The sequence below is a fragment of the Rhinolophus sinicus genome, chromosome 16 (assembly GCF_057876585.1).
Source record: "Rhinolophus sinicus isolate RSI-liver-muscle chromosome 16, RSI-T2T, whole genome shotgun sequence".
NCBI lineage: Eukaryota > Metazoa > Chordata > Mammalia > Chiroptera > Rhinolophidae > Rhinolophus > Rhinolophus sinicus.
The window spans coordinates 11,089,684-11,223,657 of record NC_142516.1 but is presented as its reverse complement, the minus strand read 5'-3'; the positions used below and the strand labels follow the sequence as shown (position 1 = coordinate 11,223,657).

The 133,974-nt window shown below is 40.4% G+C and overlaps 15 protein-coding genes and 1 pseudogene across 15 annotated transcripts; 15 read left to right on the top strand and 1 right to left on the bottom strand.

Moving 5' to 3' along the window:
* Positions 1–3,134: 3,134 nt before the first annotated feature.
* Positions 3,135–4,067, top strand: LOC141571368 (olfactory receptor 1J4-like). The gene has a single exon (XM_074331590.2). The coding sequence runs from the start codon at positions 3,135–3,137 to the stop codon at positions 4,065–4,067; it is 933 nt and encodes a 310-aa protein (XP_074187691.2).
* Positions 4,068–11,749: 7,682 nt separating this feature from the next.
* LOC141571369 (olfactory receptor 1J4-like) lies at positions 11,750–12,891 on the top strand. Its single transcript, XM_074331591.2, has one exon. It carries the CDS (start codon positions 11,786–11,788, stop codon positions 12,716–12,718), a length of 933 nt encoding a protein of 310 aa, XP_074187692.2. The 5' UTR covers positions 11,750–11,785; the 3' UTR covers positions 12,719–12,891.
* Positions 12,892–20,274: 7,383 nt separating this feature from the next.
* On the bottom strand, positions 20,275–21,216 carry LOC109439648 (olfactory receptor 1J1-like). Its single transcript, XM_019719933.3, has one exon. The coding sequence runs from the start codon at positions 21,214–21,216 to the stop codon at positions 20,275–20,277; it is 942 nt and encodes a 313-aa protein (XP_019575492.3).
* A 14,398-nt stretch (positions 21,217–35,614) lies between these two features.
* LOC109439644 (olfactory receptor 1J2) lies at positions 35,615–36,556 on the top strand. The gene has a single exon (XM_019719931.3). It carries the CDS (start codon positions 35,615–35,617, stop codon positions 36,554–36,556), a length of 942 nt encoding a protein of 313 aa, XP_019575490.3.
* A 3,624-nt stretch (positions 36,557–40,180) lies between these two features.
* Positions 40,181–41,140, top strand: LOC109439646 (olfactory receptor 1J4-like). The gene has a single exon (XM_019719932.3). It carries the CDS (start codon positions 40,181–40,183, stop codon positions 41,138–41,140), a length of 960 nt encoding a protein of 319 aa, XP_019575491.3.
* Positions 41,141–48,397: 7,257 nt separating this feature from the next.
* On the top strand, positions 48,398–49,357 carry LOC141571271 (olfactory receptor 1J4-like). Its single transcript, XM_074331539.2, has one exon. The coding sequence runs from the start codon at positions 48,398–48,400 to the stop codon at positions 49,355–49,357; it is 960 nt and encodes a 319-aa protein (XP_074187640.2).
* Positions 49,358–57,003: 7,646 nt separating this feature from the next.
* Positions 57,004–57,963, top strand: LOC109439687 (olfactory receptor 1J4-like). Its single transcript, XM_074331540.2, has one exon. The coding sequence runs from the start codon at positions 57,004–57,006 to the stop codon at positions 57,961–57,963; it is 960 nt and encodes a 319-aa protein (XP_074187641.2).
* Positions 57,964–64,909: 6,946 nt separating this feature from the next.
* LOC148754960 (olfactory receptor 1J4-like) lies at positions 64,910–65,851 on the top strand. The gene has a single exon (XM_088792881.1). The coding sequence runs from the start codon at positions 64,910–64,912 to the stop codon at positions 65,849–65,851; it is 942 nt and encodes a 313-aa protein (XP_088649007.1).
* Positions 65,852–74,324: 8,473 nt separating this feature from the next.
* Positions 74,325–75,284, top strand: LOC141571272 (olfactory receptor 1J4-like). Its single transcript, XM_074331541.2, has one exon. It carries the CDS (start codon positions 74,325–74,327, stop codon positions 75,282–75,284), a length of 960 nt encoding a protein of 319 aa, XP_074187642.2.
* A 7,873-nt stretch (positions 75,285–83,157) lies between these two features.
* Positions 83,158–84,098, top strand: LOC148754959 (olfactory receptor 1J4-like). The gene is given in 2 exon segments (XM_088792894.1): positions 83,158–83,542; positions 83,545–84,098. Coding segments are annotated over 2 exon segments (939 nt in total).
* A 5,567-nt stretch (positions 84,099–89,665) lies between these two features.
* On the top strand, positions 89,666–90,607 carry LOC148754958 (olfactory receptor 1J4-like). The gene has a single exon (XM_088792813.1). It carries the CDS (start codon positions 89,666–89,668, stop codon positions 90,605–90,607), a length of 942 nt encoding a protein of 313 aa, XP_088648939.1.
* Positions 90,608–96,886: 6,279 nt separating this feature from the next.
* LOC141571370 (olfactory receptor 1J4-like) lies at positions 96,887–97,828 on the top strand. The gene has a single exon (XM_088792857.1). The coding sequence runs from the start codon at positions 96,887–96,889 to the stop codon at positions 97,826–97,828; it is 942 nt and encodes a 313-aa protein (XP_088648983.1).
* Positions 97,829–105,873: 8,045 nt separating this feature from the next.
* Positions 105,874–106,815, top strand: LOC148754957 (olfactory receptor 1J4-like). Its single transcript, XM_088792929.1, has one exon. The coding sequence runs from the start codon at positions 105,874–105,876 to the stop codon at positions 106,813–106,815; it is 942 nt and encodes a 313-aa protein (XP_088649055.1).
* Positions 106,816–112,342: 5,527 nt separating this feature from the next.
* LOC148754956 (olfactory receptor 1J4-like) lies at positions 112,343–113,300 on the top strand (annotated as a pseudogene).
* A 7,094-nt stretch (positions 113,301–120,394) lies between these two features.
* On the top strand, positions 120,395–121,336 carry LOC148754955 (olfactory receptor 1J4-like). The gene has a single exon (XM_088792885.1). It carries the CDS (start codon positions 120,395–120,397, stop codon positions 121,334–121,336), a length of 942 nt encoding a protein of 313 aa, XP_088649011.1.
* A 6,278-nt stretch (positions 121,337–127,614) lies between these two features.
* Positions 127,615–128,574, top strand: LOC141571273 (olfactory receptor 1J4-like). Its single transcript, XM_074331542.2, has one exon. The coding sequence runs from the start codon at positions 127,615–127,617 to the stop codon at positions 128,572–128,574; it is 960 nt and encodes a 319-aa protein (XP_074187643.2).
* Positions 128,575–133,974: the final 5,400 nt, after the last annotated feature.

Below are 133,974 nucleotides of genomic sequence, written 5' to 3'. Positions count from 1 at the left end.
GTAATGGATTATAACTCAGAGAATAAATAGGAATCAATGAATCCATAACGATATAAATCAATTAAAAACAAATGAGTGGGGATTAAAGGAAAGATCCTTCTTACAGGAGAATGTAACTAATAAATGTATTAATAGAAGAAATGTTAGAATTAGAAAATCAGCATTTGTCCTCTACATTTGCGATAACTTTGTCACAGAAGAACCACAAGGGGATGTTAAATATAGTGGGTGAAATTTTAATAAGAAAAAAGTTACCTTTGTATAGTCTCAAAATACCTACCCAAATGATACCTATTAATTTCAAGGTTAAAATAGTACCTTACAGTAGAGAACCTGGCAGACACCACCTGGCCAATTGATCAAGGATAAAAACACTAGTCGTTGGAAACATTGATGTCATGCCTTCTGATGATATGCACTACAGTATACTTTCCAAAAATCTAAGCCTGAGTTACATATGTACATATGTACAAGCATACAGAAGGTAAACAGTATAACGTTAACCATTAGGGAATCTGGGTGAAGCCTGTGCAGGAATTCTTCATGTCATGTTTGCAACTCAACAATATCTTTAGAACCATTTCAAAATAAAAAGTTGAAAAGTCTTTTGTCCCAGCTGGAACAATGCCAAAGAACACAGGCGTCCAGGTCACGGCTGGCATCAGGGACACCATCCCCTCGGACCCCAGAACCTCTGGCTCTAGGACACGCAGCTCCCCAAAGGACAGGAAGAAATTAGCCAGAAGCCTGGGGACTTAGTTCCAGTCCTCTCATTAGTAATTAAGTGTCATCTTTAGACTCACTTACTTCCCTGGAGCTGGTTAAGGAACACGAAAGTCTGTTAGAAGCACTAGGGCCACAGATAGTTGTTTTATTTGTCTGGATACTGAGTCTCCTGAAGAGAAGCTGAGGAGCTGGGCAGCAGCCCGGAGCAGGTGTCTGAACTCACCCACGATGAGTCCAGGTCAGAGGAGCTGGAAATCTGCACTTGGTGATGGATCTGCCTGTGGGCCTGTGGGTGGTGTATGAGACTCTGTGCTCGTGACTGTGCCTGTGTGTGTGTGTGTACTGTATGCTGTGTACATATCATTTGATGGCTGCACGTATGTGTGTGTACTACGTATCTGACTCACAGCCGGACCCTTTTCCTGAGTTACATCCAATCTGGGTCCTGTTTCAGTGCGTGGAGACCAAGTTACCAGCCTCCTAGCGTGTGATTAGGGACTCCTGACTCACACCCATGATCATAAATTTCTGCATCACAGCTGAGCAATGAGAGCTGAGCATCGGGATGAGAGTGTTGTCTCGCTACTGGAGGAGAAGAGGCCCGAACTCACCAAGGAACCGAGCTCAGAAGGGCTCACACCTCAGCTCAGCAGTGTTTACTGTTGTCTATGTGGATGTTCCTGTAGGTGCATTACCACGTGCATGAGGTGTGGGAGGCAGTGTGTTGTTGGTGCAGTGAGTGTGTCTGGGTGTGCATGTGTGTTTTGGGGCATCTGATTTGCATCCATGACCTCAATATTTCCTTAAGGGCCCTCCTTCTGGGGCACCATTGGCTGAGATAACTAAACTCTAAGCAACTCCCTGTTTCCTGAAACAGATCTGCTATCACTTTCACGTACCTGAGTGTGAAGGAGTCATTCAGAATTTTGCAACCCTTTACTTTAATTAAATGTCCCCACAAAAAGAAAGAAAGACAGAAAACGACAACTACAAGAAAACTCCAAGCTTCATGCTGTGTGAAGTTATTGGTACGAATCGCTATCAAATAGCGGTGAGAACTTGAGAAAGTTACTTAACTCTTTGGCCTCAGTTTCCACATGTATAAAACGGAAAGAACTACATTTGCCTTATGAATCTTACAGGGCGCTTGGTAAATATTTCTTGCATAAGTAGAAGTTAATGCATTGAGAATTTCTTTCAGTTTTAAAGTTTATAAATATGAAGGAATGAAATTATCCAGGCAGGGGACTAAGAGAATGTTGGACAACTTTGGGTTCTCACAACTCTGAAATAATGTATCATGCTTGGCTCCCCTAACCAACAGAAGGGAGGTTTCCTGGGTGTTGGTTGAGAATATGGGCTCTGATCACACAAACATACTAGACTGAACCCCTGGAGTAGCTAATACGTGGTAACATTTAATCTACAGAAAATGATAATACATATCTATCAATTTATATATATTATATATCACATATATTATAGATAGAGATATACGTGTGTGTGTGTGTGTGTGTGTGTGTGTGTGCCATTCTGTCTCCTATTGTAGTGTTTTATGCATATGGAATTTTTATCAATTCTGTTTCTATAACTTAATACTAAAATAGGTGAAAGAACACCAATTCTTAGTGCACTTGTGAAGAGGTTTCAAAGTCTGGGAATGTAAGGCTGATGTTTGCATTTAGTTTGAATATGTAGGTAAAGTTCTAGCCTAGACCCAGTTGTTCACCAAAAGCTCAGCATTATTAGGAAAGACAGTTTGAGGACTATTCTGATTTGGGTGGTATTCTGGCTTCAAGAGGCTTTAACTGGCCCCCCATTTCTAGAGTGTCCGTGAGTTTACAGCTGTAGGTCAGAGGGACCCAGCAACTTCACAGGAGTGTGACAACGTGCTAACGCAGCCTCAGCACTGGGGTCTCACGTGTTACTTTAAGGCAGAAACAACTGGTACCAGTTTGCCGAGGCTCATCCACTGTTTCTGCCGCAGTGAACTAACTATTACGGTTTGGCTCTGGCCTGGGCAGAAATGATCTCTCTATGCTCATCATTTTCTACACGCACAGAGGGCGGGGACCTTGCCTTTCTTGTTCACGGCTGCACCTCCGTCCTTGTAGAGGCCCCAACACAGACTCGATGGTCCATAAATAATGGCTGAAGGAAACTCTGAATGCCCTCTTGCTTCTGCACCATGACGTCTTGTTGGCTGATTAGGGTGCGATGTTTTCCTGGAGCCAGACTGGGATGGAGCAAAGGTGCCTGTGTCCACAGGAATGAGGAATTAACAGGAGTGGACTTACACGTTCATGGTTTTCCCAGAGCAGAACAATATGAGATATGATGGTCCTGGTCATCTTTTCTAGGTTCCTGAGATTCCCAACTTTCTCCATCCCTGGCAGACCAAGGACAACATGAGGCCTGAGAACCAGAGCAGTGTGTCCCACTTCCTCCTGCGGGGGCTCCCCATCAGGCCCGAGCATCAGGGCGTGTTCTTCGTCCTGTTCCTGGGCATGTACCTGACCACGGTGCTGGGGAACCTGCTCCTCATCCTGCTCATCAGGCTGGACGCTCGCCTGCACACGCCCATGTACTTCTTCCTCAGCCACTTGGCCTTCTCTGATGTTTCTGTTTCATCTGTCACCGTCCCTAGGATGCTCATGGGCATGCTGACTCAGGACCAATCCATCCCCTATGTAGGGTGCATTTTTCAGTTGTATTTTTTCATAGTTTTTGGTGCTTTTGACAATCTCCTTCTAGCGGTGATGGCGTATGACAGGTACGTGGCCGTCTGTCACCCTCTACACTACCCCACCATCATGAGGGAGGAGCTGTGTGTGACGCTGGTGGCTGGCTCCTGGCTTGTCTCCTTTGTCCATGCCCTCTTGCACACCCTCCTCTTGGTCCAACTGTCTTTCTGCGCTGACAGTACCATCAACCACTTTTTATGTGAGCTCACTGTGCTCCTGAAGCTGAGCTGCTTGGACATCTCACTCAATGAGCTGGTGATCTTCACTGAGGGAGGAATACTTTTCATCCTGCCTTTGGGTAGTGTCTTAGGCTCATATATCTGTATAGGGACTATTATCCTGAGGGTTCCCACCACGAAGAGAGTCTTGAAAGCCTTTTCTACCTGTGGCTCCCATCTCTTTGTGGTATCGTTTTACTACGGGACACTCGCAAGTGTTTACTTTTTCTCCTCATCATGGGACTCCAAAGACATAATTGCTTCAGTCATGTACACGGTAGTTACACCCATGCTGAATCCCTTCATCTATAGCCTGAGGAACAGAGACATAAAACAGGCCCTACATGTGTTTGTCAAGAGGGCTAACTTCTTCAAGTGACAATCACTAAATCCTCAGATTGCAGTCGTGAGCACAGTGAGCTAGCTCTCCTAAGATTATTGCGTGGCCGACATCTCCATATAACTTCAATAGAACATGCATTCTGCTGTCATATGTAGTGCTGTGAACATATCAACTAGGTCTAGTTTGCTACTTGGATTGGTAATAATTCTTTATCCCTAATTAATGTTTTTCTTGTTCATCTCTTATAAGATATGTACATAATCCTATGCAAAACATGTCACAATTGTAAATGTGGATTTGTCTTTTTTTCCTTTGTGATATGTCAGTTATTGCTTATATATTGTTTATAGTATGTTATTCAGGACACATGATTTGGCATCACAATATTGCAGTGGTATGCCGAAGTGTCTGTCATCGGCTTTAAGCTGATTTTGTGCCTGTCTTCCCAACTCACATTCAATGACATCATGTGGGTACACTGAAATCAGGCATGATGAGAATAATTACAATGTATATGGGCAATAATTACAATGCCCAAGAGACATGGGGAAGTGCTACAGAGCAAGGCTTGATAAAAAAACATAGAGTAGTTTAAAAAATACATTTAGCTGCACAGCACTGCTTTTACAATTAGGGGATATTTCTCAGTATCTCTAGCAATGGGTCCCACTTGAACATCTCATCTATTTCTTCTGATAACAGTATTGATACTTGATATCTACATCTATAGGTACTAGTATAGTATAGATAGTAGAGATGCAAGTTTCTTGTTACTAGTATGTGCCAAGTGTTCTTTTTCCATTATTTTACTTTAAACCTTTCTATATCCTTACATCTGAGAGGTGTCCAATGTTAATATAATAGTGTAAAGGTGGAATTTGATGTTTTTATGTAAATCAACAATTCTTATACTTTGGAGAATTTAATCTAATAACCTTAAATGCAATCATGATATATTTGAATTTATATCTTCCATGTTACTACCGTGTTCCCCCAAAATAAGACTTAGCCAACCATTAGCTCTAAAGTGTCTTTTGGAGCAATAATTAATATAAGACCTGGTATTATATTATGTTATGTTATGTTATGATATGTTATGTCATGTTATATTATAAGACCCGGTCTTATACTATATTAAAATAAAACCATGTCTTATATTAATTTTTGCTCCAAAAGATGCATAAGAGCTGGTGGTCCAGCTAGGTCTTATTTTTGGGGAAACATGGTAGGTTTCCTATTTGAGTCATTTTCATAATTATTCTTACTTCTATGTCTCCCTTTTGATTAAATAAATAGATATTTTGTTATTATATTATCCATCTATTAACTTATTAATCACACATTACTATTACTGTATGATTTTATTATTGTATGAAATTACTTCTTGCTTCCTCTTTAAATGTTTAAAACTGTAGTATAATATGCACAACATGAAATTGGTCTTTTTAACCATTTGAGGTATCAATTCAGTGGCATTTAGTACATTCATCACCACCATCTCATTCTAGGTCCTTTAAAGGAAACTCTGTGGGACATCAACGCAATTGAATACTTTGCAACAGTGAAAAAAACAGCAAAGATATCTATGAATCAATATGGAGGGATTTCCAGGACATATTGTTAAATGGAAAAATATGCAATCTACAGCATGCTACCTTTTGTGTAACAATGAAGGGGAAATAAAAAATATACATGTATTCGTCCATTTTATGTAAAAGAAACACAAGAAGAATAAATCAGAAACTAGTGAGATTGCTCTCCTCCAGGAGGTAGGTGGGAATAAGTAGAAAAGATGGGGAGATGAGCACATTTATTTGTATAGGGCCACAGATAGTTCTTCTATTTGTCTGGATACGGAGTCTCTTGAAGAGAAACTGAGGAGCTGGGCAGCAGCCCGGAGCAGGTGTCTGAACTCACCCACGATGAGTACAGATCAGAGGAGCTGGAAATCTGCCCTTGGTGATGGATCTGCCTGTGGGCCTGTGGTGGTGTATGAGACTGTGCTCGTGAGTGTGTGTGTGTGTGTGTGTGTGTGTGTGTGTACTGTATGCTTGTGTACATATCATTTGATGGCTGCACGTGTGTGTGTACTACATATCTGACTCATAGCCTTACTATTTCCTGAGTTACATCCAATCTGGACCCTGTTTCAGTGCGTGGGGACCAAGTTACCAGCCTCCTAGCGTGTGATTAGGGACTCCTGACTCACACCCATGATCATAAATTTCTGCATCACAGCTGAGTGATGAGAGCTGAGCATCGGGATGAGAGTGTTGTCTCCCTGCTGGAGGAGAAGAGGCCCGACCTCACCGAGGAACCGAGCTCAGAAGGGCTCAAACCTCATCTCAGCAGTGTGTGCTAGTGCACGTGGGAGCTGTGTCTGTGAGTGACACACATGTGTGTGAGAGCAGGAATGTGTATTGTTTGCTATTGCCTGTGTGTATGTTACCATGGGTGCGTTACATGTGCATGAGGTGTGGGTGATGGCTTAGTGACTGCCTGTGACAGAACAGGCTTCACTGCCCCACGCTGACTGTCTTCCCCAGGAAGGGGACGGGTCAGAAGGCACCTTTTAGTAATAGGAGGGAGTGTGCTGTTGGTGCAGTGAGTGTGGCTGGGTGTGCATGTGTGTTTTGGGGCATCTGATTTGCATCCATGACCTCAAGTATTTCCTTAAGGGCCCTTCTTGTGGGGCACCATTGGCTGAGATAACTAAACTCTAAGCAACTCCCTGTTTCCTGAAACAGATCTGCTATCACTTTCATGTACCTGAGTGTGACTGAGTCATTCAGAATTTTGCAACCCTTTACTTTCATATGTTATGTTATGTTATGTTATGTTATGTTATATTATATAAGTCCCGGTCTTATATTAAAATAAGACCACGTCTTATATTAAATTTTGCTGCAAAAGACGAATTACAGCTGATGGTCCAGCTAGGTCTTATTTTGGGGAAACACGATATACTTTTTCTATTTGAGACATTTTCATAATTATTCTCACTTCTATCTCTCCTTTTTGATTAAATATGTATTTTGTTATTATATTCCCCATCTATTAACTTATTAATCATACATTAATATTATTTTACACTTTTCTGTAGAGATTACTTCCTGCTTTCCCTTTACATTTTTAAAAATGTAGTATAATATGCATAACATGAAATTGACCAATTTAACCATATTAGGTGTTAATTCAGTGGCATTTAGTACATTCATCACCACCATCTCATTCTAAGTTCCCTGAAGGAAACTCTGTGGAACATCAACACAATTGAGTACTTTGTAACTGTGAAAACAACAGCAAAGACATCTACAAATCAATATGGAGGGATTTCCAGGACATATTGTTAAATGGGAAAAAACACAATCTACAGCATGCTACCTTTTGTGTAAAAATGAAGGGGAAATAAAAAATATACATGTATTTGTCCATTTTATGTAAAAGAAACACAAGAAGAATAAATCAGAAACTAGTGAGACTGCTCTCCTCCAGGAGATGGGTGGGAATAAGTAGAAAAGATGGGGAGATGAGTATATTTATTTGCATAGTTTTGATTATGTTACCTGTTACCACCTAAATTAAGGAGAAGAGGTGGTGAATAAAGTAAAATAGAATAAAGGAAAACAAGTGAACCTAAGTCCATTGAAAATTAATACCATCATTAGACTTAAGGGGAAAATAAAATAACTAAACTAAGTTATTCTTGAACTCAGATTTTGTCTACATGCTCTCACAATAAAAGAAAAACACCTGGAAACAAAGTTTTTTTTTTGGAAACAAAGTTTTGAGCTGCAGTTAGTGGGTCATTAATAGTGGTATTAATGTAGAAATAGGAATAGTGGTGTTAATGAGAGGGGATAAGGGAAAGATCCTTCTTACAGGAGAATGCAACTAATAAATGTGTTAATAGAAGAAATGTTAGAATTAGAAAACCAGAATTTGGCCTCCACATTTGCGATAACTTTGTCACAGAAAAATCACCAGTGGATGTTAAATACAGTGGGTGAAATTATTTAAAGAAAAAGGTAACTTGTATAGTCTCAAAATACCTAACCAAATGATACCTATTAATTTCAAGGTTAAAATAGTAACTTTACTGTAGAGAACCTGGCAGACACCACTGTAGTCAATTGATAAAGGATAAAAAACATTAGTAAGTGCAAAAATTGATGTCATGACTTCTGATGATATGCACTGTGGTATATCTGCGAAAAATCTAAGCCTGAGTTATACATCCGTACATACGTACAAACAAACATAGAGAAGGTAAACACAGTAAATTGTTAACCATTATGGAATCTGGGTGAAGCCTGTCCAGGAATTCTTCATGTCATGTTTACAACTCAACTCTATCTTTAGAATCATTTCAAAATAAAAAGTTGAAAAGTCTTTTGTCCCAGCTGGAACAATGCCAAAGAACACAGGCGTCCAGGTCACGGCTGGCATCAGGGACACCATCCCCTCGGACCCCAGACCTCTGGCTCTAGGACACGCAGCTCCCCAAAAGGCAGGAAGAAATTAGCCAGAAGCCTGGGGACTTTGTTTCAGTCCTCTCATTACTAATTAACTGTTATCTTTAGACTCACTTCCCTGGAGCTGGTTAAGGAACACGAAAGTTTGTTAGAAGCACTAGGGCCACAGATAGTTGTTTTATTTGTCTGGATACTGAGTCTCCTGAAGAGAAGCTGAGGAGCTGGGCAGCAGCCTGGAGCAGGTGTCTGAACTCACCCACGATGAGTACAGATCAGAGGAGCTGGAAATCTGCACTTGGTGATGGATCTGCCTGTGGGCTTGTGGGTGGTGTATGAGACTGTGCTCGTGAGTGTGTGCGTGTGTTTGTGTGTGTGTGTGTGTGTGTGTACTGTATGCTTGTGTACATGTCTTTGATGGCTGCATGTATGTGTGTGTACTACATATGTGACTCACAGCCTGACTTTTTCCTGAGTTACATCCAATCTGGACCCTGTTTCAGGCGTGGAGACCAAGTTACCAGCCTCCTAGCGTGTGATTAGGGACTCCTGACTCACACCATGATCATAAATTTCTGCATCACAGCTGAGCGATGAGAGCTGAGCATCGGGATGAGAGTGTTGTCTCGCTGCTGGAGGAGAAGAGGCCCGACCTCACCAAGGAACCGAGCTCAGAAGGGCTCAAACCTCCTCTCAGCAGTGTGTGCTAGTGCACGTGGGAGCTGTGTCTGAGAGTGACACACGCGTGTGAGAGCAGGAATCTGTATTGTTTGCTGTTGCCTGTGTGTATGTTACCGTGGGTACATTACCACGTGCATGAGGTGTGGGTGGTGGTTTAGTGACTGCCTGTGACTGAACAGGCTTCACTGCCCCATGCTGACTGTCTTCCCCGGGAAGGGAATGGGTCAGAAGGCACCTCTCAGTAATGGGAGGGTTGTGCTGTTGGTGCAGTGAGTGTGACTGGGTGTGCATGTGTGTTTTGGGGCATCTGATTTGCATCCATGACCTCAAGTATTTCCTTAAGGGCCCTCCTTCTGGGGCACCATTGGCTGAGATAACTAAACTCTAAGCAACTCCCTGTTTCCTGAAACAGATCTGCTATCACTTTCATGTACCTGAGTGTGACTGTGTCATTCAGAATTTTGCAACCCTTTACTTTATTAAATAACCCCACAAGAAGAAAGATAGAAAACGACAATAACAACAAAACTTCATGCATCATGCTGTGTGAAGTTAGTGGACCGAATCGCCATCAAATAACGGTGAGAACTTGAGAAAGTTACTTAACTCTTTGGTCTCAGTTTCCACATGTATTAAAACGGGAAGAGTTGCATTTGCCTTGTGAATCTTACAGAGGGTCTTGGTAAATATTTCTTGTATAAATAGAAGTCAATGTATTTGAGAATTTTTTCAGTTTTAAAGTTTATAAATATGAAGGAATGAAATTATCTAGGCAGGGGTCTAGAAAATTTTGGACACATTTGGGTTCTCACAACTCTGAAATAATGTATCGTGCTTGGCTCCCCTAACCAAAGAAGGGAGGTTTCCTGTGTATTGGTTAAGAACATGGGCTCTGATCACACAGACATACTAGAGTGAACCCCATGGAGTAGCTAATACGTGGTAACTTTTAATCTATAGAAAATGACAATACATATATATCAATTTATATGTATGTCATATATTATAGATACAGATATACGTGTGTGTGTTGGTGCCATTCTTCCGCTACTGTTGTGTGCCTATGGCATTTTCATCATTTCTGTTTCAATACCTTAAACCTAAATAGGTGAAAGAACACAAATTCTTAGTGCAGCTGTGAAGAGTTGTTGCGTCCAGCACGACGAGGGTTGTGGGGAGCGAGGAGGGTGGTGCCCGGTTAAGAAAAGACAGTAGCCATGAATAGAGTTTAAGTGCAGGGCCAAGGGACTGGCAGCCTCAAAGACTGGGCTATGGGCTGTGGTGCCCAATCGGGCCTACGCATCAGCTTTTATTAGTTAGGTGGGGAAGCAAAGAAGATAAAGCATGTCAATCTCAAGATCTGTGAATCCCACACATCATAATAGGAAACTGATTCAAGCCAATCACGCTTACCTGCAGGCAGCTGCACAGCAAGTCTCAGAATGTCTGTACTTCCCCAAGGGAAAAAACCTATATGCATATGAATAGATGGAGAGCACCTCATTGAATCTCTTCCCCTGCAGGTTTTGGGAAGGAATGCAGCCACAGAGACAGAGGCTTACCTTAGCCTGGGGAAGGTGGGGGGGCTGTGCCCACCTCTACAAACCCCGTGGGTTCCCCTGTTGGTCCCCACTCGACTGTGCCTGTCTTAGGTTGCTTTCTACATGGAAAGTCGTACCGTCTTTGACTGTCCAGTCATCTTTGGAGCCAAACAGGGAGACATAAGGTGCGAACACAAAGGTGTAGCAAAATCCCTGAAAGGATCCATCTCACAGACTCTCCTTTCTTTAGGGGCAGGTACGAGGAGACAGACTGGTAGGCTGCTGCGTGGTGACAAAGAGGTTTTAAAATCTGGGAATGTAAGGCTGATGTGTGCATTTAGTTAGAAAACGTAGGTAAAGTTCTAGCCCAGACCCAACTGTCCACCAAAAGCTCAGCATTATTAGGAAAGACAGTTTGAGGACTATTCTGATTTGGGTGCTATTCTGGCTTCAGGAGGCTTTGAATGGCCCCCATTTCTAGAGTGTCCGTGAGTTTACAGCTGTAGGTCAGTGGGACCTGGCAGCTTCACAGGAGTGTGACAACGCCCTAACACAGCCTCAGCACTGGGGTGTCACGTGTTTCTTTATGGCAGAAACAACTGGTACCAGTTTGCCGAGGCTCATCCACTATTTCTGCCGCAGTGAACTATTACGGTTTGGCTCTGGCCTGGGCAGAAATGATCTCTCTATGCTCATCATTTTCTACACGCACAGAGGGCGGGGACCTTGCCTTTCTTGTTCACGGCTGCACCTCCGTCTTTGTAGAGGCCCCGACACAGACTCGATGTTCCATAAATAATGGCTGAAGTAAACTCTGAACGCCCTCTTGCTTCTGCACCATGACGTCTTGTTGGTAGATTAGGGTGCCATGTCTTCCTGGAGCCAGACTGGGATGGAGCAAAGGTGCCTGTGTCCACAGGAATGAGGAATTAACAGGAGTGGACCTACACGTTCATGGTTTTCCCAGAGCAGAACAATATGAGATGTGACGGTCCTGGTCATCTTTTCTAGGTTCCTGAGATTCCCAAACCTTCTCCATCCCTGGCAGAACAAGGACAACATGAGGCCTGAGAACCAGAGCAGCGTGTCCCACTTCCTCCTGCGGGGGCTCCCCATCAGGCCCGAGCATCAGGGCGTGTTCTTCGTCCTGTTCCTGGGCATGTACTTGACCACGGTGCTGGGGAACCTGCTCCTCATCCTGCTCATCAGGCTGGACGCTCGCCTGCACACACCCATGTACTTCTTCCTCAGCCACTTGGCCAGCTCTGATATCTGCTTCTCATCTGTCACCGTTCCTAGGTTGCTCATGGGCATGCTGACTCAGGACCAATCCATCCCCTATGTAGGGTGCATTTTTCAGTTGTATTTTTTCATATTTTATGCTGCTTTTGACAATCTCCTTCTAGCGGTGATGGCGTATGACAGGTACGTGGCCGTCTGTCATCCTCTACACTACCCCACCATCATGAGGGAGGAGCTGTGTGTGACGCTGGTGGCTGGCTCCTGGCTTGTCTCCTTTGTCCATGCCCTCTTGCACACCCTTCTCTTGGTCCGACTGTCCTTCTGCACTGACAGTACCATCAACCACTTTTTCTGTGACCTCACTGTGCTCCTGAAGCTGAGCTGCTCGGACATCTCACTCAATGAGCTGGTCCTCTTCACTGAGGGAGGAATATTTTTCACCCTGCCTTTGGGTGGTGTCTTAGGCTCATATATCTGTATAGGGACTATCATCCTGAGGGTCCCCACCATGAAGAGACTCTTGAAAGCCTTTTCTACCTGTGGCTCCCATCTCTTTGTGGTATCTTTATACTACGGGACAGTTGCAAGCGTTTACTTTTTCTCCTCATCATGGGACTCCAAGGACATAATTGTTTCAGTCATGTACACGGTAGTTACACCCATGCTGAATCCCTTCATCTATAGCCTGAGGAACAAAGACATAAAACAGGCCCTACATGTGTTTGTCAATAGGGCTAACTTCTTCAAGTGACAATCACTAAATCTTCAGATTGCAGTCATGAGCACAGTGAGCTATTTCTCCTAAGATTATTGCGTGGCCGACAATTCCATATAACTTCAATTGAACATGCATTCTGCTGTCATATGTAGTGCTGTGAATATGTCAACTAGGTCTAGTTTGCTACATGGATTGGTAATAATTCTTTACCCCTAAGTAATGTTTTTGCTTGTTTATCTCCTATAAGATATGTGCAAAATCCTATGCGAAACTTGTCACAATTAAAATTTGGATTTGTCTTTTTCTCCTGGTAATATGTCAGTTTTTGCTTATGTACTGTTTATAGTATGTTATTGAGGACACACCCATTTGGCATCACAATATTGCAGTGGTGCGCTGAGGCTGGCTTTCACTGGCTTTAAGCTGATTGTGTGCTTCTCTTCCCAACTCACATTCAATGATATCATGTGGGTAGACTGAAATCATCCATGAGAAGAATAATTACAATGGACTTGGGCAATAATTAAAATGCCCAAGGGACATGAACAAGTGCTACAAAGCAAGGCTTGTAAAAAAAAGCAAAAAACAAAAACAGAGAAGTTTAAAAAATACATTTAGCAGCACACCACTGCATTTATAATTAGGAGATATTTTCTTATTATCACTAGCAATGGGTCCTAAATGAACCTTTCATCTATTTCTTCTGATAGTAGTATAGATACTTGATATCTATATCTACATCTATAGGTATTAGTATAGTTAGATAATAAAGATGCAAGTTTCTTGTGACCAGTATGTGCAAAATATTCCTTTTCCATTATTTTACTTTAAACCTTTCTGTGTCCTTATATCTGTGAGGTGTCTACTGTTAATAGTGAAAAGGCGGATTTTGATGTTTTTATGTAATCAACAATTATTATATTTCTGGATAATTTAATCTAATAACATTGAATGCAATCATGATATATTTTAATTTGTTTTCAATATTACTACTGTGTTTCCCCGAAAAGAAGACCTAGCTGGACCATCAGCACTAATGCATCTTTTGGAGCAATAATTAATATAAGGCCTGGTATTATATTATATTATATTATATTATATTATATTATATTACATTATATTATATTTTATTATATAAGACCCAGTCTTATATTATATTAAAATAAGACCGGGTCTTATATTAATATTTGCTCCAAAAGATGCATTAGAGGTGATGGTCCAGCTAGGTCTTATTTTTGGTGAAATACGGTATATGTTTTCTATTTGAGATATTTTCATAATTATTCTCACTTCTATTTCTCTTTTTTGATTAAATATATATTTTGTTATTATAGTCCCCATCTATTAACTTATTAACGATACATTATTATTATTATTTTATGACTTTTCAGTGCTTTATGTAGAGATTACTTCTTGCTTTCTCTTCAAATTTTTAAAAATTTAGTATAATATGTATAACATGAAATTGACCATTTTAACCATTTGAGGTATCAATTCAGTGGCATTTAGTACATTCATCACCACCATCTCATTCCAGGTCCTTTAAAGGAAACTCTGTGGAACATCAACACAATTGAGTACTTTGCAACAGTGAAAAAAACAGCAAAGATATTTATGAGTCAATATGGAGGGATATGCAGGAGATGTTGTTAAATTCCAAAAAAGCAATCTATAGCTCACTACTTTTTGTGTAAAAATGAAATAGAAAGAAAACATATGTATATCTGCCCATTTGATGAAAAAGAAACACAAGGAGAATAAATCAGAAACTAGTGAGACTGCTCTCCTAGAGGAGGTAGGTGGGAACAGGTAGAAAAGATGGGCAGATGAGTACATTTATTTGTATAGTTTTGACTGTGTTACCTACTACCAACTGAAAAATAAGTAGAAGAGGTGGTGAATAAAGTAAAATAGAATAAAAGAAAACAAGTGAACCTAACTACATTGAAAATCAATACCATAATTAGACTTAAGGGGAAAATAAAATAACTCACCTAATTTATTCTTGAACCCAGATTTAGTCTACATACCCTCACAATAAAAAACAACAACAACTGGAAACAAAGTTTTGAGCAGAAGTTTGTGTGTCATTAATAGTGGTATAAGTTCAAGATTCTGAAATAACATGTGTTCAAAGATTCAGCAAATAAGTAAACATATTGAGGAAAAGGACTGACTCCTCACCCCTGGGGAAAGGTGCTATATATATGGTAAAGGAAAGGCTGGAAAGAACTCTGTAGAGTGAAATTAGAATTGGAGATATCAATTTGAATTTATGGAGTTTAATATGTATAAATACATTCAAATCTATATGTTATGTATCAACATACTGTTCCCATCCCCCATTGTTTCTGTCCCACTCCTGACCCACCTCCTATGGGTAGTCATTCCTTTAGTTTCCTAGTTTCTAGTTTTTACTTCTTGTGTTTCTGTTATATATATTTCCTAGTTGGGTTCTCTGACATCATTTAGAAGCGTTTAAAGCAATGAATACACCTAACATTTCAAAATGAACAACAATGGTAATGGATTATAACTCAGAGAATAAATCGGAATCAATGAATCCATAATGATATAAATCAATTAAAAACAAATGAGTGGGGATTAAGGGAAAGATCTTTCTTACAGGAGAATGTAACTAATAAATGTATTAATAGAAGAAATGTTAGAATTAGAAAATCAGCATTTGTGTTCCAAATTGGGGATAACTTTGTCACAGAAGAATCACCAGTGGATGTTAAATATAGTGGGTGATTTTTTAAATAAGATAAAGGGTATATTTGTATAGTGTCAAAATACCTACCCAAATGATACCTATTCATTTTAAGGTTAAAATAGTAACTTTACAATAGAGAACCTGACAGACACCACCGTAGTCAATTGATCAAGGATAAAAACACTAATAAGTGCAAAAATTGGTGTCATGCCTTCTGATGATATGCACTGTGGTACATTGGCCATAAATCTAAGCCTGAGTTATACATCCGTACATACGTACAAACATAGAGAAGGTAAACATAGTATAATGTTAACCATTATGGAATCTGGGTGAAGCCTGTCCAGGAATTCTTCATGTCATGTTTACAACTCAACTATATCTTTAGAATCGTTTCAAAATAAAAAGTTGAAAAATCCTTCGTCCCAGCTGGATCAATGTCCAAGAAGAAAGGCGTCCAGGTCACGGCTGGCATCAGGGACACCATCCCCTGGGACCCCAGAACCTCTGGCTCTAGGACATGCAGCTCCCCAAAGAACAGGAAGAAATTAGCCAGAAGCCTGGAGACTTAGTTTCAGTCCTCTCATTAGTAATTAAGTGTCATCTTTAGACTCACTTCCCTGGAACCGGTTAAAGAACTCGAAAATCTGTTAGAAGCACTAGGGCCACAGATAGTTGTTTTATTTGTCCGGATACTGAGTCTCCTGAAGAGAAGCTGAGGAGCTGGGCAGCAGCCCGAAGCAGGTGTCTGAACTCACTGATGATGAGTCCAGGTCAGAGGAGCTGGAAATCTGCACTTGGTGATGGATCTGCCTGTGGGCTTGTGGGTGGTGTATGAGACTCTGTGCTCGTGAGTGTGTGTGTGTGTGTGTGTGTGTGTGTGTGTGTGTGTGTGTGTGTGTAGTCATGGGATGTAAAGTGCAGCATAGGAAATATAGTCAATCGTATAGTAACAGCTATATACAATGTCAGAGAGGTAGTACATTGACGGGTGGGGGGTTATCACCTTGTAAGGGGTGTAAATGTCTAACAATTGCGTTGTTTTATACACCTGAAACTAATAAAAAAAATCAACCCATTTGATTACTTCTTTCTGCCAGGGGCTCAGGAATGATTTTTAGACTTCCCATACAGCTCTTCCAATGAGTGTATCCTCAACATGCATGACTTGGTAGTAAAAGAAGAGACATATTCTCAATATAGATGTGCTTGACTGAAAATCAAAGTATCAGTTGGGTAATACTCAGAATTTCATCTGTACTCTAAAATAACAGATGCAGATAAATGATGGGTAAATTTCAATTGGAAGCATATCACTAAAGATTTGTTCAGGAGGGTAGAATAACAGTCTTCCTTATACAAACTGTCACAAGAGCTGAGGACCAGAGATTAGGGAAGTTCCTCTTGAAGATTAAAAATATCTAAAACTTAAAATTTCAGCCTAAAGCATAAAATAGATGGTTTCAAAAGGTTAATGAGTAGTAGCTGCAAATTTCAAGAATCACTGAAAAGCTCCTCCAAATGTCTCTGTATAGTGTAAGCCCTGACAGTCGGCTTTTCTTTTCGTAATGCGAGTCCTGATTTAAGCTTTGATTGCTGAAGCATCCACTTCAAAGATGGCTACCTCCAATAAACACATTGCCAGCCACACTTAAAGAGCCAGGCCACCTCTCTCACTGAGGCTTGTTTGTTTTAGAGATCTTGGTTGATTTCTATAACTGACCATTTGGATCACTTGTTTATTCTCTTCTCACATGATCCTGCTCTTACGTTTTAAATCGCCAATAAAGAGTGAGCCCACGAAACCCTCGGCCCCCACCCTCGACCCCAATAAAAGCAGAACTCCAGGCCTGTGCACTCACTCTTGCTCTCTCTACCCTCAACTTTACCGTGTGGCCCCACATGTGCCCAGTGCTTTCTAGGATCTCAGTAATATACTTTTTTTTTAAGTTTCTTGATGGTTATGGCTGAGGCCATCTTACAATCATAAAAACCACAAGGGCTGGTCCAGCTACAATATTGTTTGGGTAGGCTGAGATGGGCACAAAACACTCAGTCTGCAGCGGAAATTCAGATAGCTCTTGGGAGCTCAATGGGAAACTTCTGTGAATCTCATATCTGCCTGTGTATCTGATTGTGATTACCTCCAGAGAGTAATGGTTTCTTCTCTTCAGGCTTCTAAATCTTTCATGAGTTCCTCTCATTGGAAAACAAACATGAACAATACAGAAAAGAAAAATCTAGAAAATATAGTCTCCATCCTCACCATTATAATGCAGGTGAAGACTTGGAAATGGGTAATAATGATTGTAAGTTAACAACAAACAATCTAGTGTAGGGCATACGGACAAGAAGGGGAAATTGGGTAGGAGGCTGAGAGAGTGCCCATATACAAGTCCCAGAAATAGCATGAGGGATGCATGGGACAGAGACACCCCAGATGAGCCCACTTTAGATCAACTGACCTGCAGCTGGACACAGAAGCATGAATAAGACCAGCCAAGACCAGAAAAACCACCATCCCAAGCTAGATGAGCCAAGCCCCAAGTTCGATAAGTGATGCCTAAACAAACCTTCAGAGTCATAAGTAACATAAATGCTTATTGCTGAATGCTACTGAGATTTTCGTGGTTATTTGTTACCCAGCATTTTTGTGGCAAGAGCTAACTGATACAATAGGGGTATGAAAAAGCCCTTACGTCACAAAGTAAGCCTAATATCAATCGAGTGGGGAAGTGAGGAGGAAGGAATAAATATTTTTAAAAAAACAATAACTCAATATTGAACTCAAGAACTACTCAAGAGATGTAATTTTTTCTGCTGTTTTTTCCCAAAATTTATTTAGTTGAGGATTTGTCTTCCTCCTCTGCTAAATAAAAACTCTTTAAGGAGCCCATAAATTTTCTTCTAATCCTTAGGTATTAGAAAGGATAAAGATTTCTTTCCAATACAATCTTGATTCTGTACTTAAACAGCCCTTCCCGTCATTGGATCTGGCTGCAAGCAAGAATCTGAGGTCCAGAAAGGAGTCATAATGGTCTATTGTCTCTTTTTCTCTCATTTTCCAGTCTATTCGTATTTACTGAACTCATATTTGTGGTGATGGAGCATGGGAGGAAGAATGAGAAAAGAGTGACAATAATATGGTTCTCTGGTTGCTACCATATTAAAGAGATTTTTGGCTCCTCTTGACTTGGATGATGGTTACAACTAACTCATTCTCTTGTTGTTACTTCCAAGCCAGGGGATATCAAGAGGCTCCCAAACTACCTTCCTACACATCCTCTGTGATATAACTAAAGTATATTTTCTTCCTGTGACTGTTTCCCCTCATAGCTCCTGGTTTTGGGATGGTGTATCTTCTACAGATCTCTTATTCTCTCTTACAGTCTCCTAGGCTTTCTAATAGGTCTTTTTGGGAAGAATTGAAAATGGTTTCATATCTGTTCTTTCTCACGTAATCCACCTGTGGTCTGTAGGAAACATTTGTGCTTTTATTGCCTCACCATGAAATTAAGTGAAGGTATATCCCAAATATAATTTTCATATTCTCTCTGTCTCTGTTTCTCTCTCTGTCCCCCCTCATTTAATCTTTCCTATTGCTCTCACTCTCATAAAAGCAGGAGATATATATCCAACTCTCTGAATGTTTCTGTTGAAGCTTCTCTTACTAAGCTTGAAGTGAGGAGGAAAGCACATCCCCCCAAAGGCAGATTTGGGGCTCACTGAACAGCTTTCTCCAAAAACTTCTTTACAAGAACCTCTCATCTCTAGCTCTTGGCACTTTTTAGATCCACATCTAGGTTGAAAGACTCAAGAGCTATGAAACTGATTCCTGGGCATTTCTTATAAACATCGTCATTTTGTGTCTTATAACTCACTTTGGAATCTGGTGTCTCTCACATCTTGGCGGCCTTAGCTGGAACTTCCAGTTTCACGTCTTGCCACAGGCTGCTCCCTCTGCCTGTGGTCATCAGGACAAGATAGAACTTCGTTGTTTGGATAATTCTGATTTCAGTCTGAGGTAGAGCAGCACCTTCTCTGGGAAGCTCTTCATGTACCCTCTGCCACAGGCTAAGCTAATTATTTCTCCCCAGCATTCCGTATAAATAATTATAGTTGTTGGCTGGATTGCTCTGGAGTCAGACAGCCAAGACCAAGTCTTCCTTTCACTAACTGCTGTCCTAAGAACATCCTAAGGTGTTCTTCATGTCTTTGAGCCTGAGTTTTCCCAACATATCTCTTAGGGCCGTTCTCAGGATTAGAGTAGATGATTTCAAAGCATATTAAGCTCTTTGACTGGTATCTGAGACACCAGAGGTGACATTTATTTTGTTGCTGAACATCTGTATGTGTTTGGGGAGAAGGGAAGTGTGAGCTGTGTTCTCGAAGGACAAGAAAGCAGTGTGTTAATTATTTTGTAAGAGAGTACAATTTAATATGTTCTCCCTGAAAGTTCTGGAAGGGCTCAAGGTCCCTGCTTGCCTGGGTACCTGGGAAAGGAGAAGACATGTTGTCACCAAAATGGAAAATTCTTTTGACATGGAGATGTAAAAGATGAAATACATTTAACAACAACTTTAAAATTTGGGGAAGGACCAGCCCTAAGAGTTTCCATTTAATGATACCAGCCAAAGTGACATATATCCTCAAAATGTTTTACAATCGGCATCATCCAAGAAAAGAGCAAACTAAGCCCTATAAAGCATATCCCATTTCACTATTGCCCTGAACAGGCACAAGAATAATATCAGTAAAGGTTTGTGAGTGACAGCTGTGGAAGGAAGACAAGTGAGCTATATTTTCAATAATTTGTATTTACTGTTATTGAAGAAATAAGATCATATGGGTGCATTAAAAAGAAAGGTAGATATCAGCTGGAAGAATCTGCTTTCTTACTCAAGAGTTTTCTCAAGGCTCCTTTCATGTCTTTATTTCTCAGGCTATAAATGAAAGGGTTCAGCATGGGGGTGACCACTGTGTACATCAATGAAGCAATTATGTTACTGCCATTGGTGCTGTTGGATGAAGGAAGAAAATATAGACCAATAATTGTCCCATAGTAGAGAGTCACTACTGAGAGATGAGATCCACAAGTGGACAAGGCTTTATAGATCCCCTTGGTAGAGGGAACCTGGAGGATGGTGGCCCCAATATGGCCATAAGAAACCAGGATGCATAAGAATGGAAGCATAATGGCCATTAATCCTGCAGTAAAGATTACCAATTGGTTGAGGGAAGTGTCTGAGCAGGACAATTTGAGCAGGGCACCAAGGTCACAGAAGAAGTGGGGGACAGTGTGGTCAGCACAGAAGGACAGCCGGGTTAGGAGGAGGGTATGCAAAAGAGAACAACCACAAGCGATGACCCAGGACCCAGCTACCAGCATGACACAAACGCTCTGACTCATGATGGTGTTATACTGTAGAGGGTGACAGATGGCCACATACCTGTCATAGGCCATTGAAGTGATCAAGAAACTGTCCAAATCGGCAAAGAATATGAAAAAATATGTCTGTGAAATGCAGCCTGCATAGGGGATGGATTGGTCCTGAGCCTGCATGTTCACGAGCATCTTAGGGACGGTGACAGATGAGAAAGAGATATCAGTGAAGGCCAAGTGGCTGAGGAAGAAGTACATGGGCGTGTGCAGGCGAGCGTCCAGCCTGATGAGCAGGATGATGAGCAGATTCCCCAGCACCGTGGTCAGGTACATGCCCAGGAACAGGGCGAAGAATGTGCCCTGGTGATCTGGCCGGATGGGGAGCCCCAGGAGGAGGAACTGGGAGACACCGCTCTGGTTCTCAGGCCTCATACTGGTAGACCAGCTGGAGGGGACTGGTGAGGAAAGTTGAAGGGAAAAGGTGGAATGCCTCAGGATAAAAGAAAATGATAGTCGCTGCATAGCATAATAGATGTTCTTTTGATTTAGGGAGTGTCTTGTCTTCATATTTTCTTACATTTCATGCATATTTTGCTGGATAAATGTACAAAAGGTATAGGTTAGGATACACAGCCACTTTCTTTCTCAGTCTGGTCCCCATCTCTGTAAATGATAATACTAACAACTAATGTTTATTAAACATTGTCCTTATGCATTGTTCTACTAGCTTACCTGTAGTAACTGACTCAACAGTCTTACATATCTGAGCTAGGCAGGGACTGTTATTGTTTTCCACTTTTAGATGGGATAGCTGAGGCAGAGAGTCTCACTGTCAACAGTGATAAGAAGTGGAGAAGCTGGGATTTGGACCCAAGCATTTTGACTTCAGAGTTTGTTCTCTGAAAGCAAAACAAATTATTTGACATCAGAAATCTCATTGCTGGGCTGGCCCGGTGGCTCAGGCGGTTAGAACTCCATGCTCCTAACTCCGAAAGCTGCCAGTTCGATTCCCACATGGGACAGTGGGCTCTAAAACACAAGGTTTCCAGTTCAATTCCTCGAGTCCCGCAAGGACTGGTGGGCTCCGCCCCCTGCAACTAAGATTGAACAGGGCACCTTGAGCTGAGCTGCCTCCCGGATGGCTCAGTTGGTTGGAGTGTGGGCTCTCAACCACAAGGTTGCCGGTTCAATTCCTCGACTCCCGCGAGGGATGGTGGGCTGCGCCCCCTGCAACTAGAAATGGCAACTGGACCTGGAGCTGAGATGCGCCCTCCACAACTAAGACTGAAAGGACAACAACTTGACTTGGAAAAAAGGCCTGGAAGTACACACTGTTCCCCAATAAAGTCCTGTTTCCCTTCCCCAATAAAAATATCTAAAAAAAAAAAAAAAAAAAAAAAAAGAAATCTCATTGCCCTTCATAATTTTGCGTGTAATGATCTGTTTAATTCTGTATCCCCTGCTTGTCTACATATCCCATGATTATTTCTAATTTGTTCATTGGTTGTAGGCCCAGAATCTATCACAGATAATTAATGCATACACAATATAATTTGCTGATCGAATAAAAGATGTCACATCCAATAAATTTGGCATGGCAGCCCCTTTAAGAAACTTACATCAGGCCGTGTTCAAGACTCAGGTCTAACCCTAATAATCCTGGGGTTCCCTGTTATTTAGTTGCCACATGGCATTATGGTCAAAGAGGTACAACTAAAAGCCAAAAATAATTTTTAAAAGGAATTCTAATCTTTTCAGTGTCTCTAAAATAGCCTCTAAGAATCCTTCGATAGATGATTAGATAAAGAAGAGGTGGTAGATATACACAATGGAATACTATTCTGCCATAAGAAAAGATGAAATAGTGCCATTTGGGACAACATGGATGGAACTTGAGATTATTATGATAGCGAAAGAAGTCAGACAGAAAAAGTCGAGAACCATATAACTTCACTTGTATGTGGGATATAAAACTGAAAACAACAAACAAATAAGACAATCAAACAAGCGAAAACTCATAAACCCAGACAACAGTTTAACGGTTACCAGAGGTTTAAGGCAGTAGGGAGGGGTGGCAAAAGAGGGTAAAGGGGGTCAAATATATGGTGATGGAAGGAGCATTGACTTTGGGGTGAACACACAATGCAAAATATAGATGATATATGATAGAATTATACACTTGAAACCTATATAACTACTAACCAATGTCACCCCAATAAATTTAATAAAAATTAAAAAAAAATAAAAATTTAAATGTAAGAAGCAAAATTTTAGAAACATTAGAAAAAATGTTGTAGATTATGTTATGATCTTAGGGTAGTATCACATTTCTTAATCATGACCCCCCCAAAGCATACAACATAAATATAAATTCTGATAAACTTGATTACATTAAAACAAATTTTCTTTACTACAACCACAACCACCACCACCACAAACCATCACAAACCACGGATGGAACAATATAAACTTCCTCAAATCAGAAAAAGATTAGAACTCAGGATACATGCAAAATTCCTGTGCATTAATAAGGACAAGACAAAAATCTCCATCCGTAAGAGCTAAAAATCCACAGAAAATGAACTCAAAATAGCCAATAAACATATTAAAAGAGGATCCACTTTCCAGTGATGAAAGAGATGTCAATTAAAATGAGATGCTACTGATAAAAATTTTTAAAATATGCAAGAACACCATGCATTAAGAAGCATGTGAAGAAAAGAAACTCTCAGATATTGCTATCAGATATTTAAATTAGTTCATCTACTTTGAATATATCTCATAAAGTTGAAGATTTATATTCTTTTTGATGTAATAATTTTTCTCCATTTATGCTGTAGAAAACTGTTCACATTTCTTCACAAGGACAAAAACCACTTATTGTTTGCAACTTAGTAATAGTAAAGAACCGAAATAGTTAATTGACCAATAGTCAAGAAATGGATAAACAGAGGTTAGTTTATTCATACAATCCTATCCAGTAGTACAACTGAATGAAACTCTACCATAGTGTCCACATGGATAGATCTTTTATTTAAAAATTTATTGGGGTGACAATTGTTGGTAAAATTACATAGATTTCAGGTGTACAATTCTGTATTACATCATCTATAAATCCCATTGTGTGTTCACCACCCAGAGTCAGTTCTCCTTCCATCACCATATATTTAATCCCCTTTACCCTCATCTACCACCCCCACCCCCCTTACCCTCTGGTTGAACCACTAAACTATTGTCTGTGTCTATGAGTTTTTGTTTCTCATTTGTTTGTCTTGTTCTTTTATTGTTTTTGGTTTATATACCACATATCAGTGAAATCATATGGTTCTCTGCTTTTTCTGTCTGACTTATTTCACTTAGCATTATACTCTCAAGATCCATCCATGTTGTCACAAATGTTCCTATATCATCTTTTCTTACCGCTGAATAGCATTCCATTGTGTATATATACCACAACTTCTTTATCCATTCATCTATGGAAGGACATTTTGGTTGTTTCCATGTCTTGGCCACCGTAAGCAAAGCTGCAATGAACATTGGAGCACACGTGTCTTTATGTATAAATGTTTTCAGATCCCAGGAGAGGGATTGCTGGGTCATGTGGTAATTCTATTCGTAATTTTTTGAGGAACCTCCACACTGCCTTCCATAGCGGCTGCACTAGTCTGCATTCCCCCCAACAGTGTATGAGGGTTCCTTTTTCTCCACAGCCTCTCCAATACTTGTTACTGTTTCTCTTGTTGATGATAACCATTCTAACTAGGGTGAGGTGAAATCTCATTGTGGTTTTTATTTGCATTTCTCTGATGATTAGTGATGTTGAGCATTTTTTCATATGTCTATTTGCCATTTGTATGTCCTCTTTGGAGAAATGTCTCTTCAGGTCCTCTGCCCATTTTTCAATTGGGTTTTTTTTTGGTTTTGTTATTGAGTTTCATGAGTTCCTCGTATATTTTGGATATGGATAGATCTTTAAAAATTAACTTTGGGTTAAAATAAATGCAAAATTATGCTTACAATATGATATCATATCAATTAAAACACCTAACAACACTATATCTTATTTATGGTACGTATATGTGGTAAAAGTATAAAAACATATAAGTATCAAAAGGTATAAAACAATCTTCATAATAGTTAACCATATAGAGAAAGAGGAAGGAAATAGGGATGGGTGGACAGAACTTGGGCTGTGTCTGTAATATTCTAGGCTGTTTGTTTCAACGGTCAGAAACAAATGAGGCAGCATGACAATATTTGTTAAATCTGTGTGTGGGTACATGGGGTCACATATTTATTTACATTATTTTTTAAATATTAAATAATAAAGACATTGCTCTAAATAAAACAGAAACACTTCTTCAGCTACATTCTCTAGAAAATGTTAGTGCTCAAGAAGTGTGAGACAGAGGATGGAGAGTGAAGTGTGTTCCCCAGAAAGCAGCAGGATGTCAAATGGAGGAAAAATCTGTCTGGGTAAAATCCAATTCATAACAAAATGTTGTCAGTTTAACTAGCGCATGGTACATGTTGGGCAATGTCTACATCTTTAAAAGAATGACTTCATAATAATCAATGTTAGGAAGCCATTGTGCCTCCCTCTCTTTTTCCCTGTCCATTTCCAAGATGCTTTTAATTCTATGCTTTACCGCTAGCAGTTTAGATAAGTTTTACTATTAAAGTTTAATGGAACTCCTTTGGCCAATCTATACATAACCAATAGGCAGACTGTCAATCATCCCAAAATTTATGGCAAAGGGCAAATCTGCTCCTAGGCCCTAAAGAGATGATTGGGATAAGGCTGCTGTAAGAAATCAGAGGTTCCATGCCCAGGTAATGATTTCCCCTTTCAAGAAGGGGCAAAGATTGCTGCTGTTTCATTCCCACGTACACATACACTATCCACCTAGAGGAAAAGAAGCAGGAGGGAGAAGGTAGTGTCCCGAGGTCTCATCATCATTTTGTCAACTGGATTCAGAAGACAGCAATGGACCACCAGTCCTGGTTCCCCCACCCCCAACTGAGTAAAAAGAAAAGTATAATCACGAACCAGCTTAAACTTGTAAGTGTAAATTCAAGTCAAATGGTAACTTTCAGTGATGACAGCAAAGCAGTCAGCTGGCTCCCTATAAGACCCGGGAGCAGATATCAAATCAGAGTATTTACACATGATTTACATTAGGTCTCCCAGAAACAGGTGAAGATAGTCTGGTGCTTAGTCCCAGAGGCAGAAGGCTTTTGACACAGATTCCAACAACCTGGGCCCAACCCTGACTCTACCTGCGATCTTCATGGATTGTGGAAAATGAGTGATGGAATACTCTCAAATTTCTTGAGATTCTTCAGGTTATCTGAGGCAGTTATTTTTTTTTTTTTGGGGGGGGGGGCATGCAGAACTACGCTGTGTAGAGGATTCCAGAACAATACTGAGTCTCTCATATTCCTACCCAAGACACCAGCTCAACAGGCTGCTGATACCTGAAATTCTTTCAACAGAGGAAAATGCTTTAAGGTCTCAACTACAGGTTAGGGCTCTGGGACAGAGATCCCTCTAGCCAACATGCTCACTGAGATGGAATGGCTGGGAGCCACTCATTTGGGGGGACAGGTTTGGATGGCAGAACCAAGGCACTGACTCCTCAGACAAAGTGAGGAGTGGTGAGAGTTGGGGATTCCAGGCAGAGTGGAAGCAGAGGCTAAGACACTGACAGCAAATGTACTATGTTTCCAATTTGGCTGAAATGGTTGTGACAGGGCTAGAAATAGTCACATTTTAATAAAATCTGATTTAGCACCTAATTTTCACCAGGTGCTTTTCAAATACCGTTCACTTCTACCCACAATTTTCAACATAGGCTTTCTGACCGTCATGTGACAGAAAAGAACTTTGGGGCTCAGTGATGAAACTTGCCCAATGTCTAGCACTAGTATACGCAGAGCCTGGGATTTGTGCCCAGGTGTACCTGGCTTCAAAGACTAAATTCTTCCCACTATATTACATGTTTTTATTAACTATATCCTCAAGTAAGACAGTACCTATTGCCTGAGAGCACTCTAGAATTTTAGGAAGTAAATCAGAAAGTTTGGGAATGAATGAAAATCTATGTTTTCAAGATATGTGTCTAGATGGTAATATCAACAATAACAACAGTAACAATTATAATAATGACCATTCATTAATCACATATTTATTGTGTACTGTAGACCAGCTGTTGTGACATCTACTTTACATCATATCAGCCTAACAGGACCACAAAAAAGAAATTATTCTTATTTAACCATTTGCAAAGTAAGGCTTTGAGTGTTAATAATTTGCCTAGAATCATTCAGCATGAAAATGATGGACCGATCATTCAATCCCAGATTTATCTGATTTCAAATCCATGTTTCTAACCATCGCACACACTGCATTGTCTCTAGCAGAGCATGATTTGACAGAAAAAAAGACACCTAGTCCTCATTAAAGAGAAGATGGGGTCTGTAATTCACCAAAAGTTTGGGATAGATATACTGTTTCAGTCCTTACTCAGATGATTGGAGGTGAATAGAAAAACTAAGTTACCAGCTACTAAATTTACAAAGACAACTGCTCATAAAGGAAATTTCTCAGAGCTTCAGGGCAAAAGCAGATTGGACCCTGGCCAATGTTTCTAATGGACTACCTAGTTTCTCTCAATATGGGAAAGTTTAAGGCAACTATGGTACACATCCATTGGAAATAATATCACATAGCCAATAAAATGAGCTCATGAAAGGCTTATGATATAATATTTGAAAGAACATAATATGAAATTACATATAGGCATGTTTACAATTATCTGCAAAAAGTGAAGATCATTATTACTTTTTTAAACCTGGAAGGTTGTGTTCATAGCTTGGATGCAGGCCAGATACTCAGCAAAACTGTGAAAGATAATTTTCCTAGAGAGGAAAGTACAAACCACATGGAATTATAATTATTATATCCACCTAAGTTATTTGAGATGACACAACAAAATTACATAAAGTGCCTGGCACAAATCTGCAAGATATTGTAACAGACCACAACATACACACACACACACACACACACACACACACACACACACACACACACGCACATTGTTGAGTGGATTTACAAGTATTGCCCTTACCTAGCTCGAGAGTGATAAATTCAAATACTGTCAGCTCCAGAGTATGAACCAATATTTCTTTTAAGCTGGATACAGACAATGACAAAAATATCTATTTTTACCAGGCAGGCTGGGAACCCAGGAGACCAAGGCCACAAATTTCTGGTGAGGAACAATTTGGGAGTAATTACTGCATTTCCGTTAACCGTTCTCAGTGGAGATGTGCCTTTGCCAGAAACTAAAGATAGTCAACTCCTTTGGGAATATAAATGAGAACTTTTATGATTTTAGGATTCATTTATTTACAAAGAATTTTCACAACTGTAAGTTCATTTAACCCTCACAATAATTCTTGAGATAGATAGCATTTTTCCTATCTTATTGCATTTGAGAGTGGCTCAGAAGAAAATGACCAAGCGAGAATTCAAACCCAAACACATTAACTTCAAATTGAAAGTCAAGTTCAATGATTCCTCCCTTGTAATAGTGGGCTCTGTAGCCTATGGGCTTCTTTCCTCTCATATTCAGTCTGGAATTAGGAGGAGAGTGGCTACTAAACACTTATGAAAGCATAGCTGGGCTTCTGTTTCTCAGAAAGAGATTTTTTTTTCCTTCCTACAAAAACACCTGAATGCATGCAGGGACTCTGTGTGTGTGTGTGTGTGTGTGTGTGTGTGTGTGTGTGTGTGTGTGTGTGATAGTTATGACATAGTAACAGTTGGCACATACTTAGGGCCCAAAATCTATTCTTAACCATAAGAATGAGTGGGAGAAGCCTTCTGAAACCTGCTCCATTAAGACTGGCAAATATAGATAAGAGTCACAGAATTAAGGGGAGGAGATAGCATTTTATTCATTTTTTTTTTTTATAACTCATTCATTCAGTTACTCATTCTTTAAAACAGTGTGTACCTACTACGTAGCAAGAGTTGTGTGAATTCTGTGAGTATATAGTTGAAAACACAGGTTTGTTGTTTTTTCTCTCAAAAGCTGCTAACCTAGTGAGCAGGATAGATAAAACAGTGTGTGTCAAATACTGTAATGGAAGTGAGTGCTGAGTACTATGGGGGCACAGAGGAGGGGTATCAAACCCAAATTTAAGGGGGCAAGCAGATTAGGTTTGTAGGATGTCATACATAAGCAGACACCTAAGACAATCGAAACAAGTAAAAGGGGACATGGACAGTGCAGCCGCAGAACATTTGGAAGGCAGTAAAAGAGAGGACTCGAAAAAGACCTGGAGAAGAGAAAGGATGACAAATTTGGGGAACTATTATCAGGAAAATTAGAATGGCTGAAATGTACACTTCAAAAGGGGAAGAGGTTCAGGATAAGGCCAGAGAAATTAGCAGGAAAGAATCATGCAGAAGCTTGGAAGCCATACTAAACAATTTGTATTTTATCCAAAAGGAAAAGGAGAGCCATAGAAGGATTTGACCAGAAGATTGAGTGTCATATTAAAAACTATCGCTATAGGTGAAGAATGGATAGTAGCATGTGTTTGCAGTGAGCAGAGAGAATATTGGCAGGGCAAGGATGGAGAGATGGATGCAAGGCCAGAAGTAAGACTAGTTGGGAAGTGGTCACAGTCGTTTAGGTAAGAGATTATAGAAATACATCTAAGAGAGATAATGGAGTCGGAGAGAACTGTATCAATTTAAGTCTCCTTCAGCGTCAGAACCTAAAAGATGTGGTAATTTTGATGTGAGCTAATTTTGGTAAGACTGTAGAAAATGAGGAAAATGTAGGAGCTAAAAAACCTCTCTCTAAATGTATGGCTTGGACAGCTGAGTGTATGGTTGTGGTATTTACTGAGATAGGGGACATAGAAGGAGCAACAGATCTGAGAAGTTTTTAACACACTGAGTATAAAGTACCAATGGGTCATCCATTTGGAGAAATGCAGGAGGCAGTTATTTTGGACAGAGATGGAAATTCATGGACCATTAACATAGGAGAGAATGAGATTGCATAAAAAGAAATGCGATGAAAAAGAAAAGTTGAGAAAAGAGGACACAAGAATGAAGAAGAGAGAAAGAGAGGCGAGAGGAGGGAAAGAAAAGAGGGAAGGGAAGAGAACAGGGCGGAGGACAGGCCATACAGAACATTGACAATTAAGGCAATGGCAGGCAAAGAGTGTCCCCAAAAAGACATCAAAGAACAACCAGAGTTATAGAAGGAAAATATGAAAAAGTGGGACCATGGGGCCTAAGGGAAGAGAAGGTTAAGTGTTGAAAAACCATCCACTGAATTTAGTAATAAGGAGGATTTTGATGATGTGACCAGTAGCAAGGTCAGTGAGTGGTGGGAACAGAATCTAGATTGCAGTGGATTGAGGAATAAATGGAAAGTAAGGAAGTGCAGAAGTGGCAACTGAATTGATCCGACGCCGAAGCTTTGCTATGGGTGGGGTGAAAGGCCATTGTGGTAAAGACTCAGGCAAATTCATTAGAGAATGATAACCCATAAAATCCATCCTGGAGAGTTCACAGAATGAAGACAAAACAAGTTCTAGGGACAAATGAACAGAATCAGAGACTGAATAATGTGGCCAAAGATTCTGTATACTGGGTAGAGTGGAAAAACAGAACAAGGAATTGAACATTTAAATTTTTTTTTTTTAATTTTAATTTTTATTTATTTATTTATTTTTTAATTAGTTTCAGGTGCACAAGACAAAGCAAAACTTAGACGTTTATCATTTTTATCCCTCACACTGTGTGATCCCCCCTCCCCCCATCCACTATCCCTCTGTACGTTCCCAAAACCTCTCACCTTCCCCTTATCCCCACCCCCCCGCCCCTCTAGCAACCCTCTGTTTTTCCTCCATGTTTCCAAAACTGTTTCTGATTAGTTCATTCACTTATTCTTTTCTTTAGATTCCGCATATAAGTGAGATCATATGGTATTTGTCTTTCTCTTTCTGACTTATTTCACTTAACATAATGTTCTCTAGATTTAATATTTTATAGGTAAAGCAATTCCAGTCTTTGTAATACGACCATGGGAAGGAATGGTAAAAGTGCAATGGAAACCAAGGTCCCTGAAGATGTGATCAAAGGATAAATACGTCACATGGTTCACTCGTGCAAATGTGGATGGCCTCCAAGTTGACAGTAATTCGTAAGGAAGAAGTAAAATGACCCAGATGCCAAAATTTGTAACAAAATAGGAGTAATCTGAGTTTGGTAGTTAGTAGGATAGGCTTTGACATATGACAGTTTCTGATTTTTCCCCAGTACTAATTACAGCATAATTACAAAAACTAGGAATTAGTTCCCATCAATATGGGAAAGGTTAAGGCAACTATGGTACACACCCACTGGAATATTACATAACCATTAAAATTATGTTCATGAAAAGCTTATAAATTTTGAAAGAACAGAATAGGAAATTGTATACGGCATGTTTATAACCAACTGCAAAATTGCAGATTGTTGCTTTTTTTAAAATCTGGAAAGATGTGCTCCAAAATGTTAACAGAAGCTGTATTTTGTTGTTGGGAACCAAAGAATTTACTTATTTAAAAATTATTTCTCTGCCAAATTTATATAATCATGCATTTCTTACATAAGTAATGAAAATATTAGATAGTTTTGTGAACTATTGCTGAATCTCCTGGGAAAGAGAGTAATCCAGAAGGAAAAACCAAAAGGTTGACAAACTTTAAGAAGCGGAAGACAGCTGCCCCTAAGAGGCACCACTGCTCTGATTGCTCATATCCCCACCTCCTCCACTCACATAGGACCCTGAGAATCAAGGCACAAACCTGTAACGACAAGCTCCTGGTGCCCACTCCTAAAAATAATCTACAGCCCACAAGAAATGCTTACTGCCTAGCATTTGTTTATATTCTACCCCTGGATTCAGCCTTCCTAAGCAGTTGAAGTAAAGAAAGCAAGATTTTGTCTCATTTATCCCTGAATTTTTATCCCTTAGCATTGGGCACATAGACATCCACTTAAAAAATGCTTACCGAATCATAGTGAAGCTAGAAATATTGTTTCCTAACAAATGGTCAATAATAGAAAATCACTATTACACGATAAAAGACTGATCAGCTTACATTCCTCTAGAAGCCAACTCTTATACAAGAATTAAGGACAAATGGTTTATTTGGGGATTGAAGGAAACAGCAATAGGAGAGTGGGAAAAGCAGGACAGGGAATGTAAGGCTATAAACACAGGAAGGATATATATCAATAAAATTATCACCTAGATAACTGAAGCTATCTCCACCGGGAACATTAGAATCCAACACACCTAAAATTGGTCCACCCTAGTGGGGAATGAATTGAAGTATTTATGTGCCAACTCCTGTCTGTATTTAACAGAGGAGTGCTGCGGGTCGTAGGAGAGGGTGAGGAGTGCTGATTTTTCTGGCACTTCTGGCCTGCCGCATGTAAAGGAAAATTGGGCTCCAGTAGCCACAGAAAGGCCTCAAAGAAATAGAAATACTGGACGTTGATGTTCTAGCTAGACTGCACTGAAACGGTAAGATGACAGTTACGAGTGGGGAACTGACAGAGTCGCTACATTTGCCTCCTGCCATGAGCAGATCCATTCATGGCTTGCTACAGATTCTTCAAGATGGTGGCCATAGTTGTGAGCTGAGGGATAGACATCAATGCAGCATAGTTAGATGACAGGCTACCTGTTTCGGGCTCTCTACACCTACTAAGGCTTAATGCCAAATTGGCCGCTGTGTCTACCTGACCTCAGGACTTTTTGTGCCTGGCAATACTTGGCTCCAGTCACTTGATGTCCTATGAGTAGGCACACAGTCTCCTACAACCCAGGAGCTTGCCAGCAGCTCCTGGCTCCAGAGGCAATGCACTGCAAGTCTTCTAATGGAGTTTGTCGGAGGCTCCTTGTGGTGCCATTATATTTACAGTAGACCATGGCTACTTCCAGCACTGGGTGGGTTCTGTCAATTCAGATCGTCCAATGAGAAGGTCCCTTGTACCAAAGCGTGAACCAGCTGCAGAGTCCTCTACTGCTCTTTATCCTACTTAAAACTGTCAGTCTATCAAGTCATGTGACAACCTGGGCAGAGCAGGGGTAGTGTGTAGTCCGTAGTATGTCTCTAAAAGCTGAAGAGGACCACGCAGTGTTGTGAAAGGTGCAATAACTTGTCCTTTGCTTTCCAGTTAGAATCTTGTCTTTCATCTATCCCATTGTAAGCCCTTCTGTGTCTATGCCATGCGTCCTGCCTGGGGTCTTTCCTCTGTCCACAGCATGTCAGACCTTAATCCAAGGAGTCTCCATCCTGACTGTCCAAAGCCACCACACACACACCTCTGTCTGTGCCTTGCAGCCTATCCCCATCTGTACTGCTTGCTTCCATAGCTTCCTGTATCCAGTACCTGAGCTGCCTGCATCCTGTATCCAAGTCTTTTTGTCTGTTCAGCTGACCTACTGGCCTTGCCATGGGGTTTCCCTCTCCAGGGCACCAAGCATCTGGTGTGTCCTTTCCAGGGCATCCAGTGTCTGTAGACAGTCTAGCTTATGGCCTATTTTGAGTTTGCTAAGCTGCTACTGGCCAATATTCTGGTAACGTTCTTTTCAGGCTTTTGCCTAGAATGCTGCTGGATTTCCACAGTTCTGAGTTGACAGAGTCTCCTGAGCTACATTAACTTATGGCAGTAAAACAGGGTCATCATAGCTAGAAAGAAGGTGCGCAAATGGAAGCTTTGCTGTGTCTCCCACCTCTTAAACCCAGATATCAAAAAGGGCAACATAAACTAAAAAATGATTATCTCAAGCTATAAATACTTCTTTGTTTGTCCTATATATCTCACCCCTAAGAATCACTAATGCTACAATAAATGAGCATTTTCTTCAAAAGGTCAACTTTAAAGAACCTGAAGCTTTTCAATTGTAAGAGTCCATTTTTCTGGATTGTGTGTGTCAACTTTTTTTCCTATTTGCAAATTTGTCTTCTTTGGGAGTTAATTTTTGCCCACTTCCCCTTCCTTCTTTCTTTCCTCCCTCCCTCCTTCCCTCTCTCCCTCCCTCCTTCCCTCTCTCCCTCCCTCCGTCCCCTCCGTCCTTCCTTCTTTCCTTTTCTTTCTTCCTTGAAAACTATTTTTGCTTGATGTAACTAAACCTAAGTTTGTCAAGAAAAGAATAAAACCTCAAAAAAAAAGTGACAATTCATGCCTCCTCCCACTTTATATTTTATAATGATCACCAGAGAGAAGACACATGAAGTCATTTCCTTTGGGTTACCTGGTGGGTAGGTGCCCAGTGAGATCCTTTTGAGTGGGATAGGGTTCTACCTAAATTCTCAGAAGCCATTCAGTCGTCTGGATTCCTATTTGGAGCCAGTAATTCTCTCTTTTTAAACCTCTCTGGAGTTTATCCTGTGCTACAATGTGATTAAGGCTGGGAAAGCAGAGCCTTGACAGCCATCTCTGTGGGCTCATTCTCTAAGTTTCCCAGCACAAACGTGACTCCCAAGGGACATGTTTTCCAAAGGAACCAAGGGGAAAGTTGGGCAATTAACCCAAGTCTGATGGATATCTTTAACAGGAAATTATAAGCCCAGCTCCCCACCCCCTAGGGTTCTCTCCTTGGCTAGTTATACTCTTCGGTTGATAGATCTGGGACTGGTAGACAGAAGTGAGAGTCTGAGCTCGTAGCTTTTCTTTTGTATGCTCAGGAAATGTCTAGGATGTTGGAAGCTGATACTTAAGTCCCCAAAAGAGAATCTCCGGACACACTTACCCGTCAAACACTGGGTCATAAATGCAGGTAAGAACAGTGTTAAGAATGGAATGGATGTTTTCCTCAGCAATATATGTTTGTCTGTTTTTATGGGTATAGAAGAGGAAGAATTAGAAAGCTGATTTTGGCGTGGAGGAGAAAGAGACACCGAGTCATGCAAGAATGAAGATACAGAGGCAGAGACAGTGAGATGGGAGGAAGGAGAAAATGATAGAAAGATAAAGTGAAGGGATAGACAGGAAGACAGAAAGGGGCTAAAAGAAAGAAAAGTGACCTAGCATGTAAAGACAGAGACACATGGAAGCAGAGTCTTTCAGGAGGCATTTCCACTTGCTTTGGATCCTGACATGGAAAACTAAGTCTGGAAAGCCCAGATGTAAGCATTCCGAAACTGTTTAGTGGGGTAAGCCAGCAGTTTCAGGAAGGCCTCTTACACTTCCAAAATATCCCCCTCACTGCAGTGGGGAGAATGAATTAACATAATCCAGATTTTCTTAGGGATCTTTTACTCAATTGAAATAAATCAAAATGTATATTGATGAGTTATCTTTAAGGAATACAATACCGTTCTTTGCGTCCTTTTATTTGAAAAGTTCACCTCTCATCTGAAATTTAACAATGGGTATTGAAGTCAACTCTTCTAAAGGTTGCTATGCCATGGTTGATGATTTGGAGAGCTCACCACACAGCATCCTTAGGGCAATAACATGGCTGAGACATCATATTCCACGCGCTGGTCCTCAGTGCCCTAGACACAAGAATTCTCTCTTCTCAGTGAACCTAGACAAACTGGCTCTCATACACATTCCCTCATCAACAATTTTTCTAATTCCCTTATGTGACAATATATAAGGAAGATATGAGAAACAGATTAAGTTTCCCAGTTTCTGAAATAAAACATACATATTTTCATATGACTGCTAAAAATGATTATTTCAAAGTCCTTAATCCTCTCAACCATTCTTCATCCCCAGCAGACACGGGGCAGCATGAGGCCTGAGAACCACAGCAGCGTGTCCCACTTCCTCCTGCGGGGCCTCCCCATCAGGCCCGAGCATCAGGGCGTGTTCTTCGTCCTGTTCCTGGGCATGTACCTGACCACGGTGCTGGGGAACCTGCTCCTCATCCTGCTCATCAGGCTGGACGCTCGCCTGCACACGCCCATGTACTTCTTCCTCAGCCACTTGGCCTTCTCTGACGTCTCCTTTTCATCTGTCACCGTCCCTAAGATGTTGATGGACATGCAGACTAAGTACAAATCCATCCCCTATGCAGGGTGCATTTCACAGATGTATTTTTTCATATTTTTCACTGACCTGGACAGCTTCCTTATTACATCAATGGCATATGACCGATATGTTGCCATCTGTCACCCGCTTCACTACACCACCATCATGAGGGAAGAGCTGTGTGCTTTACTAGTGGCTGTGTCCTGGATCCTGTCTTGTGTCAGCTCCCTGACCCACACCCTCCTCCTGACCCAGGTATCCTTCTGTGCTGCTAACACCATCCCCCATTTCTTCTGTGACCTTGGTGCCCTGCTCAAGCTGTCCTGCTCAGACATCTTTCTCAATGAGTTGGTCATGTTCACAGTAGGGGTGGTGGTCATTACCCTGCCATTTATATGCATCCTGGTATCTTATGGCTACATTGGGGTCAACATCCTGAGGGTCCCTTCAACCAAGGGCATCTGCAAAGCATTGTCCACATGTGGGTCCCACCTTTCTGTGGTGTCCCTGTACTATGGGGCAATATTTGGGCAGTACCTTCTCCCTACGTTAAGCAGTTTCATCAACAAGGACATTATTGTGGCTCTCATGTACACAGTGGTCACACCCATGCTGAACCCCTTTATCTACAGCTTTAGGAACAGGGACATGAAAGAGGCTCTTGGGAAGCTTTTCCATAGGGCAATATTTTTCTCACACTGATATATCTGTGATGTTTATTTAAATCAGAAGCTCCCTTTTGTTAATCTCACAGATTTGATTTTTCCATTTAAATATGTCTTAAAACTTTAATGTCTCCTAAGAGATGAATGACGGCATGTTGGTAAATATCTATTGACCAGAATTTCATTCTCTTATCAATAATGCTCTCCTTTATAAACAAATTTCATTAGCCAATGCTAATATAATTTTATTACTTATTTCTATGACTCAAGGGCATAAATGATGCAATAATATATAGTTTTGTTATCTCTTATTTCAGGATATTTTTGAAAACCCTTATATTTTGGGACTGTAATCTCAGGCTTTTTAACACACCCCAGAATCTGAAGAATTAGCTACATTATTTCAGTACACTCGCTTATGCAGACTAAATGGGCTTTCTTTTCATCTTCTTGTGTCTATTGAAATCAAAGAATCCAAACTACATGTCTCTTAAGTAACAGGAAATGTATGACTCTCTGCCCATGATATAAAATGTCACAACAGCTCTGAAGATGAAGGCCTGGAGGAGACCGAGACTGGCATTGGGTCCCCTCTAACCCCCTTTGCCGACACTGTGTGGTTGATATTTCTTAGCCCCCATACACAATCATTATGAAAACATGCTTCATACTGGCCTCCTTTGTAAATACAACCAAATTATAGTGGATACTCTCTGATCGCATAATTGCTTTCCTATAAATGCCACTCCTGTTTCAGCACTGACTATCCTTCATCGACATCTGTCTTGCCTGGTGAAGAATGAAGCAAAGCTTCTCAAACTTTAGTGTGCACAAGAGTTCCCAGAACTCATGAAAACACAGATTCCTGGAGTCTACCACCATGGACTCCGATTCAGTAGTTCTGGGACGGGACCCCAAACTTTGCATGAACGATGCTGTCACGTGATGCTGGTGCTACTGATCTGTGAACTACGCTTTGAAGAAACTGGTGTAAGGAATTACATCATGGAGGTCGTGGGAGGCACATTTATAACACCTCACATGAATTCTGCGAGAGGGGAGAGTGAAGCAAGAGAATGCTGAAATTATTTTAGTAATAAAGAAGTCTGTGGTTCATGTTGATATTTTCAGATTGATTCTGGCTGCAGTAAATTCCTTTTTTCAATCTCTAACACCAGAGGTTCTTCTCTGACTTTCTTTTCTCTTTCAAAAATAACGTACGTATATCAGATACTACGTATCATGCTTTGTGTCATCACCTGAGACTACATAGTTCAATGAAAATGAAGCCAAAGCTTTGAAAGAATTACATCCTATGTCCATTGGTGGATTCTTGTTTCTCTTAAGCCTGCTGGGATTGCAGTGCGACTTGTAATTTTGCTAATGTCACTCAAAAACATATTTTCCTATTTTAACTAACAATTGTTTCACACATGATGCACAATAAAATGTAAACCTGTTATAAAGCACTGGTTGATATGAGAGTATATCTACATCCACAAAGGGACACTTGAGTTCCTGACAGGACATTAAACAATTTTGTTATATGATGTCACTCATGTCTAAAAGTCCTCATTTGAGTTGCCCTATTTCTTGACACAGCCCGTAAGACAGCATTTGTCTTGAATCCAATCCATATTGTTGTTATTATGGTCAAGTTTTCACCCTCATCTTTTCACCTCTTTTTTTGTGTGTGTCTGCCATATGCAAAATGTAATATATTTGCCCAACTTTATAAATATAAAACTAATTAGTAGGTAACCAGCAAGTAGAGTGACGTTTCAGGCAGTAGTATTGCCCAAATTCTAGTCTGTTTGGGGTGTGAATATTGAAATCAAAACATCTGACGGAGTGATATTTGATACATGTGTCAGATATTATAATATCAATTTTCCTTTATTACTCATTTATTTCATTCAGTAAGTTAGGACTTAGGCTACAAGTAATTGAAAACAATCTGGCTTTGTTGCCTCACTTTCCACAGGGTTCCACTTTGACTTCCACTCTTCATGTGTTTTCAAAGTTAGGTTCTTGTCTTTTTAAAGGAGCAAGACACTGGCACACAGATATTAAGACAGTGGAGTCCATCAAAATCCATGCTTTTGGAGATATTGAAGTTGCCTTGATCAGATAACTGACAGAAAATTTAAGGAGTAGTATATTTTTAAATAAAGATTCACAGTGAATCTTTGGGTCAATTCAATGAGATTGACCAAAACTTTTAAGTTTTGTTGGATATTGTATGTACTCTATATATTGGTATACATAGAAGTAGGAATGCAAATATTATAATTATTATACAAAAAGAAGGCTATGAAATACTATATAAACTAAATCCCATTAATGTAAACATAAAATTTTATGACGAAAAATCATTTTAGGAGGATAAAATAACTCATGGAAGGGTGAAGTCCTTTGACATTATCCTTTGTTTTCACATCTACATTATTTGGAATCCATCACGCAGCAGAATTAATTTTATAAGCACAAAACCAAAGAGGAATACCCACTGGGGAGAAAAACCGTTCTTCAATCTCAAGCTATGACCCAACTAGGGGAAACAGAAATCTGGTAGGGAAGGGCCAGTAGGACGTCTTTCCGCATCTCCTTTGGGATGCACTCATAGGGCATCCACCCTGACGTTCTTCCAGAGGACAGTGTTTCCTCAGAGTGAGCCCTCAGAACCATCTGCCTGGAGATACCTGGTCCCACGTCTCATGAAGGAGCATCTCTGGCGGTAGAGCTGCGATCTGCATCTTTAACAAGCTCCCCAGGTGATTCTGATGAACTCTAAAGTTGATGGACCACTGCCCTAGGGCATCTGTCTTGGAGGGAATGAGAAGTACACTGAGCAATTAATACGTGTTTAATGCACGTCTCTAACCTAGAGTTTGGTGCCCTGTCCCCTTTGGGTCCTTTCCCTAGGGGTAGAGTGGAGTCTTCACATCTCCATTTCTGAAGGTGGTGGATGAGAAGAGTAAGCTCCAGGCTCTTGGCTTCTCTCTGATGTCAGTGAGAGATTTAGGGCTACAGAGCTTGTAGGATGAATCTGGTTCTGGGTGTCTACAGAGAAGCTGGGAAACCAGTCCACACTCCCTGAGGCTTGATGACTTCAGCATAATGTTCAGAGCAGAACTGTACATCCTTCTTCAGGAACAGGTGTGTGTATGTGTGTGTGTGTGTGTGTGTGTGTGTGTGTGTGTCTGTGCGTGTGTGTGTGTGTGTGTGTGTGTGTGTGTGTGTGTACACAGCGGAGCTCATCACCTCCCTGTGCTCTTGCTGAAGTCACCTCTCATTACTAGCTCCTAAGGACAGGGACAGTGCAATCACCACTGGCCAATGACTCTCACACTTTAACCCCAAGCCTTGGGGAGATGAGGAATAAGCCGCCTGGCTGCTCGGTGATGTCCTGCCTGTAATCCCTAGAACAGTCCCATACCCTCATCAAAGGCATCAAGCCTCGGGCCCAGGAAACATTTACTAACTCAGTTGCGTTTGCCTGAGCTCCGCTGACATATCACACTGAGTTCTTCACTAGAGACCTTTGCATTATTAATTGAACAAAAGCAATGTCACCTCAGATAGGACATCTCCTAGGTTCAATGGTTGTTGATTGTGCTTTTTTCACTGTCCTTTCATCCCCAGCAGACACAGGGGCTGCATGAGGCCTGAGAACCAGAGCAGCGCGTCCCACTTCCTCCTGCGGGGGCTCCCCATCAGGCCCGAGCAGCAGGGCGTGTTCTTCGTCCTGTTCCTGGGCATGTACCTGACCACGGTGCTGGGGAACCTGCTCCTCATCCTGCTCATCAGGCTGGACGCTCGCCTGCACACGCCCATGTACTTCTTCCTCAGCCACTTGGCCTTCTCTGACATCTGCTTCTCATCTGTCACCGTCCCTAAGATGCTCGTGAACATGCTGACTCAGGACCAATCCATCCCCTATGCAGGGTGCGTAACACAGATGTATTTTTTCATAGTTTTTACTGCTTTGGACAATTTTCTTCTCACCTCAATGGCATATGATCGGTACGTTGCCATCTGTCACCCCCTCCATTACATGACCATCATGAGAGAGGGACTGTGTACCTTACTAGTAAGCGGGTCCTGGCTCCTCTCCTGTGCCAGTGCCCTGTCCCACACCCTTCTCCTGGCCCAGCTGTCCTTTTGTGATGACAACACCATCCCCCATTTCTACTGTGACCTTGGTGCCCTGCTCAAGTTGCCCTGCTCTGACACCTCCCTCAATGAGCTGCTCATTTTCACATTAGGATTGGCCAGCATCACTTTCCCACTAATATTCATCTTGATCTCTTATGGCCGCATTGGGGCCACCATCCTGAAGGTTCCATCTACCAAGGGCTTCTGCAAAGCCTTTTCCACATGTGGCTCCCACCTCACTGTGGTGTCTCTGTACTACGGGACAATTATTTGGGTCTATTTTTTACCCTCATCCAACACCTCCAGTGACAACACCATAATTGCTTCTGTGATGTACACAGTGGTCACTCCAATGCTGAACCCTTTCATTTATAGCCTGAGGAACAGAGACATGAAAGGGGCCCTGGAGAAACTCATCAACAGAGGAACAATCTTGTGTCATGACGTTCACTCATCTTTATGACAGACACGTTTGTCACCAGGTGCTAGCCACTTAATTTTGTGCCCAGCATGGAAGAAGTGCTCAGTAATATTTGATAACTTAAATCATACTGTGTTATAGTCATTCTCTCTTTTCCTTGTAATTTTTAGTATAAAATATGAGTTCTGAAATGATATTATTCTTTATTGCTCTTGTCTATTACATTAAGAAACTACAGAGTCAGTACAATTTATCTCTCCTTTTTTCCTGGTAAATAATTATTTCTCTTGAAAAACAGGTTTTTGGGGTAAAATTGATATATAAACTATATATTTAAAGTGTACAACTTGATGTTTTGATATGTATACGGGGTGAAATGATCACCACAATCAAGCTAATTAATAATAAATCCAATCACCTCCACATAGTGACAATTTTATTTTACTGTGTGTGTGTGTGTGTGTGTGTGTGTGTGTGTGTGTGTGTGGTGAGAAGACTTCAGTTAGGATCCATCCTCTTAGCAAATATCAAGTATACAGAATAGTATTTGTTAACTACAGTCATCATTCCCAATTAGTGCTCTTCTCATAGTTTCTGCTAGTGGTGATGCTGGTGGATATGGTAGGAAACTCTATAGTGCCTTTTATTGCTTCAGAAAATTATCCACTGTTGTGAGTTCAGCTGCTCTTCTGATACACTCAACACTTATTCTGGGTTTTAGGGACACTGATCACTGTTATAGACTATTGTAACCTTCATTAGCAGTTCATTCTCTGACCAATCGTCTCTGAAGCTTTCTGACTGATGTGTGAGTATCAGTCAAGACACAGGCTGAATCCAGATACAGAAAGAGAAAGACAAAGAAAGCATCCACAGTGGAGACTTTCGTTGCCCCCAATGAATTTTGTGACTTTCTCATTCAATATTTTCATTATCTGTCTTCCCGAAAATCATTTCTTCTCATCTTAGTGACCCCAGGTAGGATCATGAGCCCAAGTAATCTAAATTCTTTGTCGTCCTGTGAAGAGCCACATAGTTCTCTTTCTTCAGGCTCTACTTAATTAAAGAAAAACAGGATCACAAACATTTCAAAGATTTAGCACCACGTAGCTGTTAGAAGTATCTGTGAAAGCTAGATCCCAATTGCAAGCTGTATCTGGTGGAGCGTGTCATCTCAGGCAATTACTTAACATCCCTGACCTCAATTTCTTCTTCCGTGTAAACTGAAAAACTATAAGACATCTAATATATTTTTACTTTGAAATAAATGAAATGCCAAATTTTTCTTAGCATTACAACTGACCAAGAAATTAAAATACTGGTTTTCCTTACCTATGCATCCTGGGTGAATTGTGGAGCAGAACTTGCACAGAGACACCTGAGTTATGGTGACTATGGGAGACTGGCATGTAGATAATCACCCCATTCAAAGAAAAGCAGGGGTCCTAGGTACAGCAGCACATCTTCACTGGCTTAAACTAGAACCAGACGACCGTGGAGCAATGGATGAGTGAGTTGGTAGGTGGGCAGATACAAACAGACAGATGAGAGGAGTGGGTTACTCCTACCTGTTTAATGTTCATTCAGAGCGGCCCCTGACCTACAGCTCATGAGGCTGCCTTTGAGAATCCCTGCTTTCATTGGGGAAGGACAAAGATTGCCCCCACTCCCACCCTGCTCGATGAAGCTTCAGGCCTCAAGTCACTTTGTCGCAGGCTCAGTCTCAACCCGGAGCCAGAACAAAGCCGAATAGGGCAGGGCCCTTTCTTTCTGGTCTAGACAAAGCCTGCCTTGGTTGGCCTACACACCATGAGTACCTGGCTCAGTTTCTCTGCGCTGCAGTTCTGTCGTATGGATCCCTGAGCACCTGCCTGGCCCTGTCTGGTCCATCCTCGAAAAAGGCAGCGCTGTCACTCATATTTTTGCCATGGGTTGGTGACATTGCTCTGAATGGAGCTTTCTCAAGAAATGTCAAGCCCTCCTGCCTATGGGAAGTGTTTTATCACCACCTAACCTGCTAGAATTGCTTGCCTTAGTTGTGGACAACGAAAGCAAACTGGTAGGTGCCATGTTGATTTGCATATGTATATAGAACTTCTGAAATTGCTTTAGAAGTATGTACTTTATTTGGGGTATTTCTCCTCAGCCATGCCAGGGCTGGCTCATGACCTTCCCTAGTGAAGCATCTCTCTGGGTTAGGAGAAAGTTTGCTACATATAGTTTACAAATACTTCTGGAAGCTACTAAGCATTGACACTTCAATTGACCAGTTTGTATCCTTCTCAGTGTTAGAGGTAACAATTCTTTATAAACATATATATATATATATATATATATACACACACACACACACACACACACACACACACACACACACACATATACATAACTATATATATTTATATTAGTTATGGTACGTGGAGTGCAGCATAGGGAATAGTCAATAGAATTGTAATAATGATATATGATGTCAGAGGGGTAGTAAATGGGGGATGGGCGTTATCACTTTGTGAGGGGTGTAAATGTCTAACTATTACATTTTTTGTACAGCTGAAATTAAAAAACAAAAGAAAACAAAACACAATGAAAAAAATGTAACAACAGACAGACCTTTCTCAGAGGAGACAACTCATAACATTACAGAATCATGAGCTTCAGTATTTATATTTTATCTCTGGATTTTATATATACGTATATATATTTTCTATATATTATACATATTATATATGTTCATAAATTATATATAAGTAAATTGTATATATTATATATACATATATCAAGTTTCAACTCTGATGTTAATTTTATGAGTAAAAAGTGATCTTATTTTGTGACAGAATGTGGATGAGAGGAAATACTAAAGACTTAGAATCACTTAGATTTTGAAAGAAAAAGAAAAAAAAACCCTGCAAGTGTTGTACTGATTATTATCTTTGAATCCAAGAGGGTTTTTCTGAGGAAGAAGCTATAAATGAAATCAGGAACTCAAGTATACATAAATTTTAATTTTTGTCATTAGGATAGAAAGGTTGGAATTATCCCAGAAAAACAGTGAGACATTCCTTATATTATAGACTCTGTTGTTGAATAGCCACTTAACAAGTCACCTAATCTCTGTCAGACATCAGTGTGCCTAGTGCTGGTCAGACAGAGCTGGATAAACACTGGACATCCATGCTACAGAAGGGAACATTCTAGTAGTTTAGAGACAGGTGAACTAAAAAGTACGTATGAGTAGTAAAAAGTGCTTCAATATACTTCTCCTAATAGTCACCAGGCTTCTGCATGATTGCTGTGCATTAGGCACTGTATTACGAGCTTTACCTGTATCATCTCTTTTAATCCTCATAATAATCCTATGAAGCATGTACTGTTGTTATCTGTATTTCTCAGTTGAGGAAACTGAGGCTTGGAAACAATGACATAATTATAATACATGGTAGTAGCTTAATGGAGGATTTATTACTAGTTAAAACTGCCTGGATGTCAGCAAAAGCTTTACAGGGGAGGTGATTCTTCAGCGGGTTATCTCTTATTTCAGGAGATTTTGGAAAACTCTTATATTTTGGGATTGCAATCTCAGGCTTTAATATACATCAGAATCTAAAGAATTAGCTATATTATTTCAGTACACTCGCTTATGCAAACTAAATGGGCTTTCTTTTCATTTTCCTGTTTCTATTGAAATGAAAGAATCCAAACTACTTGTCCCTTAAGTAACAGGAATTGTATGACTTTCTGCCTGTGGTACAAATTGTCAAAACAGGTCTGAAGATGAAGGTCCTGGATGAGACCAAGACTGGCCAGGGGTCTCCTCCCACCCCCCTTTGCCAACACTGTGTGGTTGATATATCTTAACTCCCATACAAAAAAATTATGAAAGCATGCTTCATGCTGACCTCCTTCATAAATATAACCAAATTATAATGGATACCCTCTGAACATGTAATTGCCTTTCTACAAATTACACTCCTGTTTCAGTACTGACTGTCCTTCATGGACATATGTCTTGCCTGGTGAAGCATGAAGCAAAGCTTCTGAAACTTTAGTGTGCATAAGAGTTCCCAGAGAACTTGTGTCTGGAGTCTACCACCATGGACTCCGATTCAGTAGTTCTGGGATCGGACCCCAAACTTTGCACGAACGATGCTCCCATGTGTTACTGGTGCTGCAGATCTGTGAACTGTGCTTTGAAGACACTGGTGTAAAGAATTACATCATGGAGGTCGTGGGAGGCACATTTATAACACCTCACATGAATTCTGCGAGAGGGGAGAGTGAAGCAAGAGAATGCTGAAGTTATTTTAGTAATAAAGAAATCTGTGGTTCATGTTGATATTTTCAGATTGATTCTGGCTGCAGTAAATTCCTTTTTTCAATCTCTAATACCAGAGGTTGTTCCCTGACTTTCTTTTCTCTTTTATAAATAACGTACGTATATCAGATACTACATATCATGCTTTGTGTCATCACCCGAGACTACATAGTTCAATGAAAATGAAGCCAAAGCTTTGAACGAATTACATCCTATGTCCATTGGTGGCTTCTTGTTTCCATCAAGCCTGGTGGGATTGCAGTGCGACTTGTAATTTTGCTAATGACACTCAAAAACATATTTTCCTATTTTAACTAACAATTGTTTCACACAAGATGCACAATAAAAAATAAATTTGTAATAAAGCACTGGTTGATTTCAGAGTATCTGTATATCCAGAAAGGAACACTTGAGTTCCTGACAGGACATTAAACGATTTTGTTATATGATGTCACTCATGTCTAAAAGTCCTCATTTGATTTGCCATGTTTCTTGACACAGCCCATAAGATAGCATTTGTCTTGGATCCAATCCATATTATTGTCATTAAGGTCATCAAGTTTTTACTCCCATCCTTTCTACTCTTTTTTGGCATCTGCCCTATGCAAAGTGCCACATGTTTGTCCAACTTAATAAGTATAAAACTAATTAGTACATAACCAGCAGGTAGAGTGAAATTTCAGGCTGTGGTGGTGCCGCAATTCTTGTCAGTTTTAGGTGTGAAAATTGAAATAAAAATATTTGAAGGAGTTTGATATTTGATACATGTGTCGAATATTATAATATCAACTTTCTTTTATTACTCATTTATTAATTCCATAAGTTTGACTTGGGCTACGAGTAATTGAAAACAATCTGGGTTTGTTGCCTCGCTTTCCACAGGGTTCCACTTTGACTTCCACTCTTCGTGTATTTTCAAAGTTAGGTTCTTGTCTTTTCAAAGGAGCAAGACACTGGCACGCAGATACTAAGACAACGGAGTCCATTAAAATTGATGCTTTGGGAGACACTGAAGTTGCCTTGACCAGATAAGTGACAGAAAAGTTCAAGGCATAGTACAATCTTTAATAAAGTTTCACAGTGAATCTCCATGTCATTCAATAAGAGATTGACTAAAATTTTAAAGCAGATCAAAATATTGATATTGCATGTATTCTATATATTGCTGTGCATAGAAGTAGTAATGCAACTATTATTATTATAAATTATTATTGACAATAAGGTTATGGGAGGTTGGCCCGGTGGCTCAGAAGGTTTGAGCTCTGTGCTCCTAACTCCAAAGGCTGCTGGTTCGATTCCCACCTGGGCAGGTGGGCTCTTAACCACACGGTTGCTGGTTGAACTCCTCGAGTTCCCCACAAGAGATGGTGGGCTCCACACCCTGAAATTAAGATTGAACACGACACCTTGAGCTGATCTGCCTCCCGGATGGCTCAGTTGGTTGGAGCATGGGCTCTCAACCACAAGGTTGCCGGTTTGACTCCCGCAAGGGATGGTGGGCTGTGCCCCCTGCAACTAGCAACAGCAACTGGACCTGGAGCTGAGCTGTTTGCCCTCCACAACTAAGACTGAAAGGATAACAACTTGACTTGGACAAAAGTCCTGGAAGTACACACTGTTCCCCAATAAAGTCCTGTTCCCCTTCCCCAATAAAATCTTTAAAAACAGAAAAGAAAGGCTCTGAAAACTATAAAAAATAAATTCCATTTATGTAAACATAAAATGTTATGAATAAAAAACCATATTACAAGGATAAATGTAACAAATGGAGGGGTGAAATACTTTGCCGTTATTCTTTGTTTTCACATTTACATTATTTGGATTTCCACCACGAAGCAGAATTAATTTTATAAGAACAACACCAAAAAGGAATAGCCTTGGGGAGAAAAACCACTCTTCACATCCAAAGCTATGGTCCAACTAGGGGAAACATAAGTCTGGTAGGGAAGGGCCAGTAGGATGTCTTTCCACATCTCCTTTGGGATGCACTCATATGGCATCCACCCTGACGTTCTTCCAAAGGACAGTGTTTCCTCAGAGTGAGCCCTCAGAACCATCTGCCTGGAGATACCTGGTCCCTCATCTCATGAAGGAGCATCTCTGGTGGTAGAGCTGCGACTGCAGCTTTAACAAGCTCCCGAGGTGATTCTGCTAAACACTACAGTTGAGGTACCACTGCCCTAGGGCATCTGTCTTGTAAAGAGTGAGAAGTACACTGAGCAATTAAAATGTGTTTAATTCATGTCTAATATAGAGTTTGGTGCGGTGTTCCCTTGGGTCCTTTCCCTAGAAGTAGAGTGGAGTCTTCACATCTCCATTTCTGAAGGTGGTGGAACGAGAAGAGAAAGCTCCAGGCTCTTGGCTTTTCTCTGATGTCAGTAAGAGATTTAGGACCACAGACCTTGTCGGCTAAATCTAGAGTCTAGAAATCTACAGAGAAGCTGAGAAACCAGTCCACACTCACGGAGGCTGGATGACTTCAGCATAGAATTCAGAGCAGAATTAGACATCCTTCCTCGGGAACAGGTGTGCGTGTGTGTGTGTGTGTGTGTGTGTGTGTGTGTGTGTGTGTGTACACCGGAGCTCATCACCTCCCTGTGCTCTTGCTAAAATCACTTCTCATTACTAGCTCCTAAGGAAAGGGACACTGCAATCACCACTGGCCAATGACTCTCACACTTTAACCCCAAGCCTTGGGGAGATGAGGAATAAGCCGCCTGGCTGCTCGGTGATGTCCTGCCTGTAATCCCTAGAACAGTCCCATACCCTCATCAAAGGCATCAAGCCTCGGGCCAAGGAAACATTTACTAACTCAGTTGCGTTTGCCTGAGCTCTGCTGACACATCACACTGAGTTCTTCACTAGAGACCTTTGCATTATTTATTGAATGAAAGCAATGTCACCTCAGATACGACATCTCCTAGGCTCAACGGTTGTTGATTGTGCTTTTTTCACTGTACTTTCTTCCCCAGCAGACACGGGGCAGCATGAGGCCTGAGAACCAGAGCAGCGTTTCCCACTTCCTCCTGCGGGGGCTCCCCATCCAGCCCGAGCATCAGGGCGTGTTCTTCGTCCTGTTCCTGGGCATGTACCTGACCACGGTGCTGGGGAACCTGCTCCTCATCCTGCTCATCAGGCTGGACGCTCGCCTGCACACGCCCATGTACTTCTTCCTCAGCCACTTGGCCTTCTCTGACATCTGTTTCTCATCTGTCACCATCCCTAAGATGCTCGTAAACATGCAGACTCTGGACCAATCCATCCCCTACGCAGGGTGTGTAACACAGATGTATTTTTTCACAGTTTTTACTGCTTTGGACAATTTCCTTCTCACCTCAATGGCATATGATCGGTACGTTGCCATCTGTCACCCCCTCCATTACATGACCATCATGAGAGAGGGACTGTGTATCTTACTAGTAACCGGGTCCTGGCTCCTCTCCTGTGCCAATGCCCTGTGCCACACACTTCTCCTGGCCCAGCTGTCCTTTTGTGATGACGATACCATCCCCCATTTCTTCTGTGACCTTGGTGCCCTGCTCAAGTTGTCCTGCTCTGACACCTCCCTCAACGAGCTACTCATTTTCATATTAGGTTTGGCCGGCATTACTCTCCCTCTAATATGCATCTTGATCTCTTATGGCCGCATTGGGGCCACCATCCTGAGGGTTCCATCTACCAAGGGCTTCTGCAAAGCCTTGTCCACCTGTGGCTCCCACCTCACTGTGGTGTCTCTGTACTATGGGACAATTATTTGGCTCTACCTTTTCCCCTCATCCAACACCTCCAGTGACAACAACATAATTGCTACTGTGATGTACACAGTGGTCACTCCAATGCTGAACCCTTTCATTTATAGCCTGAGGAACAGAGACATGAAGGGGGCCCTGGAGAAACTCATCAACAGAGTAACAGTCTTGTGTCATGACGTTCGCTCATGTTTATGACAGACGCTTTTATCACCAGACGTTAGACTCCAATTTTAATCGCACCATGAAATAAGTGCTCAGTAAATATCTGGTAACTTGGTTATATTGTTACAGTCACTCTCTCTTTTTCTTGCAAATCTTTAGCATAAATTATGATTTCTGATGTGATATTATTACTCGTGTCTATTAGATTAAGAAACTGCATAGTTAGTAAATTTATGTCTCTCCTTATTTCCCAGGAATTGATTAGTTCTTTTGAAAAAGAGGTTTATTGGACTAAAATTGACATTTAAACACTGCATATATTTGAAGTGTACAACTTGATGTTTTGATATGTGTACGTGGTGAAATGATCACCACAATTAAGCTAATTAATAATACAGCCATCAAAAAAAATGAGACTTTTAACAGTTAAAAAAATTATATATATATATGTATGTATATATATATATATATATATATATATATATATATATATATACACACATATATATATATATCCATCACATCCACATAGTTACCATTTTATTTTATTTGCGTGTGTATATGGTGAGAAGACTTCAATTAAGACACACCCTCTTAGCCAATATCAAGTACACAGTACAATACTGTTAACTGCAGCCATCGTGCTGTACTTTAGATCTCAAGAACTTATTTATCTGGCAGAACTAAAAGTTTGCACAATCGGCTAAGTGAAATAAATCAGATTAAAAAAGAAAAGTACTGCATGATCTCACTTTCATGTGGAATCCACAATACTGACTTGGTAGTAGCAGAGATAGAATGGTAGTAGCCAGGGGCCGGGGGTTAGGACAAATGGGGTGACACTGGGAATTTATTAGTTTTTATAAATTGTTAGAAGATATTGCCATAAAAAGGTTGCAGAATTAGAAATTTGTGCGCTATCTCCTTTCCTTTTCTCACCTCCCATTTAGTGCTCTTCTCATAGTTTCTGCCTGTGGTGATGGTGGTGGATCAGGAGAGGAAACTCTATAGTATCCTTTATTGCTCCAGAAAATAACCCACTGTTGTGAGTTCAGCTGCTCTAATAGACTCAAAGCATCTTTGGGGTTTTACAGACACTGATCACTCTTACAGACAGTCATAACCTTCATTAGCAGTTCATTCTCTGACTAATCGTCTCTGAAGCTTTCTGACTATGTTTGAGTTTCAGTCAAGACACAGGCTCAGTCCAGATACAGAAAGAGAATACAAAGAAAGCATCCATAGTGGAGACTTTCGTTGCCCCTACTGAATATTGTGACTTTCTCATTCATTCTTTTCATTATCTGTCTTACTGAAATTATTTCTTCTCATCTTAGTGACCCCAGGTAGTATCATGAGCCTGAGTAATCTAACTTCATCATCCAGTGAAGGACCACATAGTTCGTTCTTTAGACTGTACTTAGTTAAGGAGCAAAGAATTACCAATACTGGAGACTTGGCACCCTGAAGGTGTTAGGAGTATTTGTGAAAGCTAGATCCCAATGCCAGCTGTATCTGCCAAAGTGTGTGGCCTCAGGCAATTACTTAACTTCCCTGAACCTCAATTTCTTCTTCCATGTAAATTAAAAAACTATAAGACATCTAATATATTTTTGCTTTGAAATAAATGAAATGCCAAATTTGTCTTAGCATTACAACTGACCAAGAAAATCAAATACTAGTTTTCCTTACCTATGCAACCCGGGTAAATTGTGAAGCAGAACTTGCACAGAGACACCTGAGTTATGGTGACTATGGGAGACTGGCATGTAGATAATAACCCCATTCAAAGAAAAGCAGCTGTCCTAGGTACAGCGACACATCTTCACGGGCTTAAACTAGAACCAGATGACCATGGAGCAATGGATGAGTGAGTTGGTAGGTGGGCAGATACAAACAGGCAGATGAGAGGAGTGGCTTACTCCTACTTGTTTAATGTTCATTCAGAGTGGGCCCTGACCTACAGCTCATGAGGCTGCCTTTGAGAATCCCCGCTTTCGTTGTGGAAGGACAAAGATTGCCCCCACTCCCACTCTGCTCGATGAAGCTTCAGGCCTGGAGTCACTTTGTCTGCAGACTCAACCTCAACCTGGAGCCAGAACTAAATCGAATAGGGCAGGGCCCTTTCTTGCTGGTCTAGACAAAGCCTGCCTTGGTTGGCCTACACACCCATGAGTACCTGGCTCAGTTTCTCTGCGCTGCAGTTCTGGTGTATGGATCCCTGAGCACCTGCCTGGCCCTGTCTGGTCCATCCTCGAAAAAGGCAGCGCTGTCATTCACATTTTTAGCCATGGGTTGGTGACATTGCTCTGAGTGCAGTTTTCTCAAGAAATGTCAAGCCCACCTGCCTACTGGGAAGTGTTTTACATCACCTAACGTGCTAGATTGGCTTTCCCTGGTTGTGGACAGCTGAAAGCCAACAGGTAGGTGCTATGTTGATTTTCATTCATATATAGAACTTCCGAAAATATTTTGGAAGTACTTTACTTGGGGTATTTCCCTCAGCCATGCCAGGGCTGGCTCATGACCTTCCCCAGTGAAGCATCTCTCTGGGTCAGGACAAATTTGTTATATAGTTTACAAATACTTCCGGAAGCTACTAAGTATTGACACTTCATTTGACCATTTCGTATCCATAACAAAGTTAAAGAAAACATTAATTCTTCATATGTGTGTGCGTGTGTATGTGTGTGTGTGTGTGTGTGTGAGTGTGTGAGTGTGTGTTGTTAGGGATGTGGGGTCAGGGTAGGGAATAGTCAATAGAATTGTAATAATGATGTACACTGTCCTAGGGGTAGTAGATTGGAGGACGGGGGTTATCACTTTGTAAGGGATATAAATGCCTAACTATTACATTATTTTGTATAGCTGAAAGTAACAAAACAAAACAAAACACAATGAAAAAAATGTAACAATAGACAGACCTTTCTCAGAAAAGAGGAATCATAAATTACAGAACCTGGAACTTCAATATTCATATTTTAGCTCTGGATTTTATACATACATATATTTTTTCTATACATTGTACATATTATATATATGTTCATAAATTCTATATGTGTATATACACACACACACACACACATATATATCACACACACACACATATATATGTATAAAATTTCAACCTGACCTGAATTTTACTAATAAAAAATGATCTTATTTTGTCACGAATAAAACATGGATGAGAAGATATACTAAAGAATTAGAGTCACTTAGCTTTTGAAGGAAAAAGAAAAAAACCCTGGAAGTGTTGTATTGATTATTATCTTAGAATCCAAGAGTTTTTTTGAGGAAGAAGCTATAAATTAAATAAAGAGGGCACTAAAGCATACATAAATCTTAATTTTTGTCATTAAGGTAAAAAAGTTGGAATTATACCAGAAAAATAGTGAGACTTTCCTTATATTATAGATTCTGTTGTTGAATAGCCACTTAACAAGTTACCTAACCTCTGTCAGACAAGAGTGTGCCTAGCCCTGGTCAGACAGAGCTGGACAAAGACTTGACATCCATGTTACAGGAGGGAACATTCTAGTAGTTTAGAGACAGGTGAACTGAAAAGTACGTACGAGTAGTAAAAAGTGCTTCAATATACTACTCCTAATAATCACCAGGCTTCTGCATGATTGCTGTGTATTAGGCACTATATTAAAATCTGTACCTGTATCATCTATTTTAATACTCATAATAATCCTATGAGGTATATATTATTGTTATCTGTATTTGATACAACTCAGTTGTTGAGGAAACTGAGGCTTGTAGACAATGACATAATTATAATAAATGGTAGTAGCACCAAGGGTGATTTATTAATATTTAACGCTGCCTAGATGTTAGCAAAGTTTTACAGGGAAATGGTTCTTCATCAGGTTATCTCTTGTTTCAGGAGATTTAGGAAAACTCTAATGCTTTGGGATTATAATCTCATGTTTTAACACACCTCAGAATCTAAAGAATTAGCTACATTATTTCAGTACACTCGCTTATGCAGACTAAATGAGCTTTCTTTTCATCTTCTTGTATCTATTGAAATCAAAGAATCCAAACTACTTGTCACTTAAGTAACAGGAAATGGATGACTCTCTTCCCATGGTATAAATTGTCAAAACAACTCTGAAGATGAAGGTCCTGGAGGAGACCAAGAGTGGCCAGGGGTCCCCTCCCCCCACCTTTCCCAACACCGTGTGGTTGATATGTCTCAGCCCCCATACACAATCATTATGAAAGCATGCTTCATGCTGGCCTCCTTTGTAAATACAACCAAAGTACAGTGGATACTCTCTGAACACGTAGTTGCTTTCCTACAAATGCCACTCCAGTTTCAGCGCTGACTATCCTTCATGGACATCTGTCTTGCCTGGTGAAGAATGAAGCAAAGCTTCTGAAACTTTATTGTGCACAAGAGTTTTCAAAGAACTTGTGAAAACACAGATTCCTGGAGTCTACCACCATGGACTCCGATTCAGTAGTTCTGGGACGGGACCCCGAACTTGGCACGAACGATGCTCCCACGTGGTGCTGGTGCTCAGATCTGTGAACTGTGCTTTGAAGACACTGGTGTAAAGAATTACATCATGGAGGTCGTAGGAAGCACATTTATAACACCTTACATGAATTCTGCGAGTGGGGAAGTGAAGCAAGAGAATGCTGAAATTATTTTAGCAATAGAGAAGTCTGTGATTCATGATGATATTTCCAGATTAATTCTGACTGCAGTAAATTCCTTTTTTTTCAATCTCTGATACCAGTGGTTCTTCCCTGACTTTCTTTTCTCTTTCATAAATAACATTGATATATCAGCTACTACATATCATGCTTTGTATCATCAGCTGACACTATTTAGTTCAATGAAAATAAAGCCAAAGCTCTGAATGAATTACATCCTATGTCCATTGGTGGCTTATTTTTTCCATTAAGTCTTGAAGGATTTCAGTGCAACTTGTAATTTTGCTAATGTCACTCAAAAACATATTTTAACTAACAATTGTTTCACACATGATGCAAAATAAAATGTAAATTTGGTATAAAGCACTGGCTGATATGAGAGTATCTGTACATCCACATAGGGACAGTTGAGTGTCGACAGTACATTAAATGATTTTGTTATATGATGTCACTCTTGTCTAAAAGTCCTCATTTGACTTGCCATGTGTCTTGACATAGCCCGTAAGATAGCATTTGTCTTTAATCCAATCCATATTATTGTTATTATGGTCATCAAGTTTTTACTCCCATCTTTTCATCTCTTTTTTTTTGCATCTGCCCCATGGTAAGTGCAATATGTTTGCCCAACTTTATAAACATAAAACTAACTAATACATAACCAGCAGGTAGAGTGACATTTCAGGCTGTGATAGTGTCCTAAGTCTATCTCTTTCGGGTGTGAAGACTGAAATAAAAACATTTGAAGGAGTTTGCTATTTGCTGTAGCTGTCAAATATTACTATACCAAATTTCCTTTATTACTCATTTACTTCATTCCATAGGTTTTGACTTAGGCTATGAGTTAATGAAAACAATCTGGCTTTGTGGCCTCGCTTTCCACATATTTCCACTTGGACTTCTACTCTTCATGTGGTTTCTCAAAATTGGGTTCATGTCTTTTTAAAGGAGGAAGACACTGGCATGCAGATACTAAGACAATGGAGTCCATTACAATTGATGCTTTTGAGGTAAACAGGATAGTCAGAGATATAGAGGGAAAAGTAATAGTTGCGAGAAGGGAGGGGGCTGGGGGTAAGGGAGAAAGGGAAGGGATTACACAGCATAAATGGTAACTACAATATTGCCAAGGGGAAATGAAAGACAGTTTGGGGAATATAATCAATCATGTTGTAAGATTTTGTAAGGTGTCAGATGGGCACTTGTCTTATTAGGGAGACCACGTCATGGATGGTTTAGATGCTTTACGACTGCACTGTACCCCTGAAGCTGAAGCTGATAAATATTGTAAGTCAGCTTAATTTAATATACATATAGTCACTGGATATGGAGTATAGCATAGAGAATAGAGTCAATGGAATTTTAATAGATATATACAATGTCGGGGGGCAATAAATTGGGGGAGGGAGGTTAACACTTTTTGAGGGGTGAAATGTATAACTATTGCATTATTTTGTACACTTGAAACTAATAAAAAAAATTGATGCTTTTGGAGATATTGAAGTTACCTCGACCAGATAACTGACAGAAGGATCAAGGCATAGTACAATCTTTAACAAAGTTTCACAGTGAATCTCGGTGTCATTCAACAAGAGATTGGCTCAAACTTTAAAGCAGATCAAAATATTGATATTGTATATATTCTATATATTGCTATGCATAGAAATAGGAATGCAAATATTATTATAATAAATTAATATAGAAACAGAAGGCTGTAAACACTATATAAATTCAATCCCATTTATGTAAATATAAAATTATCTGAATAAAAATCCATCTTAGAAGAATAAAAACAGCTAATGGAAGGGTGAAATCCTTTGACATTATCCTTTGTTTTCATGTCTACATTATTTGGATTTCCATCACGAAACATAATTAATTTTATGAGCACAAAACCAAAAAGGAATACCCACTGGGGAGAAAAATCGCCCTTCACATCCCAAGCTATGACCCAACTGGGGGAAACAGAAATCTGATCGGGAAGAGCCAGTCGACATCTTTCAGCATCGCCTTTGGGATGCACTCAAGGGCATCCTCCCTGACATTCTTCAAAACGATGGTGTTTCCTCAGAGTGAGCCCTCAGAACCATCTGCCTTGGAGATACCTGGTCCCAGGTCTCATGAAGGAGCATCTGTAGTGGTAGACCTGCGATCTGCATCTTTAACAAGGTCCCCAGGTGACTCTTCTGAATTCTAAAGTTGAGGGATCACTGCCCTAGGGCATGTGTCTTGGAGGGAGCTGGAAGTACACTGAGCAATTACCACATGTTTAATATATTTCTCTGACCTAGAGCCCTGTCCCCTTGGGTCCTTGCCCTAGGGATAGAGTGGAGACTTCACATCTCCATTTCTGAAGGTGGTGAAATGAGAAGAGTAAGCTCCAGGCTCTCGGCTTTTCTCTGCTGTCGGTGAGAGGTTTAGGACCACAGACCATATAAGATGAATCTGCTTCTGGGTGTCTACAGAGAAGCTGAGAACCCAGTCCACACTCCCTGAGACTAGATGACTTCAGCATAGAATTCAGAGCAGAACTAGACATCGAGTCGCGGCAACAGGTGTGTGTGTGTGTGTGTGTGTGTGTGTGTGTGTGTGTGTGTGTACACACCGGAGCTCATCACCTCCCTGTGCTCTTGCTGAAGTCACCTCTCATTACTAGCTCCTAAGGAAAGGGACACTGCAATCACCACTGGCCAATGACTCTCACACTTTAACCCCAAGCCTTGGGGAGATGAGGAATAAGGCTCCTGGCTGCTCGGTGGTGTCCTGCCTGTAATCCCTAGAACAGTCCCATACTCTCATCAAAGGCATCAAGCCTCGGGCCAAGGAAACATTTACTAACTCAGTTGTGTTTGCCTGAGCTCTGCTGACACATCACACTGAGTTCTTCACTAGAGACCTTTGCATTATTAATTGAACAAAAGCAATGTCACCTCAGATAGGACATCTCCTAGGTTCAACGGTTGTTGATTGTGCTTTTTTCACTGTCCTTCCATCCCCAGCAGACACGGGGCAGCATGAGGCCTGAGAACCAGAGCAGCGTGTCCCACTTCCTCCTGCGGGGGCTCCCCATCAGGCCCGAGCAGCAGGGCGTGTTCTTCGCCCTGTTCCTGGGCATATACCTGACCACGGTGCTGGGGAACCTGCTCCTCATCCTGCTCATCAGGCTGGACGCTCGCCTGCACACGCCTATGTACTTCTTCCTCAGCCACTTGGCCTTCTCTGACATCTGTTTCTCATCTGTCACCGTCCCTAAGATGCTCGTGAACATGCTGACTCAGGACCAATCCATCCCCTATGCAGGGTGTGTAACACAGATGTATTTTTTCATAATTTTTGCTGCTTTGGACAATTTTCTTCTCACCTCAATGGCATATGATCGGTACGTTGCCATCTGTCATCCCCTCCATTACATGACCATCATGAGAGAGGGACTGTGTACCTTACTAGTAAGCGGGTCCTGGCTCCTCTCCTGTGCCAGTGCCCTGTCCCACACCCTTCTCCTGACCCAACTGTCCTTTTGTGATGACAACTCCATCCCCCATTTCTTCTGTGACGTTGGTGCCCTGCTCAAGTTGTCCTGCTCTGACACCTCCCTCAACGAGCTGCTCATTTTCATATTAGGTTTGGCCGGCATCACTCTCCCATTAATATGCATCTTGATCTCTTATGGCCACATTGGGGCCACCATCCTGAAGTTTCCATCTACCAAGGGCTTCTGCAAAGCCTTTTCCACCTGTGGTTCCCACCTCACTGTGGTGTCTCTGTACTATGGGACAATTATTTGGCTCTATCTTTTCCCCTCATCCAACACCTCCAGTGACAACAACATAATTGCTTCTGTGATGTACACAGTGGTCACTCCAATGCTGAACCCTTTCATTTATAGCCTGAGGAACAGAGACATGAAGGGGGCCCTGGAGAAACTCATCAACAGAGTAACAGCCTTGTGTCATGACGTTCGCTCATCTTTATAACAGACACGTTTGTCACCAGACGCCAGCCTTTTTATTTTTGATCCCAGCATGGTAGAAGTGCTCAGTAATATTTTATAAGTATAAATTATATTCTGTTACAGTCATTGTCTCTTCTCCTTGCAATTGTTTACTATAAATAATGAATTCTGATGTGATATTATTGATTATTGCTCTTGTCTATTAGATTAAGAAACTACATAGCTAGCAGAATTTATGTCTCCTTTTTTCCTTGAAAATGATTAATTCTTTTTAAAAAAAAAGTGTATGGGGTAAAATTGACATATAAACACTGTATATATTTAAAGTGTACAACTTGATCTTTTGATATGTATGCGTGGTGAGTTGATCACAATCAAGCTAATTAATAATATATCCATCACCACCACAGTTACCATTTTATTTTTCTTTGTGTGTGTGGTGTGGTGAGAAGACTCCAAATAAGACCCACCCCCTTAGCAAATATGAGTACACAGTACAGCACTGTTAACTGCAGCCATCACATTGTACTTTAGATGTCAAGAAATTCAACTGGCAGAACTGAAACTTTGTACATTCTGCTAAATGAAATGAGTCAGACTCAAAAAGACAGCATGATCTCACTGATATGTGGAATACAAAATAGTCAAATTCATAGAAGCAGAGAATAGAATGGAGGTTTCCAGGGGCCAGGGGGAGGGGCAAATGGGGTGACACTGGGAATTTATTAGTGTTTATAAATTGTTGAGAGATATTGGCACAGAAAAGTGCAGAATCGGGAATTTGTAAACTATCTCCTTTCCTTTCTCTCCTGACATTTAGTGCTCTTCTCATAGTTTCTGCTGTTGGTGATGGTGGTGGATCAGGAGTAGAAAATCTATAGTGCCCTTTATTGCTTCAGAAAATTACCCACTGCTGTGAGTTCAGCTGCTCTACTTATAGACTCAATGCTTGTTCTGGGTTTAGGGACACTGATCACTCTTACAGACTATTGTAACCATTAGCAGTTCATTCTCTGACCAATCGTCTCTGAAGCTTTCTGACTGATGTGTGAGTTTCAGTGAAAACACAGGCTCAATCCAGACACAGAAAGAGAAACACAAAGAAAGCATCTATAGTGGAGACTTTCGTTGCCCCCACTGAATTTTGTGACTTTCTCATTCAATATTTTCATTATCTGTCTTCCTGAAAATCATCTCTTCTCATCTTAGTGACCCCAGGTAGGATCATGAGCCCGAGTAATCTAATTCTTTGTGATCCAGTGAAGGACAAGGGACACATAGTTCTCTTTCTTCAGGCTGTACTTAGTTAAGGATAAACAGGATCACAAATACTTCTGAGACTCAGCACCACATAGCTGTTAGGAGTATTTGTGAAAGCTAGATCCCAATTGCAGGTGATATCTGCCAGAGTGTGTAGCCTCAGGCAATTAACTTCCCAAACCCTCAATTTCTTCTTGTGTGCAAACTGAAAAACTATAAGACATCTAATATATTTTTGCTTTGAAATAAATGAAATGCTAATTTAGGCTTAGCATTAAATGACCAAGAAAATCAAATACTAGTTTTCCTTACCTATGCATCCTGGGAGATTGTGCAACAGAATTTGCACAGAGACACCTGAGTTATGGTGACTATGGGAGACTGGCATGTAGATAATAACCCCATTCAAAGAAAAGCAGTTGTCCTAGGTACAGCGACACATCTTCACTGGCTTAAACTAGAACCAGACGACCGTGGAGCAATGGATGAGTGAGTTGGTAGGTGGGCAGATACAAACAGGCAGATGAGAGGACTGGCTTACTCCTACCTGTTTAATGTTCATTCAGAGTGGGCCCTGACCTACAGCTCATGAGGCTGCCTTTGAGAATCCCCGCTTCCATTGTGGAAGGACAAAGATTGCCCCCATTCCCACCCTGTCCAATGAAGCCTCAGGCCTGAGGTCACTTTGCAGGCTCAATCTCAACCGGGAGCCAGAACAAAACCGAATAGGGCAGGACCCTTTCTTGTTGGTCTAGACAAAGCCTGCCTTGGTTGGCCTACACACCCATGAGTACCTGGCTCAGTTTCTTTGCACTGCAGTTCTGTCGTATGGATCCCTGACCACCTGCCTGGCCCTGTCTGGTCCATCCTCAAAAAAGGCAGCACTGTCATTCATATTTTTAGTCATGGGTCGGTGACATTCCTCTGAGTGGACTTTTCTCAAGAAATGTCAAGACTCCTGCCTACTGGGAATTGTTTTTATCACTACCTAATGTGCTAGATTGGCTTTCCCTGGTTGTGGAGAGCCAAAAGCCAACTTGTAGGTGCCATGTTGATTTGCATACAACATTTGCATGTTGTATATAGACCTTCTGGAAATCGCTTTGGAAATATGTGATTTATTTCCCCTCAGTCATGCCAGGACTGACTCATGACCTTCCCCAAAGAAGCACCTCTCTGGATCAGGACAAAGTTTGCTATATATAGTTTACAAATACTTCTGGGAGCTACTAAGCATTGACACTTCAATTGAGCAGTTTGTATCCTTCTCAATGTCAAAGGTCACAATTTTTTATAAATAAATAAATAAATAAATATATAAATAAATAAATACACACACACATATATACATAACTATATATATTTATATTAGTTATGGTACGTGGAGTACAGCATAGGGAATAGTCAATAGAATTGTAATAATGATATACGATGTCAGAGGGGTAGTAAATGGGGGATGGGCGTTATCACTTTGTGACGGGTGTAAATGTCTAACTGTTACATTGTTTTGTACAGCTGAAACTGAAAAAACAAAACAAAACAATGAAAAAAATGTAACAATAGACAGACTGCTCTCAGGGGAGAGGAATCATAACATTACAGAACCAGGAGCTTGAGCATTTATATTTTAGCTCTGGATTTTATATGTATATATATATATATATATATATATATATATATTTTTCTATATATTATACATATTGTATATATGTTCATAAATTATATATAAGTAAAGGGTATATATTATATATATAACAAATTTTAACTCTGACATGTGAATTTAACGAGTAGAAAATGATCTTATTTTGTCACATTAAACATGGATGAGAAGACATACTAAAGAATTAGAAGCATTTAGCCTTTGAAGGAAAAACAAAAAACACTGCAAGTGTTGTATTGATTATTATCTTAGATTCCAAGACACTTTTTTGAGGAAGAAGCTATAAATGAAATCAGGAGGGAACTCAAGGATACATAGATTCTAATTTTTGTCACTAAGGTAAAAAAGTTGGAATTTTACCAGAAAAACAGCGAGACTCCTTATATTATAGACTCTGTTGTTGAATAGCCACTTAACAAGTCACCTAATCTCTGTCAGACATCAGTGTGCCTAGTGCTGGTCAGACACAGCTGGGTAAAGACTCGACATCCATGCTACAGAAGGGGACATTCTAGGAGTTTAGAGACATGTGAACTGATTAGTACGTACGAGTAGTAAAAAGTGCTTCAATATACGACTCCTAATAGTCACCAGGCTTCTGCATGATTGCTGTGTATTAGGCACTATATGAGGAGCTTTACCTGCATCATCTCTTTTAATCCTCATAATAATCCTATGAAGCATATACTGTTGTTATCTGTATTTCTCAGTTGAGGAAACTGAGGTTTGGCGACAATGACATAATTATAATAAATGGTAGTATCATCATGGAGGATTTATTAATATTTAACGCTGCACGGCTGTCAGCAAAAGCTTTATAGGGGAGGTTGTTCTTCATCGGGTTATCTCTTGTTTCAGGAGATTTAGGAAACTCTTACACTTTGGGACTGTAATCTCAGGCTTTAACACACCTCAGAATCTGAAGAAATAGCTACATTATTTCAGTACACTCGCTTATGCAGACTTTAATGGGCTTTCTTTTCATCTTCCTGTATCTATTGAAATCAAAGAATCCAAACTACTTGTCACTTAAGTAACAGGAAATGTATGACTCTCTGCCCATGGTATAAAATGTCAAAACAGCTCTGAAGATGAAGGTCCTGGAGGAGACCGAGACTGACCAGGGGTCCCCTCTCCCCACCTTTGCCGACACCGTGTGGTTGATATGTCTCAGCCCCCATACACAATCATTATGAAAACATGCTTCATGCTGGCCTCCTTTGTAAATACAACCAAAATACAGGGGATACTCTCTGAACACGTAATTGCTTTCCTACAAATGCCACTCCAGTTTCAGTACTGACTTTCCTTCATGGACATCTGTCTTGCCTGGTGAAGAATGAAGCAAAGTTTCTAAAAGCTTACTGTGCACAAGAATATTCAGAGAACTTGTGAAAACAGAGATTCCTGGAGTCTACCACCATGGATTCCTATTCAGTCGTCCTGGGACGGGACCGCAAACTTTGCATGAATGATACTCCCACGTGATGCTGGTGCTCAGATCTATGAACTGTGCTTTGAAGACACTGGTGTAAGGAATTACATCATGGAGGGTGTGGGAAGCACATTTATAACACCTCACAGGAATTCTGGGAGTGGGGAGAGTGAAGCAAGAGAATGCTGAAATTATTTTAGCAATAGAGAAGTCTGTGGTTCATGTTGATATTTTCAGATTGATTCTGGCTGCAGTAAATTCCTTTTTTTCAATCTCTGATACCAGAAGTTCTTCTCTGACTTTCTTTTCTCTTTCATAAGTAACATAGATATATCAGATACTACATATCATGCTTTGTATCATCACCCGAGACTACATAGTTCAATGAAAATGAAGCCCTGCTTTGAAAGAGTTACATTCCACATCCATTGGTGACTTCTGTCCCCATTAAGTCCTGTGGGATTTCAGTGGGACTTGTAATTTTGCTAATGACACTCAAAAACATATTTTACTATTTTAACTAACAATTGTTTCACACATGATGCCCCCCAAAAATATAAATTTGTTATAAAGCACTGGGTGATTTCAGAGTATCTGTATATCCACAAAGGGACACTCGAGTTCCTGACAGGATATTAAACGATTTTGTTATATGATGTCACTCATCTAAAAGTCCTCATTTGAGTTGACATGTGTCTTGACATAGCCCGTAAGACAGCACTTGTCTTGAATCCAATCCACATTATTGTTATTATGGGCATCAAGTTTTTACTCCCATCTTTTCATCTCTTTTTGCATCTGCCCTATGCAAAGTGCCATATGTTTGCCCAACTTTATAAACATAAAACTAATTAGTACATACCCAGCAGGGAGACCACGTCACGGATGGTTTAGATGCTTGACCACTGCACTGTACCCCTAAAGCTGAAGCTAAATAATATTGTAAGTCAACTTAATTTAATATACATATAGTCACTGGATATGGAGTATAGCATAGAGAATAGAGTCAAAGGAATTGTAATAAATATATAAATATCAGAGGGGCAATAGATTGGGGGACGGAAGTTATCACTTTGTGACGGGTGAAATGTCTAACTATTGCATTGTTTTCTACATCAGAACCTAATAAAAAAATTGATGCTTTTGGACAAGGCACAGTACAATCTTTAGTAAAGTTTCACAGTGAATCTCTGTGTCAATTCAATAAGAGATTGACTAAAACTTTAAAGCAGATCAAAATATTGATATTGTATGTATTCTATATAATACTATGCATAGAAATAGGAATGCAAATATCATTATAATAAATTATTATAGAAACAGAAGGCTATAAAATAAACATAAAATAAATCCCGTTTATGCAAACATAAAATTTTATGAATAAAAACGATTTTAAAAGGATAAAAATAACTGAGGGAAGGGTCAAGTGCTTTGACTTTATCCTTTGTTTTCACATCTACATTATTTGGATTTCAATCATGAAGCAGAATTAATTTTATGAGCACAAAACCAAAAAGGAATATTCCTAGGGAGAAAAACTGCTCTTCACATCTCAACCTATGACCCAACTGGGGGAAACATAAGTCTGGTAGGGAAGGGCCAGTAGGACGTCTTTCCACATCTCCTTTGGGATGCACTCATATGGCATCCACCCTGACATTCTTCCAAAGGACAGTGTTTCCTCAGAGTGAGCCCTCAGAACCATCTGCCTGGAGATACAGGGTCCCAGGTCTCATGAAGGAGCATCTCTGGGGGTAGAGCTGCGATCTGCATCTTTAACAAGCTCTCCAGGTGATTCTGCTGACCTCTAAAGTTGAGGGACCACTGCCCTAGGGATCTGTCTTGGAGGGAGCGAGAAGTACACTGAGCAATTAATACATGTTTAATGCATGTCTCTAACTTAGAGTTTGGTGCCCTGTCCCCTTGGGTCCTTTCCTTAGGGATAGAGTGGAGTCTTCACTTCTCCATTTCTGAAGGTGGTGGATGAGAAGAGTAAGCTCCAGGCTCTTGGCTTCTTACTGATGTCAGTGAGAGGTTTAGGACCACACACCTTGTAGGATGAATCTGGTATCCGGGTGTCTACAGAGAAGCTGAGAACCCAGTCCACACTCCCTGAGACTAGATGACTTCAGCATAGAATTCAGAGCAGAACTAGACATCGTTCCTAGGCAACAGGTGTGTGTGTGTATGTGTGTGTGTGTACACCGGAGCTCATCACTTCTCTGTGTTCTTGCTGAAATCACCTCTCATTACTAGCTCCTAAGGACAGGGACACTGCAATCACCACTGGCCAATGACTCTCACACTTTAACCCCAAGCCTTGGGATGATGAGGAATAAGCCTCCTGGCTGCTCGGTGATGTCCTGCCTGTAATCCCTAGAACAGTCCCACATATTCATCAAAGGCATCAAGCCTCGGGCCAGGGAAATATTACTAACTCAGTTGTGTTTGCCTGAGCTCCGCTGAACACAACACACCGAGTTCTTTAATAGAGACCTTTGTATTATTTATTAATGGAAACAATCTTACCTCAGATAGGACATCTCCTAGGTTCAATGGTTGTTGATTGTGCTTTTTTCATTGTCCTTTCGTCCCCAGCAGACACAAGGCAGCATGAGGCTTGAGAACCAGAGCAGCGTGTCCCACTTCCTCCTGCGGGGGCTCCCCATCAGGCCCGAGCAGCAGGGTGTGTTCTTCGTCCTGTTCCTGGGCATGTACCTGACCACGGTGCTGGGGAACCTGCTCCTCATCCTGCTCATCAGGCTGGACGCTCGCCTGCACACGCCCATGTACTTCTTCCTCAGCCACTTGGCCTTCTCTGACATCTGTTTCTCATCTGTCACCGTCCCTAAGATGCTCGTGAACATGCAGACTCAGGACCAATCCATCCCCTATGCAGGGTGTGTAACACAGATGTATTTTTTCGTAGTTTTTACTGGTTTGGACAATTTTCTTCTCACCTCAATGGCATATGATCGGTTCGTTGCCATCTGTCATCCCCTCCATTACATGACCATCATGAGAGAGGGACAGTGTATCTTACTAGTGACCGGGTCCTGGCTCCTCTCCTGTGCCCATGCCCTGTCCCACACCCTTCCCCTGGCCCAGCTGTCCTTTTGTGATGATAGCACCATCCCCCATTTCTTCTGTGACCTTGGTGTCCTGCTCAAGTTGTCCTGCTCTGACACCTCCCTCAATGAGCTGCTCATTTTCACATTAGGATTGGCCGGCATCACTTTCCCACTAATATTCATCTTGATCTCTTATGGCCTCATTGGGGCCAACATCCTGAAGGTTCCATCTACCAAGGGCTTCTGCAAAGCCTTGTCCACCTGTGGCTCCCACCTCACTGTGGTGTCTCTGTACTATGGGACAATTATTTGGCTCTACCTTTTCCCCTCATCCAACACCTCCAGTGACAACAACGTAATTGCTTCTGTGATGTACACAGTGGTCACTCCAATGCTGAACCCTTTCGTTTATAGCCTGAGGAACAGAGACATGAAGGGGGCCCTGGAGAAACTCATCAACAGAGTAAAAGTCTTGTTTCAATGACGTTCGCTCATCTTTTTGACACGCGTTTATCACCAGACGCTAGCCCCTTAATTTGAGCCCAGCATGGAATAAGTACTCAGTGATATTTGATAACTTGAATTATATTCTGTTACAGTCATTCTCTTTGCTCCTTGCTATTGTTTAGTATAAATTATGAATTCTGAAATGATATTATTGATTATTGCTCTTGTGTATTAGTATACGAAACTACATAGTTAGTACAATTTATGTTTTTCTTTTTTTCCTGGGCATTGATTATGTCTTTTTAAAAAGAAGTTTATTGGGGTAAAATTGACATATAAACACTGTATATATTTAAAGTGCACCACTTGATGGTTTGATATGCATACGTGGGACAATGATCACCACCATCAAGCTAATTAATAATATATCATTCACCTCCACAAAGATACCATTGTATAATACTTTGTGTGTGCATGTGGTGAGAAAACTTCCAGAAAGACCCACCCGCTTAGCAAATATCAAGTATACAGAATAGTATTTGTTAACTGCAGTCATCATGCTGTACTTAAGATCTCAGGAACTTATTCATCCGGCATTCACGAAACTTTGTACATTCTGCTAAGTGAAATAAGCCAGACTCAGAAACACAAGCACTGCATGATCTCACTTACATGTGGAATCCAAAATAGTCAAATTCATGAACAAGAGAATAGAATGATGGTTTCCAAGAGCCAGTGGGAGGGGCCAATGGGGTGATACTGGGAATTTATTAGTTTCTATGAATTGTTAGAAGATATTGGCATAGAAAGGTTGCAGAATTGGAAATTTGTAAAGTGTCTGTTTTTCTATAGTGTCCTTTAGTCTTCCATAAAATTACCCACTGTTGTGAGTTCAGCTGCTCTGCTTATAGACTCAATGCTTATTCTAAGTTTTAGGGACACTGATCACAGTTATAGATGATCATAAACTTCATTCAGCACGTCATTATAAGACCAATCGTCTCTGAAGCTTTCTGACTGATGTGTGAGTATCAGTCAAGACACAGGCTGAATCCAGATACAGAAAGAGAAAGACAAAGAAAGCTTCCATAGTGGAGACTTTTGTTGCCCCCACTGAATTTTGTGACTTTCTCATTCAATGTTTTCATTATCTGTCTTCCTGAAAATCATCTCTTCTCATCTTAGTGACCCCAGGTAGTATCATGAGCCCGAGTAATCTAACTTCTTTGTCATCCAGTGAAGGACCACACAGTTCTCTTTCTTCAGGCTGTACTTAGTTAAGGAGAAACAGGATCACAAATACTTCAGACACTCAGCACCACGTAGCTGTTAGGAGTGTATGTGAAAGCTAGATCCCAATGCAAGCTCTATCTGCCAGAGTGTGTGGCCTCAGGCAATTAACCTCCCAGAACCTCAATTTCTTCTTCCGTGTAAACTGAAAAACTATAAGACATCTAATATATTTTTGCTTTGAAATAAATGAAATGCTAAATTTGACTTAGCCTTACACCAGACCAAGAAAATCAAATACTAGTTTTCCTTACCTATGCATCCTGGGTGAATTGTGGAGCAGAACTTGCACAGATACACCTGAGTTATGGTGACTATGGGAGACTGGCATGTAGATAATCACCCCATTCAAAGAAAAGCAGGGGTCCTAGGTACAGCAACACATCTTCACTGGTTTAAACTAGAACCAGATGACCGTGGCGCAATGGACGAGTGAGTTGGTAGGTGGGCAGATACAAACAGGCAGATAAGAGGACTGGCTTACTCCTACCTGTTTAATGTTCATTCAGAGTGGGCCCTGACCTACAGCTCATGAGGCTGCCTTTGAGAATCCCCGCTTTCATTGTGGAAGGACAAAGATTGCCCCACTCCCACCCTGCTCGATGAAACTTCAGGCCTGGAGTCACTTTGTCTGCAGGCTCAGTCTCAACCTGGAGCCAGAACAAAACCGAGTAGGGTTAGAACCTTTCTTGCTGGTCTAGACAAAGCCTGCCTTGGTTGGCCTACACACCCATGAGTACCTGGCTCAGTTTCTCTGCACTGCAGTTCTGTTGTGTGGATCGCTGAGCACCTGTCTGACCCTGTCTGGTCTATCCTCCAAAAAGGCAGCGCTGTCACTCATATTTTTAGCCATGAGTTAGTGACATTGCTCTGAGTGGAGTTTTTCTCAAGAAATGTCAAGTCATACACAATGGAATACTATTCGGCAGTAAGAAAAGATGATATAGGAACATTTGTGACAACATGGATGGATATTGAGAGTGTAATGCTGAGCAAAATAAGTTCAGACAGAAAAAGCAGAGAACCTTGTGATTTCACTGATATACGGTATATAAACCAAAGAACAAGACAAACAAATGAGAAACAAAAACTCATAGACACAGACAATAGTTTAGTGGTTACCAGTGGGTACGAGGGGTGGGGGGTGGGAGATGAGGGTAAGGGGGATCAAATATATGGTGATGGAAGGAGAACTGATTATTGGTGGTGAACACACTATGGGATTTATAGATGATGTAATACAGAATTGTACACCTGAAATCTATGTAATTTTACTAACAATTATCACCCCAATAAATTTAAAAAATAAATTAAAAGAAATGTCAAGTCAAGTCTACCTGCCTGCAGGAAGTTTTTATCACCACTTAACCTGCTAGATTGGCTTTCCGTGAATATAGACAGCCAAAACTGGTAGGTGCCCTGTTGATTTGCATACATATATAGAACTTCTGGAAATCGCTTTGGAAGTATGTACTTTATTTGGGGTACTTCCCCTCAGCCATGGCAGGACTGGCTCATGACCTTCCCCAAAGAAGCATCTCTCTGTGTCAGGACAATGTTTGCTATACATAGTTTGCAAATAGTTTTGGGAGCTACTAACCACTGACACTTCAATTGACCATTTCGTATAGTTCTCAAAGTTAAAGGAAACATTAATTCTTTATATATATATATATTTAGGGATGTGGGGTACAGTGCAGGGAATAGTCATAGAATTATAATAATGACATATGATGTCAGAGGGGTAGTAGATTGGAGGACGGGGGTTATCACTTTGTGAGGCTTATAAATGTCTAACTATTAAATTATTTTGTACAGCTGAAATAACAAAACAAAACACAATGAAAAAAACGTAACAACAGACAGACCTTTCTCAGGGGAGAGGAATCATAATATTACAGAACCAGGAGGTTCAGCATTTATATTTTAATTCTGGAATATATATATATATATATATATATATATATATATATATATATATATATATTTCTATATATTATACATATTATATAAATGTTCCTAAATGATTTATAAGTAAATTGTATATACTACATATATATATATATATATATATATATCAAGTTTCAACTCTGACGTGAATTTTACGAGTGAAAAATGATCTTATTTTGTCACAAATAGAACATGGATGAGAAGACATACTAAAGAATTAGAATCAAGGGCCAGCCCAGTGGCTCAGGTGGTAGGGCTCCTTGCTCCTAACTCTGAAGGCTGCTGGTTCGATTCCAACATGAGCCAGTGGGCTCTCAGCCACAAGGTTTTCGGTTCAATTCCTCAAGTCCCACAAGGAATGGTGGGCTCCGCTCCCTGCAACTAAAATTGAACACGGCACCTTGATCTGAGATGCCTCCTGGATGGCTCAGTTGGCTGGAGCGCGGGCTCTCAACCAGGAGGTTGCCAGTTTGATTCCTTGACTCCCTCAGGGGATGGTGGGCAGCGCCCCCTGCAACAAGAAATGGCAACTGGACCTGGAGCTGAGCTGCACCCTTCACAACTATGACTAAAAGGACAATAACTTGATTTGACTTTCCCTGGAACTACACACTGTTCCCCAATAAAGTCCTGTTCCCCTTCCCCAATAAAATCTTTAAAAAAAAAAAAAAAGTATTATAATCACTTAGCTTCTGAAGGAAAAACAAAGAAACCCTGCAAGTGTATGGATTAGTATCTTAGAATTCAACACGTTTTTTTGAGGAAGACACTATAGATAAAACCAGGAGAGAACTTGAGCATATATAGATTTTAATTTTTGTCACTAAGTTTAAAAAGTTGGAATTATACCAGAAAACAGTGAGACTTTCCTTATATTATAGATTCTGTTGCTGAATAGTCAGTTGACAAGTCACCTAACCTCTGTCAGACATCAGTGTGCCTAGCCCTGGTCAGACAGAGCTGGATAAAGACTCGACATCCATGCTACAGAAGGGAACATTCTAGTAGTTTAGAGACAGGTGAACTGAAAAGTACGTACGAGTAGTAAAAAGTGCTTCAATATACGACTCCTAATAATCACCAGGCTTCTGCATGATTGCTGTGTATTAGGCACTATATGAGGAGCTTTACCTGTATCATCTCTTTTAATCCTCATAATAATCCTATGAAGCATGTACTGTTGTTATCTGTATTTCTCAGTTGAGGAAACTGAGGCTTGTAGACAATGACATAATTATAATAAATGGTAGTAGCTTAATGGAGGATTTATTAGTAGTTAAAGCTGCCTGGATGTCAGCAAAAGCTTTAGAGGGGAAATAGTTCTTCAGTGGGTTATCTCTTTTACTTTGGGAGATTTTGGAAAACTCTTATATTTTGGGATTGTAATCTCAGGTTTTAACATACCTCAGAATCTAAAGAATTAGCTATATTATTTCAGTACACTCTCATATGCAGAGTTTAATGGGTTTCCTTTTCATCTTCTTGTATTTATTGAAATGAGAGAATTCAAACTACTTGTCCCTTAAGTAACAGGAAATGTATGACTCTCTGCCCACGGTATAAAATGTCAAAACAGCTCTGAAGATGAAAGTCCTAGAGGAGACCAAGACTGGCAAGGGGACCCTTCCCATCCCCTTTTGCCGACACTGTGTGGTTGATATTTCTTAGCCCCCATACAAAATATTATGAAAACATGCTTCATGCTGGCCTCCTTTGTAAATACAACCAAAATACAGTGGATACTCTCTGATCACGTAATTGCTTTCCTACAAATGCCACTCCAGTTTCAGTACTGACTATCCTTCATGGACATCTGCCTTGCCTGGTGAAGAATGAAGCAAAGCTTCTGAAATTTACTGTGCACATAGTTTTCGGAAACTTGTGAAAACACAGATTCCTGGAATCTACCACCATGAACTCCGATTCAGTAGTTCTGGGACGGGAACCAAACTTGGCACGAACGATGCTGTCACGTGATGCTGGTGCTGCAGATGTGTGAACTGTGCTTTGAAGAGACTGGTGTAAGGAATTACATCATGGAGGTCGTGGGAGGTACATTTATAACACCTCACATGAATTCTGCGAGTGGGGAGAGTGAAGCAAGAGAATATTTACATTATTTTAGCAATAGAGAAGTCTGTGGTTCATGTCGATATTTTCAGATTAATTCTGGCTGCAGTAAATTCCTTTTTTCCAATCTCTAATACCAGAGGTTCTTCTCTGACTTTCTTTTCTTTTTTACAAATAACGTACGTATATCAGATACTACATATCATGCTTTGTATCATCACCAGAGACTACATAGTTCAATAAAAAAGAAGCCAAAGCTTTGAAAGAGTTACATCCTTTATCCATTGGTGGCTTCTGTTTCCATACAGCCTGGTGGGATTTCAGTAAAACTTGTAATTTTGCTAATGTCACTCAAAAACATATTTTATTATTTTAACTAACAATTGTTTCACACGTGATGCACAATAAAATTTAAATTTGTTTTAAAGCACTGGTTGATATCAGAGTGTATCTACATCCACAAAGGGACACTTGAGTTCCTGACAGGACATTAAACGATTGATTTTGTTATATGATGTCACTCTTGTCTAAAAGTCCTCACTTGAGTTGCAATGTTTCTTGACACAGCCTGTAAGATAGCGTTTGCCTTGAATCCAATCCATATTATTGCTATTAAGGTCATCAAGTTTTTATTCCCATCTTTTCATCTCTTTTTTTTGCGTCAGCCCAATGCAAAGTGCAATATGTTCATCCAACTTTATCAATACAAAACTAATATATAACCAGGAGTTAGTGTCAGGCTGTGGTAGTACCCTAATTCTATTTCTTTGGGGTGTGGACTGAAATCAAAACATTTGAAGGAGTTTGCTATTTGATTTATGTGTTGAATATTACTATACCAAATTTCCTTTATTACTCATTTATTTCATTCCATAGGTTTTGACTTAGGCTATGAGTAATTGAAAACAATCTGGGTTTGTTGCCTCACTTTCCACATGTTTCCACTTGGGCTTCTACTCTGCATGTGTTTTCAAAGTTAGGTTCTTGTCTTTTTAAAGGAGGAAGACACTGGCACTCAGACATTAACACAATGGAGTCCATTACAATTGATGCTTTTGAAGTAAACAGCAATAGTCAGAAATACAGAGGGAAAAGTGATAGTTGCCAGAAGGGAGGGGGCTGGGGGTAAGGGAAAAAGGGAAGGGATCAGACAGCAGAAATTGGTAACTACAATATTGCCAAGGGGAAATGAAAGACAGTTTGAGGAATATAATCAATAATGTTGTAAAAATTTTGTAAGGTTCTGATGGCCAAATCTCCTATTAGGGAGACCCCTTTATGGATGGTTTATATGTTTGACCACTGCACTGTAGTCCTGAGGCTGAAGCTGAATAATATTGTAACACACACATACACATGTATATATATATATATATATATATATAGATATAGATAGATAGATAGATAGATAGATAGATAGATATGTGTATATATATGTATATATATGTGTATATATATATATATATATACACACACATATATATATATATAGTCATGAGATGTGGAGTACATCTCGTGACTATATTGATATAGTCACGAGATGAGTAGAGTCAATGGAATTGTAATAGATATGTACAATGTCAGAGGGGCAATAGATTGGGGGAGGGAGGTTATCACTTTGTGAGGGGTGAAATGTCTAATTATTGCATTGTTTTGTACACTTGAAACTAATAAAATAAATTGATGGTTTTGCAGGTATTAAAGTTGCCTTGACCAGATAACTAACTGAAGGATCAAGGCATAGTACAATCTTTAATAAGTTTCACACTGAATCTTCGTGTCAATTCAATAAGAGACTGACTAAACTTTAAAGCAGATCAAAATATTGATATTCTATGTTCTATATATTGTTATGCATAGAAGTAGGAATGCAAATATTATTGGGATAAATTATTAGTGAAACAGAAGGCTATAAAATATTACACAAAATAAATCCTGCTTATACATTCATAAAATTTTATGAATAAAAAACCATTTTAGAGGGTTGAAATAACTGAGGGAAGGGTGAAGTACTTTGACTTTATCCTTTGTTTTCATGTCTATATTATTTGGATTTCATTCAGGAGCAGGAGTTAATGTTTTAACCAGCACCAAAAAGAAACCCCACTGGGGAGAAAAACTGCGCTTCATACCCAAGCTACGACCCAACTGGGGGAAACAGAAATCTGGTAGGGAAGGGCCAGTAGGACGTCTTTCCACATCTCCTTTGGGATGCACTCATAGGGCATCCACCCTGACGTTCTTCCAAAGGACAGTGTTTCCTCAGAGTGAGCCCTCAGAACCATCTGCCTGGAGATACCTGGTCCCAGGTTTCATGAAGGAGCATCTCTGGAGGTAGAGCTGCGATCTGCATCTTTAACAAGCTCCCCAGGTGATTCTGCTGACCTCTAAAGTTGAGGGACCACTCCCCTAGGGCATCTGTCCTGGAGGGAGCAAGAAGTACACTGAGCAATTAATACATGTTTAATGCACGTCTCTAACCTAGAGTTTGGTGCCCTGTCCCCTTGGGTCCTTTCCCTAGGGGCAGAATGGAGTCTTCACATCTCCATTTCTGAAGGTGGTGAAATGAGAAGAGTAAGCTCCAGGCTCTTGCCTTTTCTCTGATATCAGTGAGAGGTTTAGGATCACAGACCTTGTCAGCTAAATCTAGTGTCTAGATATCTACAGAGAAGCTAAGAACCCAGGCCACACTCCCTGAGGCTAGATGACTTCAGCATAGAATTCAGAGCAGAATTAGACATCGAGTCTCGGCAACAGGTGTGTGTGTGTGTGTGTGTGTGTGTGTGTGTACACCAGAGCTCATCACTTCTCTGTGTTCTTGCTGAAATCAATTCTAATTACTAGTTCCTAAGGACAGGGACACTGCAATCACCACTGGCCAATGACTCTCACACTTTAACCCCGAGCCTTGGGGAGATGAGGAATAAGCCGCCTGGCTGCTCGGTGATGTCCTGCCTGTAATCCCTAGAACAGTCCCATACCCTCATCAAAGGCATCAAGCCTCGGGTCCAGGAAATATTTACTAACTCAGTTGTGTTTGCCTGAGCTCCGCTGAACACATCACACTGAATTTCTTCACTAGAGATTTTGCACTTTTTATTCAATGGAAACAATGTTACCTCAGATAGGACATCAATGCTCAACCTTGTTGATTGTGCTTCTTTCACTGTCCTTCAATCCCCATCAGACACAGGGGCTGCATGAGGCCTGAGAACCAGAGCAGCGTGTCCCACTTCCTCCTGCGGGGGCTCCCCATCAGGCCTGAGCATCAGGGCATGTTCTTCGTCCTGTTCCTGGGCATGTACCTGACCACGGTGCTGGGGAACCTGCTCCTCATCCTGCTCATCAGGCTGGACGCTCGCCTGCACACGCCCATGTACTTCTTCCTCAGCCACTTGGCCTTCTCTGATATCTGTTTCTCATCTGTCACCGTCCCTAAGATGCTCCTGAACATGCAGACTCAGGACCAATCCATCCCCTATGCAGGGTGTGTAACACAGATGTATTTTTTCATGTTTTTTACTGCTTTGGACAATTTTCTTCTCACCTCAATGGCATATGATCGGTACGTTGCCATCTGTCACCCCCTTCACTACATGACCATCATGAGAGAGGGATTGTGTACCTTACTAGTAACCGGGTCCTGGCTCCTCTCCTGTGTCTGTGCCCTGTCCCACACCCTTCTCCTGGCCCAGCTGTCCTTTTGTGATGACGACACCATCCCCCATTTCTTCTGTGACCTTGGTGCCCTGCTCAAGTTGTCCTGCTCTGACACCTCCCTCAACGAGTTGCTCATTTTCACAGCAGGAGTGGCCGTTATTACTCTCCCACTAATATGCATCTTGATCTCTTATGGCCGCATTGGGGCCACCATCCTGAAGGTTCCATCTACCAAGGGCTTCTGCAAAGCCTTGTCCACCTGTGGCTCCCACCTCACTGTGGTGTCTCTGTACTATGGGACAATTATTTGGCTCTACCTTTTCCCCTCATCCAACACCTACAGTGACAACAACATAATTGCTACTGTGATGTACACAGTGGTCACTCCAATGTTGAACCCTTTCATTTATAGCCTGAGGAACAGAGACATGAAGGGGGCCCTGGAGAAACTCATCAATAGAGCAACAGTCTTGTGTCATGACGTTCGCTCATCTTTATAACAGACGCGTTTATCACCAGACGCCAGCCTCTTAATTTTGTGCCTAGCATGGAATAAGTTCTCAGCATTTTCTGATAACTTGATTATATTGTTACAGTCACTCTCTCTTTTTCTTGCAAATTTTTAGCATAAATTAGCAATTCTGATGTGATATTATTACTCTTGTCTATTAGACTAGGAAACTACATAGATAGTAGAATGTATGTCTCTCCTTATTTCCCGGGAATTGATTAGTTCTTTTTAAAACAGGATTATTGGACTAAAATTGACATTTAAACACTGTATATATTTAAAGTATACAACTTGATGTTTTGATATATGTATGTTTATGTATGTTGTGAAATGATCACCACAATCAAGCTAATCAATAGTTTATCCATCTCCTCCACATAGTTACCATTTTATTTTACTCTGTGTGTGTGGTGGGAAGACTTCAATTAAAATTCACCTTCTTAGCAACTATCAAGTATACAGTACAGTACTGTCAACTATAGACATCACGCTGTGTTTTAGATCTCAAGAACTTATTCATCAGGCATTACTGAAACTTCGTACATTCTGCTAAATGAAATGAGTCAGACTCAAAAAGACAAGCACTGCATGATCTCACTTTTATGTGGAATCCAAAATAGTCAAATTCATAGAAACAGAGAATAGAATGGTGGTTGCTAGGGGCCAGGGGGGAGGGGCAATGGGGTGTCACTGGGAATTTATTAGTGTTTATAAATTATTGGAAGATATTGCATAGAAAGGTTGCAGAATTGGAAATTTGTAAAGTATCTGCTTTCGTTTTCTCACCTCCCATTTAGTGTTCTTTCATAGTTTCTGTTGGTGGTACTGGTGGTGGATCAGGTAGGAAACTCTATAGTTCCCTTCATTGCTCCTGAATATTACCCACTCTTGTGAGTTCAGGTGCTGTACTTATAGACTCAACACTTATTCTGGGTTTTAGGGACACTGATCACTCTCATAGACTATTGTAACCTTCATTCAGCAGTTCACTCTCTGACCAATCGTCTCTGAAGCTTTCTGACTGATGTGTGAGTTTCAGTGAAGACACAGGCTCAATTCAGATACAGAAAGAGAAAGACAAAGAAAGCATCCATAGTGGACACGTTCGTTTTTCCCATTGAATGTTGTGACTTTCTCATTCAATCTTTTCATTATCTGTTTTCCTGAAAATCATTTCTTCTCATCTTACCATGTTCCCCCAAAAATAAGACATAGCTGGACCATCATCTCTAATGCATCTTTTGGAGCAAAAATTATATATAATATAATATAATATAATATAATATAATATAATATAATATAATATAATATAATATAATATAATATAATATAATATAATATAATATATAATATAATATAATACCGGGTCTTATATTAATGCATGCTCCAAAAGATGCACAAGAGCCGATGGTCTGGCTAGTTCTTAGTTTCAGGGAAATAGAGTAGTGATACCAGGTAGGATATTGAGCCCGAGTAATCTAACTTCTTTGGCATCCAGTGAAGGACCACATAGTTCTCTTTCTTCAGGCTGTACTTAGTTAAGGATAAACAGGATCACAAATACTTCTGAGACTTCGCACCAAGCAACTGATAGGAGTATTTGTGAAAGCGAGATCCCAATTGCAGGCGATATCTGCCAGAGTGTGTAGCCTCAGGCAATTAACTTCCCAAAACCTCAATTTCTTTTGTGTAAACTAAAAACCTTTAAGACATATAATGTATTTTTGCTTTGAAATAAATGAAATGCTAAATTTGTCTTAGCATTACAACTGACCAAGAAATTAAAATACTAGTTTTCCTTACCTATGCAACCCGGGTGAATTGTGAAGCAGAACTTGCACAGATACACCTGAGTTATGGTGACTATGGGAGACTGGCATGTAGATAATAACCCCATTCAAAGAAAAGCAGGGGTCCTAGATACAGCAACACATCTTCACTGGCTTAAACTAGAACCAGATGACTACGAAGCAATGGATGAGTGAGTTGGTAGGTGGGCAGATTACAAACAGACAGATGAGTGGAATAGCTTACTCCTACCTGTTTAATGTTCATTCAGAGCAGCCCCTGACCAAGAGCTCATGAGGCTGTCTTTCAGAATTCCAACTTTCATTGTGGAAGGACAAAGATTGCCCCCACTCCCACCCTGCCCAGTGAAGCTTCAGGCCTGGAGTCTCTTTGCAGGCTTAGTCTCAACCTAAAGCCAGAACAAAACCGAATAGGGCAGGACCTTTTCTTGCTGGTCTAGACAAAGTCTGCCTTGGTTGGCCTACACACCATGAGTACCTGGCTCAGTTTCTCTGCACTGCAGTTCTGTTGTGTGGATCCCTGAGCACCTGCCTGGCCCTGTCTGAGCCATCCTCGAAAAAGGCAGCGCTGTCATTCATATTTTTAGCCACGGGTCAGTGACATTGCTCTGAGTGGAGTTTTCTCAAGAAATTCAAGCCCACCTGTTTGTTGGGAAGTGTTTTATCACCACCTAACTTGCTAGAATGGCTTTCCCTGGTTGTAGACAGCCCAAAGCAAACTGGTAGATGCCATGTTGATTTGCATACATACATAGAACTTCTGGAAATCGCTTTGGAAGTATGTACTTTACTTGGGGTATTTCCCCTCAGCCATGCAGGGCTGGCTCATGACCTTCCCCAAAGAAACATCTCTCTGGGTCAGGACAAAATTTGCTATACATAGTTTACAAATATTTCTGGGAGCTACTAAGCACTGACACTCCAATTGACTAGTTTGTTTCCTTCTCAAATTTAAAGGAAACATTAATTCTTTTTATACATATATATATATGGGTGGGTGTGTGCATGTATATATATTCACACGCACACACACATATACATAAATATACATATATATTAACATAGTTATGGGATGTGGAGTACAGCAGAGGGAATAGTCAATAGAATTGTAATAATGATATACGATGTCAGAGTTGTAGTAGATTGGGGTTATCACTTTTAGAGGGGTAGAAATGACTAACTATTACATTGTACAGCTAAAACAAAAACAAAACAAAACAAAACACAGTGAAAAAATGTACAACCGACAGACCTTTTGTCGGGAGGAAATCATAACATTACAAAAAAAGGAGTTTCAGTATTTATATTTCAGCTGTGGGTTTTATATATACATATATGTATATATATTTTCTCTATATTATACATATTGTATATGTATATGTATGTATATATATATTTCTAAATTATACATAAGTAAATTGTGTATATTATATATATATCAAGTTTCAACTCGCACATGTGAATTTAATGAGTAAAAAACGATCTTATTTTGTCACATTAAACATAAATGAGAAGACATACTAAAGAATTAGAATCACTTAGCCTTTGAAGAAAAAACAAAAAACACTGCAAGTGTTGTATTGATTATTATCTTAGATTCCAAGACACTTTTTTGAGGAAGAAGCTATAAATGAAATCAGGAGGGAACTCAAGCATAGATTTTAATTTTTGTCACTGAGGTAAAAAAGTTGGAATTATACCAGAAAAACAGTGAGACTCCTTAATTATAGACTCTGTTGTTGAATAGCCACTTAACAGGTCATCTAACCTCTGTCAGACATCAGTGTGCCTAGCCCTGGTCAGACAGAAAGCGATAAAGACTCGACATCCATGCTACAGAAGGGAACATTCTAGGTCTTTAGAGACAGGTGAACTGATTAGTACGTACGAGTAGTAAAAAGTGCTTCAATATACGACTCCTAATAATCCCCAGGCTTCTGCATGATTACTGTGTATTAGGCACTATATTACGAGCTTTACCTGTATCATCTCTTTTAATCCTCATAATAATCCTATGAAGCATGTACTGTTGTTATCTGTATTTCTCAGTTGAGGAAACTGAGGCTTGGAAATAATGACATAATTATAATAAATGGTAGCAGCACAATGGAGGATTTATTACTAGTTAAAGCTGCCTGGATGTCAGCAAGAGCTTTAGAGGGGAAATCGTTCTTCAGCGGGTTATCTTTTTTATTTCAGGAGATTTTGGAAAACTCTTATATTTTGGGATTGTAATCTCAGGCTTTAACACACCTCAGAATCTAAAGAATTAGCTACATTATTTCAGTACACTTGCTTACACAGACTTTATTGAGCTTTCTTTTCATCTTCCTGTTTCTGTTGAAATGAAAGAATCGAAACTACTTGTCACTTAAATAACAGGCAATGTATGACTTTCTGCCTGTCGTATAAAATGTCAAAACAGCTCTGTAGATGAAGGTCCTGGAGGAGACCAAGAGTGGCCAGGGGTCCCCTCCAACCCGCTTTTGCCGACACCGTGTGGTTGATATGTCTCAGCCCCCATACACAATCATTATGAAAACATGCTTCATGCTGGCCTCCTTTGTAAATACAACCAAAATACAGGGGATACTCTCTGAACACGTAATTGCTTTCCTACAAATGCCACTCCTGTTTCAGCACTGACTATCCTTCATGGGCATCTGTCTTGCCTGGTGAAGAATGAAACAAAGCTTCTCAAACTCTATGTGCACAGGAGTTCCCAGAAACTCGTGAAAACACAGATTCCTGGAATCTACCACCACATGGACTCCAATGACTCCAATTCAGCAGTTCTGGGACGGGACCCCAAACTTCGCACAAACGATGCTTCCACATGATGCTGCTGCTGCAGATCTGTGAACTGAGTTTTGAAGAGACTGGTGTAAGGAATTACATCATGGAGGTCATGGGAGACACATTTATAACACCTCACATGAATTCTGTGAGAGGGGAGAGTGAAGCAAGAGAATGCTGAAATTATTTTAGCAATAGAGAAGTCTGTGGTTCATGATGATATTTTCAGATTGATTCTGGCTGCAGTAAATTCCTTTTTTTCAATCTCTAACACCAGAGGTTCTTCTCTGACTTTCTTTTCTCTTTCAAAAATAACGTACGTATATCAGATACTACATATCATGCTTTGTGTCATCACCCGAGACTACATAGTTCAATGAAAATGAAGCCAAAGCTTTGAAAGAATTACATGCTATGTCCATTGGTGACTCCTTGTTTCCATCCAGCCTGGTGGGAATTGTAATTTTGCTAATGTCACTCAAAAACATATTTTACTATTTTAATTAACAATTGTTTCACACATGATGCCCAATAAAATGTAAATTTGTAATAAAGCACTGGTTGATATCAGAGTATCTGTATATCCACAAAGGGACACTTTAGTTCCTGACAGGACATTAAACGATTTTCTTATATGATGTCACTCTTATCTAAAAGTCCTCATTTGACTTGCCATGTTTCTTGACATAGCCCGTAAGACAGCATTTGTCTTGAATCCAATCCATATTGTTGTCATTGAGGTCATCAAGTTTTACTCCCATCCTTTCATCTCTTCTTTTTGCGTCTGCCCTATGCAAAGTGCCATATGTTCGTCCAACTTTAAAAATACAAAACTAATTAACACACAACCAGCTGGTAGACTCACATTTCAGGCTGTGGTAGTGCCCTAAGTCTATCTCTTTGGGGTGTGAAGACTGAAATCAAAACATTTGAAGGAGTTTCCTATTTGACGTAGCTGTCAAATATTACTATACCAAATTTGCTTTATTACTCATTTATTTCATTCCACAGGTTTTGACTTAGGCTATGAGCAATTGAAAACAATCTGGGTTTGTTGCCTCACTTTCCACATGTTTCCACTTGGGCTTCTACTCTTCATGTGTTTTCAAAGTTAGGTTCTTGTGTATTAAAGGAGGAAGACACTGGCACTCAGATACTAAGACAATGGAGTCCATTACAATTGATGCTTTTGAAGTAAACAGAAATAGTCAGAGATACAGAGGGAAAAGTGATAGTTGTGAGAAGGTAGGGGGCTGGGGTTAAGGGAGAAGGGGAAGGGATCAGACAGTATAAATTGGTAATTACAATATTGCCAAGGGGAAATGAAAGACAGTTTGGGGAATATATTCAATAATGTTGTAAAGATTTTGTAAGGTGTCAGATGGGCACTTGTCTTATTAGGAGACTACGTCACGGATTGTTTAGGTGCTGGACCACTGTACTTTACACCTGAAGCTGAAGCTGAATAAAATTGTGTATATATATATATATATATATATATATATATATATATATATATAGAGAGAGAGAGAGAGAGAGAGAGAGAGAGAGAGAGTCACGAGATCTGGAATACAGCATAGAGAAGAGAGTCAATGAAATTGTAATGGATATATACAATGTCAGAGGGTCAATAGATTGGAGAAGAGAGGTTATCACTTTGTGAGGGGTAAAAAGTCTAACTAGTGCATTGTTTTGTACACCTGAAACTAATTAAAAAACTGATGGTTTTGCAGCAGCTATTGAAGTTGCCTTGACCAGATAACTAACAGAAGGATCAAGGCATAGTGTAATCTTTAATAAAGTTTCACACTGAATCTTTGTGTCAATTCAATAAGAGAGTGACTAAACTTTAAAGCAGATCAAAATATTGATATTCTATGTTCTACATATTGTTATGCATAGAAGTAGGAATGCAAATATTATTGGGATAAATTATTAGTGAAATCAGAAGACTATAAAATGCGATGTGAAATAAATATCGCTTATGTATTCATAAAATTTTATGAATAAGAAACCATTTTAGAAGGATAGAAATAACTGAGGGATGGGTGAAGTACTTTGACTTTATCCTTTGTTTTCATGTCTACATTATTTGGATTTCATTCAAGAGCCAGAGTTAATGTTTTAACCAGCACCAAAAAGAAACCCCACTAAGGAGAATAACTGCTCTTCATATCCCAAGCTATGACCCAACTGGGGGAAACAGAAATCTGGTAGGAAAGGGCCAGTAGGACGTCTTTCCACATCTCCTTTGGGATGCACTCATAGGGCATCCACCCTGACGTTCTTCCAAAGGACAGTGTTTCCTCAGAGTGAGCCCTCAGAACCATCTGCCTCGGAGATACCTGGTCCCAGGTCTCATGAAGGAGCATCTCTGGGGGTAGAGCTGCGATCTGCATCTTTAACAAGCTCCCCAGGTGATTCTGCTGAACTCTAAAGTTGAGGGACCACTGCCCTAGGGATCTGTCTTGGAGGGAGCGAGAAGTACACTGAGCAATTAATACATGTTTAATGCACGTCTCTAACATAGAGTTTGGTGCCCTGACCCCTTGGTCCTTTCCCTAGGGGGAGAGTGGAGTCTTCACATCTCCATTTCTGAAAGTGGTGGATGAGAAGAGTAAGCTCCAGGCTCTTGGCTTTTCTCTGATGTCAGTGAGGGTTTAGGACCACAGACCTTGTAGAATGAATCTGGTATCTGGGTGTCTACAGAGAAGCTGAGAAACCAGTCCACACTCCCTGAGACTAGATGATTTCAGCATAGAATTCAGAGCAGACCTAGACAACCTTCCTCGGGAACAGGTGTGTGTGCGTGCGTGTGTGTGTGTGTGTGTGTGTGTGTGTGTGTGTACACCGGAGCTCATCACCTCTCTGTGCTCTTGCTGAAGTCACCTTTCATTACTAACTCCTAAGGACAGGGACACTGCAATCACCACTGGCCAATGACTCTCACACTTTAACCCCAAGACTTGGGGAGATGAGGAATAAGCCTCCTGGCTGCTCGGTGATGTCCTGCCTGTAATCCCTAGAACAGTCCCATACCCTCATCAAAGGCATCAAGCCTCGGGCCCAGGAAATATTTACTAACTCAGTTGTGTTTGCCTGAGCTCCGCAGACACATCACACTGAGTTCTTCACTAGAGATTTTGCTCTATTTATTCAATAGAAATAATGTTACATAAGATACGACATCCTTTACGCTCAACGGCTGTTGTTGTGCTTTTTTCACTGTCCTTTCATCCCCAGCAGACACGGGGCAGCATGAGGCCTGAGAACCAGAGCAGCGTGTCCCACTTCCTCCTGCGGGGGCTCCCCATCTGGCCCGAGCAGCAGGGCGTGTTCTTCGTCCTGTTCCTGGGCATGTACCTGACCACGGTGCTGGGGAACCTGCTCCTCATCCTGCTCATCAGGTTGGACGCTCGCCTGCACACGCCCATGTACTTCTTCCTCAGCCACTTGGCCTTCTCTGACATCTGTTTCTCATCTGTCACCGTCCCTAAGATGCTCGTGAACATGCAGACTCAGGACCAATCCATCCCCTATTCAGGGTGCGTAACACAGATGTATTTTTTCATTTTTTTTACTGATTTGGACAATTTCCTTCTCACCTCAATGGCATATGATCGGTATGTTGCCATCTGTCACCCCTCCATTACATGACCATCATGAGAGAAAGACTGTGCATCCTACTAGTAACCGGGTCCTGGCTCCTCTCTTGTGCCAATGCCCTGTCCCACACCCTTCTCCTTACCCAACTGTCCTTTTGTGATGACAGCACCATCCCCCATTTCTTCTGTGACCTTGGTGCCCTGCTCAAGTTGTCCTGCTCTGACACCTCCCTCAATGAGCTGGTCATTTTCACCGTAGGAGTGGCCGTTATTACTCTCCCACTAATATTCATCTTGATCTCTTATGGCCGCATTGGGGCCACCATCCTGAAGGTTCCATCTACCAAGGGCATCTGCAAAGCCTTGTGCACCTGTGGCTCCCACCTCACTGTGGTGTCTCTGTACTATGGGACAATTATTTGGCTCTATTTTTTACCCTCATCCAACACCTCCAGTGACAACAACATAATTGCTTCTGTGATGTACACAGTGGTCACTCCAATGCTGAACCCTTTCATTTATAGCCTAAGGAACAGAGACATTAAGGGGGCCCTGGAGAAACTCATCAACAGAGTAAAAGTCTTATTTCAATGACGTTTGCTAATCTTTATGACAGACGTGTTTATCACCAGACGCAGGCCCCTTAATTTGAGCCCAGCATGGAATAAGTACTCAGTGATATTTGATAACTTGAATTATATTCTGTTACAATCATTCTCTTTGCTCCTTGCTATTGTTTAGTATAAATTGTGAATTCTGAAATGATATTATTTATTATTGCTTTTGTCTATTAGATTAAGAAGCTACACAGTTAGTACAATTTATGTTTCTCCCTTTTTCTGGGAATTGATTATATCTTTTCAAAAAGAAGTTTATTGGGGTAAAATTGACATATAAACACTGTATATATTTAAAGTGCACCACTTGATGGTTTGATATGCATACGTGGGACAATGATCACCACCAAGCTAATTGATAATATATCATTCACCTCCACAAAGATACCATTGTATAATACTTTGTGTGTGCATGTGGTGAGAAAACTTCCAGTAAGATCCACCCGCTTAGCAAATATCAAGTATACAGAATAGTATTTGTTAACTACAGTCATCATGCTGTGCTTAAGATCTCAGGAACTTATTCATCTGGCAGAACTGAAACTTTGTACATTCTGCTAAGTGAAATAAGTCAGACTCATAAAGACAACTGCCGCGTGATCTCACTTACATGTTGAATTCAAAATAGTCAAATTAATGAACCTGAGCATAGAATGGTGGTTGCCAGCGGCCAGGGGGAGAGGCAATTGGGGTGCCACTGGGAATTCATTAGTTTTTATAAATTGTTGGAAGATATTGGCCTAGAAAGGTTGCAGAATCGGAAATTGTAAAGTATCTGCTTTCCTTTTCTCACCTCCCATTTAGTGTTCTTCTCAGGTTTTCTGCTGATATTGATGGTGGTGGATCAGGAGAGGAAACTCTATAGTGCCCTTTATTGCTCCAGAAAACTACCCTTTTTGTGAGTTTGCCAGATATAGTTTACGAATACTTCTGGAGGCTACTAAGCATTGACACTTCAATTGACCATCTTGCATCCTTCTCAAAGTTAAAGAAACATTATTTATATATATATATATATATATATATATATATATATATATATACACACACACACACACACACATATATATACATACATGTATATACATATTTATGGGATGTGGAGTGCAGCATAGGGAATAGTCAATAGCATTGTAATAATTATATACGATGTCAGAGGGGTAGTAGATTGGAGGACGGGGGTTATCACTTTGTGAGGGGTATAAATGTCTAACTATTGCATTGTTTTGTACAACTGAAACTAAAAAAAACAAAACAAAACACAGTTAAAAAATGTAACAACAGACAGACCTTTCTCAGGGGAAAGGAATCATAACATTACAGAATTAGGAGTTCAGCTTTTGTATTTTAACTCTGGATTTTATATGTACATATATTTTTTCTATATATTATACATATTGTACATATGTTCAAAATTACATATAAGTAAATTGAATATATTTTATATATATAAATATATGAAGTTTCAACTGTGACGTGAATTTTACAAGTAAAAAAATGATCTTATTTTGTGACAAATGGAATGTGGATGAGAGGAAATACTAAAGATTTAGAATCACTTACATTTTGAAGAAAAAAGAAGAAAAAATCTACAAATGTTGCTTTGATTAGTATCTTAGAATCCAAAAGGTGTTTTTGAGGAAGAAGCTATAAATGAAATCAGGAGGGAACTCAAGTTTATACAAATTTTAATTTTTGTCATTAAGGATAGAAAAGTTGTAGTTATACAGGAAAAACAGCGAGACTTTCCTTATATTATAGATTCTGTTGTTGAATAGCCACTTAACAAGTTACCGAATCTCTATCAGACATCAGTGTGCCTAGCCCTGGTCAGACAGAGCTGGATAAACACTGGACATCCATGCTACAGGAGGGAACATTCTAGTAGTTTAGAGACAGGTGAACTGATTAGTACGTACGAGTAGTAAAAAGTGCTTCAATATACGACTCCTAATAGTCATCAGGCTTCTGCATGATTACTGTGTATTAGGTACTATATGAGGAGCTTTACCTGTATCATCTCTTTTAATCCTCATAATAATCCTATGAAGCATGTACTGTTGTTATCTGTATTTCTCAGTTGAGGAAACTGAGGCTTGGAAACAATGACATAATTATAATACATGGTAGTAGCTTAATGGAGGATTTATTATTAGTTAAAACTGCCTGGATGTCAGCAAAAGCTTTACAGGGGAGGTGATTCTTCAGCGGGTTATCTCTTATTTCAGGAGATTTTGGAAAACTCTTATAATTTGGGATTGTAATCTCGGGCTTTAACACACCTCAGAATCTAAAGAATTAGCTATATTACTTTAGTATGCTCTCTCGTGCAGACTTTAATGCGCTTTTTTTTTTTTTTTTTGTCTTCTTGTGTCTATTGAAATCAACAAATCCAAACTACTTATCACTTAAGAAAAAGGAAATGTATGACTTTCTGCCCGTGGTATAAAATGTCACAACAGCTATGAAGATGAAGGTGGAGGCGACCCAGACTGGCATTGGGTCTCCTCCCACCCCCTTTGCCGACACTGTGTAGTTGATATTTCTTAGCCCCCATACAGAATCATTATAAAAACATGCTTCATGCTGGCCTCCTTTGTAAATACAACCAAGTACAGTGAATACTCTCTGATCACGTAATTGCTTTCCTACAAATGCCACTCCAGTTTCAGTACTGACTATCCTTCATGAACATCGGTCTGGCCTGGTGAAGCATAAAGCAAAGCTTCTCAAACTCTATGTGCACAAGATTTCCCAGAAACTCGTGAAAACACAGATTCCTGGAGTCTACCACCATGGATCCCGATTGTAGTCCTGGGTGGGACCCCGAAATTTGCATGCACGGCGATGGGACTCCACGTGATGCTGGTGCTACTGATCTATGAACTGCACTTTGAAGACACTGGTGTAAAGAATTACATCATGGAGGTCGTGGGAGGCACATTTATAACACCTCACATGACTTCTGCGAGAGGGGAGAGTGAAGCAAGAGAATGCTGAAATTATTTTAGCAATAGAGAAGTCTGTGGTTCATGTTGATATTTTCAGATTGATTCTGGCTGCAGTAAATTCCTTTTTTTCAATCTCTAACACCAGAGGTTCTTCTCTGACTTTCTTTTCTCTTTCAAAAATAATGTACATATATCAGATACTACATATCATGCTTTGTGTCATCACCCGAGACTACATAGTTCAATGAAAATGAAGCCAAAGCTTTGAAAGAATTACATCCTATGTCCATTGGTGGCTTCTTGTTTCCATCCAGCCTGGTGGGATTGCAGTGGGACTTGTAATTTTGCTAATGACACTCAAAAACATAATTTACTATTGTAACTAACCATTGTTTCCCACATGATGCCCAATAAAATGTAAATTTGTTATAAAGCACTGGTTGCTACCAGAGTATCTGTACATCCACAAAGGGACACTTGAGTTCCTGATAGGACTCAAACGATTTTGTTTTATGATGATGTCACTCTTGTCTAAAAGTCCTCATTTGACTTGCCCTATTTCTTGACATAGCCCGGAAGACAGTGTTTATCTTGAATCCAATCCATATTGTTGTCATTATGGTCATCAAATTTTTACTCCCATCTTTACATCTCTTTTTTGAGTCTGCTCTATGCAAGTGCAATATGTTTGCTCCACTTTATAAATATAAAACTAATTAGCATGTAACCAGCAGGTAGAGTGACAATTAAGGCTGTGGTGGTGCCGCAATTCTTGTCAGTTTGAGGTGTGAAGATTGAAATAAAAATATTTGAAGGAGTTTCATATTTCATATATGCGTCAAATATTATAATATCTACTTTCCTTTATTACTCATTTATTTAATCTATAAGCTTTGACTTAGGCTATGAGTAAATGCAAACAATCTGGCTTTGCTGCCTTGCTTTCCATATGTTTCCACTTTGATTTCCTCTCTTCTTGTATTTTCAAACTTAGATTCTTGTGTTTTTAAAAGAGCAAGACACTGGCACACAGATACTAAGACAATGGAGTCCATTAAAATTGATGTTGTGGGATATACTGAAGTTGCCTTGATCAGATAACAGAAAAGTTCAAGGCACAGTACAATCTTTAACAAAGTTTCACACTGAATCTCTGTGTTACTCAATCAGAGATTGACTAAGACTTTAAAGCAGATCAAAATATTGATATTCTATGTATTCTATATAATGCTATGCATAGAAATAGGAAAGCAAATATTATTATAATAAATTATTATAGAAAATAAGACTTTAAAACTATATAAAATAAACCCAATTTATACAAACATAAAATTTTATGAATAAAAGACCATTTTAGAAGGATATAAATAACTAATGGAAGGGGGAAGTTCTTTGCCGCTATCCTTTGTTTTCACATCTACATTATTTGTATTTCCATCATGAAGCTGAATTAATTTTATAAGCACAAAACCAGAAAGGAATACCCCTGGGAAGAAATACTCCATTCACACCCCAAGCTGTTACTCAACTGGGGGAAACAGAAATCTGGTAGGGAAGGGCCAGTAGGACGTCTTTCCGCCTCTCCTTTGGGATGCACTCATAGGGCATCCACCCTGACGTTCTTCCAAAGGACAGTGTTTCCTCAGAGTGAGCCCTCAGAACCATCTGCCTTGGAGATACCTGGTCCCAGGTCTCATGAAGGAGAATCTCTGGGGGTAGAGCTGCGACTGCAGCTTTAACAAGCTCCCCAGGTAATTCTGCTGAACTCTAAAGTTGAGGGACCACTGCCCTAGGGCATCTGTCCTGGAGGGAGCGAGAAGTACACTGAGCAATTACTACATGTTTAAAGCATGTCTCTAACCTAGAGTTTGGTGCCCTGTCCCCTTGGTCCTTTCCCTAGGGGTAGAGTGGAGTCTTCACATCTCCATTTCTGAAGGTGGTGAAATGAGAAGAGTAAGTTCCAGGCTTTTGGCTTTTCTCTGATGTCAGTGAGAGGTTTGTGACCACAGACCTTGTAGGATGAATCTGGTTCTGGGTGTCTACAGAGATGCTGAGAAACCAGTCCCCATTCCCTGAAGCTAGATGACTGCAGCATAGAATTCAGAGCAGAACTAGACATTGAGTCTCGGCAACAGGTAGGTGTGTGTGTGTGTGTGTGTGTGTGTGTGTGTGTGTGTACACACCGGAGCTCATCACCTCTCTGTGCTCTTGCTGAAGTCACCTCTCATTACTAGCTCCTAAGGACAGGGACACTGCAATCACCACTGGCCAATGACTCTCACACTTTAACCCCGAGCCTCGGGGAGATGAGGAATAAGCCTCCTGGCTGCTCGGTGATGTCCTGCCTGTAATCCCTAGAACAGTCCCATACCCTCATCAAAGGCATCAAGCCTCGGGCCCAGGAAATATTTACTAACTCAGTTGTGTTTGCCTGAGCTCTGCTGACACACACACTGAGTTCTTCACTAGAGATCTTTGCATTATTAATTGAATGAAAGCAATGTCACATCAGACAGGACATCTCCTAGGCTCAACGGTTGTTGATTGTGTTTTTCTTCACTGTCCTTTCATCCTCAGCAGACACAGGGGCTGCATGAGGCCTGAGAACCAGAGCAGCGTGTCCCACTTCCTCCTGCGGGGCCTCCCCATCCGGCCTGAGCATCAGGGCGTGTTCTTCGTCCTGTTCTTGGGCATGTACCTGACCACGGTGCTGGGGAACCTGCTCCTCATCCTGCTCATCAGGCTGGATGCTCACCTGCACACGCCCATGTACTTCTTCCTCAGCCACTTGGCCTTCTCTGACATCTGTTTCTCATCTGTCACCGTCCCTAAGATGCTCCTGAACATGCAGACTCAGGACCAATCCATCCCCTATGCAGGGTGTGTAACACAGACATATTTTTTCATATTTTTTGCTGCTTTGGACAATTACCTTCTCACCTCAATGGCATATGATCGGTATGTTGCCATCTGTCACCCCCTCCATTACATGACCATCATGAGAGAGGGACTGTGTATCTTACTAGTAACTGGGTCCTGGCTACTCTCTTGTGCCTGTGCCCTGTCCCACACCCTTCTCCTGGCCCAGCTGTCCTTTTGTGATGACAGCACCATCCCCCATTTCTTCTGTGACCTTGGTGCCCTGCTCAAGTTGTCCTGCTCTGACACCTCCCTCAATGAGCTGGTCATTTTCACAGTAGGAGTGGCCGTTATTACTCTCCCACTAATATGCATCCTGATCTCTTATGGCCGCATTGGGGCCACCATCCTGAAGGTTCCATCTACCAAGGGCATCTGCAAAGCCTTGTCCACCTGTGGCTCCCATCTCACTGTGGTGTCTCTGTACTATGGGACAATTATTTGGCTCTATTTTTTACCCTCATCCAACACCTCCAGTAACAACACCATAATTGCTTCTGTGATGTACACAGTGGTCACTCCAATGCTGAACCCTTTCATTTATAGCCTGAGGAACAGAGACATGAAGGGGGCTCTGGAGAAACTCATCAACAGAGCAAAAGTCTTGTCTCAATGATGTCAGCTCACATTTAAGACAGATGTGTTTATCACCAGATGCTAGCCTCCAATTTTAGTCCCAGCATGAAGTAAATGCTCAGTAAATATCTGATAACTTGATTATATTGTTACAGTCACTCTCTTTTTCTTGTAAATCTTTAGCACAAATTATGAATTCTGATGTGATATTATTACTCTTCTCCATTAGATTAACAAACTACACAGTCAGTAGAATTTATGTCTCTCCTTATTTCCCGGGAATTGATTAGTTCTTTTTAAAACAGGTGTATTGGGCTAACATTGACAATTTAAACACTGTATATATGTAAAGTGTACAACCCGATGTTTTGATATGTATACGGGGTGAAATGATCACCACGATCAGGCTAATTTTAATATATCCATCACCTCCACATAGTTACCATTTTAATTTACCTTGTGTGCGTGTGGTGAGAGGACTTCCCTTCAGATTCACCCTCTTAGCAAATATCAAGTATACAGTACAGTAGTGTTAACTGCAGTGATCATGCTGTACTTCAGATCTCAAGAACCTGTTCATCTGACATAACTGAAACTTTGTACATTCTGTTAAGTGAAATAAGTCAGACTAAAAAGACAAGTACTGCATGATCTCACATACATTTGGAATCCACAATACTTGAATTCATAGTAGCAGAGAAAAGAATGGTGTTTGCCAGGGGCCAAGGGTTGGGGCAAATGGGTGATACTGGGAATTTATTAGTTTTTATGAATTGTTGGAAGATATTACCATAAAAGTTTGCGGAATTTGAAATTAGAGAAGTATCTCCTTTCCTTTCTCACCTCCCATTTAGTGCTCGTCTCATAGTTTCTGCCTGTGGTGATGGTGGTGGATCAGGAGAGGAAACTCTATAGAGCCCTTTATTGCTCCAGAAAATTATCCACCGCTGTGAGTTCAGCTGCTCTACTTATAGACTCAAAGCTTCTATGGGGTTTTAGGGACACTGATCACTGTTATAGATTATCATAACCTTCATCCAGCAGTTCATTCTCACACCAATTGTCTCTGAAGCTTTCTGACTGGTGTGTGAGTTTCAGTGAAGACACAGGCTCAATCTAGATACAGAAACAGAACTACAAAGAAAGCATCCATAGTGGAGATTTTCGTTGCCCCTACTGAATATTGTGACTTTCTCATTCATTCTTTTCATTATCTGTCTTACTGAAATTATTTCTTCTCATCTTAGTGAGCACAAGTAATCTAATTTCATCATCTAGTGAATGACCACATAGTTCTCTTTCTTCAGGCTGTACTTAATTAAGGATAAACAGGATCACAAATACTTCTGAGACTCAGGACCACGTAGCTGTTAGGAGTATTTGTGAAAGCTAGATCCCAATTGCTAGCTGTATCTGCCAGAGTGTGTGGCCTCTTGCAATTTACTTACTTTCCTGAACCACAATTTCTTTTTCTGTGTAAACTGAAAAACTGTAAGATATCTAATATATTTTTGCTTTGAAATAAATGAAACGCTAAATTTGGCTTAGCATTACAACTGACCAAAAAACCCCACAAATACTGGTTTTCCTTACCTATGCAACCTGGGTGAATTGTGGAGCAGAACTTGCACAGAGACACCTGAGTTATGGTGACTACGGGAGACTGGCATGTAGATAATAACCCCATTCAAATAAAAGCAGGGGTCCTAGGTACAGCAGCACATCTTCACGGGCTTAAACTAGAACCAAATAACTACGGAGCAATGGACGAGTGAGTTGGTAGGTGGGCAGATTACAAACAGGCAGATGAGAGGAGTGGCTTACTCGTACTTTTCCAATGTTCATTCAGAGTGGGCCCTGACCTACAGCTCATGAGGCTGCCTTTGAGAATCCTCGCTTTCATTGTGGAAGGACAAAGATTGCCCCCACTCCCACTGTGCCCAGTGAAGCTTCAGGCCTGGAGTCACTTTGTGTCAGGCTCAGTCTTAACCTGGAGCCAGAACAAAACCGAATAGGGCAGGGCCCTTTCTTGCTGGTCTAGACAAAGCCTGCCTTGGTTGGCCTACACACCCATGAGTACCTGGCTCAGTTTCTCTGCACTGCAGTTCTGTTGTGTGGATCCCTGAGCACCTGCCTGGCCCTGTCTGGTCCATCGTCGAAAAACGTAGTGCTTTCATTCCTGTTTTCAGCCACGGGTTGCTGACATTCCTCTGAGTGGAGTTCTGTCATGAAATGTCAAGCCCACCTGCCTACTGGGAAGTGTTTTATCACCACCTAACCTGCTAGATTGGCTTTCCCTGGTTGTGGACAGCGCAAAGCCAACTGGTAGGTGCCATGTTGATTTGCATACAATATTTGCATGTTGTATATAGAACTTCTGGAAATCGCTTTGGAAGTATGTACTTTATTTGGGGTACTTCCCCTCAGCCATGCCAGGGCTGGATTATGACCTTCCCCAAAGAAGCATCTGTCTGGGTCAGGACAAAGTTTGCTATATATAGTTTACAAATACTTCTGGGAGCTACTAAGCATTGACACTTCAATTGACCAGTTTGTACCATTCTCGAAGTTAAAGGAAACATTAATTCTTTAGATAGATAGATAGATAGATAGATAGATAGATAGATAGATAGATAGCTATATAGATATATATCTGTCTATATACATATATATATATATAGGTACATATATATATTCTTAGGGATATGGGGTACAGCATAGGGAATAGTGAATAGAATTGTAATAATGATATCCGATGTCAGAGGGGTAGTAAATTGGAGGACGGGGGTTATCACTTTGTGAGGGTTATAAATGTCTAACTATTACATTATTTTGTATAGCTGAAACTAACAAAACAAAACAAAATGAAAAAATGTAATAACAGACAGACCTTTCTCAGGCGAAAGGAATCATAACATTACAGAACCAGGAACTTCAGCATTTATATTTTAGCTCTGCATTTTATATATACATACATATTTTTTCAATGTATTATACATATTATATATATATGTTCATAAATCATATATAAGTAAATTGTATATATATATTGTGTGTGTGTGTGTATATATATGTATATACACACACACACTCTGACGTGAATTTATGAGTAAAAAAATGATCTTATTTTGTCACGAATAGAACATGGATGAGAAGATGTACTAAAGAATTAGAATCACTTATCTTTTGAAGGAAAAACAAAAAAACCCTGCAAGTGTTGTATTGATTATTATCTTAGAATCCAAGAGGTTTTTTTGAGGAAGAAGCTATAAATGTAATCAAGAGGGCACTAAAGCATACATAAATTTTAATTTTGTCATTAAGGTAAAAAAAGTTGGAATTATACCAGAAAAACAGTGAGGCTTTCCTTATATTATAGGAATTATAGATTCTGTTGTTGAATAGCCACTTAACAACTTACCTAACCTCTGTCAGACATCAGTGTGCCTAGTCCTGGTCAGACAGGGCTGGATAAAGACTCGACATCCATGCTACAGAAGGGAACATTCTAGGAGTTTAGAGACAGGTGAACTGAAAAGTAAGTAAGAGAAGTAAAAAATGCTTCAATATACTTCTCCTAATGATCACCAGGCTTCTGCATGATTACTATGTATTAGGCACTATATTAAAAGCTTTACCTGTATCATCTCTTTTAATCCTCATAATAATCCTATGAAGCATGTACTGTTGGTATCTATATTACTCAGTTGAGGAAAGTGAGGCTTGCTGACAATGACATAATTATAATAAATGGTAGTAGCACCATGGAGGATTTATTAATAGTTAAAGCTGCCTGGATGTCAGCAAAAGCTAGAGGGGGAACGGTTCTCCATCGGGTTATCTCTTTTATTTCAGGAGATTTTGGAAATCTCTTATATTGTGGGATTGTAATCTCAGGCTTTAACACAACTCAGAATCCAAAGAATTAGCTATATTATTTCAGTACACTCGCTTATGCAGACTTTTTTTTTTAAATTTATTGGGGTGACAATTGTTAGTAAAATTATATAGATTTCAGGTGTACAATTCTGTATTACATCATCTATAAATCCCATTGTGTGTTCACCACCCAGAGTCAGTTCTCCTTCCATCACCATATATTTAATCCCCTTTACCCTCTTCTCCCACCCCTCACCCTCCTTACCCTCTGGTAACCACTAAACTATTGTCTGTGTCTATGAGTTTTTGTTTCTCATTTGTTTGTCTTGTTCTTTGGTTTATATACCACATATCAGTGAAATCACATGGTTCTCTGCTTTTCCTGTCTGACTTATTTCGCTTAGCATTATACTCTCAAGATCCATCCACATTGTCACAAATGTTCCTATACCATCTTTTCTTATCGCCGAATAGTATTCCATTGTGTATATATACCACAACTTCTTTATCCATTCATCTAGCGAAGGACATTACACAGCATAAATGGTAACTACAATATTGCCAAGGGGAAATGAAAGACAGTTTGGGGAATAGAATCAATAATGTTGTAAAGATTTTGTAAGGTGTCGGATGGGCACTTGTCTTATTAGGGAGACCACGTCACGGATGGTTTAGGTGCTGGACCACTGTACTGTACACCTGAAGCTGAATAATATTGTAAGTCAACTATAATTTAATATAGATAGATATGGGATATGGAGTAAAGCATAGGGAAGAGAGTCAATGTAATTGTAATAGATATGTACAATGTCAGGGGGGCAATAGATTGGCGGAGGAAGGTTATCACTTTGTGAGGGTTGAAATGTCTAACTATTGCATTGTTTTGTACACCTGAAACTAATTAAAAAAATTGATGGTTTTGGAGATATTGAAGGTTTCTTGACCACATAACTGACAGAAGGATCAAGGCATAGTACAATCTTTAATAAAGTTTCACACTGAATCTCTATGTCAATTCAATAAGAGATTGACTAAAAATTTAAAGCAGATCAAAATATTGATATTGTATTTATTCTATATATTGCTATACATAGAACTAGGAAAGCAAATATTATTATAATAAATTATCATAGAAAAAGGCTACGAAATACTATATAAAATAAATCCCTTTTATATAAACATAAAATTTTATGAATAAAATCCATTTTAGAAGGTAAAAAATAACTAATGGAAGGGTGAAGTACTTGACTTTATCCTTGCTTTCACATCTACATTATTTGATTTCTATCATGAGGCAGAGTTAATTTTATAACCAGTAAACCAGAAAGGAATACCCACTGAGGAGCAAAACTGCTCTTCACACCCCAAGCTATGACTCATTTGGGGGAAACAGAAATCTGGTAAGAAAGGGCAAATAGGAGGTCTTTCTGCATCTCCTTTGGGATGCACTCATAGGGCATCCACCCTGACGTTCTTCTTAAGGACAGTGTTTCCTCAGAGTGAGCCCTCAGAACCATCTGCCGCGGAGATACCGGGTCCCAGTTCTCATGAAGGAGCATCTCTGGTGGTAGAGCTGTGATCTGCATCTTTAACAAGCTCCCCAGGTGATTCTGCTGAACACTACAGTTGAGGGACCACTGCCATAGGGCATCAGTCATGGAGGGAGTGAGAAGTACACTGAGCAATTAGTACATGTTTAATGCATGTCTCTAACCTAGAGTTTGTGCCCTGTCCCCTTGGGTCCTTTCCCTAGGGGGAGAGTGGAGTCTTCACTTCTCCATTTCTGAAGGTGGTGAAATGAGAAGAGTAAGTTCCAGGCTCTTGGCTTTTCTGTGATGTCAGTGAGAGGTTTAGGACCACAGACCTTGTAGGATGAATCTGGTGTCTGGATGTCGACAGAGAAGCTGAGAAACCAGTCCCCACTCCCTGAGACTAGATGACTTCAGCATAGAATTCAGAGCAGAACTAGACATCGAGTCTCGGCAACAGGTAGGTGTGTGTGTGTGTGTGTGTGTGTGTGTGTGTGTACACCAGAGCTCATCACCTCCCTGTGCTCTTGCTGAAGTCACCTCTCATTACTAGCTTCTAAGGACAGGGACACTGCAAACACCACTGGCCAATGACTCTCACACTTTAACCCCGAGCCTTGGGGAGATGAGGAATAAGCCTCCTGGCTGCTCGGTGATGTCCTGCCTGTAATCCCTAGAACAGTCCCACACCCTCATCAAAGGCATCAAGCCTTGGGCTAAGGAAATATTTACTAACTCAGTTGTGTTTGCCTGAGCTCCACTGAACACAACACACCGAGTTCTTTAAGAGAGATCTTTGCATTATTTATTAATGGAAATAATGTCACCTCAGATAGGACATCTCCTAGGTGCAATGGTTATTGTTGTGCTTTTTTCACTGTCCTTTCATCCCCAGCAGACACAGGGGCTGCATGAGGCCTGAGAACCAGAGCAGTGTGTCCCACTTCCTCCTGCGGGGGCTCCCCATCAGGCCCGAGCAGCAGGGCGTGTTCTTCGTCCTGTTCCTGGGCATGTACCTGACCACGGTGCTGGGGAACCTGCTCCTCATCCTGCTCATCAGGCTGGACGCTCGCCTGCACACGCCCATGTACTTCTTCCTCAGCCACTTGGCCATCTCTGACATCTGTTTCTCATCTGTCACCGTCCCTAAGATGCTCGTGAACATGCAGACTCAGGACCAATCCATCCCTTATGCAGGGTGTGTAACACAGATGTATTTTTTCATAGTTTTTACTGCTTTGGACAATTACCTTCTCACCTCAATGGCATATGATCGGTATGTTGCCATCTGTCACCCCCTCCATTACATGACCATCATGAGAGAGGGACTATGTATCTTACTAGTAACCGGGTCCTGGCTCCTCTCCTGTGCCAATGGCCTGTCCCACACCCTTCTCCTGGCCCAGCTGTCCTTTTGTGATGACAACACCATCCCCCATTTCTTCTGTGACCTTGGTGCCCTGCTCAAGTTGTCCTGCTCTGACACCTCCCTCAACGAGCTGCTCATTTTCACATTAGGATTGGCCAGCATCACTCTCCCACTAATATGCATCCTGATCTCTTATGGCCGCATTGGGGCCACCATCCTGAAGGTTCCATCTACCAAGGGCATCTGCAAAGCCTTGTCCACCTGTGGCTCCCACCTCACTGTGGTGTCTCTGTACTATGGGACAATTATTTGGCTCTACCTTCTCCCCTCATCCAACTCCTCCAGTGACAACAACATAATTGCTTCTGTGATGTACACAGTGGTCACTCCAATGCTGAACCCTTTCATTTATAGCCTGAGGAACAGAGACATGAAGGGCGCCCTGGAGAAACTCATCAACAGAGTAAAAGTCTTGTTTCAATGACGTTAGCTCATCTTTATGACAGACGCGTTTATCACCAGATGCAGGCCTCTTAATTTTAGCCCAGCATGGAATAAGTACTCAGTGATATTTGATAACTTGAATTATATTCTGTTACAATCATTCTCTTTGCTCCTTCCTATTGTTTAGTATAAATTATGAATTCTGAAATGATATTATTGATTATTGCTCTTGTCTATTAGTATATTAAACTACATAGTTAGTACAATTTATGTTTCTCCCTTTTTCCTGGGAATTGATTATATCTTTTCAAAAAGAAGTTTATTGGGGTAAAATTGACATATAAACACTGTATGTATTTAAAGTGTACCATTTGATGGTTTGATATGCATATGTGGGACAATGATCACCACCATCAAGCTAATTAATAATATATCCATCACCTCCACAAAGATACCATTGTATAATACTTTGTGTGTGCATGTGGTGAGAAAACTCCAGACAGACCCACCCGCTTAGCAAATATCAAGTATACAGAATAGTATTTGTTAACTGCAGTCATCATGCTGTACTTAAGATCTCAGGAACTTATTCATCCGGCATTCCCGAAACTTTGTACATTCTGCTAAGTGAAATAAGCCAGACTCAGAAACACAAGCACTGCATGATCTCACTTACATGTGGAATCCAAAATAGTCAAATTCATGAACCAGCGAATAGAATGATGGTTTCCAAGAGCCAGCGGGAGGGGCAAATGGGGTGATATTGGAAATTTATTAGTTTCTATGAATTGTTAGAAGATATTGGCATAGAAACGTTGCAGAATTGGAAATGTGTAAAGTGTCTGTTTTTCTATAGTGTCCTTTAGTCTTCCATAAAATTACCCACTGTTGTGAGTTCAGCTGCTCTGCTTATAGACTCAATGCTTATTCTGGGTTTTAGGGACACTGATCACAGTTATAGACGATCATAAACTTCATTCAGCACGTCATTCTCAGACCAATCGTCTCTGAAGCTTTCTGACTGATGTGTGAGTATCAGTCAAGACACAGGCTCAATCCAGATACAGAAAGAGAAAGACAAAGAAAGCATCCACAGTGGAGACTTTCGTTGCCCCCACTGAATTTTGTGACTTTCTCATTTAATGTTTTCATTATCAGTCTTCCTGAAAATCATCTCGTCTCATCTTAGTGACCCTGGTAGTAACATGAGCCCGAGTAATCTAACTTCTTTGTCATCCAGTGAAGGACCACGCAGTTCTTTTTCTTCAGGCTGTACTTAATTGAGGATAAACAGGATCACAAATACTTCTGAGACTCAGCACCACGTAGCTGTTAGGAGTATCTGTGAAAGCTAGATCCCAATGCAAACTGTAACTGCCACAGTGTGTGGCCTCAGGCAATTACTTAACATCCCTGAACCTCAATTTCTTCTTCCATGTAAAATGAAAAACTATAAGACATCTAATATATTTTTGCTTTTAAATAAATGAAATGCTAGATTTGTCTTAGTATTACACCAGACCAAGAAATTAAAATACTAGTTTTCCTTACCTATGCAACCTGGGTGAATTGTGGAGCAGAACTTGCACAGACACACCTGAGTTATGGTGACTATGGGAGACTGGCATGTAGATAATAACCCCATTCAAAGAAAAGCAGGGGTCCTAGGTACAGCGACACATCTTCACTGGCTTAAACTAGAACCAGACGACCATGGAGCAATGGATGAGTGAGACGTAGGTGGGCAGATTACAAACAGGCAGATGAGAGGAATAACTTACTCCTACTTGTTTAATGTTCATTCAGAGTGGACCCTGACCTACAGCTCATGAGGCTGCCTTTGAGAATCCTCGCTTCCATTGTGGAAGGACAAAGATTGCCCCCATTCCCACCCTGTCCGATGAAGTTTTAGGCCTGGAGTCACTCTGTTTGCAGGCTCAGTGTAACCGGGAGCCAGAACAAAACCGAATAGGGCAGGACCCTTTCTTGCTGGTCTAGACAAAGTCTGCCTTGGTTGGCCTACACACCCATGAGTAACTGGCTCAGTTTCTCTGCACTGCAGTTCTGTTGTATGGATCCCTGAGCACCTGCCTGGCCCTGTCTAGTCCATCCTCAAAAAAGGCAGCTCTGTCACTCATATTTTTAGCCATGAGTTAGTGACATTGCTCTGTGTGGAGTTTTTCTCAAGAAATTTCAAGTCTACCTGCCTGTTGGGAAGTGTTTTATCACTACCTAACCTGCTAGATGGGCTTTCCGTGAATGTAGACAGCCCAAAGCAAACTGGTAGGTGCCATGTTGATTTGCATACGTATATAGAACTTCTGGAAATCACTTTGGAAGCATGTACTTTATTTGGGGTATTTCCCCTCAGCCATGTCAGTGCTGGATTATGACCTTCCCCAATGAAGCATCTCTCTGGGTCAGGACAATGTTTGCTATATATAGTTTACAAATAGTTTTGGGAGCTACTAACCACTGACACTTCAATTGACCATTTCGTATAGTTCTCAAAGTTAAAGGAAACATTAATTCTTTATATATATATATATATATATATATATATATATATATATATATATATATATATTTAGGGATGTGGGGTACAGTGCAGGGAATAGTCATAGAATTATAATGATATATGATATCAGAGGGGTAGCAGATTGGAGGACAGGGGTTATCACTTTGTGAGGGTTATAAATGTCTGACTATTAAATTATTTTGTACAGCTGAAACTAACAAAACAAAACACAATGAAAAAAACGTAACAACAGACAGACCTTTCTCAGGGGAGAGGAATCATAATATTACAGAACCAGGAGGTTCAGCTTTTATATTTTAATTCTGGATTATATATATATTTATATATTTATATATTTATATATTATACATATTATATATGTTCCTAAATTATATATAAGTAAAGGGTATATATTATATATATAACAAGTTTCAACTCTGACGTGAATTTTACGAGTGAAAAATGATCTTATTTTGTCACAAATAGAACATGGATGAGAAGAGTATTAATTAGTACTAATACTAAAGAATTAGAATCAAGGGCCAGCCCAGTGGCTCAGGTGGTGGAGCTCAATGCTCCTAACTCTGAAGGCTGCCGGTTCGATTCCCACATGGACCAGTGGGCTCTCAACCACAAGGTTTTCGGTTCAATTCCTTGAGTCCCGCAAGGAATGGTGGGCTCCGCTCCCTGCAACTAAGATTGAACACGGCACCTTGAGCTGAGATGCCTCCTGGATGGCTCAGTTGGCTGGAGCGCGGGCTCTCAACCAGGAGGTTGCCAGTTCAATTCCTCGACTCCCACAGGGGATGGTGGGCTGCGCCCCCTGCAACTAGCAACGGCAACTGGACCTGGAGCTGAGCTGCGCCCTCCACAACTATGACTAAAGAACAGTAACTTGATTTGACTTTCCCTGGAACTACACACTGTTCCCCAATAAAGTCCTGTTCCCCTTCCCCAATAAAATCTTTAAAAAAAATAATTATAATCACTTAGCTTCTGAAGGAAAAGCAAGGAAACCCTGCAAGTGTTGTATGGATTAGTATCTTAGAATCCAACACGTTTTTTTGAGGAAGACACTATAAATAAAATCAGGAGAGAACTCAAACATACAAAGATTTTAATTTTTGTCATTAAGGTTAAAAGTTGGAATTATGCAAGAAAACAGTGAGACTTTCCTTATAGACTCTGTTGTTGAATAGCCAGTTGACAAGTCACCTAACCTCTGTCAGACATCAGTGTGCCTAGCCCTCGTCAGACAGAAAGGGATAAAGAATGGACATCCATGCAACAGGAGGGAACATTCTAGTAGTTTAGAGACAGGTGAACTGAAAAGCAAGTAAGAGAAGTAAAAAGTGCTTCAATATACTTCTAATAATCACCAGGCTTCTGCATGATTGCTGTGTATTAGGCACTATATTAAGAGCTTTACCTGTATCATCTCTTTTAATCCTCATAATAATCCTATGAAGCATGTACTGTTGTTATCTGTATTTCTCAGTTGAGGAAACTGAGGCTTGGAGACTGTCACATAATTATAATAAATGGTAGTAGCACCATGGAGGATTTATTAGTAGTTAAAGCTGCCTGGATGTCAGCAAGAGCTTTAGAGGGGAAATAGTTCTTCAGCGGGTTATCTCTTTTATTTCAGGAGATTTTGGAAAACTCTTATATTTTGGGATTGTAATCTCAGGCTTTAACACACCTCAGAATCTAAAGAATTAGCTATATTATGTCAGTACACTCTCATATGCAGAGTTTAATGGGTTTCGTTTTCATCTTCTTATATTTATTGAAATGAGAGAATCCAAACTACTTGTCCCTTAAGTAACAGGAAGTGTAAGACTCCCTGCCCATGGTATAAAATGTCAAAACAGCTTTGAAGATGAAGGTCCTGGAGGAGACTGAGACTGGCATTGGGTCCCCTCCCCCCACCTTTGCCGACACCGTGTGGTTGATATGTCTCAGCCCCCATACACAATCATTATGAAAGCATGCTTCATGCTGGCCTCCTTTGTAAATACAACCAAAATACAGGGGATACTCTCTGATCACGTAATTGCTTTCCTATAAATGCCACTCCAGTTTCAGTACTGACTGTCCTTCATGGACATCTGCCTTGCCTGGTGAAGCATGAAGCAAAGCTTCTGAAATTTACTGTGCACATAGTTTTCGGAAACTTGTGAAAACACAGATTCCTGGAGTTTACCACCATGGACTCCGATTCAGTAGTTCTGGGACCCAAACTTGGCACGAACGATGTTGTCACGTGATGCTGGTGCTGCAGATCTGTGAACTGTGCTTTGAAGACATTGGTGTAAAGAATTACATCATGGAGGTCATGGGAGGCATATTTATAACCTCTCACATGAATTCTGCGAGACAGGAGAGTGAAGCAAGATAATCCTTACATTATTTTAGCAATAGAGAAGTCTGTGGTTCATGTTGATATTTTCAGATTAATTCTGGCTGCAGTAAATTCCTTTTTTCCAATCTCTAATACCAGAGGTTGTTCCCTGACTTTCTTTTCTCTTTCATAAATAACGTAGCTATATCAGGTACTACATATCATGCTTTGTGTCATCACCCGAGACTACATAGTTCAATGAAAATGAAGCCAAAGCTTTGAAAGAATTACATCCTTTACCCATTGGTGGCTTCTGTTTCCATGCAGTCTCCTGGGATTTCAGTGGGACTTGTAATTTTGCTAATGTCACTCAGAAACAAACTTTACTATTTTAACTAACAATTGTTTCACACGTGATGCACAATAAAATGTAAATTTGTAATAAAGCACTGGTTGATATCAGAGTATCTGTACATCCACAAAGGGACACTTGAGTTCCTGACAGGACATTAAACGATTTTGTTATATGATGTCACTCTTGTCTAAGTCCTCATTTGAGTTGCAATGTTTTTTGACACAGCCCGTAAGATAGCGTTTGTGTTGAATCCAATCCATATTATTGTTATTAAGGTCATCAAGTTTTTATTCCCATCTTTTCATCTCTTTTTTTTGCGTCAGCCCAACGCAAAGTGCAATATGTTCATCCAACTTTATCAATACAAAACTAATTAATACATAACCAGGAGTTAGAGTCAGGCTGCGGTAGTGCCCTAATTCTATATCTTTGGGGTGTGAAGACTGAAATCAAAACATTTGAAGGAGTTTGCTATTTGATTTATGTGTTGAATATTACTATACCAAATTTCCTTTATTACTCATTTATTTCATTCCATAGGTTTTGACTTAGGCTATGAGTTAATGAAAACAATCTGGGTTTGTTGCCTCACTTTCCACATGTTTCCACTTGGGCTTCTACTCTGCATGTGTTTTCAAAGTGAGGTTCTTGTCTTTTTAAAGGAGGAAGACACTGGCACACAGATATTAAGACAATGGAGTCCATTACAATTGATGCTTTTGAAGTAAACAGAAATAGTCTCAGAGATACAGAGGGAAAAGTGATAGTTGTGAGAAGAGAGGGGGTTGGGGGTAAGGGAAAAAGGGAAGGGATCAGACAGCATAAATTGGTAATTACAATATTGCCAAGGAAAAATGAAAGACAGTTTGAGGAATATAATCAATAATGTTGTAGAGATTTTATGAGGTTCTGATGTCCAAATCTCCTATTAGGGAGACCCCTTTATGGATGGTTTATATGTTTGACCACTGCACTGTAGTCCTGAGGCTGAAGCTGAATAATATTGTAACACACACACACACATATGTGTGTGTGTGTGTGTATATATCTATATCTATATCTATATCTATATCTATATCTATATCTATATCTATATCTATATCTATATCTATATCTATATCTATATCTATATCTATAGTCATGAGACGTGGAGTACATCTCGTGACTGTATCGATATAGTCACGAGATGAGTAGAGTCAATGGAATTGTAATAGATATATACAATGTCAGAGGGGCAATAGATTGGGGGAGGGAGGTTATCACTTTGTGAGGGGTGAAATGTCTAACTATTGCATTGTTTTGTACACCTGAAACTAATAAAAGAAATTGATGGTTTTGCAGATATTGAAGTTGCCTTGACTAGATAACTAACAGAAGGATCAAGGCATAGTATAACCTTTAATAAAGTTTCACACTGAATCTTCGTGTCAATTCAATAAGAGATTGACTAAACTTTAAAACAGATCAAAATATTGATATTCTATATTCTATATATTTTTATGCATAGAAATAGGAATGCAAATATTATTGGGATAAATTATTAGTGAAACAGAAGGCTATAAAATACTACACAAAATAAATCCCGCTTAGGCATTCATAAAATTTCATGAATAAGAAACCATTTTAGAGTGTTGAAATAACTGAGGGAAGGGTGAAGTACTTTGACTTTATCCTTTGTTTTCATGTCTACATTATTTGGATTTCATTCAAGAGATAGAGGTAATGTTTTAACCAGCACCAAAAAGAAACCCCACTAAGGAGAATAACTGCTCTTCATATCCCAAGCTATGACCCAACTGGGGGAAACAGAAATCTGGTAGGGAAAGGCCAGTAGGACGTCTTTCCACATCTCCTTTGGGATGCACTCATAGGGCATCCACCCTGACGTTCTTCCAAAGGACAGTGTTTCCTCAGAGTGAGCCCTCAGAACCATCTGCCTCGGAGATACCTGGTCCCAGGTCTCATGAAGGAGCATCTCTGGTGGTAGAGCTGCGATCTGCATCTTTAACAAGGTTCCCAGGTGATTCTGCTGAACTCTAAAGTTGAGGGACCTCTGCCCTAGGGCATCTGTCCTGGAGGGAGCAAGAAGTACACTGAGCAATTACTACATGTTTAATGCATGATCTAACCTAGAGTTTGTGCCCTGTCCCCTTGGGACCTTTTCCTAGGGGCAGAATGGAGTCTTCACATCTCCATTTCTGAAGGTAGTGGATGAGAAGAGTAAGCTCAACGCTCTTGCCTTTTCTCTGATGTCAGTGAGAGGTTTGTACCACAGACCTTGTCGGCTAAATCAAGTGTCTAGATATCTACAGAGATGCTGAGAAACCAGTCCACACTCCCGGATGCTAGATGACTTCAGCATAGAATTCAGAGCAGAATTAGACATCGAGTCTCGGCAACAGGTGTGTGTGTGTGTGTGTGTGTGTGTGTGTGTGTGTGTGTGTGTGTGTATGTGTGTACACCGGAGCTCATCACTTCTCTGTGCTCTTGCAGAAGTCACCTCTCATTACTAGCTCTGAAGGACAGGGACACTGCAATCACCACTGGCCAATGACTCTCACACTTTAACCCCGAGCCTTGGGGAGATGAGGAATAAGCCTCCTGGCTGCTCGGTGATGTCCTGCCTGTAATCCCTAGAACAGTCCCATACCCTCATCAAAGGCATCAAGCCTCGGGCCCAGGAAATATTTACTAACCAGTTGTGTTTGCCTGAGCTCCACTGAACACAACACACTGAATTTCTTCACTAGAGACTTTGCACTTTTTATTCAATGGAAACAATGTCACCTCAGATAGGACATCAATGCTCAACCTTGTTGATTGTGCTTCTTTCACTGTCCTTTCATCCCCAGCAGACACAGGGGCTGCATGAGGCCTGAGAACCAGAGCAGCGTGTCCCACTTCCTCCTGCGGGGGCTCCCCATCAGGCCCGAGCATCAGGGCGTGTTCTTCGTCCTGTTCCTGGGCATGTACCTGACCACGGTGCTGGGGAACCTGCTCCTCATCCTGCTCATCAGGCTGGACGCTCGCCTGCACACACCCATGTACTTCTTCCTCAGCCACTTGGCCTTCTCTGACATCTGTTTCTCATCTGTCACCGTCCCTAAGATGCTCGTGAACATGCTGACTCAGGACCAATCCATCCCCTATGCAGGGTGTGTAACACAGATGTATTTCTTCATGTTTTTTGCTGCTTTGGACAATTTCCTTCTCACCTCAATGGCATATGATCGGTACATTGCCATCTGTCACCCCCTCCATTACATGACCATCATGAGAGAGGGATTGAGTACCTTACTAGTAACCGGGTCCTGGCTCCTCTCCTGTGCCAATGGCCTGTCCCACACCCTTCTCCTGGCTCAGCTGTCCTTTTGTGATGACAGCACCATCCCCAATTTCTTCTGTGACCTTGGTGCCCTGCTCAAGTTGTCCTGCTCTGACACCTCCCTCAACAAGCTGCTCATTTTCACAGTAGGAGTGGCCAGCATCACTCTCCCACTAATATGCATCCTGATCTCTTATGGCCGCATTGGGACCACCATCCTGAGGGTTCCATCTACCAAGGGCATCTGCAAAGCCTTGTCCACCTGTGGCTCCCACCTCACTGTAGTGTCTCTGTACTATGGGACAATTATTTGGCTCTACCTTTTCCCCTCATCCAACACCTCCAGTGACAACAACATAATTGCTTCTGTGATGTACACAGTGGTCACTCCAATGCTGAACCCTTTCATTTATAGCCTAAGGAACAGAGACATTAAGGGGGCCCTGGAGAAACTCATCAACAGAGTAAAAGTCTTGTTTCAATGACGTCCGCTCATCTTTATGACAGACGTGTTTATTATCAGACGCAGGCCCCTTAATTTGAGCCCAGCATGGAATAACTACTCAGTGATATTTCATAACTTAAATTATATTCTGTTACAATCATTCTCTTTGCTCCTTGCTATTGTTTAGTATAAATTATGAATTCTGAAATGATATTATTTATTATTGCTTTTGTCTATTAGATTAAGAAGCTACATAGTTAGTACAATTTATGTTTCTCCCTTTTTCCTGGGAATTGATTATATCTTTTCAAAAAGAAGTTTATTGGGGTAAAATTGACATAAACACTGTACATATTTAAAGTGCACCACTTGATGGTTTGATATGTATACGTGGAGCAATGATCACCACCATCAAGCTAATTATAATATATCAATCACCTCCACATAGATACCATTGTATAATACTTTGTGTGTGCATGCGGTGAGAAAACTTCCAGTAAGATCCACCCTCTTAGCAAATATCAAGTATACAGAATAGTATTTGTTAACTACAGCCATCATGCTGTACTTAAGATCTCAGGAACTTATTCATCTGGCAGAACTGAAACTTTGTACATTCTGCTAAGTGAAATAAGTCAGACTAAAAAGCACAAGCACTGCATGATCTCACTTACATGTGGAATCCAAAATAGTCAAATTCATGAACCAGAGAATAGAATGATGGTTTCCAAGAGCCAGGGGGAGGGGCAAATGGGGTGATACTGGGAATTTATTAGTTTCTATGAATTGTTAGAAGATATTGGCATAGAAAGGTTGCGGAATTGGAAATTTGTCAAGTATTTGCCTTTCTATAGTGCCTTTTATCATCCCATAAAATTACCCACTGTTGTGAGTTCAGCTGCTCTGCTTATAGACTCAACACTTATTCTAAGTTTTAGGGACACTGATCACAGTTATAGACAATCATAAACTTCATTCAGCATGTCATTATAAGACCAATCGTCTCTGAAGCTTTCTGACTGATGTGTATCAGTCAAGACACAGGCTAAATCCAGATACAGAAAGAGAAAGACAAAGAAAGCATCCACAGTGGAGACTATCATTGCCCCTACTGAATTTTGTGACTTTCTCATTCAATGTTTTCATTATCTGTCTTCCTGAAAATCATCTCTTCTCATCTTAGTGACCCTGGTAGTATCATGAGCCCGAGCAATCTAACTTCTTTGTCATCTAGTGAAGGACCACATAGTTCTCTTTCTTCAGGCTGTACTTAGTTAAGGATAAACAGGATCACAAATACTTCTGAGACTCAGCACCACGTAGCTGTTAGGAGTATTTGTGAAAGCTAGATCCCAATTGCAGGTGATATCTGCCAGAGTGTGTAGCCTCAGGCAATGAACTTCCCAAACCCTCAATTTCTTCTTCTGTGTAAACTGAGAACCTTTAAGACATCTAATATATTTTTGCTTTGAAATAAATGAAATGCTAAATTTGTCTTAGCATTAAAACTGACCAAGAAAATCAAATACTAGTTTTCCTTACCTATGCTTCCTGGGTGAATTGGTGAGCAGAACTTGCACAGACACACCTGAGTTATGGTGACTATGGGATACTGGCATGTAGATAATAACCCCATTCAAAGAAAAGCAGGGGTCCTAGGTACAGCGACACATCTTCACTGGCTTAAACTAGAACCAGACGACCATGGAACAATGGATGAGTGAGTTGGTAGGTATCAGATTATAATAACAGACAGATGAGAGGAGTAGCTTATTCCTACCTGTTTAATGTTCATTCAGAGTGGGCCCTGACCTACAGCTCATGAGGCTGCCTTTGAGAATCCCCACTTTCATTGTGGAAGGACAAAGATTGTCCCCACTCCCACCCTGCTCGATGAACCTTCAGGTCTGGAGTCACTTTGTCTGCAGGCTCAGTGTCAACCGGGAGCCAGAACAAAACCAAATAGGGCAGGACCCTTTCTTACTGGTCTAGACAAAGCATGCCTTGGTTGGCCTACACACCCATGAGTACCTGGCTCAGTTTCTCCGCACTGCAGTTCTTTTGTGTGGATCCCTGAGCACCTGCCTGGCCCTGTCTGGTCCATCCTTGAAAAAGACAGCACTGTCATTCATATTTTTAGCCATGGGTTGGTGACATTGCTCTGAATGGAGCTTTCTCAAGAAATGTCAAGCCCACCTGTTTGTTGGGAAGTGTTTTATCAGCAACTAACCTGCTAGAATTCTTTCCAGGTAGTGGACAGCCCAAAGGAAACTGGTAGGTGCCGTGTTGATTTGCATACATACATAGAACTTCTGGAAATCGCTTTGGAAGTATGCACTTTATTTGGGGTATTTTCCCTCAGCCATGCCAGGACTGGCAATGCCCTTCCCCAATGAAGCATCTCTCTGGGTTAGGAGACAGTTTGCTACATATAGTTTACAAATACTTCTGGAAGCTACTAAGCATTGACACTTCAATTGACCATTTCGTATCCTTCTCAAAGTTAAAGGTAAAATTAATTATATATATACATATATGTGTTTGTGTGTATACACACAAGCACACGCACATATACATAAATATATATATATTTATATATAGTTATGGGATGTAGAGTACAGCATAGGGAATAGTCAATAGATTTGTAATAATTACATACGATGTAAGAAGGGTAGTAAATTGGGGGACAGGGGTTATCAGTTTGTGAGGGGTATAAGTGTCTAACTATTACATTGTTTTGTACAGTAGACACAGTGTGGTTGATATTTCTTAGCCCCCATATGCAATCATTATGAAAACATGCTTCATGCTGGCCTCCTTTGTAAATACAACCAAAATACAGTGGATGCTCTCTGATCACGCAATTACTTTTCTACAAATGCCACTCATTTCAGCACTGACTGTCCTTCATAGACATCTGCCTTCCCCGGTGAAGAATGAAGCAAAGCTTCTCAAATTCTATGTGTACAAGAGTTCCCGGAAACTTGTGAAAACACAGATTCCTGGAATCTACCACCATGGATTCATTCAGAGACTTGTTCTGGGATAAGACCCCAAACTTTGCATGAATGATGCTCTCATGTGATGCTACTCCTGCAGATCTGTGAACTGTGCTTTGAAGAGACTGGTGTAAGGAATTACATCATGGAGGTCGTGGGAGGCACGTTTATAACACCTCATAGGAATTCTGCGAGAGGGGAGAGTGAAGCAAGAGAATGCTGAAATTATTTTAGCAACAGAGAAATCTGTGGTTCATGTTGATTATTTCAGATTAATTCTGGCTGCAGTAAATTCCTTTTCTTCAATCTCTGATACGAGTGTGTCTTCCCTACTTTCTTTTCTCTTTCATAAATAACGTACGTATATCAGATACTACATACCATGCTTTGTGTCATCACCCGAGACTACATAGTTCAATGAAAATGAAGCCACAGCTCTGAATGAATTACATCCTATGTCCATTGGTGGCTTCTTGTTTCCATCAAGCCTGGTATGATTTCACTGTGACTTGTAATTTTGCTAATGTCACTCAAAAACATATTTTACTATTTTGACTAACAATTGTTTCACACATGATGCCCAATAAAATGTGAATTTGTTATAAAGCACTGGCTGATATCAGAGTATATCTACATCCACAAAGGGACACTTGAGTTCCTGACAGGACATTAAACAATTTTGTTATATGATGTCACTCATCGAAAAGTCCTCATTTGAGTTGCCATGTGTCTTGACATAGCCCGTAAGATAGCGTTTGTCTTGAATCCAATCCATATTATTGTTATTATGGTCATTGAGTTTTTCTCCCATCTTTTCATCTTTTTTTTTTGCAGCAGCCCAATACAAAGTGCAATATGTTCCTCCAACTTTATAAATGCAAAACTAATTAATACATAACCAGCAGGTAGAGTCACATTTCAGGCTGTTGTAGTGCCCTAAGTCTATCTCTTTAGGGTGTGGAGACTGAAATCAAAACATTTGGAGGAGTTTGCTATTTGACGTAGCTGTCAAATATTACTATACCAAATTTCATGTATTACTCATTTATTTCATTCCATAGGATTTGAGTAAATGAAAACAATTTGGCTTTGTGGCCTTGCTTTTCACATGTTTCCACTTGGACTTCTACTCTTCATGTGTTTTCAAAGTTAGGTTCTTGTCTTTTTAAAGGAGGAAGACGCTGGCACTCAGATGCTAAGACAATGGAGTCCATTACAATTGAAGCTTTTGAAGTAAACAGGATAGTCAAAGATATAGAGGGAAAAGTGATAGTTGCGAGAAGGGAGGGGGCTGGGGGTAAGGGAGAAGGGAAGGGATTACACAGCATAAATGGTAACTACAATATTGCCAAGGGGAAATGAAAGACAGTTTGGGGAATATAATCAATAATGTTGTAAAGATTTTGTAAGGTGTCGGAGGGGCACTTGTCTTATTAGGGAGACCACGTCATGGACTGTTTAGGTGCTTGACTGCTGCACTGTACCCCTGAAGCTGAAGCTGAATAATATTGTAAGTCAACGTAATTTAATATACATATAGTCACTGGATATGGAGTATAGCATAGAGAATAGAGTCAAAGGAATTGTAACAGGTATACAACATGTCAGATGGGCAATAGATTGGGAGAGGGAGGCTATCACTGGGCGAGGGGTGAAATGTCTAACTATTGCATAGTTGTGTACACCTGAAACTAATAAAAAATTTTGATGCTTTTGGAGATATTGAAGTTGCCTTGACCAGATAACTAACAGAAGGATCAAGGCATAGTACAATCTTTAATAAAGTTTCACACTGAATCTTTGTGTCAATTCAATAAGAGACTGACTAAACTTTAAAGCAGATCAAAATATTGATATTGTGTGTATTCTATATGTTGCTATGCATAGTAGAAATGCAAATATTATTATAATAAATTATTATAGAAAATAAGGCTATAAAATACCACATACTATAAATCCCGTTTACGTAAACATAAAATTTTATGAATAAAAATCCATTTTGGAAGGATAAAAATAGCTAATGAAAGGGTGAAGTCCTTTGGCATTATCCTTTATTTTCACGTCTAGATTATATGGATTTCCATCACGAAGCAGAATTAATTTCATAAGCACAAAATCAAAACGGAACACCCCTGGTAGGAAAAACCACTCCTCACATCCCAAACTATGACCCAACTGTGGGAAACAGAAATCTGGTAGGAAAGGGCCAGTAGGACGTCTTTCCGCCTCTCCTTTGGGATGCACTCATAGGGCATCCACCCTGACGTTCTTCCAAAGGACAGTGTTTCCTCAGAGTGAGCCCTCAGAACCATCTGCCTGGAGATACCCGGTCTCAGGTTTCATGAAGGAGCATCTCTGGAGGTAGAGCTGCGATCTGCATCTTTAACAAGCTCCCCAGGTGATTCTGCTGAACTCTAAAGTTGAGGGACCACTGCCCTAGGGCATCTGTCTTGGAGGGAGCGAGAAGTACACTGAGTAATTACTACATGTTTAAAGCACGTCTCTAACCTAGAGTTTGGTGCCCTGAGATTCCCAAACCTCCTCCATCCCCAGCAGACACAGGGCCGCATGAGGCCTGAGAACCAGAGCAGCGTGTCCCACTTCCTCCTGCGGGGGCTCCCCATCAGGCCCGAGCAGCAGGGCGTGTTCTTCGTCCTGTTCCTGGGCATGTACCTGACCACGGTGCTGGGGAACCTGCTCCTCATCCTGCTCATCAGGCTGGACGCTCGCCTGCACACGCCCATGTACTTCTTCCTCAGCCACTTGGCCTTCTCTGATGTTTCTGTTTCATCTGTCACCGTCCCTAGGATGCTGGTGAACATGTAGACTCAGGACCAAACCATCCCTATGTAGGGTGTACAACACAGATGTATTTTTTCAAAGTTTTTACTGCTTTGGACAATTTCCTTCTCACCTCAATGGCATATGATCGGTACGTTGCCATCTGTCACCCCCTCCATTACATGACCATCATGAGAGAGGGACTGTGTATCTTACTAGTGACCGGGTCTGGCTCCTGTCCTGTGCCAGTGCCCTGTCCCACTCCCTTCTCCTGGCCCAGCTGTCCTTTTGTGATGACAACACCATCCCCCATTTCTTCTGTGACCTTGGTGCCCTGCTCAAGTTGTCCTGCTCTGACACCTCCCTCAACGAGCTACTCATTTTCACAGCAGGAGTGGCCGTTATTACTCTCCCACTAATATTCATCTTTATCTCTTATGGCCGCATTGGGGCCACCATCCTGAGGGTTCCATCTACCAAGGGCATCTGCAAAGCCTTGTCCACCTGTGGCTCCCACCTCACTGTGGTGTCTCTGTACTACGGGACAATTATTTGGCTCTATTTTTTACCCTCATCCAACACCTCCAATGACAACAACATAATTGCTTCTGTGATGTACACAGTGGTCACTCCAATGCTGAACCCTTTCATTTATAGCCTGAGGAACAGAGACATTAAGGGGGCCCTGGAGAAACTCATCAACAGAGCAACATCCTTGTGTCATAACCTTCACTCATCTTTATGACAAACGCATATATCACCAGACGCAGGCCCCTTCATTTGAGCGCAGCATGGAATAAGTGCTCAGTAAATACCTGATAACTTGATTATATTGTTACAGTCACTTTCTCTTTTTCTTGCAAATCTTTAGCATAAATTATGAATTCTGATGTGATATTATTCCTCTTGTCTATTAGATTAAGAAACTATATAGTTAGTAAATTTATGTCTCTCCTTATTTCCCAGGAATTGATTAGATCTTTTTATAAAGAGATTTATTGGGCTAAAATTGACATATAACCGCTGTATATATTTAATGTGTAGAACTTGATGTTTTGATATGATTACATTGTGGAATGATCACCACCATCAAGCTAATTAATAGTATATCCATCACCTGCACATAGATGCCATTTAATTTGACTTTGTGTGTGTGTGTGTGTGTGTGTGTGTGTGTGTGTGTGTGTGGTGAGAGGACTTCAACTAAGAGCCTCCCTCTTTGCAAATATCAGTACACAGTACAGTAGTTTTAATTACAGTCATCATGCTGTTCTTAAGATCTCAAGAACTTATTCATCCGGCAGAACTGAAACTTTGTACATTCTGCTAAGTGAAATAAGTCAGACTCATAAAGACAACTGCCACGTGATCTCACTTACATGTTGAATACAAAATAGTCAAATTCATGAACCTGAGCATAGAATGGTGGTTGCCAGCGACCAGGGGAAGAGGCAATTGGGGTGCCACTGGGAATTCATTAGTTTTTATAAATTGTTGGAAGATATTGGCCTAGAAATGTTGCAGAATCGGAAATTGTAAAGTATCTGCTTTCTTTACTCACCTCCCAGTTAGTGTTCTTCTCAGGTTTTCTGTTGATATTGATGGTGGTGGATCAGAAGAGGAAACTCTATAGTGCCCTTTATTGCTCCAGAAAACTACCCATTTTGTGAGTCAGATGATCTACATATAGACTCAAGGCTTCTTCTGGGTTTAAGGACAATAGTCACTCTTATAGACTATTGTAACCTTCATTAGCAGTTCATTCTCAGACCAATCGTCTCTGAAGCTTTCTGACTGATGTGTGAGTTTCAGTCAAGACACAGGCTCAATCCAGATACAGAAACAGAACGACAAAGAAAGCATCCATAGTGGAGACTTCGTGCCCCCACTGAATGTTGTGACTTTCTCATTCAATCCTTTCATTATCTGTCTTCCTGAAAATCATTTCTTCTCATCTTAGTGACCCCAGATAGTATCATGAACCCAAGTAATCTAACTTCTTTGTCATTCAGTGAAGGGCCACATAGTTCTCTTTCTTCAGGCTGTACTAAATTAAAAAAAAAAAAAAAACGGGATCACAAATACTTCTGAAACTCAGCACCACATAGCTGTTAGGAGTATTTGTGAAAGCTAGATCCCAATGCAAGCTGTAGCTGCCAGAGTGTGTGGCCTCAGGCAATTAATTTCCCTGAACCTCAATTTCTTCTGTGTAAACTGTAAAACTATAAGACATCTAATATATTTTTGCTTTGAAATAAATGAAATGCTAATTTAGGCTTAGCATTACAACTGACCAAGCAATTCAAATACTACTTTTCCTTACCTATGCATCCTGGGAGATTGTGCAACAGAATTTGCACAGATACACCTGAGTTATGGTGACTATGGGAGACTGGCATATAGATAATAACCCCATTCAAAGAAAGGCAGCTGTCCTAGGATACAGAAACACATCTTCACTGGCTTAAACTAGAACCAGACGACTACGGAGCAATGGACGAGTGAGTTGGTAGGTGGGCAGATACAAACAGACAGATGAGAGGAATAACTTACTCCTACTTGTTTAATGTTCTTTCAGAGTGGGCCCTGACCTACAGCTCATGAGGCTGCCTTTGAGAATCCCCACTTTCATTGTGGAAGGACAAAGATTTCCCCAACTCCCACCCTGCCCAATAAGCTTCAGGCCTGGAGTCACTTTGTCTGCAGGCTTAGTCTCAACCTAAAGCCAGAACAAAACTAAATAGGGCAGGACCTTTTCTTGCTGGTCTAGACAAAGCCTGCCTTGGTTGGCCTACACACCCATGAGTACCTGGCTCAGTTTCTCTGCACTGCAGTTCTGTTGTGTGGATCCCTGAGCACCTGCCTGGCCCTGTCTCAGCCATCCTCGAAAAAGGCAGTGCTGTCACTCATATTTTTAGCCATTGGTTGGTGACATTGCTCTGAGTGGAGTTTTCTCAAGAAATGTCAAGCCCACCTGTTTGTTGGGAAGTGTTTTATCACCACCTAACCTGCTAGAATGGCTTTCCCTGGTTGTGGACAGCCCAAAGCAAACTGGTAGGTGCCATGTTGATTTGCATACGTGTACAGAACTTCTGGAAATCGCTTTGGAAGTATGTGCTTTATTTTGGGTATTTCCCCTTGGCCATGCCAGGTCTGGTTCATGACCTTCCCCAATGAAGGGTCTCCCTGGGTTAGGACAAAGTTTGCCAGATATAGTTTATGAATACTTCTGGAGGCTACTAAGCATTGACACTTCAATTGACCATCTTGTATCCTTGTCAAAGTTAAAGAAACAATTATATATATATATATATATATGCACATATATACATATTTATGGGATGTGGAGTGCAGCATAGGGAATAGTCAATAGCATTGTAATAATTATATACGATATACGATGTCAGAGGGGTAGTAGATTGGAGGACGGGGGTTATCACTTTGTGAGGGGTGTAAATGTCTAACTATTACATTGTTTTGTACAACTGAAACTAAAAAAACAAAACAAAACACAGTTAAAAAATGTAACAACAGACAGACCTTTCTCAGGGGAAAGGAATCATAACATTACAGAATTAGGAGTTCAGCTTCTATATTTTAGCTCTGGATTTTATATGTACATATATTTTTCTATATATTATACATATTGTACATATGTTCAAAATTACATATAAGTAAATTGAATATATTTTATATGTATAAATATATATGTATATGTGTGTGTGTGTGTGTGTGTGTGTGTATATATATATATATATATATATAAAGTTTCAACTGTGACGTGAATTTTACAAGTAAAAAATGATCTTATTTTGTGACAAATGGAATGTGGATGAGAGGAAATACTAAAGATTTAGAATCACTTACATTTTGAAGAAAAAAGAAGAAAAATCTGCAAATGTTGCTTTGATTAGTATCTTAGAATCCAAAAGGTGTTTCTGAGGAAGAAGCTATAAATGAATTCAGGAGGGAACTCAAGTTTATACAAATTTTAATTTTTGTCATTAAGGTAAAGAAAGTTGTAGTTATACAGGAAAAACAGCGAGACTTTCCTTATATTATAGACTCTGTTCTTGAATAGCCACTTAAGTTACCTAATCTCTATCAGACATCAGTGTGCCTAGCCCTGGTCAGACAGGGCTGGATAAAGACTGGACATCCATGCTACAGAAGGGGACATTCTAGGAGTTTAGAGACAGGTGAACTGAAAAGTACGTACGAGTAGTAAAAAGTGCTTCAATATACGACTCCTAATAATCACGAGGCTTCTGCATGATTGCTGTGTATTAGGCACTATATGAGGAGCTTTACCTGTATCATCTCTTTTAATCCTCATAATAATCCTATGAAGCATATGCCTTTGTTCTCTGTATTTCTCAGTTAAGGAAACTGAGGCTTGTAGACAGACATAATTATAATAAATGGTAGTAGCTTAATGGAGGATTCATTAATAGTTAAAGCTGCCTGGATGTCAGCAAAAGCTTTACAGGGTAAGTGGTTCTTCAGCAAGTTTTCTCTTATTTCAGGAGATTTTGGAAAACTCTTATAATTTGGGATTGTAATCTCGGGCTTTAACACACCTCAGAATCTAAAGAATTAGTTATATTACTTTAGTATGCTCTCTTGTGCAGACTTTAATGGGCTTTCTTTTTTTCTTCTTGTGTCTATTGAAATTAACGAATCCAAACTACTTATCACTTAAGAAAAAGGAAATGTACAACTTTCTGCCCATGGTATAAAATGTCACAACAGCTATGAAGATGAAGGTGGAGGCGACCCAGACTGGCCAGGAGTCCCCTCCCACCCCCTTTGCCGACACCGTGTGGTTGATATGTCTCAGCCCCCATACGCAATCATTATGAAAACATGCTTCATGCTGGCCTCCTTTGTAAATACAACCAAAATACAGGAGATACTCTCTGATCACGTAATTGCTTTCCTACAAATGCCACTCCTGTTTCAGCACTGACTGTCCTTCATAGACATCTGCCTTCCCCGGTGAAGAATGAAGCAAAGCTTCTCAAACTCTATGTGCACAAGAGTTCCCGGAGAACTTGTGAAAACACAGATTCCTGGAGTCTACCACCATGGATCCCTACTGTAGTCCTGGGGTGGGACCCCAAAATTTGCATGCACGACGATGGGACTCCACGTGATGCAGGTGCTACTGATCTATGAACTGCGCTTTGAAGAAACTGGTGTAAGGAATTACATCATGGAGGTCGTGGGAGGCACATTTATGACACCTCACAGGAATTCTGCGAGTGGGAAGAGTGAAGCAAGAGAATGCTGAAATTATTTTAGCAATAGAGAAGACTGTGGTTCATGTTGATATATTCAGATTATTTCTGGCTGCAGTAAATTCCTTTTTTTGAATCTCTGATACCAGAGGTTCTTCTCTGACTTTCTTTTCTCTTTCAAAAATAACGTACGTATATCAGATACTACATATCATGCTTTGTGTCATCACCTGAGACTACATAGTTCAATGAAAATGAAGCCAAAGCTTTGAAAGAATTACATCCTATGTCCATTGGTGGCTTCTTGTTTCCATTCAGCCTGGTGGGATTGCAGTGGGACTTGTAATTTTACTAATGACACTCAAAAACATATTTTCCTATTTTAACTAACAATTGTTTCACACATGATGCCCAATAAAATGTAAATTTGTTATAAAGCACTGGTTGATATTAGAGTATATCTACATCCACAAAGGGACACTTGAGTTTCTGACAGGACATTAAACGATTTTCTTATATGATGTCACTCTTGTCTAAAAGTCCTCATTTGACTTGCCCTATTTCTTGACATAGCCCGGAAGAGAGCATTTATCTTGAATCCAATCCATATTGTTGTCATTATGGTCATCAAATTTTTACTCCCATCTTTACATCTCTTTTTTGAATCTGCCTTATGCAAAGTGCAATATGTTTGCTCCACTTTATAAATATAAAACTAATTAGCACGTAACCAGCAGGTAGAGTGACAATTAAGGCTGTGGTGGTGCCCCAATTCTAGTCTGTTTTAGGTGTGAAGATTGAAATCAAAATATTTGAAGGAGTTTCATATTTCATATATGCGTCAAACATTATAATATCTACTTTCCTTTATTACTCATTTATTTAATCTATAAGCTTTGACTTAGGCTATGAGTAAATGCAAACAATCTGGCTTTGCTGCTTTGCTTTCCACATGTTTCCACTTTGATTTCCTCTCTTCTTGTATTTTCAAACTTAGATTCTTGTGTTTTTAAAAGAGCAAGACACTGGCACGCAGATACTAAGACAATGGAGTCCATTAAAATTGATGTTGTGGGATATACTGAAGTTGCCTTGATCAGATAACTACCAGAAAAGTTCAAGGCACAGTACAATCTTTAACAAAGTTTCACACTGAATCTCTGTGTTATTCAATAAGAGATTGACTAAGACTTTAAAGCAGATAAAAATATTGATATTCTATGTGTTCTATATAATGCTATGCATAGAAATAGGAAAGCAAATATTATTATAATAAATTATTATAGAAAATAAGACTTTAAAAACTACATAAAATAAATCCAATTTATACAAACATAAAATTTTATGAATAAAAGACCATTTTAGAAGGATATAAATAACTAATGGATGTGTGAAGTTCTTTGCTGCTATCCTTTGTTTTCACAACTACATTATTTGGATTTCCATCATGAAGCTGAATTAATTTTATAAGCACAAAACCAGAAAGGAATATCCCTGGGAAGAAATACGCCATTCACACCCAAGCTGTGACCCAACTGGGGGAAACATAAGTCTGGTAGGGAAGGGCCAGTAGGACGTCTTTCCGCCTCTCCTTGGGGATGCACTCATAGGGCATCCACCCTGACATTCTTCCAAAGGACAGTGTTTCCTCAGAGTGAGCCCTCAGAACCATCTGCCTTGGAGATACCTGGTCCCAGGTCTCATGAAGCAGCATCTCTGGAGGTAGCGCTGCGGCTGCAGCTTTAACAAGCTCTCCAGGTGATTCTGCTGACCTCTAAAGTTGAGGGACCACTGCCCTAGGGCATCTGTCTTGGAGGGAGCGAGAAGTACACTGAGCAATTACTACATGTTTAATGCATGTCTCTAACCTAGAGTTCGGTACCCTGTCCCCTTGGGTCCTCTCCCTAGGGGTAGAGTGGAGACTTCACATCTCCATTTCTGAAGGTGGTGAATGAGAAGAGTAAGTTCCAGGCTTTTGGCTTTTCTCTGATATCAGTGAGAGGTTTGTGACCACAGACCTTGTAGGATGAATCTGGTTCTGGGTGTCTACAGAGAAGCTGAGAAACCAGTCCCCACTCCCTGAGGCTGGATGACTACAGCATAGAATTCAGAGCAGAATTAGACATCCTTCCTCGGGAACAGGTGTGTGTGTGTGTGTGTGTGTGTGTGTGTGTGTGTGTGTGTATACACCGGAGCTCATCACCTCTCTGTGCTCTTGCTGAAGTCACCTCTCATTACTAGCTCCTAAGGACAGGGACACTGCAATCGCTACTGGCCAATGACTCTCACACTTTAACCCCAAGCCTTGGGGAGATGAGGAATAAGCCGCCTGGCTGCTCAGTGATGTCCTGCCTATAATCCCTAGAACAGTCCCATACCCTCATCAAAGGCATCAAGCCTCGGGCCCAGGAAATATTTACTAACTCAGTTGTGTTTGCCTGAGCTCTGCTGACACACACACTGAGTTCTTCACTAGAGATCTTTGCATTATTAATTGAATGAAAGCAATGTCACATCAGACAGGACATCTCCTAGGCTCAACGGTTGTTGATTGTGCTTTTTTCACTGTCCTTTCGTCCCCAGCAGATACAGGGGCTGCATGAGGCCTGAGAACCAGAGCAGCATGTCCCACTTCCTCCTGCAGGGGCTTCCCATCCGGCCTGAGCATCAGGGCGTGTTCTTCGTCTTGTTCCTGGGCATGTACCTGACCACGGTGCTGGGGAACCTGCTCCTCATCCTGCTCATCAGGCTGGACGCTCGCCTGCACACGCCCATGTACTTCTTCCTCAGACACTTGGCCTTCTCTGACATCTGTTTCTCATCTGTCACCGTCCCTAAGATGCTCCTGAACATGCAGACTCAGGACCAATCCATCCCCTATGCAGGGTGTGTAACACAGACATATTTTTTCATATTTTTTGCTGCTTTGGACAATTACCTTCTCACCTCAATGGCATATGATCGGTATGTTGCCATCTGTCACCCCCTCCATTACATGACCATCATGAGAGAGGGACTGTGTATCTTACTAGTAACTGGGTCCTGGCTACTCTCTTGTGCCTGTGCCCTGTCCAACACCCTTCTCCTGGCCCAGCTGTCCTTTTGTGATGACAGCACCATCCCCCATTTCTTCTGTGACCTTGGTGCCCTGCTCAAGTTGTCCTGCTCTGACACCTCCCTCAATGAGCTGGTCATTTTCACAGTAGGAGTGGCCGTTATTACTCTCCCACTAATATGCATCCTGATCTCTTATGGCCACATTGGGGCCACCATCCTGAAGGTTCCATCTACCAAGGGCATCTGCAAAGCCTTGTCCACCTGTGGCTCCCACCTCACTGTGGTGTCTCTGTACTATGGGACAATTATTTGGCTCTATTTTTTACCCTCATCCAACACCTCCAGTGACAACACCATAATTGCTTCTGTGATGTACACAGTGGTCACTCCAATGCTGAACCCTTTCATTTATAGCCTGAGGAACAGAGACATGAAGGGGGCCCTGGAGAAACTCATCAACAGAGCAAAAGTCTTGTCTCAATGATGTCAGCTCACATTTAAGACAGACGTGTTTATCACCAGATGCTAGCCTCCAATTTTAGTCCCAGCATGAAGTAAATGCTCAGTAAATGTCTGATAACTTGATTATATTGTTACAGTCACTCTCTTTTTCTTGTAAATCTTTAGCACAAATTATGAATTCTGATGTGATATTATTACTCTTCTCCATTAGATTAACAAACTACACAGTTAGTAGAATTTATGTCTCTCCTTATTTCCCGGGAATTGATTAGTTCTTTTTAAAACAGGTGTATTGGGCTAACATTGACATTTAAACACTGCATATATGTAAAGTGTACAACCCGATGTTTTGATATGTATATGGGGTGAAATGATCACCACGATCAGGCTAATTTTAATATATCCATCACCTCCACATAGTTACCATTTTAATTTACCTTGTGTGCGTGTGGTGAGAGGACTTCCCTTCAGATTCACCCTCTTAGCAAATATCAAGTATACAGTACAGTAGTGTTAACTGCAGTCATCATGCTGTACTTCAGATCTCAAGAACCTGTTCATCTGACATAACTGAAACTTTGTACATTCTGTTAAGTGAAATAAGTCAGACTAAAAAGACAAGTACTGCATGATCTCACATACATTTGGAATCCACAATACTTGAATTCATAGTAGCAGAGAAAAGAATGGTGTTTGCCAGGGGCCAAGGGTTGGGGCAAATGGGTGATACTGGGAATTTATTAGTTTTTATGAATTGTTGGAAGATATTACCATAAAAAGTTTGCGGAATTTGAAATTAGAGAAGTATCTCTTTTCCTTTCTCACCTCCCATTTAGTGCTCGTCTCATAGTTTCTGCCTGTGGTGATGGTGGTGGATCAGGAGAGGAAACTCTATAGAGCCCTTTATTGCTCCAGAAAATTATCCACCGCTGTGAGTTCAGCTGCTCTACTTATAGACTCAAAGCTTCTATGGGGTTTTAGGGACACTGATCACTGTTATAGATTATCATAACCTTCATCCAGCAGTTCATTCTCACACCAATTGTCTCTGAAGCTTTCTGACTGGTGTGTGAGTTTCAGTGAAGACACAGGCTCAATCTAGATACAGAAACAGAACTACAAAGAAAGCATCCATAGTGGAGATTTTCGTTGCCCCTACTGAATATTGTGACTTTCTCATTCATTCTTTTCATTATCTGTCTTACTGAAATTATTTCTTCTCATCTTAGTGAGCACAAGTAATCTAATTTCATCATCTAGTGAATGACCACATAGTTCTCTTTCTTCAGGCTGTACTTAATTAAGGATAAACAGGATCACAAATACTTCTGAGACTCAGGACCATGTAGCTGTTAGGAGTATTTGTGAAAGCTAGATCCCAATTGCTAGCTGTATCTGCCAGTGTGTGTGGCCTCTGGCAATTTACTTGCTTTCCTGAACCACAATTTCTTTTTCTGTGTAAACTGAAAAACTGTAAGATATCTAATATATTTTTGCTTTGAAATAAATGAAACGCTAAATTTGGCTTAGCATTACAACTGACCAAAAAACCCCACAAATACTGGTTTTCCTTACCTATGCAACCTGGGTGAATTGTGGAGCAGAACTTGCACAGAGACACCTGAGTTATGGTGACTATGGGAATCTGGCATGTAGATAATCACCCCATTCAAAGAAAAGCAGGGGTCCTAGGTACAGCAACATATCTTCACTGGCTTAAACTAGAACCAAACGTCTAAAGAGCAACAGACGAATGATATGGTAGGTGGGCTGATTCAAACACAAGTCACAGGAGTGGCTTACTCCTACTTGTTTAATGTTCATTCAAAGTGGACCCTGAACTAGAGCTCATGAGGCAGCCTTTGAGAATCCCCACTTTCATTGTGGAAGGCCAAAGATTGTCCCCACTCCCACTCTGCTTGATGAAGCTTCAGGCCTGGAGTCACTTTGTCTGCAGGCTCAGTGTCAACCTGGAGCCAGAACAAAACCAAATAGGGCAGGACCCTTTCTTGCTGGTCTAGACAAAGCCTGCCTTGGTTGGCCTACACACCCATGAGTACCTGGCTCAGTTTCTCTGCACTGCAGTTCTGTTGTGTGGATCCCTGAGCACCTGCCCGGCCCTGTCTGGTCCATCGTTGAAAAACATAGTGCTTTCATTCCTGTTTTCAGCCACGGGTTGCTGACATTCCTCTGAGTGGAGTTCTGTCATGAAATTTCAAGCCCACCTGCCTACTGGGAAGTGTTTTATCACCACCTAACCTGCTAGATTTGCTTTCCCTGGTTGTGGACAGTGGAAAGCCAACTGGTAGGTGTCATGTTGATTTGCATACAATATTTGCAGGTTGTATATAGAACTTCTGGAAATCGCTTTGGAAGTATGTACTTTATTGGGGCATTTCCCCTCAGCCATGCCAGGGCTGGATTATGACCTTCCCCAAAGAAGCATCTCTCTGGGTTAGGACAAAGTTTGCTATACATAGTTTACAAATACTTCTGGGAGCTACTAAGCATTGACACTTCAATTGACCAGTTTGTATCTTTCTTGAAGTTAAAGGAAACATTAATTCTTTAGATAGATAGATAGATAGATAGATAGATAGATAGATAGATAGAGATCTGTCTATATACATATATATAGGTACATATATATAGTCTTAAAGATGTGGGGTACAGCATAGGGAATAGTGAATAGAATTGTAATAATGATATACGATGTCAGAGGGGTAGTAAATTGGAGGACGGGGGTTATCACTTTGTGAGGGTTATAAATGTCTAACTATTACATTATTTTGTATAGCTGAAACTAACAAAACAAAACAAAATGAAAAAACGTAATAACAGACAGACCTTTCTCAGGTGAAAGAAATCGTAACATTACAGAACCAGGAACTTCAGCATTTATATATTAGCTCTTGATTTTATATATACATACATATTTTTTCAATGTATTATACATATTTTATATATATATATATATGTTCATAAATCATATATAAGTCAATTGTATATATACATATTGTGTGTGTGTGTATATATATATACATCCAGTTTCAACTCTGACGTGAATTTATGAGTAAGAAAATGATCTCATTTTGTCACGAATAGAACATGGATGAGAAGACATACTAAAGAATTAGAGTCACTTAGCTTTTGAAGGAAAAACAAAAAAACCCTGCAAGTGTTGTATTGATTATTATCTTAGAATCCAAGAGGGTTTTTTTGAGGAAGAAGCTATAAATGAAATCAGGAGTGAACTCAAGCATATATAAATTTTAATTTTTGTCATTAAGGTAAAAAAAAGTTGGAATTATACCAGAAAAACAGTGAGACTTTCCCTATATTATAGATTCTGTTGTTGAATAGCCACTTAAGTTACCTAATCTCTGTCAGACTTCAGTGTGCCTAGCCCTGGTCAGACAGAGCTGGATAAAGACTCAAGATCCATGCTACAGAAGGGAACATTCTAGGAGTTTAGAGACAGGTGAACTGAAAAGTAAGTAAGAGAAGTAAAAAGAGCTCCAATATACTTCTCCTAATGATCACCATGCATGATTATCGTGTATTAGGCACTATATTAAAAGCTTTACCTGTATCATCTCTTTTAATCCTCATAATAATCCTATGAAGCATGTACTGTTGGTATCTATATTACTCAGTTGAGGAAACTGAGGCTTGGTGACAATGACATAATTATAATAAATGGTAGTAGCACCATGGAGGATTTATTAATAGTTAAAGCTGCCTGGATGTCAGCAAAAGCTTTAGAGGGGGAACGGTTCTCCATCAGATTATCTCTTTTATTTCAGGAGATTTTGGAAATCTCTTATATTGTGGGATTGTAATCTCAGGCTTTAACACACCTCAGAATCTAAAGAATTAGCTATATTATTTCAGTACACTCACTTATGCAGACTTTTTTTTAAATTTATTGGGGTGACAACTGTTAGTAAAATTACATAGATTTCAGGTGTACAATTCTGTATTACATCATCTATAAATCCCATTGTGTGTTCACCACCCAGAGTCAGTTCTCCTTCCATCACCATATATTTGATCCCCTTTACCCTCTTCTCCCACCCCTCACCCTCCTTACCCTCTGGTAACCACTAAACTATTGTCTGTGTCTATGAGTTTTTGTTTCTCATGTATTTGTCTTGTTCTTTTGTTGTTTTTGATTTATATACCGTATATCAGTGAAATCATATGGTTCTCTGCTTTTTCTGTCTGACTTATTTCACTTAGCATTATACTCTCAAGATCCATCCATGTTGTCACAAATGTTCCTATATCATCTTTTCTTACTGCCGAATAGTATTCCATTGTGTATATATACCACAACTTCTTTATCCATTCATCTATTGAAGGACATTACACCACATAAATGGTAACTACAATATTGCCAAGGGGAAATGAAAGACAGTTTGGGGAATAGAATCAATAATGTTGTAAAGATTTTGTAAGGTGTCAGATGGGCACTAGTCTTATTAGGGAGACCACGTCATGGATGGTTTAGGTGCTGGACCACTGTACTGTACACCTGAAGCTGAATAATATTGTAAGTCAACCATAATTTAATATAAGTAGATATGGGATATGGAGTAAAGCAAAGGGAATAGAGTCAATGGAATTGTAATAGATATGTACAATGTCAGGGGGGAGTAGATTGGCGGAGGAAGGTTATCACTTTGTGAGAGTTGAAATGTCTAACTATTGCATTGTTTTGTACACCTGAAACTAATAAAAAAAATTGATGGTTTTGGAGATATTGAAGGTTCCTTGACCAGATAACTGACAGAAGGATCAAGGCACAGTACAATCTTTAATAAAGTTTCACACTGAATCTCTATTCAATTCAATAAGAGATTGACTAAAAGTTTAAAGCAGATCAAAATATTGATATTGTATTTATTCTATATATTGCTATGCATAGAACTAGGAATGCAAATATTATTATAATAAATTATTATAGAAAAAAGACTACGAAATACTATATAAAATGAATCTCTTTTATATAAACATAAAATTTTATGAATAAAATCCATTTTAGAAGGTAAAAAATAACTAATGGAAGGGTGAAGTACTTGACTTTATCCTTGCTTTCACATCTACATTATTTGATTTCTATCATGAGGCAGAGTTAATTTTATAACCAGTAAACCAGAAAGGAATACCCACTGAGGAGAAAAACTGCTCTTCACACCCCAAGCTATGACCCATCTGGGGGAAACATAAATCTGGTAAGAAAAGGCAAATAGGAGGTCTTTCTGCATCTCCTTTGGGATGCACTCATAGGGCATCCACCCTGACGTTCTTCTAAAGGACAGTGTTTCCTCAGAGTGAGCCCTCAGAACCATCTGCCGCGGAGATACCGGGTCCCAGTTCTCATGAAGGAGCATCTCTGGTGGTAGAGATGTGATCTGCATCTTTAACAAGCTCCCTAGGTGATTCTGCTTAACTCTAAAGTTGAGGGACCACTGCCCTAGGGCATCAGTCATGGAGGGAGTGAGAAGTACACTGAGCAATTACTACATGTTTAATGCACGTCTCTAACCTAGAGTTTGGTGCGCTGTCCCCTTGGGTCCTTTCCCTAGGGGTAGAGTGGAGTCTTCACATCTCCATTTCTGAAGGTGGTGAAATGAGAAGAGTAAGTTCCAGGCTTTTGGCTTTTCTCTGATATCTGTGAGAGGTTTAGGATCACAGACCTTGTAGGATGAATCTGGTGTCTGGATATCGACAGAGATGCTGAGAAACCAGTCCCCACTCCCTGAGACTAGATGACTTCAGCATAGAATTCAGAGCAGAACTAGACATCATCCTTGGGAACAGGTGTGTGTGTGTGTGTGTGTGTGTGTGTGTGTGTGTGTGTACACCGGAGCTCATCACCTCTCTGTGCTCTGCTGAAGTCACCTCTCATTGCTAGCTCCTAAGGACAGGGACACTGCAATCACCACTGGCCAATGACTCTCACACTTTAACCCCAAGCCTTGGGGAGATGAGGAATAAGCCTCCTGGCTGCTCGGTGATGTCCTGCCTGTAATCCCTAGAACAGTCCCGTACCCTCATCAAAGGCATCAAGCCTTGGTCCCAGGAAATATTTACTAACTCAGTTGTGTTTGCCTGAGCTCCGCTGAACACAACACACCGAGTTCTTTAATAGAGATCTTTGCATTATTTATTAATCGAAACAATGTTACCTCAGATAGGACATCTCCTAGGTGCAATGGTTATTATTGTTCTTTTCACTGTCCTTTCGTCCCCGGCAGACACGGGGCTGCATGAGGCCTGCAGACACGGGGCTGCATGAGGCCTGAGAACCAGAGCAGCGTGTCCCACTTCCTCCTGCGGGGGCTCCCCATCAGGCCCGAGCAGCAGGTCGTGTTCTTCGTCCTGTTCCTGGGCATGTACCTGACCACGGTGCTGGGGAACCTGCTCCTCATCCTGCTCATCAGGCTGGACGCTCGCCTGCACACGCCCATGTACTTCTTCCTCAGCCACTTGGCCTGCTCTGATATCTGCTTCTCATCTGTCACCGTCCCTAAGATGCTCGTGAACATGCTGACTCAGGACCAATCCATCCCCTATGCAGGGTGTGTAACACAGATGTATTTTTTCATAGTTTTTACTGGTTTGGACAATTTCCTTCTCACCTCAATGGCATATGATCGGTACGTTGCCATCTGTCACCCCCTCCATTACATGACCATCATGAGAGAGGGACTGTGTATCTTACTAGTGACCGGGTCCTGGCTCCTTTCCTGTGCCAATGCCCTGCCCCACATTCTTCTCCTGGCCCAGCTGTCCTTTTGTGATGACAACACCATTCCCCATTTCTTCTGTGACCTTGGTGCCCTGCTCAAGTTGTCCTGCTCTGACACCTCCCTCAATGAGCTGCTCATTTTCACAGCAGGAGTGGCCGGCATCACTCTCCCACTAATATGCATCCTGATCTCTTATGGCCGCATTGGGGCCACCATCCTGAAGGTTCCATCTACCAAGGGCTTCTGCAAAGCCCTTTCTACCTGTGGCTCCCACCTCACTGTGGTGTCTCTGTACTACGGGACAATTATTTGGCTCTATTTTTTACCCTCATCCAACACCTCCAGTGACAACAACATAATTGCTACTGTGATGTACACGGTGGTGACTCCAATGCTGAACCCTTTCATTTATAGCCTGAGGAATAGAGACATGAAGGGGGTGCTGGAGAAACTTATCAACAGAGCAACAGTCTTGTGTCACGACGTTCGCTCATCTTTATGACAGACACGTTTATCACCAGACTCTAGCCTCTTACTTTTCAGGCCAGCATGGAAGAAGTGTTCAGTAATATTTGATAACTTGAATTATATTCTGTTACTATTATTCTCTCTTCTCCTTGTACATGTTTAGTATAAATTATGAATTCTGAAATATTCGTCATTATAGCTCTTGTCTATCAGATAAGAAACTACAGATTTAGTACAATTGTGTCTCTCCTTTTTTCCTGGGAATTGATTAGCTCTTTTGAAAAACAGGTTTATTGGGGTATAATTGACATAGGAAGACTATATATTTAAAGTGTACAACATGATGTTTTGATATGTATACGTGGTGAAATGATCATCAAAATCAAGCTACTTAATAATAAATCCATCACCTCCACAGTTACCATTTTATTTTACCATGCATGTGGTGAGAGGACTTCACTTAAGATTCACCCTCTTAGCAAATATCAGTACATAGTACAGTAGTTTTAACTACAGCCATCATGCTGTACTCTAGATCTCAAGAACTTATTCATCTGGCATAACTGAAACTTTGTACATTTGCTAAGTGAAATAAGTCAGACTCAATAAGACAACTACTGCATGATCTCACTTATATGTGATCTCACTTATAAGTCAAATTCATAGAAGCAGAGCAGAGCATAGAATGATGGTGGCCAGGGGCCGGGGGGGAGGGGAAATAGGGGTGACACTAGGAATTCATTAGTGTTTATAAATTGTTGGAAGATATTAGCATAGAAAGGTTGCAGAATTGGAAATTGTAAAGTATCTGTTTTCGTTTTCCACCCCCCGTTTAGCGGTCTTCTCATAGTTTCTGCTGGTGGTGGATCAGGACAGGAAACCCTATCGTGCCCTTTATTGCTCCAGAAAATTACCCCCTGTTTTGAGTCAGTTGATCTACATATAGACTCAAGGCTTCTTCTGGGTTTGAGGGAAACTGATCACTCTTATAGACTATTGTAACCTTCATTCCACAGTTCATTTTCAGACCAATCGTCTCTGAAGCTTTCTGACTAATGTGTGAGTTTTAGTCAAGACACAGGTTCAATCTAGATACGGAAAGAGAAAGACAAAGAAAGCTTCCATAGTGGAGACTTTTGTTGCCCCCACTGAATTTTGTGACTTTCTCCTTCAATATTGTCATTATTTGTCTTCCTGAAAATCATTTCTTCTCATCTTCGTTACCACAAGTAATATCATGAGCCCCAGTAATCTAACTTCTTTGTCATCCAGTGAAGGACCACACAATCCTCTTTCTTCAGGCTGTACTTAATTAAGGAGATACAGGAACAAATACTTGAGACTTGGCACCTGTAGCTGTTAGGAGTATTTGTGAAAGCTGGATCCCAATTGCAAGCTTTATCTGCAAGCGTGAGTGGCCTCAGGTAATTAACTTCCCAAAAACTTCAATTTCTTCTGTGTAAACTGAAAATATATCTGTATTTTCAGTTTACACAGAAGAAGAAATTGAGGGTTTGCTTTGAAATAAATGAAATGCTAAATTTGTCTTAGCATTACAACTGACCAAGAAAATCAAATACTAGTTTTCCTTACCTATGCTTCCTGGGTGAATTGTGGAGCAGAACTTGCACAGAGACACCTGAGTTATGGTGACTATGGGAGACTGGCATGTAGATAATAACCCCATTCAAAGAAAAGCAGCTGTCCTAGGTACAGCGACACATCTTCACTGGTTTAAACTAGAACCAGACGACTATCGAGCAATGGATGAGTGAGTTAGTAGGTGGGCAGATTACAGACAGATGAGAGGAGTAGCTTACTCCTACCTGTTTAATGTTCATTCAGAGTGGCCCCTGACCTACAGCTCATGAGGTTGCCTGAGCATCCCTGCTTTCATTGTGGAAGGACAAAGATTGCTCCCACTCCCACTCTGCTCGATGAAGTTTTAAGCCTGGAGTCACTTTGTCTGCAGGCTCAGTGTCAACCGGGAGCCAGAACAAAACCGAATAGGGCAGGACCCTTTCTTGCTGGTCTAGACAAAGCCTGCCTTGGTTGGCCTACTCACCCATGAGTACCTGACTCAGTTTCTCTGCACTGCAGTTCTGTTGTATGGATCCCTGAGCACCTGCCTGGCCCTGTCTGGTCCATCCTCAAAAAAGGCAGCACTGTCATTCACATTTTTATTCATGGGTTAGTGACATTGCTCTGAGTGGAGATTTCTCAAGAAATGTCAAGTCCACCTGCCTGTTGGGAAGTGTTTTATCACCACCTAACCTGCTAGATTGGATTTCTCTGGTTGTAGACAGCGAAAAACAAAATGGTAGGTGCCATATTGATTTCCATATGCACATAGAACTTCTGGAAATCCCTTTGGAAGTATGTACTTTATCTGGGGTATTTCCCCTCAGCCATGACAAGGCTGTCTCATGAACTTCCCCAATGAAACATCTCTCTGGGTTAGGAGAAAGTTTGCTATATATAGTTTACAAATACTTTTGGAAGCTACTAAGCATTGACACTTCAATTGACCAGTTTTTATCCTTCTCAATGTTAAAGGTAACAATTCTTTATAAATATGTATGTGTGTATATATATGAGTGAAGCAAGAGTGAAGCAAGAGAATGCTGAAATTATTTTACCAATAAAGAAGTCTGTGGTTCATGTTGATATTTTCAGATTGATTCTGGCTGCAGTAAATTCCTTTTTTTCAACTCTAATACCAGAGGTTTTTCTCTGACTTTCTTTTCTCTTTCATAAATAACGTACGTATATCAGATACTACATATCATGCTTTGTGTCATCACCCGAGACTACATAGTTCAATAAAAATGAAGCCATGCTTTGAAAGAATTACATTCCACATCCATTGGTGGCTTCTGTTTCCATTAAGTCTGTGGGATTTCAGTGCAACTGTGATTTTGCTAATGTCACTCAAAAACATATTTTACTATTTTAACTAACAATTGTTTCACACATGATGCCCAATAAAATGTGAATTTATTATAAAGCACTGGTTGATATCAGAGTATCTGTACATCCACAAAGGGACACTTGAGTTCCTGACAGGACATTAAATGATTTTCTTATATGATGTCAGTCTTGTCTACAAGTCCTCATTTGACTTGCCATGTGTCTTGACATAGCCCGTAAGACAGCACTTGTCTTGAATCCAATCCATATTATTGTCATTAAGGTCATCAAGTTTTACTCCCATCATTTCATCTTTTTTTTGCATCTTCCCCATGGTAAGTGCAATATGTTTGCCCAACTTTATAAATATAAAACTAACTAATACATACCAGCAGGTAGAGTGACAATTAAGGCTGTGGTGGTGCCCCAATTCTAGTCTGTTTGGGATGTGAAGACTAAAATAAAAACATTTGTAGGAATTTGCTATTTGATATAGCTGTCAAATATTACTATACCAAATTTCCTTTATTACTCATTTATTTCATTCCACAGGTTTTTACTTAGACTATGAGTTAATGAAAACAATCTGGCTTTGTGGCCTCGCTTTTCACCTATTTCCACTTGGACTTCTACACTTCATGTGTTTTCAAAGCTAGGTTCTGGTGTATTAAAGGAGGAAGACGCTGGCACGCAGATATTAAGACAATGGAGTCCATTACAACTGATGCTTTTGAAGTAAACAGAAATAGTCTCAGAGATACAGAGGGAAAAGTGATAGTTGTGAGAAGGGAGGGAGTTGGGGGTAAGGGAAAAAGGGAAGGGATCAGACAGCATAAATTGGTAACTACAATATTGCCAAGGGGAAATGAAAGACAGTTTGAGGAATATAATCAATAAAGTTGTAAAGATTTTGTAAGGTGTCAGATGGGCACTAGTCTTATTAGAGAGACCACTTCATGGATGGTTTAGATGCTTGACCACTGCACTGTACACCTGCAGCTGAAGTTGAATAATATTGTATGTCAATTATGATTTAATATATACATATAGTCATGGGATATGGAGTATAGCATAGAGAATAGAGTCAATGGAATTGTAATATATATATTTATATATATATATATGTATATATATATATATGTACATATATATATATATATACACACAATGTCAGAGGGGCAATAGATTGGGGGAGGGAAGCTATTACTTTGTGAGGGGTGAAATGTCTAACTGTTGCATTGTTTTGTACACCCAAAACTAATTTAAAAAATGATGCTTTTGGACATACTGAAGGTGACTTGACCAGATAACTGATAGAAGGATCAAGGCATAGTACAATCTTTAATAAAGTTTCACAGTGAATCTCTGTGTCAATTCAATAAGAGATTGACTAAAACTTTAAAGCAGATCAAAATATTGATATTGCATGTATTCTACATATTGGTATGAATACAAATAGGAATGCAAATATTCTTATAATAAATTATTATAGAAACTGAAGGAGGAGGGGGGTGGGAGATGAGGGTAAGGGGGATCGAATATATGGTGATGGAAGGAGAACTGACTCTGGGTGGTGAACACACAATGGGATTTATAGATGATGTAATACAGAATTATACACCTGAAATCTATGTAATTTTACTAATAATTGTCACCCCAATAAATTTAAAAAATAAATTAAAAAGAAAAAGAAACTGAAGGCTATAAAATACTACATAAAATAAATCCCATTAACGTAAACATAAAATTTTGTGAATGAAAAACGATTTTAGAAGAATAAAAAAAATTGAGGGAAGGGTGAAGTACTTTGACTTTATCCTTTGTTTTCACGTCTTCATTATTTGGATTTCCATCATGAACCAGAATTAATTTTATGAGCACAAAACCAGAAAGGAATAGCCTTGGGGAGAAAAACCACTCTTCACATCACAAGCTATGACCCAACTGGGGGAAACATAAGTCTGGTAGGGAAGGGCCAGTAGGAGTCTTTCCGCATCTCCTTTGGGATGCACTCATAGGGCATCCACCCTGACGTTCTTTCAAAGGACAGTGTTTCCTCACAGTGAGCCCTCAGAACCATCTGCCTGGAGATACCTGGTCCCAGGTCTCATGAAGGAGCATCTCTGGGGGTAGAGCTGCGACTGCAGCTTTAACAAGGATCCCAGGTGATTCTGCTGACCTCTAAAGTTGAGGGACTACTGCCCTAGGGCATCTGTCTTGGAGAGAGCGAGAAGTACACTGAGCAATTAATACATGTTTAATGCACGTCTCTAACCTAGAGATTGGCGCCCTGTCCCCATGGGTCCTTTCCCTAGAAGTAGAGTGGAGTCTTCACATCTCCATTTCTGAAGGTGGTGAAATGAGAAGAGTAAGTTCCAGGCTCTTGGCTTTTCTCTGCTGTCAGTGAGAGGTTTGTACTACAGACCTTGTCGGCTAACTCTGGTATCCGGGTGTCTACAGAGAAGCTGGGAAACCAGTCCCTTCTCCCCGAGGCTAGATGACTTCAGTATAATGTTCAGAGCAG

Bases quoted from the DNA above. Each gene is read 5' to 3' on its own strand.
- LOC141571369 (XM_074331591.2), top strand. From the start codon at position 11,786: ATGAGGCCTGAGAACCAGAGCAGCGTGTCCCACTTCCTCCTGCGGGGG.
- LOC148754958 (XM_088792813.1), top strand. From the start codon at position 89,666: ATGAGGCCTGAGAACCAGAGCAGCGTGTCCCACTTCCTCCTGCGGGGC.
- LOC141571368 (XM_074331590.2), top strand. From the start codon at position 3,135: ATGAGGCCTGAGAACCAGAGCAGTGTGTCCCACTTCCTCCTGCGGGGG.
- LOC141571370 (XM_088792857.1), top strand. From the start codon at position 96,887: ATGAGGCCTGAGAACCAGAGCAGTGTGTCCCACTTCCTCCTGCGGGGG.
- LOC148754960 (XM_088792881.1), top strand. From the start codon at position 64,910: ATGAGGCTTGAGAACCAGAGCAGCGTGTCCCACTTCCTCCTGCGGGGG.
- LOC109439648 (XM_019719933.3), bottom strand. From the start codon at position 21,216: ATGAGGCCTGAGAACCAGAGCGGTGTCTCCCAGTTCCTCCTCCTGGGG.
- LOC141571272 (XM_074331541.2), top strand. From the start codon at position 74,325: ATGAGGCCTGAGAACCAGAGCAGCGTGTCCCACTTCCTCCTGCGGGGG.
- LOC109439646 (XM_019719932.3), top strand. From the start codon at position 40,181: ATGAGGCCTGAGAACCAGAGCAGCGCGTCCCACTTCCTCCTGCGGGGG.
- LOC109439644 (XM_019719931.3), top strand. From the start codon at position 35,615: ATGAGGCCTGAGAACCACAGCAGCGTGTCCCACTTCCTCCTGCGGGGC.
- LOC141571273 (XM_074331542.2), top strand. From the start codon at position 127,615: ATGAGGCCTGAGAACCAGAGCAGCGTGTCCCACTTCCTCCTGCGGGGG.
- LOC109439687 (XM_074331540.2), top strand. From the start codon at position 57,004: ATGAGGCCTGAGAACCAGAGCAGCGTGTCCCACTTCCTCCTGCGGGGG.
- LOC148754957 (XM_088792929.1), top strand. From the start codon at position 105,874: ATGAGGCCTGAGAACCAGAGCAGCGTGTCCCACTTCCTCCTGCGGGGG.
- LOC141571271 (XM_074331539.2), top strand. From the start codon at position 48,398: ATGAGGCCTGAGAACCAGAGCAGCGTTTCCCACTTCCTCCTGCGGGGG.
- LOC148754955 (XM_088792885.1), top strand. From the start codon at position 120,395: ATGAGGCCTGAGAACCAGAGCAGCATGTCCCACTTCCTCCTGCAGGGG.